Here is a 144,179-nt window from a genome sequence, read left to right as displayed (position 1 = left end):
TCTAATAAGCATGTTAAAACTTAATGATCGGGATGACAGGGGAAACAGTGCTACTACATTAAATATTTCAATTGCGGTCATTAGATTGAAGTTTTAGAATAGTAACTCTAGCATTGAGAATGAAGGAGACAAAAATTCAAGAGAGAAAGTATTTTTTAACATAAATGTTAGAGCAGGAAGCTTCAACTTGACTCCTGACAGTGAGGATGAGGAGTGCAATGGACGTCATGGAATTCACTTCAAATCTACTATCAACATGTGACCTCTCTACTCTTGTGAAAACACAATTATACTTCAGATCACAAATGCTTTAAGTTGGGAACAATTTGATTCATAAGAAAACATTTGGAATAATTTTATTTTAAACTCTGTGTTACATGACAAATATGACCATGCCCATCTTTTGAAACATCCTGGAAAAAAATAATTTAGTGCACCAAGGCACCACTGTATAATGGTACCATCAGAGGCATCTTCCAGCAATTCACAGCCCTACAAGACAACGCTGGAAAGCTTTTGAATTCAGTCCCAACATTTCCCCTTCTTTCTTTATATGTAACTATGTTTGGGATCAGAATGTAATCTATGAATAACTGTGCTGTACTCCAAAGAACCACATGACTTTTTAAAATTTACTCAGCCAGGAATGCAGGTGCATGTGTGGTGACACTTATTACAACTGTGAGATAATGTGAGAAAAATATAATGTTAGCACAAATTGAATGTTTTAATGTTTATTAAGGAAAGTTTCTTGAGTGTGGCAGTGCAAGGAGTTAAGACAGACTTTTCAGAATATTTAACTACTCTAGAAAAATTACAGAGAGCCTACAATGAATGCACTGAAAATGATGAGCCTTCCTTGATCTTAAAGTAAGTAAATTGTCAAAAGCTTTAAGAATATCTATTGATGTGATTTATGGTGTAAGATTTACTCAACCAACGTGGAAGTATCCAGCATGAGAGTTATAATACTTAGAAGCAGAGTTCTTTGAAATAAGTATGGAAATTAATTTTAGAGATTTGGGATGGCAATCGAAGATGCCTATCTCAGAATCAAGATGAATTTCCTGATATGGTATTATGAGATTGCTATTCAGATTTAATTTCATAGTTAACAGAGTTAAGGATTGAAGGGAGCGTGGGGGAATGGATAGAATCAAAATAGATTATGTATAAGTAGAAATTCCTTGTGATGAGTTAGATAAATATGTATATCCAAAGTATACCAATAAAATTAATTTTAAGAAAGGATCACAATTGTTTATTTGGCAAATTATTGAAATATGATTTAAAAATGATTCACTGGGTATGAGCTGGAGATTCTTACATTTTTGGTTTATTATTCAAGTAAGAATTAATAGGCTCAGAGACATGAAAATGGTGGGATGAATTTGCGATGAAAACCTACTCACTCATACTTTAGAGTTCGAGATGGTGATATAGCTCAGCAGCATAAGCGTCTTCCTGGCAAGTTAAAGGTCTTCAGTGTGAATCCCAGTACATAAAAAAGAAACATATTTTACAATACAGAGGAGGCTTCCTTCACTAATAGCTTACATAAAAGAATTTCTAGGAGAGCACAAGCATTATTAGATCATTTTATCACAGTGGAGGCCATGGTGAATCAATTGATAAAAATAAATGTGATGGATATTATTGGATTCTATAAAAGCAGTGTCAAAGTGGTAGCACTCAAACATAGTGTTAGCTAATTTCCTTTCATTACTGAGACAGAATGCTCAACATCCAAAACTAAGGGAGAAAGGTTTATTTAGCTCACAGTTTGTGAAAGTTTAAGTCTATAATCAACTGAGTTCAAGGTTGGATGACAAGGCAGTGAGGCACCCATTTATGGTGTCAGAAGATCTCAGAAGCAACAAGAGTCAAAGAGGAAATTTAAGCCTTTTTTCTTCTTCTGTGTTGAATACAGGCTGCCAGTCCATGGGCAGGTGTGGCATTCACACTCCCCAATCCCAGAACTAGACAATGATCCCATCACAAACTATAGATACAGCTACTTTTAAAAGCACACCTTTCATGAGCACAAGAGGTTTTGGGGGTACATCCAGACACAAACCATAATATTCCACTCCATGACCTCAGATTCATACCCATCAATTTAGGCAGTAGATATTTATTCTTAATCAAAGCATTGCCAAAATCCTAAGAGATTCAGCCTTGCTGATAATTCCAAGTCTCAAATCTCCTCTGAGATTTAGAACAAACTTTTAGCTGTGAGCAACTGTACAAATTAAAAGTAAGTTAAACACTTCCAACATATAGTGAAGTTAAAAGCAGAGGGATAAAAAGAAATGAGAAGTCCAAAGCCAGGTCCAAAATCCAGCAAAGCAATCACTAAGTAGTTACATATGCAGCATCAAGGCAATCTACGGCAAGTTGTGAGCTCCAAATGTCTTCTGTGGCTCCAGCTGCATGGTGCTTCTGGCAGATGGAGCTCTGGAGGCCTCTCTCTTACTCCCTCTTTTATCCATCCTTGCAGCCATTCTTAGGTTCTCCACATACCTTCCTTTTCCAGACTTCGGGGTCTTAATTGCACCTTTGGATTCACACTCACAGCTTTTCACACTGAATCTTCAGGAGCACTCTCCCTGGCCTCACAGAACTTCTGAATTCTTGTTTGAAGCCTTGTTAACTCCACAACACTTGCATTGTGCATGAGCCTAAAACCAGCGTAACATGGATAATGAAGGATTTCTGCAAGCTATAGAAGTAGCCAATCTTTCCACTCTCCTGGTTGTAGGGGTCAAATGCTTGGATCTCTGAGTCCTCTGTTTCCATTTCTAAGGAATAAATTTTCTATGTTGGCAGTATACAACAGCATGGTGTGGGCGCCACCATTCTAGAACATGATGCTCTGCAGCTTTCTTCTCAAAGCAAAGCTTTTCATTTTTGCAATTTTGAGGCTGCCTAAATGGAGCAATGTGTTCGTAACATACATACCAATCAACAGAATAATTTCTATGAATATAAACCGGTTTCACAAAGTATTTTTAAACACAAGAGAATTGAGAAACAGGTAGAATTTTAAAAAATGTTCTCAGTTAAAGGCTAAATGTGAAAAAGCTCAGTATCATTAACAGTTAAATATATTCAATTAAAATTCCCATTGGTTGTCTTTTGCACCCATCAGAGTAAGAAAACAATCTTTTGATAAGTGTGTTTCAGCAAAGGGTCCTCACAAATGTGTAGCAATCAGTCCTACATCTATTTGATGGCTTTTTAAGTGTCTTCAGTTTCTTAGACAGTGATTCCAAAACATGAACTATAGCAACCACAAATAGAAATGGATACAGAGCTGTGGCTTCCCATTGATAAAGTCATTCCCAGTGATAGAGACAATGCACCTCTCACACGTAGTGAAAACGGGCCACAATTTCAGCCTTGATTAGGTTAATGAAGAATTTAGGAATGACATTTTATGCTAATATTAATGAATGTGAAACAGATATATTTGCTTCCATCCAAGTGATGGTGAATCTTTTAGAGAGCAATCCCCAAGCTGCTGCCCAGAATCTATTTATGTATCACAAGGTGCCAACACTGCAAATAAACCTGAATATTTGGTGTTAGGCTTCTGTGGCTAATGGGCTTGTGATGAACAGAGAGGGCTCTCCAAATCTGCTGTAGCATGCCGGCCGTACGTTACTCACCACTGCTCTATGCCGCCTCTAGAACAATCAATTCTGAATAAAATGGAATTTATAGTGATTATGTCATTTTATGTGTTGGCTCTGAAATAAGTTGTCTCTAATGTAGTAAACTGAGATTGTCTCTAACATATGCTGTAAATGATACTTCAAGATTCCCTTTATATTTTCTAATTTATATTTTCTTATTTATTAACAGAATATAAATAAAATATATTGAGAAGACTTTTAAAAAACTATAGTTTATTTATTGCCCAAGTGAGGAAACCATTGTCATTTGAGACAAGAGGAAGACTTATTTTAAACCACTCACTTTGTATTTGAAAATGTGTCATAATGAAGATGTGTTATGTACATGCACACATTCCACAGGATAAATGTGATCATTATGTATTCAAATACATATCAATAATTAAATAAAAAAAACTTTAAAGTGTACACTTTAACTTGGGAGACTCCTGTTTACTTTGGCATAATACTGAGCCACACAACTTCCTTCTGCCTGAAGGCACAATGAACAGAGGCATTTTCAAGGTATTTTATGAAACTGAGTGTTCTTTAAATCAATCCTGCAGTGGCACACTGCCATTACCTACAGGTTTATTTGTTTGGTTGTTTGCTTTCCAAATGTATGATTTATGGAAGTCTTTTAATAAAGGAAATGAAAAAAAATATTTAGGAACCAATGGATTGAGTAATAAAATATATCTGCATCTCTATCTAGATACGTAGATCTATGTTTAAATCTATAAGTGAACCAGATAGACATGCTGACGCACTTGCATAGCATGTATAGGTTATGGACAGGAATATATGTATACTAGCCTCAAACAAAAGCACAGAGTTAAGAGATTTTACAAAGATACAAATCAATTATTTCCCACACCACTCTGTACTTAGTTGACATTGAGGAAAAGAATCGCTGCACCCCTCCATATCTATACTGTATCACATTTCATAAATAAATTTCTGAATTTCTCTAACAGATATCATTGCTGTTTAATTATGTCCTCCAACTATGTGTATCAGTTAATAGCCATGCTTAATAGTACCCACTTTCTTTAGGAAATACTCTGAGTGACATTCATTTCATGCTGCTAACAATTGTAAATCACTCCTAAACATCTTATGTATAACCATCTGTCCTCCCACATGTGCATTATGACTGTGACACCAATCTTACTCATTTTTTAAGAAAGACTACATGTATTTTAAAACAAATCTTATGATTTTTGGTAACATATTAATGTATATGATTTTCAGCTCTCCATTTATCTTCCAAAAACTGGCATTGTGGTAACTTGTTGATATCAAAAGTATGTAAGTCCTGTATCACTTATCCTGGTTTATTTTGATTGATTTTATTCTGTATGATTTTCCTTGTTTTTTTTTTTTTGCTTTTTACAAAATAAAAATAAAATAAAATAGCAGCCTGGGGATGTCATTCCCTAAAGTGTTCCTTCCCTGCGCATTAAGAACTTGAGGCAAATGCATTGAGGAATTAATTTTCAATTTGGCTTAGATTATGAAAATAATAGGTGGCCTATTCTGGCAATTAAATGCATTAATTTGGGTGAGATATATCACCTTTGAGCTAGAATAAAACACAGTCCTCTCTTGTTGATGGTAGTTTTTCCAATTCTAATCTAAAAAAGCAAGTTCAGAGCCTTTTGAAGAAGTGCCTGGTAGCATGTCTGCCCTGAGGTGTCTAAGCACTGGAGTATTGTTTAATGGTGGAAAGTAAGGTTGTTCTGCAACAGACAACTAGTGTACTAATATGGGAAACACATTGTCAAAAATATGACCAATTTTGGAGAATGTTTTATGAACTGTTGAGAATAATGTGTGTTTTGTTCTAGTTAAATGGAATATACTACAGACATCTATAGTATATTCATTTATGCTGTACATACATTTCATTTATGCTGTAGTTCAACTCTGATGTTCCTTTGTTGAATTTTTTGTCTGAATGACCTATCAGTTGGTGAGAATTAAGTATTGTAGTCACCCATTTTTATTGTTTTGGTACTTTCTATCCATTTCCTTTTGAGTGGTGCATTTATTTTTATGAAATTGGGCACACTGGTACTCTGTGTATGTATATTTACTTCACCAAAAAAGTGTTCAGCAAAGAGCTGACTCATGCAGCCATTGAAGGATATGGTGCTGTTTTCAGAGATCAAGACCATTTTGGGAGCTATCCAGGAAGAGTAGAAGCCTTCTATAATTGATAGGCACGAGAGGAAAAAGTACCTCAGAGAAGCCAGTGCTGTGCTGATGAAGATGGCGGTGGAAATCAATGTATGCCCTGCCTGTGTGATCAAATAGGGTCTAAAACACACAATGCATAAGGGTTTCTTCATTTGTGGATTTTGAGTGATGCCTAGGAGGATGAATTCTGTTAATTCCCCATCCTTTCCTCCTTTCCATCAGGTGGCATGGGGCTTCGGTGTATGGTCTACCCGAAAGAAAGTCATGGTACCCTGGGGTGATTTCATATTATAAATTCACTAATAAAATACTTTATTATTGTAGTGATCCTATTCAATGAAATAAATAAGGTTGCATTTCTACTCACCTGTGAAAATTTCTAGGAAATTGTACAGAACACAATGAGGGTAGATTTCTCCTAATTCTTTGGAATGTAAAAGACGATAGTAACTTACAAAAACCTCTGAAGTTAAGCTACTGTTCATAAGAATCAGTGATGATGAGTTGCTTACCAAACTTTATTGTTCTAAAATTTTTGAAGATTTTTTTTTATTTTTCAGATAGTGTGTGTAGAAAGATTACAATTATCATTATTTTCAGTTTACATTTCTCTGTTGTCACTAGTGTATATGGGAATGTGAACACAATAGTCTGTTAAGGTCATCTGTGTATGTCATATCAAAGTGACAACTCTTTCAATATAACCTCACTTTCTTCTGTGATACAAGACTCCAGTTATAGGAATGAAAATAAAAACAGGGACAGATCCAAACGTGGAGCTTTTTTTTTTCTCTGTGATTGCTAAAGGAAGTATCTCTATTGCAGATCTTAAAGCATAATTATTTCAATAGCCCCAGATGTGTTTGACAGAACTAGACCCTTTTTTAATGCTCTTTTTCTTACATCTTCAGAAGTGCCCATTTAAATGGTACAAACACCACTAAAATTCATTTTTCTCTATAAAAGAAGTTTTCCTTGCAGTCATAATTGTATTATTACATATAGAATTATGTTCTGCATGAAATAAGATTCAGTGTTTAAACATTTCAAATAAAATTAAAGGAGAAAAAAAGTTAACTTATGCCCTAATGATAGTTAATCTTAGGATAAACTAAGATAATAAAATTTCATCTTTTGAAATAATTCAATTAGAGTTTTGAATTAATGAGGTCATCATATTACTTACAATGCTTTAAAATGACTAATCATTCTTACCTAGTTTTCATCTCTAACTGGTGGAAATAGTCAACGTGTATAAGTTAGATTCTGTTTCTGGAATGATCTAAGCATGGATTTTTGAACAGGAAATATATGTTGGTTTTTATTCTTTCTTCTCTTTTCTATTTCAAACCCAAATCACTGTCAAAAAAGTTAACCACATAAATGTTCAAAATTTTTCTCTAACACCAAAATCAGTATCATGATTTCTCAGGTTTAATGGAAGTGAGGAAAATTAACTGAAGTTTTGATTTTTGATTATCATCTTATATAGGATTGTGACTATGAGATTAATCATTACTGGTGAATTTAATTCACAAATTCTTCAACGTGATAACATAAAAATAAAAAAAAGTAAACTTCACGCTTTTAGAAAGAGTAGTTTATAGATTTTTTTGATATTTAGTGAGGTCTTCATATTAATTACAATGCTAAAAATTACTAGTCATTCTTACCTAGTTTGTCAAAAATACAAAAAAAGTTTTCTAATAATATTTTCATATTCTCCTGTCCAAATTCACTTCTATAGCAAAGTGCTAAATTTTGGCTCCATTGTATAATTACAAATACTTTATTGCAACGTTATTGGCTAATGTTTATAAAATTAGAGGGAAAAGATTTAGCTTCCACTAACCTGGGTCTGGTTGGTAGTGTATTTCTTGGTGCTTATATTCAGTATGTTCATCAATTTCTTGTCTTCTGGGCACAGTTAGCTTTTATTTGAGTGGGCATTGTAAACTGAGAAGTGGAGTGCTGGAATAACCTTTCTAGATATTTCTGAAGTTTTGCCATTTTTATTTCTCTTATTTCTCATTGTCTTTTAATTCATTCAGAATATAATCAGTGTTAGTCAGGAACACTTGATACCTTTGGGACCCTTTCCTACTCTCTTATTTTCCTATGAAATTATCCTCTTGAACTATATTCAATGCAAATGAAAGTGATGAGAGTAAAGCTAAATTAGCAAATTATGAAAACTTAGTGAATTCAATTATAAAGTATAAAATGTATTTTATTTTTATTCAACATTTTTTTCTATACCAACTTTTTTGATTCCTACGAACCCACAAAAAATGTGAGGACCAAACCATTTACACTCCTGACTCAGTTTCCTTTTCAACTATGTTTCCCTCTAAAACCACTGAAGGTCAAGGGCAGCATCTCTGCAAACTACAGATGTTTCAAGACTCTGATGCTGAAATTTCTCACAGATTTTTCTTTGCAAGTCTTCCCTCACTGATTCTAGAGACTTTTAAAGAGACTTCCATGGACTGAAAGGCATTGCCTTGACCTCTCAATTTCCCAGAGACTTAGGAATTGGCTCTGCTGAAACCTTTGCCAAGGCAATAGTGAACGTCTTCCTCTTACTTCCATTTAGTGACCACAGACATCATTAGTTGTTACTTTCAGAAATGCAGGTGAAGTGAAAATAAAAATATTTATAGACAATTGCTCAGATGATTCAACTAATGTAATGTGGAAATCCTATTTATTTGGCTTCTTTGTTATATTTAACCAGGCCAAGGATGTGGGGTAGTTTTAGGCATAGATCAGAGTTAAAATAAACTTTTCTTAAAACATGGTTTAAAACATGATATGGTTTCTCTGAAGAAATGAAAGGTTTTGCGTCATTATTAAAGGTTGTATGCCTGATTCCTTTGGGAGATTGTGAGATTTTTGTCAGTATCTGACTGAGGCATTTTGACAGCAATATTCTTAGATACCAAAAATGGGAAAGCTAAATCAACTAAAACAATCAAGTTCTTTCATAATGATTACTCATTTAGATGCCACAGTCTCAGTGTTAATTCAAACACATGTATCTTTTCTTTCTACTCCTCAAGATATAATGGAGATGTTCATTTAAAATGATTTTCAACAGAATCTACTGAAATTGGAACTCTCAACTAAATACCCATGGATGAAGACATCCATAGCTAAATAAGAGTAGCACTTTTTGAAGGAAGTTCAAATATTTTCTTCTTTTCTTTAGCTTCTGAGATGATGTAGAACTGGCTGAAGCATCACCAATTATCACTTTGCATATTTATTGAGCTGTACTTTGAATCAAACAGACATACTTGAGATTCCACGAACAAAAAGACGATTCAGATCTATTCTCAATTCCCATCAGTTTTTCACCAACCTCACTCATAGTCTTATTATTTGAAAAAAATTGTGGTTCTGTATTTACCAAAAAAATGCTATAATACAACTGAACTACTTTCTGCCTATATGACTTTTACAACGCTAGCTCTCTTCAAAATACTTTTTCTTTGCTTGCAATTTAATTTTTTTATATTTCACCAGTAGTAAAATTTTCCTCTGAAGAAAATACCCCAAACCAAATGTCTTTGTTGCAGAATCCTTTATTTATTTATATATTTTATTTCAAAGAGATTAATTCAAAAAAGGACATAATAAGACAGATCATAACAGAAAAATGTAAGCAAAACAGTATTTTATCAGAAGGCAACCCACAGTTAACAGTAACTACCACGATGTCTCTTTCTTTGAAATAGTTCAGTATAACTTCATATACAATGGTATCAAACATAACAAAGTAGTATAAAACCATTCAAGACAATGAGAGTATTACAGGGCTTTCAGAACCTGAAATAACAGAAAACAAACAATGGCTACTATATTTTCTCATTTTCCATAGGAAATTTGTTTATAGTTTCCATGTAATTCAATCCAATAGAGGAGAACATGATAGAGCCAATAGAAACAGAAGAGCAAGAGCACGGTAGGACTTCAGAGTAAGATGATATTATGTCAGTACTGGGATTACAACGGCTTGTTTCCCTCCAGTTAGCTCTTCACACTATCACAGATAATAAAACCAAAAGACCAGGACAAATACATTACAACTACAATCATTATAAGTCTTCAAAAAATGTAAGGGGGAATCATGATTAATCTAAAGTCTTATGTAATATTACTATTTCTTATATTAGGGAGACTATACGATATTTATACACGTGAGTTTGATTTATTTTGTGTATGAGTATGGTCTCATGTTGTGCCCATTTATTAGTAAATATCTCGATGTGATCATTTTTTACAGTTGAGTAGTACTCCATTGTATAAAAATATCATATCTTTTTTATCCTTTCTTCAGTTAATGGAAACTTAGATTGTTTCCAATATCTGACTATTACAAATTGTGCTGCTATAAACATGGGTGCAAATATAATACCGTGGTGTGATGTTTTCAGTTCTTTTGGGAATATGCCCAAAGTGGAATAGCTGTGTTGATTGGGACCTCAAATACCAGATTTTTGAGGAATTTTCAGACTGACCACCATGGTGGTTGAACCAGTCTGCATTCCAACCAACAGTGTAGGAGATTTCCTTTTTCCCACATCCTCTCCAGCATTTGCTGTTGGTAGTTTTCTTGATCTGGGCCATTCTTTTTGAAGTGTGATGTAATCTCAGTGTTGTTTTAATTTGCTTTTCTCTAATGACTAAGGATGATGGACATTTTTTCATGCATTTATTTTCCATTTGTATTTCTTCATCTGAGAAGTGTGTATTCATCTCAGATGCACATTTTTGGATTTGGTCCTTGAGTTTCGGGGATCTGATTTTTTTTAATTTTTTATATGTTTTAGACAGAAGTCTTTTCCTGACACAGAGTTCACTAAGATTTTTTTTCCCATTTGTGGGTTTTCTTTTCACTGTGCTTGAGATTTCTTTTGACATGCAGAATCTTTTTTAATAAGATGTGATCCCAGTTATTGATTCTGGGAAGTAGTGTCTGTGCGGTTTGATTCCTATTCAAGAATTCTCTACCTACAACTATGGCTTCAAGATGTTTACCTACTTTGTCTTCTAACAGATTTAGTGTTTCTGTTTTAATATTCAGATCTTTGATCCATTTAGATTTTAGTTTAGTATATGGTGATAGACTGGGGTCTAGTTTTAATGCTTGGCATATGGAGAGCCAGTTTTTCCAGCACTATTTATTAAAGAGACAGTTGTTTTTCCAGTGAACATGTTTGTGCACTTTATCAAAGATAAGGTGTTTCAGTGTGTTTGTTATTGTGGTTGTATTTTCTAGTGTATTCCATTGATCTTCAGATCTATTTTTATTCCAGTAGCATGTTGATTTTATTACAGTAGCTTTGTAGTATAATTTCAAGTAAGGGATTGTGAGGCCTACTGCCTTGCTTTTGTTGTTTAGAATTGCCTTTGTTATTCTAGGTTTCTTCTGGTTACAGATGAATTTTAGCAGCGATTTCTCTAGGTCTATGAGGAATGTTGAAAGTATTTTCATCGGGATTGCATTGAATCTGTATAGCAATTTTGGGAAAATGGCCATTTTCACAATGTTTATTCTCCCTATACATGAGCAAGGGATGTCTTTCCATTTTTCCACTTTCTGAGATTTTCTATGATTTTTTTTTATTTAAAAGGAAAAAGAGAAAAAACAAAACAAAAAAACAGTGTAAGGGTACAAGTAATACAGAACTACAAAAAAAAAAAAAAAACAGTAAGAAATCACCAGTTAATAGATTACACATTATCATCTTAGAGATAGTTGCTCAAGTCACAGGATCAAAGCATACCAAGTGGACATTCAAACAGTGACACTGCAAACAGTTGTGATCAATGATCCAACCAAAAACATTAATATGGCCATCTATTTAACATCCCTAAACACACTTACAGTTGTAACTTTAGAGCACTTTTTTCCCTCTCTTTTTTACAACAAAATTTACACATTTTGGGTTTATTACTCCATAGTTCTTATTACTTTTTTGTAAGAGAATAAAGTCAAATATGGCAAAACAAATCTGTCAGTCAAAACCAAGGATCGACATAATACATAATGTAAAAACAGAGTACAAGGTTATCAACAATGGTTGCCATAATGCCTCTTGCTTCCTTAAAAAGAATGGTCTATCTCATTAGGTATGATGAAGTTAAACAAAACAGTAGAGAACAAGACCAATAAAACCTAAACCTTGTAAACATTACAGGACTTCCAAAGGAGATAATAGTCAAACCAGGATGAGCATCTTAGTGAATCTTGTTGCCTTCAAAGTAGTTGCCTATATCCTCAAACTTGATACTATCATACAGAACAGAACAGAGTCTATTCATTCAAAACAAGATAGTGGGAGTATTACAGGACTTCAAATCAAGTTAATAGGAAATCAAAAAGTTACTATAATAAATCCTGCTAAGTTTTGTGATTTTTCTCCTTAATTAAAATGATTAAAAAACTAAATAATTTTTTAATGAATAAGGGAGAGATTGAGATAAAAGAGGACATAACAATGCAGGTCAAAGCATGACAGTTTCAGCAACCTAGTGCTTCACCACCGAATAACCCAACTTACTAGGAGTTATCATAGTGTCTTTTTCCTTGAAATATTTGAGTATAGCTTCATATACTATAGCATAAAGCATATCAAGTCAGTGTAAAACCATTCAAGTGGATGAAAGCATTATAGGGTATTTAGAACCAGCTAACCGAAAACGAACAATGGTTTCTATATTATCTCTTTGCCTATAACAATTTTTGTTTATACTATCACGTATAATAAAATCCAGCAAGATACATGATGATAAAATCAATGGAGACAGAAAAGCTATAGTTTGGTGGGGATTCAAAACCAGATGCTAGTAAATCAGTGCAATCTATTATGATGACCTGTTCAAAATAGCTGTTTATTTTATCACAGGCCATACTATCAAGCAGCTCAGAATAAATCCATTCAAATTAATAAGTGGAAACTTTATAAGTCTTCAAGGTCACATAATGGGGAATCATGATTACCACATACTTTTATATATTTGAATCATGTCTTACATTAGGGAAACTATTTGGTATTCACACATGCGAGATTGATTTATTTCACTTATGGGTATGGTCTCAAGCTGCGCCCATTTATTGATAAATATCTCAACGTGATCCTCCTTTATAGCTGAGTAGTACTCCATTTTATAGCAATACCACAACTATTTTATCCATTCCTCAGTTGGTGGACCCTTGGGTTGTTTCCAAGATCTGGTGATTACAAATTGTGCTGCTATAAACATAGGTGCACATATATCACTGTGGTATGATGCTTTCAGTTCTTCTGGGAATATGACTAGAAGTGGAATAGCTGGAATAAATGGGATTTCCAATCCCAACTTTTTGAGAAATCTCCAGACAGACCTCAACAAAGGCTGTACCAGTCTACACTCCCACCAACAGTGCAGGAGAGTTCCTTTTTCCCCACAGCCTCTCCAGCATTTGTTGTTGTTGGTTTTCTTGATCCTGGTCATTCTTTCAAAAGTGAGATGGAATGTCAGAGTAGTTTTAATTTGCACTTCTCTAATGACCAATGATGATGAACATTTTTTCATGTATTTATTTGCCATTTGTATTTCTTCATCTGAGAAGTACATATTCATCTCAGATGCCCATTTTTGGATTGGATCTTTGAAGTTTGGGGGTCTGAGTTTTAAAATTCTTTATATGTTTTAGACAAAAGTCCCTTGTTGAGGGGGAGTTCACTAAGATCTTTTCCCAGTTTGTGGGTTTTCTTTCCCTAAGCTGGAGATTACTTTTGACATGGAAAAACTTTTTAATAAGAGGTGGTCCCAGTTATTGATTCTGGGAAGTATTTCCCGTGCAGTTTGAGTCCTGTTCATGATTTCTCTACCTACCCCTATGTCTTCAAGGTTTCTACCCAATTTGTCTTCTAGTAGATTTAGTGTTTCTGTTTTAATATTCAGATCTTTGATCCATTTAGATTTTAATTTAGTACATGGTGATAGGCATGGGTCTAGCTTTAGTTCTTGGCAAATGGAGAGCCAGTTTTTCCAACACCATTTATTAAATAGACTGTCATTCACCAGCCTCTTCCAGGTAGTGCCATTCATGAGCTGTGGGGAGAAGAAAAAGAACACACACAGCTACTTGCTGTGAGTCAGCTTCATGTGAAGGCATCAAGGAGAAGAACTAGACACCAAATCCTTTCAGCACACAGAATGAAAGGCAAGAAGAGTCAAGCTTCCCCCCAAACACGCCCCTGTCAGTCACCATCTGACCCAGAGAAATACAGACTAAGATGTCAGCTATTATTATGCCTGATGGTATGGGTAGCTATTTTGAAGACAACAAGAGGCATTATGATAACCATTCTTTATTTCCTATTATCTTGTTTTGAAAACCTGTATTACTTACACTATTTTCTTTTCATTGGCTTTATTCTTTTTAAGATAAAAATATATTAACAGAAAATACAGTAAAAAATAAAAAAATAAAAGCTACAAACAAGAGAAACTAGTGAAATATTCCTGGGATACAGTGAGATGCATCTAATGTATTAACAGTGGCAGAGGGGGGAAAGGAATTATAAAAATTAATTTTTCAAAATACATAAATTAATCAAAATGTACAAAATATATTTTATACATATATTTTGTACATATATTTGATTTAGTATTGAATCATGACAGGTATTTCCATTTTACCACATGACAAGTATAGCATGTTACAAGTATGACAAATGCAACATTGGATTTATTACACTAGATTATAGGGTATTTTTAATGATAGACTAACACAGATGTATATCTGGTTTTGGATGTATCCATAGCATGTAGTACACTTTGATTGATTTATTTTTTTCTGTTATGTAAACAACTCTTCTGGCCAGTTGAGGATTTGTTTCATGTTATCAAAAATATGAGAAAAGGAAAATGTCACCTGAATAAAAGACATCAGTTTTATACTTAATAGTGTCATAGACAGTTTCACTGGACAGATTCTGAGATTGTCTAGTTCAGTCTTTTTCGTTTTTGCAATATTGATAATTGCTTTTTAAAAAATGACTCGTGTCTATGCCAGCTCATACTGAGGGTGGATTTATCTCTTGAAGGAGCTATGTTTTTGGAGTCAATTTAGTGATAATCTAATGTAGTAATGAAGTGCTATTGTAGTAGTCAGCGACAGTCAATGGTCAGTTCAGAGTATTAAAAAATTACTAAAATCAATGTAGGATATATAAACTTGTCAGGAAATCAGTACAAGCGAAGATGAAATGGAAAGAATCAGAGCTCTCATAAAAGCAAATACTCAACTCAGAGTATTACTAAACTCTTTCTACAAGGAAGTGGGACAAACAATTTTCTACTTTTTCATAAATCATAATTCTATCTCTTATTACTGAATGAAGAATTATTAAGACTCAAAGTTCTTTCAAATTCACATGACCAAAACCTCATACTGCAATAACAATGTATTGATCCGAGGCCTTCAATGGCAGGTTTTCGTTTGGTGCAGAAATTGTGGCACAACATTATTCTCTATAAATGCCATCAGTTTTAAACAGTGATTTGTGTTAATTAATGTACTTAATGATCGTTTCTATGATTGGAGAACAGATTTCTTGAAAGTAGATGGATTTCTCCATTTTTTATTTTATTATTTATCTTTTTTATTACTTATCTTTTCTTATGTCTGTGTCATGAAGTAACATTTTAAAGAAAGAGTGAGATATGTGAATGAGCATTATGGCTTCCTATTTCTTCTCTATAGACATCCACTGAAAAATAACCTGTTAAATGTAGCCCCCACAACATCATCCAGGGAGAATTAGAATGATCAACAGGGCTATCAGATTATTTGGAAGAGAATCTCAATTGCTGTTTACTTAATGTTTTCTGTGTGTTCAGCACTGTGAAAGACAATACAATAAAGATGTGCTCTGTGATAGATAGGATCACAGACCGGTTCAGTTTCCTGTTAGGCTGTTTTCCTTACCACTCCTCTCTGACACAAGCCTTCTACCAGACTGAATGGAACATAGTAACAATGTCACCGAATTTATTCTTTTGGGCCTCATGCAGTGTCCCAAAGAATTAAGGGTATTATTTATCATGCTTTTATTCCTCTACACAGTGACAGTGGTGGCCAACTTGCTCATCATGGTCACTGTCCTCATGACCCCTCCTGATCTCTCCAATGTACTTCTTTCTTAGCTGTCAGTCACTCACCCATGGGTGATGTTTACTGCACTTCCTGTTCCACCAAAGCTGTTTATAGACCAGCTTAGTGACAGAAAGACCATTTCCTCCCCAACCTACATAGGTCAGCTCTTTGTAGAGCACCTGTTTGGGGGTGTTGAGGTTTTCCTTCTCGTGGTGATGGCCCTTGACTGCTATGTGGTCACTTGTAAGCCTCTGCACTATTTGACTATCATGAATTGGCAGGTGTGCATCCTCCTCCTGGTGGTGGCCTAGGCTGGAGCTCTTGAATGCTCCATGGTTCAATTTGTCTTTGTTGGTAGTCTCCCCTTCTGTGGATCCAGTGTCACTGATCATTTCTTCTATGACATTTCCCCATTTTTAGAGCTTTCATACACTTGACACCTTCTTTATTGGTCTTACTGTGTTCAAAAATAATGGGGTGCATGGTGGTCTTTATCTTCCTGTTCATCTCCTGTAGTTTGATCTTAAACAATCTTAAAACTCACAAACATTGAGGTCGGAAAAAAGCTCTTTCTACCTGCAGCTCCCACATCAGTGTTGTGTTCTCTTTTATTCCTTTTATTTTCATGAATATTAGATCTGTTTGCAACTTTCCAAATGATAAATTAATGACTGTAATTTATATAGTTATTACTCCTATGCTAAATCCTTTGATATATAGTTTGAGAAATTCAAAGATGAAAAATTCTATGCAAAAACTCTGGCATCAGAAGTTAACTATGTAGTGAACATCTTCACGCTGAATCAGTTATTAATTCTAATTTAAGAAACACACAGTAAGTCTTAAGGATGATGCTGTCACCTCAATGGATTCTTTAGGGAAGTATATCTTTCCTTACACAAAACCATTAGAAGGAGAATAAATTATCCGTTATGTTGGAAGAAATGTCATAGTTTGTGGAAGATTCGGCAAAAGTATGATTTTCTATTCTCTTAGAAGAAAAAAAAGATAAAAAATAAGCACAACAAATCTCCTAACTTTTTAAAATTTACATTAAACTAAAATTTTAGTATAGTTGTTGTGTTTTTTTTTCAAGGGAGAAAATATAGGCTCCTTTTGGAAATTTTCTGTGACCCTCTTTCATGAGGTAAGAATATGTCTAATGCTCAGATAATTTCTGGGAATAAAAGAAAAGTTTTGAACTTGTGATGTTTATTGCTTTATCAATATAAAAGATTTATCATCTGAATTATTAAATTTGCTTTGGAATTGTTAGTATTGCTCATCAAAATCTATACATTTACAGTTGAAGTTTGTTGCATAGTAGATGATATTGTGTTTAGTTAAAGAGAACATCGGTGAATACTTCTCTTAAAAAACTTCATTCAGTTGATGTGGAAAATAGATTGAACTTATTTATTCAATTTGGATGTTTTGTTTCAGAAAAGCATAAGAAGCCAAGCTGGGAATCATGGCAGTTAAAGTATTCAATGCTTATGACCCTACAATTTTTCCTATACATTTTTTAGTCAACTTGTCTCTTTCTCTTAGGTTCGGACAAAAATGGATATGTGTCAAGTCTAATTATGTCTTACTTGAGTATTATATTAATAAATAAAAGGCCAAAGGGCATACAGTCCTTAGAAACTGGCTTATTTCCTATGCTACATTTGAGTAAATTATTCCTGTAAATATCAGCAGAACATTCATTTTTACTTTTAATTAGTGTTGTTTTAGAGACCTATCATAGTTTCTTTTATATATTTAATCATTTTTTTCAATTATGTTCAGCTTCCTTGCAGATATTTAAAATTATGAATGAAACTGTTCTAATATGATAATATAAAATGCATATAAGCGGATACATTTTCAGTTAGTTGTAAGTTTTCATTACATCGGTAAATATCTATGAATAGATGATAAGGGCTAATGTAAAGTGCATATTTAACTTAGCAGAAATGGTCAAACTGTTTTCCAATGCACTCACTTTTATTTAACAGCTAGCAAAATTGATATCTTCGGTTTTTCTCCCTCCTTGTCATAAGTTGGTGCTAAAAAGATTTTTAAGTTTTAGTCATCTGAATTTGAATGCAGTAATATCATTTCATTTTTTACTTATTAATATTATTGAGCAGATTTCAAGATGATTAACTTTTTGTATGTATCTTCTGTATTAAGTGGATTTTACTCAGTCAATATTGATTGTTACTACTGAAATGGTATTTATTACACATTCTAGAAACAACATGTCCATCCATTTTATGGTTTGAAAATAATTTGCCTCCAACAATGGCTTGGGTTTTTATTCTCTTAAAAGGAACTGGAGAATAAAATGGGTTAGTGTTTATGCAATAAAATTAACAACCAATTTATTTTATCAATCATTTTGCCAAGTTTAGGAAACCTTTGTGGACCCAAACTCAGAAAAATTTTCTCTGATGTTCCCCTTTAGACTGTTTATATATTTCAGTTTAACATAATGCTTAAAAGTCATTTTAGGTTAATTTTATTTATGCTGCCATAAATATCAATCAATATATACTTTTTGCAAGAGGATGTTCAATTACCTCAGCACTGTTACTGAAAAGACTACTATTTCTCTCTCTCTCTCTCTCTCTCTCTCTCTCTCTCTCTGCTTTTCTGTAAAGGAATCTCAGATGCAATGTGTGGAATATTTTGAATTATCTAGCCTTTTATTTATATTTAAATATTCTCCAATACTGCACTTCATGCTACCTATAGAACACAGCAGTATGAATTATTCAAAATTATTTGTCTTTTTCAAAATTATTTTGACTGTTATAGTTTTTCCATATTTTCATAAAAATTCTTGAAACAGCTTATCAATTTCTACAAAAAATCAATGAGTGGTTGTTTACAGATGTTTGAAACTGTGGATGAATTAGAAGTGAAAATACATGTTAATGTTGAGTCTTCTTATTCTTGGTTAACCGCCTCATGTTTTGAGTTTCTTTGACTTCTTTCATCAGTGTTTTGGAGTTTCTAGGAATTATGATATTTTTCCTACAGGTTTTTAACTTTAATAGCAAGCCATGGGAATATTTGATTAAAATGAAAAAACAAACGGGCTTAATCCTAAAATAAATCCTAATTATCACACAGTATTCAAGAGGTCATTTCTGGAATGGGTATTGGAACAGAAATAGGAAATGGAAAACGGATGTGAAACTTCTTTACACATCCCCATGCTTTCATGGAACAATCACCATGATAACTAACAAACGGTGCATATAACACATTGCCATATAGTATCTCAAAGGACTTAAAACATACAGAAGGTGTATCCAATAACACCTATCAATGATCCTATAAATCAATAACAAAAATTAACTTTTCCTGAACCATTTACTAATTTAAAAAACCCCAAAGAATTTGAAGGACAATAATCTGTCAATCTCAATTGGAATGTATTCCAAAAAACGAATGCAAAGGAATATTTCAAGAAGTTGTCTTGTAATTAGCACCATTATTATTATTTTCTATTTTTTCTAGCTCTATTAATGTATAATTAATTTCTCAATAGGAATCACATATACTTAAGGCAAAATCTTGATGTTCAGACGTGTACCATCACAATCTAATGAACACATTGATTGCCTCAGAAAATCAGTATTTTTTCATTTATTATTGTGATTATAACACTGAAAGTATGCCATTTTAGCAAATTAGACTATATTGAATACAATATAGTCTTTTAAGCAAATTTCAGGAATACAATATAGTCAATATAACTGTGACTAGTATGATGCATGCAAAATGTATAAATCATTTTATCTTGCTTATCCCATCTTGCGGGCTTTTATAGGCACTACTTTACTCCCCTACACTGTGAGACTATTTTATATCCCTCACATAAATGGCATAAGGCATCATTTTATAAGTCACAGTAATACATCCTTTAGGTTCACTTACATTATCATAAATGCATATCATTCTTATGTAAGGTTAAGTAATATTGAATTTTATGTATTTTATAAATAAAACCAATAAAATATTTTGTCATGTAAATATTAAATGATTATTATAAGTGTGCTAGCATCTGTCGGTGGTATCTTGGTTCACACACTTAATTGATTTCACAAATCTAGGGAAGATGGTGTTGCACAATTGATATGGAATTTGTGAAAGGAAGAAAATTTTGCAAAATGCTTTTCTTTGTGTACACAAATATTGATGAACTGAGGCACTGTATTACTGTATTATATATTACTTACCAACTTATTCTATAATATATAATATAATTGAATGATAATTATATGTACAGTACATATATGTCACTTTTTGGTTGTCCCTTAACTGAGTGATGGACACTGGTGTTTCGTATGTTGGATTATGTGAATAATGCTGTTATAAAGTACAGATCTATATAAAATATTATTTTTGTATTTTAATAACTACTCAGAAATATAATTGCTGGATAATATGGTAGGTATAATTTTATTTTTTTGAGGAAACTCCAAGCCATTTTCTATAACCACGGTACTAATTTAGAACCCCAAAAAGAGTGTGCAAGTTTGTGTTTTCTCTATAATATCACTGACATTTGTTACCTTGTGTCTGTTCAGTAATAGCCATTCTAACAACTGTGAGGCAATTTAGTTCAGTAATTTTGATTAGTATTTTTGGTGATTACTCCAATTGAGCACAGACACATGTGCCACTTGGCCATATATATGTTTTCATTTGAAAATATCTACTGATACTTGCTTCATTCTTTACCTTTTCCATATTTTTCCTCCTTTTTGGTATTCAGTTTTATGATTGTCTGTTTTTTTATTGATCATTTTACTAGACACATAGATCCCAGGAAGAGTACAGAGAGGAAACTTTATTGTAATAAAATCTGAGATTTTAAAAAAGAGGATAGATCTCATATAAATTATCACATTTTACACAATTAGAAATAGAACATATCAGCCCAAAGTTAGTAAAGAGAAAAGAAATAGTATAGATTAGTACAGTGAATTTAATGCAAAACAGAAAAAAAATCAAGCAAGTAAAAGTTTGATCTTTAAGAGGACAAAACAGAATGCATCGGTATCTAGCTAATTTTAATAAAACAGAATATTCAAATAAATAAAATGAAAAGATTAAATACATGCAACAGAATATAAACTTGAGAGTCAATAAAGACCTTCAGGGATTGTTCTGAAAAATGTTAGGCCCCAAAATAGACGTATCTCCATTACATCCAGGAGATAAACTTAATACAAGGGACATAATACCTAAAAAGTCTGAATCCAGAAGAAATACAATGCCTAAGAAAATGAACAACACAAAAGACTGAGTCAGTAATAAAAATCCTTACTAGCAAGAAAAGCCAAGAACTAAATTTTTCTCTTCTAGCAATGAGTTCAGAAATCTGAACTGAAAAGGCATATTCTAGACTATGCACTCATCAAACTTACCCGAAACACAAATCATTTAAAACTGTGTTTTAACTGTGAAAATTAATTTTACAAAATTTTGGACTTCAATGACAACTTAATAGATTCATATATTTTGATTTTCTCCATCTCTTTTATATGAGGTCATGATTTAAATGAGCATGTTTACATATTTCATTTTTATTCAGATTTAATTTCCCCTTTTGGGTGATTTGGTCTCAAGTAGTTCATGTATATTATTATCCTGAGAGGACTGATTTCTGCAAATCTATTTCTACGTGGTTATTACCTTCACAGCATCTCTGGAGGGGCATAGTCTAGCATCAGAATGATGCTTAAGGTCTCAGTGAATTTAATTAAGGAAATAATCACGTTTTGAGAGGCAGTAAATGAATGACTGAGCAATATGTTTAATGCTTTAAATGTACACTAAGTGTCCACAGACTTTTGCTGTTATTTCATAGAACGTCTGTCTATATCAGTATTCGCTATTATCACAGAAATTGAAATGATAGACTTAAGCCAGGTTAATGTAGGGAATAAAAATTTCCCTATCATTTAGTTAGTTCTAAATTCCAGTACCAGGATGAAACCAGGCCAGTACCTCTGACTTGGGATCAAAATATTTTAAAGTGTATTTCATTCTTTCAATTTCATGGCTATAAAATACAAATTGCAAATATGTAACTTAGTAATGTGTGATGCTTTCTACCATAAATTTACTTTTTTAGCCTTAAAATGCTAATTTAATATTTGATTTTAGGAGAATATTTATCAATAATGAAAATTTGGGGTGTCTTTATTTATAATCAAGATATAGATTGTTGAGGTTTTGGGACATTCTCGATATTAGTTAGAAAAAAATGCAGCAATATAAAAGGCAACAGTTTTTTTCCTGAAGGCTTAATGAATCAAACTTCCTTCACCTGCAAGCATGGAAAGACTCTGTCACATGGAACTATTTCAAGGTGTGGTAGTGCTGTGTGTGTTTTTTACCTGCCTGTATTTCCAGAGATGGCATTGGTGCGGAATCTCTTATCATCTAAGATCAGCAAAGTGGACAAAAACCTACAACTTGGACCAAATGACTCTGTTCTCATGCAGGTGACTGACATGGAATATTTACTGACTTGATTATATAACTAGGCTTTATATTGCACAACTAAAGTGCGTAGGTAACATACTAACTCATGATATTTTAAAAATTCTACATGTTCAGGTAGTGGTGGTGCATGCCTATTATCCCAGTGTTCCATAGGCTGAGGGAGGAGGATCACTGTGAGTTTAAAGCCAATCTTAGTTGCAAAGTATGTTTAAGGGCAGCCTGAACTGCATAGACAAATCTTGTCTCAAAAAGACAAAAATAAAAAAAAAAAAACCTCAATGTGATTCTGATCATCAGTTACATTAGGGAGTCTTATGTGATTGCTAAAATGTGCATATATTGATCCCAAACTTCAATAATTTTTTCAATATTTTAATATTAAAAGATGCTGAATGACATGAGTATCTCAGACCTCAGTGTTCTTGCATACTAATTTCCATTGTAATAATTTGGAAACATTTTATTATGCAGGTTTTTTTATCTCTTAACAAAATTGACTACGTTTTTTTCTGAAAGTTCTTTAGAATATTAACAAGTAAAGGATTATACTGCATCTATAGAAGTTTAGGAGTGTCTTCAGACAGTATAATGTGATACGTAAATAAGTCTACTGTTAGTTTAATTCCTAGGAATATTCGGTAAAGTAAGAGGAGTATTCAAATTGATCTTGACTTTAACAAATTGAAGGGGTTCATATAATAAATGCAAAGTACTGAGTTGGAGTGCATGTGTGGAAAATCTATGAGGGAAAAAGTAGAATTTTATTTTATTTTATTTATTTTTGTTTAAGACAGGGTCTCACTAAGCAGTTTAGGCTGGTCTTGAGCTCAGTATGTGGCTCAGGCTGATCTTGAAGGACAGAATTTTTAAAACAGATATAGAGATGCTGTGTAACTACACAGACAAGAGTCCTAGATATCAGGAGACAAATTAAAGATGCGAGAATCAGAGGAGCAGTGTTCTTACTGGTGATTGAGGTGGAAACTGTAGGAGCAGACGGACCACAGCTGGGAAAATAGAAAACATGAGTGTGTGCAGAGCAAACTGCAGAATTTCTGAAATCATATTAAAGTACCTGTAAAAGACTAGGTATTTAGAGAGTAACGGTAATGAATAGGATTACTTAAACTATCTGAATTAGTGACTATTGGTCCAGCTTATATTACAGTTGTTTTTCCTTGCTGTGATTTTTCTTTCACTTTTTTTGCCTCAGTGTTTATTCTCTCTCTGCTCTCCCTTTCCTTCTTGCTGTTCTTCCTGTCTCTGTATTCATCTTCTTGTATCTCTCTCTCTCCCTCCCATTTATTTCTGTCTTTCTCTAAAGATAGCTTTTTCTGCTCAAGCCATTTTAATCTTTCACATATCATCAGTTGTTTTTTCCCTGTACTAACAGTACAAGTGTAAACTACACTTACAACAAAACCTAACTTTTCATATTCCTCACATTCACTGTAACTATGTGCAAGCATTCCCAAGTGGTATGATATTTTATTTTTTTCTTTCATAATACATCTTAAACATAGTGTTGTGGAAATTTCTTTTATTTTCTAGTCAGTAGTTTTGAAAAATTCTCAACTAGTACTGATATAATCGTCATTAATTATCTTGCACTGTTTTTTTCTATGTAACAGACTTGGTATCTCAACTACTTTTAATCTTTCACCTTAATTTGCTATGTTTCTGTTTAATGCATTTATATCCTATGTAGTAGGAATTTAATTTTTATGTGACAGATTCAAAATAGTGCACGTATTGTGGAAACTATGAATATTTTTTTCCAGCAGAGCTTCACAAATTATGTTCCAAAAAGATATAAAATTTACATTTCATTGGGTAAGTACAAAAATATATTTTCCATTTTACCAGCCACAATTAAATATTTGCCATTCTATATTTCATGTATATGAAGTAATATCTGATTTATTTTAATTTTGTTGTTTTCAGTTTGCAGGTGAGCTTCACAGTCCTGTCATATATTTATTAGTAATTTGAATATACTTTCCTTTGTGGGTTGCTTATTTCAGTTATCCATTACACAACAGTGCTCTCTTTCACTTATAAATTTCATGAAGGTCTTCATCTATTTTACATATTAACTTTTATATCTTCTAAAATATAAATCTCTTCTTTAAATTTCTTCATTGTATTTACTTATAGTATCCTTTCCTGTATGATTAAGATATATTGAAATAGTCAAGTGCATTTTTAAAGACTCATACTGTAAGTTGAGAAGATTCTTTTATCCCAAGTATATAGAAAATCATTTTTTATTAACTTAAAGTTAATATAAAATAATTCTTGCTGTTTTATATTAAATTTAATCCTTTTTTCTGTCTATGGTGTAATATAGGTGTGCCACTTAATTAGTTTCCATATAGCAAGCTACTTATGGCAGACTGTTTTTCTCATCAGTCGTTTCCACAATGTTCCTACTTAATTTCTGACACTATTAATCTATAAGAATGCTAAAGTTAGGCATAATGCTTTAGGAGACTTGTATTCTCTCAGAGAGTTATGAAACATAATGAATAAAAGCGGTTATAAATGCAATAAATTTCATCCTAAAATTTTATGGACTCACTGTTAATAATTCTGTTTCTAGATAATTTTGATCTCATCAGTGACACAGGGACACAAAGAAGGACATATGGAACACAGAAACAATGTGACGGAGTTTGTGCTCTTGGGGCTCACTCAGAGCCTCCAGTGTCAGAAAATACTATTTGCTGTGTTCTTATTGATCTTCCTGGTGACAATGGCAGGCAACCTACTCATTGTCCTCACTGTGATGCTCAGCCCAGCCTTGAATGCCCCTATGTTCTTCTTTCTTGGCTACTTATCATTTATGGATGCTGTTTATTCCACTACAGTTACCCCAAATATGATTATAGACTTACTCAGTGAGAAGAAAACCATTTCATTTCAAGCTTGCATGGCACAGCTGTTTTTAGAACACTTATTTGGTGGTGCTGAGATTTTGCTCCTGGTGGCCATGGCCTATGACCGCTATGTGGCCATCTATAAACCCCTTCATTATCTGACCATCATGAACCAACGGCTCTGTGTACAGTTGTTGATGCTGGCCTGGGTTGGGGGGTTTTTGCACGCTGTTCTTCAACTTCTCTTTGCTTACAATCTTCCTTTCTGTGGTCCCAATGTCATCGACCACTTCATCTGTGACATGTACCCCTTATTGAAACTCGCTTGCACAGACACCTATGTTATTGGTCTCACAGTGCTCGCCAATGATGGGGCAATCTGTGTGGTCATTTTTACAATTTTAACAATCTCCTATGGGGTCATTCTGCACTCCCTGAAGAACATGAGTCAGGAAGGGAGGCGCAAGGCCTTGTCCACCTGTGGCTCCCACATCACAGTGGTCATCCTCTTCTTTGTGCCTTGCATTTTTCTGTATGTGAGACCGCCTTCTACCTTGCCTATTGATAAATCACTGGCTGTGTTCTACACTGTAATGACACCTTTGTTGAACCCCCTCATCTATACTCTGAGAAATACAGAGATGAAAAATGCCATGAGGAAACTTTGGACTGGAAAAAGGAAATGAAATGACAGATAATTGTATCACTTGTGTTGCATGAAGAGAGTTGCTAACTCCAAAGTAGATACATCTTATTATTTCAGTAAACTAAATTTTATATCAAATTTAATAACTGTATAATGATAATTATTTGTTAATACACATTGTAATAATATAAGGATATTTTTGAAAAATATTTCTGTACAAAATTAAGATTATAGTTGAATGGGCCACAATTATTATTATGCATTTATATTCTTAAGGAAACATGTCTTCATGATTCATATATAAGCAAATCCATTCTTTTTCATAATTAAAAATGTTGAAGATAAATTGGAAATAATACAATAAGAAATAGTATATACATTCCTGATTTCTCCTTTCACAGTTTAAAATATTAGATGATTTTGATTTGTGATATATGTATGTTATGTGAAATATTTTCCATAACTTTATTCATATTGCTCAGTTTATTATGCTTAAAGAAGGAAAATGTTTATTATTTAATATGCTCATAGATCTTAAATACACAAGAAGGCAGTAAATGGAGGAGACACGTGGAAAATCCAACTACATTTTACTGTTCTTTTCAACTGGAAATAATTTGAGTCCCTCAGGTGGACAAACTTTGTTTGGTGTCATGTTTTCATGCAGATCAAGGTGATCCTTTTTACTTCCTGCATTGTTTTAAATATCTGATAATGAATCTTCTATTTTTCATTATGTCCTTTATTATGTTCTTAAGTATTTATGTTCTTCTAAAAGGGAACATACTATGTTTTTCATATAGCAAATTATCACAATAGTTAATCTATAAGTTACAAATATGCAATACAGAACTTGATAGTAGACTGTTGTTAATGAAGATATGGTCAATATATGCTGTTTTCATTATTAGCTACTTATTTTTGAATTATAAATCTTTCAATTTTAAAAATTATACATAATATACCATAATCATTCTATACTATTATACAATTTAGGCTGATAAAAGTAGTACGAGTAATACTTGTATGTTTTGAAATCTCATAAGATTTGATTAATGTATAAAAAATATACATACTTATGACATACAGATGATATTTTAATATGAATACAGAGAAAACACTAATTTAGTTGATGAAATTAGGAATTCCAACTCTTTGCCATAATTTTATGTTTTGGGGACCTTGAACCTCTCTAGTAATAGAATACAAATTTTCAAATAACAATGATGTGATAACATGTGGATTTATTAGACAGTAACCTCAATCTAGCACCTTTGCTGCAAATTCTCTGGTACTTATCCATAAAGTCAAATATTGTCTATGTCTAGCATGGTAGAAAATATAGTCAAAAACACTTCCTGCTCTTACTTCCTCTGAAGAGTCTGGTATTAACGGCAGTCTGAGGCCATAGGGAAAGGAATATTTTTCATTGGTAAATCATGGCTCTGTGAATAATTCTGCATAATCATTTTTATCCTTACAACTATTCCATAGAAACTGATTATAAAATATATTGTTTCTAAACATAAACATAGATTCACTGGATTACATCAAGTGTGTGTTTGTAGAACTCACATAATCCTGTCTTATATGGGCCCAGAGGCTGCATGTGGGAGTACAGAACTTAATACATTTTTTTCTGGATTTCTGTCTTGTCTGAATGAGACTCATTTGATCCTTCATATAGCTATATTTTGGAATGCGAATGTTGGCCCTGGGCCATTGTATGGTGGAAGGACTTAACTTGCCTTTTGATTTTTCTCAAAGGTTCATTCATAACAGTTTCTCTTAACTCTTAGAAGTAATTTTAGACATGGTCAGCACCACTTACATAACTAAAACAGGCTATTTAGAGATGGACCAAACACATTTAAGGAAATTAACTTTTTCTCTCTAAGGACTTATGCAGTGTATTATGGTTCAATTCTAGAGAGTTTCACAAAATATAAAACAAAAAACAAAAAAAAAATCTATACAAAACCCTCATGTGTTGAGATATAGGGCCGGCAGAGGAGATGATTGTTTGTAATCTGGATGAGTGTGTTTTTCTGTTATCTTATTGTCAATTTGTTACAATATTTGGAACAAATTCATGTAAAGCAGTCGCTCCTGAACAGCTTCTATCTCCTGAACAGTATTGAGAATATAAAGACATGTGTAGGAAAATTTTTAATGCTTCTATGATTATTTTTTATTAGAGAAAAATAGCAAAACAGAAAAAGGATAGAAATAATACAAATTTCAAAAAACAATAAGAAATCACTAATGGATAGTTACATTTTGTTACCTTAGTAATTGCTCAAGTCAGAAAATTTGAGCATAAAGTCTGGACAATCAAACAATGACAGTACAAACCATTCTGCCTGATGAACTAACAGAAACTTCAAGAGTATAGTTATCCATGTTGCACACTTAAACATACGCACAGTTATTTCCTTTAGAGCACTTTGTTTCCCTTTCAATATCTCAATATCTATTATGCATCAGTCTTAAAGGTATGTATTATTATTATACATGAAATATTACTCATCTATTAAAAAGAATGATTTTAAGTCTTTTATAGGTAAATGGAGGCAAATTGAGACTATCCTAATAAGTGAGATAAATCAGACTCATATTTGTAAATATCATATCGTCTCTCTAGTATAAAAAATAAGAATAACTGAATCTCTGATTTTGTCTGTGACACAATTACTAGTAAAGAGTGTACAATTTCATTTCCATATGTTTGTATAGCTTTGTTATTTTCTTTTGCTATTCATTTCTTATTTTATTTCTCATTGGTCCAATATACTTGTTTATGACCTAAGATAGTCTATTTAGAAAAAGTTCAATGAACTTATGTGAAATGTGTTTTAGATATATGTACAGATGATTCATCTAACAGTAGAAACCATCTGTTCATATCTGTTAAATGCATTTGTTTAACATTATGTTTCACTTATAATTTTTCTTTATTGATTTTTGTCTAGATGATCTATTTAGGAGACAGAATGTAGGAGTCACCTTTCATGATTTTTGGTGTTTATCTGTCCTTTTTAATGGCTTTTCTATTATTAAAGGAGTTGCACTTATATTTCATTCATATATATATTAATTCCTTGTCTTGTTGAATTGTGACAAGATACTGGTGTATAGTAACCTTATTTGTGTCTTCTGACCAGTTTTGGCATTATTTTATTTTTTCAGAAGATAACATAGCAGCATCTGCTTGTTTTTTAGTCTCAGTTGTGTGGTATGTTATGTTATGCACACTCATTTTACGTTTATTTATTTTTGATGAGTTGTCTCTCTTATAGATAATATATTGTTGGGGTTTGTTTTCCTATTTAAAACTTCAATGTGTTTTTTATTGTGGAAAGAAGAACACTAACAGAGTACTATTTTAAGTTTTTTGCTAAAGCGTCTCATAGAAATATTTTTCCAATGCTTACTTCTTTATACATTCCTTTATATTTGTAGCTCCTCTCCAATTTAGATTTAATGTTTTCCTTTGGGCTATTTGGTACTGGTAAATTACCTTGTTCTGTCTAGATGTTTCTAAAGTATTTTATGCAGTGTGGGCTTTGTGGTTATGAATTCTTTTAGGGTTATTTGAAATGGAACATTTTTGTTTCTCCAGCAATTAGAATATAAAAGTGTTTAACACTTTTTCCCTGAAAGACTTCACTTCAAGTTCTTCTAGCCATTGAAGCTGTGGTGAGAAATTTGCCATTATTCTCATAAGCATGTGATTTAAATTACTTGTTATTTTCCCTAACAGCTTTTTACATTTTTTCTGCTCAATTTCTAGAATTCTGAATGTGATATGTCATAGAGCACTTCTCGGCTCATGCCATTTGGAGCTCTATATGATTTTTTCCCTACATTTGGGAATTCCTGCTAAAAGTTTGGTGAATAATTTCCTTACATCTTTTGAGTTCCTTGAAATCTTTCTTTTACTACAAAAATTCTTTTTTGCCATCTAGCCGCTGTTGAATCCAGCTTTCATGCTATCTTGTGACTTTTAGGCTACTAATGAGTACAACAATTATTGAGGATGACTTATTACCTCAAAGTTCACTTCAACATCTGATACACTTTCCTCATATTAGTTGTATCTTCTTCTACTTTTCCCCCCCTTTTTTTTAACACCATCTTACTATGAAGCTCAAGTTGGCCACACTTACTGTTGCCCAGGCTGGCCTCAAACTCATCGCAGTGCTCAGGCGTCCAGCTTCCAAGTGCTGCCATTACAGGTATCTGCCACTATACTCAGTCACCCTGGTTGTTTGCTCTATCCATATTTTTATTTGAAATTTTTATATTGTATTTTTCTGCTTGTTTTTTTCTTATAATTTCTGATCTTTTAAAACTTTAGATACTCAGCTTATATTTTTTATCCTATTTAAGCTTACTGAATATTTTATTGTCTTTTATCTGTTTAATGACATCCTTCTTAAGCTCCCTAACCATCTTGGGGATAAGTTGCCTTTTTCTTTGATCTATTTAAACATCTTAACCACCTTGTTTTTGAATTCTTTTCTGTAACTTCTTTATTCCAGTGCCTGTGAGTGCAGCTTTTGGGATGATAGAAGTCTGTGGCTGTGTCTATTTACCATGTTTCCTCATGTACCATGTTTTTGTTAACATAACTAAGGCATTAGTTAATTCTTATAGCCCATTCAGCATATAAAATCAACCTGCATAACAAGTGAAGAGAGAAAAAAATAAAGCAAAAGAGATCCATTAAAACTCACAAAGCCACAAAATTAAAGGGTCTATTCCAGGAAGAACACTAAGCAGTTTTCTGTTTGTTGCTACAGGCAGAGGTTTGTTATGTTTCAGCATTGTCTGGTGCACATCACAAACTGGATGTTTTCCTTCTCTCTGACACCTTCAGGTGTTTCTTTCAGAAGCTGTGTGGGTAGAGTGAGATGGTGAAGCACCAGGGCTGTCACTCATTACTTGGTGGGGAAGGGAGATGACTTCTTTGATCCCTGTTGTCTTCCTCCAGGATAATTCTTGAAACTGTTGCATCTCTTCTCTCCACATTGCTTCAGGTGAGGCACCATGTGAATCTCACTGATCCCACTGTTTCTCTGAGACACTGGATGTTCTTAGCTCTCTGTGCACATTTGTCCTAGGCTCCCCAGCCCAGAGACTCTGTGTTGTTTAAAGCTCAGAAGGGAAGGGAGTGGACCTCAGGAGCATCCAGAAGTCTACAGCAAAATTCACTGGGCTTCTTGCTCAGCAGACTTTAATGGACAGAAGAAAGGACCTTCAAAGAGCTCTGGGCTGTGTCATATAGAAGGCAGAGGTGAGGGCAGAGTACTTCACAGCAGAAAACTTGGGGAAATAGTGTGGTGGGGAGGTTATGCCTACTCTGTGCCACTGCTGGTCACAATCGTCAAAGCCACTGCATGCCCATTCCTATTTCCCTCTCCAAGTGCTGCTGATAGTGATATCCTCCAGTGGGCTTCTCCTACATACTGACTACCAGCATTAGGATTTCTTATTCTGTCTGTTACTGAAGTCCCTGTATATTCAGATGAGCAACCTCCAGATGTCTCCAGTGCATTATTAGGTCTAATATGCTATAGTGGTTTTCTTTCTGAGCATCATTTTACGAAAAAATGAAACCAGTATTACTCTACCTGAGAAGCCCATAGACTTTCTACTGGGAAGATAAGGGATATTTAGTTGTGTTTCTGGGCATTGTCTCTGTTCATGTTCATTTGTCCTAACTACTTTCCTCTATGATTAAAGTTAAAATGAAGCATCCTTCCCATTCAATCATAATGCGTTAAGTAAAATGAGAAAAATAGTGTATTATTTTGTGCTGCTTGATATTATTGCCTGTGATGAAATGAACAGTTATTTTAAAGAAAACAAATCATCATAATAGCTAGTGCTGATTTACTATCATCTTGTTTTGAAGCCCCACCAAACTATGGCTCTTCTGTCTCTATTGGTTTTATCATGATGTATCTTGCTGGATTTTATTATATGTGATAATATAAGCAAAAATTGTTATAGGCAAAGAGATAATATAGAAACCATTGCTCGTTTTCTGTTAGCTGGTTCTAAATACCCTACAATGCTTTCATCCAATTGAATGGTTTTACACTGACTTGATATTTTTGATGCTATAGTATATGAAGTTATATTCAAATATTTCAAGGGAAAAGACACTATGGTAACTACTATTAAGTTGGGTTATTCGGTGGTGAAGCACTAGGTTGCTGAAACTGTCATGCTTTGACCTGCATTGTTATGTTGTTATGTCCTCTTTTATCTCAATCTCTCCCTTATTCATTAAAAAATTATTTAGTTATTTTTTATGATTTTTTTAATTAAGGGGAAAAATAAAAAATAGCAGTGTATATTATAGTAACTTTTTTTATTTCCTACTAACTTGATTTGAAGTCCTGTAATACTCCCACTATCTTGTTTGGACTGATTAGACTCTGTTCTGTTCTGTATGATAGTATCAAGTTTGAGGGCACAGGCAACTACTTTGAAGGTAATACGATTCACTATGATACCCATTCTGGTTTGACTATTGTCTTCTTTTGAAGTCCTGTAATGTTTACAAGGTTTAGGTTTTATTGGTCTTGTTCTCTACTGTTTTGTTCAATTTTATAATACCTAATGAGATAGACAATTCTTTTTAAGAAAGTAAGAGGCATTATGGTAAACATTGTTGATATCCTTGTACTCGGTTTTTACATCATGTGCTATGTATATCCTTGGTTTTGACTGACAGCTTTGTTTTGCCATATTTGACTTTTTTCTATTCCAAAAAAAGTAATAAGAACTAAGGAGTAATAAAACCCAAAATGTGTAAATTTTGTTGTAAAAAGGAGAGGGAAAAAAGTGCTCTAAATATACAACTGCAAGTGTCTTTGGGGGTGTTAAATAGATGACCATATTAATGGTCATTGAACACAACTGTTTGCAGTCTCACGGTTTGAATGTCCACTTTGTATGCTTTGATTCTGTGACTTGAGCAACTGTCTCTAAGATGATAATGTGTAATTTATTAACTGGTGATTTATTACTGTTTTTTTGTGTAGTTCTGTATTACTTGTACCCTTACACTGTTTTGTTTTGTTTTTTTCTCTTTTTCCTTTTAAATACAATTTTAAAAAAGAAAAATAATGTATTAAAACTATTTTTCAAATGCAAAAATATGTAGTTCAAATTTGAGTGATAGATATAGATAGATACAGATATAGATATGTAGTGAACTCTCTAAGGAAAGAAGGAACCATACATTTACATATCATTATTTATTTCCTATTTTATTATTTCAATATCTGTCATAAAATTTGGTAATTCTGAAAAAATAGCTCTATATAAGAAACAATGACATTTATCATTAAATAAAAAATTATAACATTTATTATGACACATAAATCTGCAAGCTGACCAGCAACATTTTACACTAAACATCATACATTTTCTTTAAAAAGTCTAGAGGCAAATATTTTCCATTTTACACAGATATTGAATGTTATAGAAAATTAAATATAAGGGAATAATTACTCATGCTTTACATAAAGAAGCAACAATATAGGGAGTATAAGTGATACATTTCTCTGCTACATGATTTGTGTTGTTTCATAGTCCAAAGTTTCTTCATGCATTTTTCATATATACATTTCTCAAACTATGGATGTAGGGGGTTCAGCACAGAGGTGATAACAGTGTTAAATCTGGTCAAGAGTTTATCAATGGCTAAAACAGTAGGTGGCCTCACATAACCAAACATGTAATGAACAAAGAATAGAATGTCCACTGTGATGTGAGAGCCACAGCTGAATGAGATCCTGTGCCTCCCATCCTGGCTCAGGTTCTTCAGGGAGTGAAGAATGATCACATAAGAGATTGATAAGAGAATAAAGATGATCTCACAGATTTACCTGTCACTGACCACCACTGTGAGGCCAATTACATTGATGTCCATGTGTATAACCTTTAACATGAAATACATGTCACAGATGAAGAGATCAATGACACTGAAGGTATGAAAAAAGAAGTTTGCAAGCAAAAAGAATATGATCTACATAATGCTCAAACCTCTAGCCCAGGAACACACCAAGAACTGAACAAAGAGCCATTGGTTCATGATGGTCACATAATGCAGGGGTCTGCAGATGGCAAAATAGTGATCATAGGCCTTGACAATCAGTAGTATAACCTCAGCATCACCAAGGAAATGTTTTGTTTTAAAGACTGCATCATATGAGCTAGAAATTAAATGGTTTCCTTACATGAATTAAATCTATCATCATATATTGGGTAACTGTGTTAAAATACATGACATCTACCAATGATAAATAAAGAAGGATGTAGGAGCACCCAAGCCTAGGCTAAGAAACACAGCCATGAGAAGAGTAGATTGCCTGCTATTGACCTCATATAGATCAGTTAGAATAAACTATATAATATCCACTGACCCTAGAGGCTGAGTGAGCACCAAGAGCACAAACTCCCTCGTGTTGCTCTTTTGTTACATACATACATCTGTGTCTCCCTGTGTCACTGCTCAGAGCAAAATCATCTGAATATAGAATTATTAAGCAGTGACTTAATTAAATTTTAGGAAAATTTGTTCACTCATTTCATAAACAGGTATTATGATTTATTCTGTTTTATTATCATCAGAGAGTATAACAGTGTATGGTTATCAAAACATGGTGTTCAGTTTTAGAGATTCTGTAGAGGTTTTGTGTCTGAAAAAAGAAACCAAAAATATGGAGAAAGGAACGGTTAAGAAAAAAATGACTCAACTGAGCTGATTTTTAATCTGCAAGCTACTAGTATTGCACCAAACTATAACACTACAAAATGAATCAGCATTGAAGACTTTATGTAAAAAAAGTTATTTACATATACTTCAAGTAATAAAAATAAATGACTCTACATTATTGAGGCAGAGGAATCTAATCAACTAATAATAATCTCAAACACATTTGCAATATCAAAATTTTTTAACAGTAGATATAATGATACTTTAAATAGACAAACATTGTTGGAAATGAACTCTAAATGACATAAACACAGTTAGTACCTAAAATGTATGAAAGCCTTTTCAGAAACTGAAAAAATAAAAGAAAAGCCAAGAACAAACTAAACAATTAATACAAAAATGAAATTAAAGGAAATGTACAAACAAAATGAACATAAAGATAGGATAGGAGGATCAATTTTACATTTAAACAAAAAAAAGCAAAATGAAAAACCTCCAGATATTTCAGATAATCTATATTTTAAAACTTTTTGCATTGACAAGAGTAGAAAAAATTACCAGAATGCTTTCTTGCTTTGAGATTTTATAATTTTTGAACATAAGTTTTCAATGTACTTTGGAATTAAAATTGCATATACAATTTATCATAACTGCTTCACACTTTGGAAGTTATTACACAGATATTACAGCTCTGTTATATAATGACATGTATAGCATATTTTGTGGTATTATTTCTAATGGCTTTTGATCAAAACACTAAAATAAATTTAAGCGGCATGCTCATACAAGAATTTTCTAATAGAATATGAAAACTATGAAATTGAAAATAAACACTTAAAGGAACTCATTACAATTTTCATTCTATAGTCAGAGGGATTTCACAAGTTACTGTGAAATAAGAAACAAGCACAAAACTACATAAAACACGGTTTTATCAGATAAAAATGAAACCACCACATATGTATTGACTTATGGAAGGATATGTTTTGCTGTGAACGTGGGTGACACTTATGATATTTATATAGATAGAAGCCAGGGGTTACATGTAAAAGGTTGAAAAGAGAGAAAGGAAGCATCCTAACTAAGAGAGAGGAGGAGAGAAGACAATAGAGAAAGTAAGAGGAGAGTTGGGGAGTCAGAGGGAGAGAAGCCAAGTGAAAAGAAAGGAAGCGAAAGGGAAGAGAGAGAGAGAAAGTTAGGAATCTGGATGAGACAGACAGGGGACAGAGAGAAAAAATTAACACAAAGAAAGAAAACATCACAATAAGTAGGATCAATATTCACTAGCCCAGTTTCCTCTTAAAGTTATCCTGTTAATGCTTGTTGTTCTCTAAGTCTTTGGTAATTCTTACTTCACTCTAACTTCATAATTTTTGTCCCACTTCCTTTCATAAACCTCATTTATTTGTTTTCCTAGATCTGTGCCATATCTGTGCTTATGCAAGAGATTTTGTCCTCTTTATAGCTCTTAAGAAGACACCTCTTCTAATTTTCTCTTTCATTTCCTATACTGACCATTTTCCTCCTTCACACATCATTTGTCAGCACATGTATGCACTATTTCCATATGTTAAAATAATCTGTCCTTTTACCCTACATTATTTTAAGCAATCATTCCCACCAATTATCTGATCTAAGAAGAGTATTAACATTTGGAACCAAAGTGCACATATTTTAGCTATCACAAAGGACCTGATGCTATAATTCATTATCAGAAACATAGAAAAATTTTATGAGCTTTTTGTACTCCAGAGTACCGCACTTTTAAAACCTAAAGCATAGTTCAGAATTGTCTAATAAATGCTCTTTCTGGCTTACCTGTATGATGGGGCAATTATTTTGGTGCTCCCTCTTTGCTCATGAATGTTAACAGCTTCATGTGCCCAAAGCATCTCTAGGAATACATAGAGCAGAAGCCCACATGCACCACCATTGGACATTTCCAATATTTCCCAGGCTTTTAGGAAGGTTCATTTATCAAAAATTCTAAAACATAGTACTTTGAATTTTCTCATTTTAAAAATCAGTATTAAGAGTGCCCCATATCTAGAAATCTGAATAGATTATAAATAATGAAATCCCAAATCTACACTTTTGTAAAAATTTACCCTAACAACAAGCAAATATTAACAAAGCAGTTTTAGGAGTAATAGCACTGAACTTTGTAAAAGAAAGAATCATGAATTGTTAAGATGCATTATGTATTTTATTCACCGACCCTGAAACAGTGAAAGAGCCTTCAACGTATCTTGATTCTAAGTGAGGTATGCAGATAAGTAAGCATGCTTAAAGTTAATATTGACTAAAGGATGGGGAAAAATGTAATCCGCTTGCTTCTATACTTTGCAATTATTGTTGCAGTGTCTAAGAAAACAGTCACATAAGTCCTGGCATAGACAGGCTCTCTGAGACAAGGGGAAAGATGTGTGAACATTTTCTTCATATTGGAACCATAACACATATTGCTAAATCATTGAGTTGCTTCAACTCAAAGGCTCAGTCTACTTGATTAAAATTTTCAGGACCTTACTCTTTATGTTGAGGGTTTTCTCTGCACTCTCACAGATGCCACAAGGATGAGCTTCTTAGTAACATACTCTCATAATTGAACAACTCATAATTGAACAAGTATCATAATTGAACAACTTGAGTGCCAATTACCATGTCTTGGCAGTAATGAAGTATATGCAAAATGTTCTTTCTGAAATCATAACCTATGAATGTAAGAGAAACTATAAGGAGAATGGAATGTTCAAAATATATACATGTAAGAAAATAACAGTGTTATTTAAAAATGAAAAGAATTTCTAAAAGTACTATCATTAAGGAAATTACTATAGAACCATTAAGTGCAGCCTCTGAATGCATTCCAGACACCACTGTAAGTGTAAGTAGCCAATCCAAGCCAGGAGAACCAGCTATCCATGCCTTGGAGAAGCTGTGAGTTTAGGGAGAGACCTTCCCCTCACGCTGCTACCTCCTAGAAAATTGGGTTACAAGAAACCCAGGTGTTGACCACCCACCTACACTGTTCATTGGTAGCCAATGTGGGAAGTGCCTGATTCCCCACAACCTACTTGTCTGAAGGAACCCAGGAAAATGTCCAGACAAAGGAGCAAAAGGGAATCGCTGGCCTCTAGCCCAAGCAGAACAAGTCCAAGAGGCATGAGCATGAAAGAAAGTGGAAGTCACTCACCTGAAATTTCTGGGAAGATGGGACGGAAAGAAACTACTTCATGAGGCCATAAAAGAAATCATATCAGACGTCATATCTCAGGTAAAAGAAAAAATGACAAACATAATAAAAGGATTGATGAACATAAAGCATACATAGATGATAAAAAGTGAATCAAAGGAGAATAAGTGAAATCTTGAATCAACAATATACAGAAGAAATGGAATATATGAAACAGACTTGAAGAGATATTCAGGAAATTAAAATTCCATTGAAATCTAGAAAAACTCCTTGAAAGAAATTGAAGATCCACTTTCAGACCTTGAAGACAGGGTACAATCTTGAAAAGAAAGGTCTCTTAAAAATAACAAGAAATTTAGAAATAATGAATCAACAGATGCAAGATAACACAAAGACAAATATGTGTCTGCAAAAAAGCAGGAGTCAACACGAATCACTTAAAGAGATTATTTACAGAAGTAATAGTAGAAAACTTCCCAAGCATGGAAAAAGTATCTGACATAAAGATGAGTAAAGCATCTAAAACTTCAACTAGTCATAACCAAATATGACTATGTGTACATCCAGACATATAATAATCAAGATCACAGATATTCACCACAAGAATAGAATACTAAAGGATGTTCAATAAAATGAACACATCACCAAAAATAGAAATCCATGTGACTCATGACAGACTTCTCAAAATAAACCTAGAAGAGGCTGGAGTGAAGTATTTCCATCCCTGTATGCAAACAACTTCCAACCCAAATTGATGTTCTGTGAAAAACTGTCAAAATTAATGGAGAAATAAGATACTTCCATGACAAAGAACAAATGATTCCATGACCTCCGAACCAACCCTACAAAAGTACTGAAGGGTATTCTAGAGAAAGATAAAAAATGACCATAGTCCCAGGAATAGATGAAAAGTGGGATCACCTAGAGGGGGCAGAAAATTGAGTGGAAGTGAAAAGTAGAGAGCCAATAGTAGTAAAAAAGCATGGCAGAGATGAACCAGTGCATGGTGACTGTAACAATTATTGCAGATGACCTCAATTCACCAGAAAAAAAAAACATAGGCATAATGGATAAAGAAACGTAATCCATCAACAATATATGGTATACAAGAAACACATTATTTTGAAAGAAGTTTTATAGGTTGAAAGTCAAAAGAGGTAAATCATGTTCCATGCAACAGTGAGCCAGAGGTAGCTTGTACATCAACTGCAGAATGGGTAGGAATGATATGGCATTTTAATACAATGCAAAGCTACTCAACTATGAAGAAGAATAATCATGAGTCTCTTGCAGGTAAATGGATGCAACTTGTGATTGTGCTCTTGGGTGAAATGCTTCGGACTCACGTAGGTGAACTTTCTATTCTCTCCTTGGAATAAAAAACTGAAGCGGTTAATGGGATCCAAAATGTTAAATAGATATTCTGAAAGTGAAAGGGGAGGAAAAGTCTAAAAAGAAATGTGATAACCACTGTTAATTTCCTATATTTTGTTTTAAAGTCTTGTATCAAATCATTGTTTTGGTTTGATTGGTTTTAATACATTATGTTTGGCTTGATTTTATTACATCTGATGGCATGAATATCTATTTTGAAGATAGTAAGATTTTTTATGGTAGTGCTTTCCTATTATCTTGTTTTGAAGTCCTTTATCGCTCTCACTGTTTTAATTTACTTTATTCTGTTGTATTTTGCTTTGTTCCCTTAAAAATAAAAGAGAAAGAAAAAGAAAAAATTACAATAGTGTGTAAAATTTATAATTTCTATAAGTACTATCTTAAATAAGATCCTAGTAGAATTAAAATTAAGAATATCCGAAAATAGTACATATATAGTAATGTCTTACATGCAAGTGAATTTCATGAATAAAAAATTTAACTTGTACCTTTTCAGATCCCATCTTAACTGTCAGAGATGAAAAAGTTGATTCTCATGTGGGAAGCCAGTTTTCTTAGCACCACTTATTAAAGATGATATCTTTCTTCCAGTGAATATGTGTGGCACCTTTGACAAAGATAAGATAACTGAGAGTGTTTAAAGTTGTTTCTGCATCATCAGTATGTATTGCTTGTCCTCTGGGCTTTTCTTTGCCAGGACCATGATACTTTATCACACTACCTTTGAAGTATAACAGTAGCATAAGAGATCCCATATGACCAAGACATTTCCCTTCTTGGAAACTTTTAAAAATAGTTGAAAGTATCATCCCACCGTGATATATGTGCACTCATGTCTATAATGGCACAGTTTATAAAACCTAACTCTTAGAAACACCCCAAATGATGCCTGTCAACTATCAATGGATAAAGAAGATGTGGGTATAAATATTTAATAGAGTATTACTTGGCCATAAAGAAAGATAAAAAAGAATTTTTTTTCTAAATGGATGAATCTTCTGTTTGGTACTGCGAATTGAACTCAGGTCCTCATGTTTGCCAGCCAGACATTGTACTGATGAGCTATATACCTACGCACAAATGGATGAGTCTTGAGAATACAATCTTAGGTGAAATTAGTTTAACACACATATATAATTATCACATTGTCTCACTGGTGTGAGAAAATAAAATTATAAATAATAATTAAATTGAACATTTGGTATGGTCAAATGGGAGGTGATTGTTCAAAGGAAGGAGAACTTGGGAGGGCCAGGAGAAAGGAAAGGAAGAGAAAAAAATGAGCAAAGAATGAAAAAGAAACAAAGCTTTGTAAATAAAGAGAACTTAGGTCAATCATATGAAGCCTGGCTAGACCCTAAAAAACAGAGTCTTGTGTATCACATAGTTCCAAAGAAATCAATCATTACAATGTAAATTAAAACAGGAAAAGGAAAACAAATGTGAGATTTTGCTCCATATCTTTAAGTGTTCCTGAAAAAGTCACTAAAATAGGCAATTCGTGGGACAATAACATACATCGCTACACATCTCAAATGATTTCAATCATAAGAAACACATATTCAGTAGTATCAAGTGCAACTAAATGTTGGCAACAAAAATATATCTTAGTTTTTCAAATTATTCACAATATAATTCATTTACCTCAATTTGATACACAGTAATGAAATGGTCAATCTCTACTGGAACATATTCTGCAGGTAAAAACAAGCACAGAAAAATGATAAGTGCTTTGAAAAGTAATCATAGTTGAGTAACACCATTAAATTTTTTTTGTTTTTAATTTTCTTTGGCTTTCTGATGTATAAATTGAAAAACAGGTATCACACCTATTTTAGACATGCCACTTGATGTTTTGATACTTGGGTCCAGTTCTGTCCTTTTAGTGCTTCACAAATCACCCTCACTTCTAACTGTACCAACACCACAGAGGCAGACTGTGCTTTGTTCAAACATGTATGCTTTTATAGTCCTAATGCCAATTTACCCACACACAAATATTTACAATTGGATTATATAAGTATTTTATATTTATTTATAATATTATCATGATATATATATATATATTAATAGGATTATTTTTGTATTACAAAATAACTTGTGGAAATTTTCTTTTGAGAACTTATAGAACTTTAATCTTTTAAATGACTATTATCTATTTAATAGATTTTATTTTTGAATTCATCTTCATATTTTTTGCTGTTTTGTTTAATACCATTAAAATAGTGCTGCAAAACCATAGTATGCACATGCTCTTATATGCTAGAGCTTTAATTTTCCTGTCAATCTTCTGAAGTCTGCAGTTGCTGTGATGAAAGGTATGTGCAATTTTACCTTCCATAGGACTGAGAAATTGTATTCCAAAAATTATAAAATTAAAACTGCAAGAAAATACAGTTTTTTCATCTTAACTACCTTTAAAACTTTATCACTTTTAGAATGTGACATTTATACAGTAACATCTTTTCATTTATTTTTATTAATGAATTTTACCATATGCTTTTTGATCACTAACCGTACTTTTTTTTTTTTTTTTTTTTTTGTCTTTTTCTTTTTTATTGGTACCAGGGATCGAACTCACGACTCCCTGCTTACAAGGCAGGCACTTATGCCGCAGAACTAAATCCCCAGGCCCCACTAACATACTTTTAAAACTGCTTGTTTATATCTTTTGTCCACTTTGTTGTTGCCTTATGGTTTTTCAAATAACTTCTTAAAGTTTGTTGTCTATTTCAGGTGGTATCTCTACTTATGTTCTCTAAAATACCCATCTTTTATCTACATTAACTTGATGCAGTTATTTATGGCACTATTTCCTATATTGATGAATTATTTCAAAATTATCAAATAATGTTAATTTGAAATGCTTTTTACTAGTTAAAAAATTCTTCAGGGGCTGGGGTTTAGCTCAGCGGCATAAGCGCCTGCCTTGTAAGCAAGCAGTCGTGAGTTCGATCCCCAGTACCGATAAAAAGGAAAGGAAAAAAGACAAAAAAAAATTCTTCTATACTCATGAGAACAAAATCAATTCCACGGGTTACCATGTGGTATATATAAAGTAAAATTTCTGTCAGCTTACATTAAATATTCAAGATACTTTTATTTTTGATTTTGGAATTATATTTCTACATAGTATTACTAAAAACCAAGTAAAACACAAGTATTGGGGGATTCATTTTTCTTTGATGAAAAGTTATTTTTCTGCATGTCTCTCATTATTTACATCTATTGCCATTAGCCTCTAAGTTCACTAAACTTACAGACATGGTTCAAATTCATATCACAATCTCTTTCAGTTCTGGAACATAATAAATCTTAATGGCTATTTATGGGATGAACAACAGTGTATCTTTAAATTTCATGGGCTTACTAATAAAAATTACACTTATACACAATTTTGCTCAGAGCAGTGATACCAAGATACACAGAAGGACATACGGAAAAAAACAATGGTGTGACTGAATTTGTCCCCTTGGAGCTCACTCAGATCACCCAGGGTAAGAAAATGCTATTTTCTGTGTTCTTGCTGATATACAGCAAGAAACCTATGCATTGTTGTGACTGTTGCGCTCAGCCCAGCCTTGATTCCTCACTTTCTTCCGGGACTGCAGAATCACCCCCTAAGAGTTGATCAAGAGGGAAAAGATGACCACACAGATGATACCATCATTGGCCATCATTGGGAAATCTGCGTGAGATGGGCTTATGACTATTAATAGCCATCTGCACACCCCTGCATTATCTGACCATTATGAACCAAGGGGTGTGTGTTCTACTTTTGGTGTTGGCCTAGGTTGGGGTTTTGTGCATGATATACTGCACATACTTTGTTTTAAACCTCCCTTTCTGTGGGCCAAATGTGATCAAACACTTCGGTTTTGACATGAACCCTTTATTAAAACTTGTCTGCACTGACACATTATTTGGCTCACAGTGGTGGCCAATGATGGTGTCATCTGTGTGGTCATCTTTTCCCACTTAATCATCTCCTGTGGGTGATTCTGCACTCCCTGAAGAAGCTGAGTCAGGAAGGGAGGCGCAAGGCCTTGCCCACCTGTGGCTCCCACATCACAGTGGTTGTCGTCTTCTTTGTTCATTGCATTTTATTTTATATGTGAGACTTCCCTCTACCTTGTCCATTGATAAATCCTTGGTTGTGTTTTACACTATCATTATACCTTTGTTGAATCCCCTCATCTATATTTTGATAAATGTAGAGATTAAAAATGCCATGAAGAAACTTTGGACTGGAAAAGGGAAATGAAGAGACAGAGGATCGGATCACTTTTGCGGCATGAAGAGAATGACTAATTCCAAAGTAGACACACCTGATTGTTTCCTTAAACTAAATTTTCTCTGAAGTTTAATTAGTACAAAATTTTAACTATTTGGTAATATACATTGTAAGTTTAGAAGAATATTTTTGAAAGACTTTTTAAGTACAAAATAATTCTGTCAAGATTGCAGTTGTTTGCCACTAGTAATATCATACATTTATTTTCTTCAGCAAACTTTTATTCTCAATTCATATTTATAATCTAATCCATTCTTTTTTAAAAATTAACAATATTCAAGATAAATTGGTAATAATACAGTAAAATAATGTCTAAATATATGGTTTCTTCTATCACTGATTTAAAATATTACTCATGTTGACTATTCATGTTGATTTGTGAAATATGTAAATCTTCTATGTGAGATATTTTCCATATTTTTATTCATGTGGTTTAACTTATTATGCTTAAAAGTGAATAGTGCATGATTTTAAATATAAACATAAGGAAGTAAATACATGAGAAGGCAGGAGATGAGTAATAGTCATATGTAAAATACAACAATGTTATTCTTCTTTCGAGATGGAAATCATTTGAACCCCTCAGGAGGAGAAGCTTTGTTTGGTGTCATGTTTTCATACAGATTAAGATGATCCTTTAGAATTTCTGTACAGTTTTGAATATCTGACAATGACTCTCCTATTTTTCATTATGTCCTTCTTTCTGTTCTTAAGTATTTATGTTCCTCTAAGAGGGAGTAGGCTCTGCTTTTCACATACCAAGTTAGCACAATCCTTGATCCATAGACTACAAATAAGCAAAGCAGAACATGATAGTACATAGTTGCCAAAGAAGATTTTGACAGTTCATGCTGTTTTCAATCTTAGCTATTTATTTTTGAATTACAAATATTTAATTATTATTTTAATTATACATACTATAGCATAATCATTCTATACTATTAAACAATGAGTACTGATCAAATTATTGTGGTTAACGATTTTATTTTTTGAGACCTTTAAATTTTGATTAATGGGTAAAAAGCATACATAGGTATAGCATGATAGTTTCATGTAAATACACAGTATGCATGGATCTAATCAGTGAAACAAATGATTCCAAACCCCTGCCTTCATTTTATTTTTGGTGGCTGTGAGTTTCTTATAGTAGAATGAAGATTATATGATAACAAATAATCTTCATTTATAGTTTGATTAAATTGTAACTTCATCCATCACATCTTTGTGACAAATTCTATGCAACTTATCCTTAAAATCAAATATCATATATGTCTGATGTGGTAGAAAAAATACTCAACTAACCTTCTTCTTGATGCTCCTAAAATTCTGGCATTATGGCAGTCTGAGGTCATGGAAACATGAATATTTTTCATTGATCTATCTTGCTATCTGAATAAATCTATATCATTTTCCTTATAATTATTTCAAGCAACTAATGATATTATTTAAACTCCAAATATCAGCATAGGCTCACTGGGTTGTATTAAGTGTTTGTAACAGACTTCATATACCCATGTCCTACATTTTTTGATGTGCAATTGATTTTCCAATTTTCAGTTATATGAGTGGTAAGGTAAAAGGCAGAAGTAGCACAGTTGCACGGCCTGAACAGAGAAAACCTCATATAGAACTGCATGTAGGAAATAGCAAACAGAGGAGTCCATGTAACATATGCACCCTTTCAGGTCAGTCCCCAGGGTCCCAACACCTCCAATGAGGCCACAACGCCTAAAGACAGTTAGCTCTGAACTCCATTGATGAATTTAGTTCACCCATGATCTCATCCCATTCCACAAGCTCCACTTCTGAACGTGAGGCTTTCGGCATCATCTAGACCTGAAACCTAACACTATGTGTGTTTAACCATGGGGAAAAAATAGCCTAATTAGTAGAAATTAAGCTGGCCAAACCCATTATTTTCAGGTACCAATAAACAAAAGCTTAACGTCAAATTATTTACATTTATTTTTTTCCAGTAAATGGAAAGATGAAGCAATAAAAAGACTTTATTTTGAAGATTTACTATATATTATACACAACTGGCAAATAAAGTACGCATCTAATAAGGAAAAAACCAGGATTTAATTTCTTGAAAAAGCTAATGATAGAAACTTCTCACAAGTAGGAGCCTTACCTTTGGGTCATGCAATCATTCAACTGGTTTCCTTTGAAGACTCCTTCCTTCTAATTAAAATAACTTCTTATCAGATGAATTTGATACCTTCAATCAAATTTTATGAGCATTGATAATATCACCAGAAAATTTACATTATGCTTAAATCTAAAATATTTTCATATTTCTCATGTGCTTGTATGTTGACTTTGGTTCAGAATGGACAGGTCCCTGGCCATAGGGTCCTAAATGGCATATTCTTGTATTCCTAGCTGGTCCTCTCTGCTTCTCACATGCATGGGGTGAACAATTTCCCTGCTGCAGCCTTCTGTCATAGAGTCTCTTCCTGGGATCCAACAGAACATAAATTAAATCTAAAACCATGAACCAGATTAATGCCTGCCTCCTTTAACCTGTGGGTCTGAGTATTTGGTTTTAGTTATGTGAAAACTAAGTTATAGAGAGAAATATACTGGAAGTGGGCTCATTATCGTCACTGTACCTTACTGTGATCACAATTCTGGCAATTATTTTTCCAGGGAATATGAAGGGTAGAGAACCGAAGATTATTGTGAGCAGTGCTTTTTGGACACCACTGCTCAAGAGTTCACAAGAGCAGAATACAGAGAATAAAGACCAACTTTGTGAGCTTTCAGTTCGGAACAGGATTCTATTGGAAATGGTACTTGATGGTATCCATCTATCTTTCTGGCAATGAGATTCTCTAGTTTTTATCCATGTGCTAAATGTAGTATGAGGTTCATTGTATATTTGGTAGACCAATTTTTATCTTACAGAAGTTATTTTCAAAGAAACCTGACATTCACACTATGATGTAAACAATGCTGGCTACTTCTAATAAAATATATCATGAATGACCTGAGTAAATATCAGAACTGAAAGATGTAAGAAAAAAATTTGCCACTTGTCCTAAATCCAAGCTCTTATAAAATTGAGATCACTGAAGTGACTGTTCGGATTTCAAGTGTCATCCTGTGTGAATCAAACCATGTGCAACACAGTGAGTGAAATGTAAAGCTTTGACAAACAGCCCAGAAATCTGTTGCACATCAGGCTGTGTGAGGGTAAATTTGCTGACCACAGTGGTCTCTAGCTTTGTTGGAAGACCTCGTATCCACAGTTTCTGAAAACAGTGCAAAACTGCAGTTACAGGAGTGACGCTTTCTATTTGAGAGCAAGAAACTGCCAACCTTAGAAACATACAAGTTCTCTTAATTTGAAAGACCTACTACTTTGACTGTCTTTGTTCTAACTTCTCAGGGCAATGCTCACTTTCATCGGATTTTACCTCAGATGTGTCCTCCAATATCTGCATCCCTGGAATTGTTAAGGACACTGTACATATGTGCAATTCAGAGATGTCTTTTTCTTAGCTACAAGAGAGTTTTCACTTTCCTAGACTCCCCACAAGGCGTATTACTTGTATTTTCTTTTTATTTTAGGCCCTTGGCATATACCTCATCTTAATAGATTGTGAGCCTGGCCAAGCCTCTGATTAAAGTTTGCAGGAGACTCTAGATAACTGCACATACCAGGAAAAGGGAATGTCCTACAAGGAAGTTGCTACTATGTATAGATTCAGGCCAATACAGAAGCCATGTGGGCAGCAAACAAGGCCATAGAAGCAGTGATGCCTATACAGTTCAGAGGTCCTATCTCACCAACATGTGTCCAGATGCTATATATAGGAGTACAGAATTTAGTGCTTTTTTTGCTTGATTTCAGTCTTGTTTTGGTGAGATTCATTTCATTCTCCCTATTCCTATCTTTTGGAATGGAACTTTGTCTCTGGGCCATAGTATGCTGGAAGGAATCTACTGTTCTTTTGATATTTTTTCAGGGGTTCATAGATAACAGTGCCTTGGGTCTCAGAAGAAATTTTGTCCCTGGTTAGCAATGTTAAAAAGCTAAGATGGGCAATTTGGAGAGGTACTATATATACTTAGTGAAATTAACCCTTGTCTTTTGGGATTCACAGTGTGTTATGGTTCAAATCTATGGAATTCCACAAAAAGCAAAAAGGAAAAACAAAAACAAAAAAACCCAGAAGAAACAAAAACCAAAAATCCTTACATGTTGAGATATAGGGCCTGGTCAGAGAAGGTGATTCAGGTGAGTGTAACCTGCAAGCATATGTAATTGTGTTATTAACTTGTTACAATATTTGGAATAAACCAAGTGAAATAATTTCTCTAGAATAGCTTTTGCCCTATGAAAAATATTGAGAATATAGAGACTTGTGTCAGTCAAAACAAAGGATGGACATAGTACATGATGTAAAAACAGAATACAAGGTAATCAACAATGCTTACCATAATGCCTCTTCTTGTAAAAAAGAGAGGAAAAGTCAGTGCTCTAAAGGATATAACTGCAAGTGTGTTTAGGTGTGTAAGATAGATGACCATATTACTAAGTTTTGTTGGATCATCGAACAGAACTGTTTGCAGTCTCACTGTTTGAATGTCCACTTTGTATGCTTTAATTTTGAAACTTGAAAAACTATCTCTAAGATGACAATATGTAATCTATTAACTAGTGATTTCTTACTGTTTATTTTTTTAAATTTTGTATTACTTGTACCTTTTTTCTGTTTTTTTCCCTTATTCTCCTTAAAAAAAAAGAAGAAAAAAATAAAAAAAGACATGTGTCTGCCAAGGAAACTTTTCACTGGTTCTCTGATTTTGTCTAACACTCAATGACGTCATATTATTTAATCTACATGCATTTGTATATTTTTTATCTTTTGATATTTATTTCTAATTTAATTTATATTTGATCCAATAATGTGTAAAGGATAATATTTCAATCTTTTGTATTTATTTAAACATGTTTCTGGCCTATGATATAGTCTATTTGGGAAAAATTCCATGTACTTCTGAGATACATGTGTTCTATTCTTGGATGGATCATCAGTGGATATCTGCTAAGTACATTTGTTTGACACTACGTATAATTTTTCTTGATTGATTTTTATCTGGATGATCTATGCAGAACAGAATATAGGAGTCCCCTGCTATGATTATTTGGTATTTACCTGTGTTTATTAATAGTTGTTTTGGAAAAAAGTTGCACTGATATTTGGTTTATGTATATACACTTTTGCTTTATTATCTTGTTGAGCTGTTCCCTTACACTGATGTGTAATGACTTTCTTTGTCTCCTATAATCAGCTTTGGCTTGAATTCTACTGTTTCTGAAAATAGCGTAGCAGGATCTGTTTTTATTTATTTATTTATTTATTTATTTATTTATTTTTTACTTTAGTCTCGGTTTCATGGTAGTGCTGTATCCTTAGGATCCACAGGCTTCTGAAATCTTAGCCTAAATTCTCTTCCTTCCAAAGCTGCGATGAAAAATACAATTAAACAACATGGTGTATGCTTGTGCCATTAATATGTTTTTCTGCTGTATGGCAAAGTAGTTCTGATTTAAATTTGAGGAGAACCTCCATACTATCTCATGCAATAACTATACCCATTTAAATTTCCTAGAACTCTGTAGAAGGTATATTTTATTGAGTCATTAACATTATTTTGATCTTTTTGATAATACGTATTTCAATAGATGTGAGGTGGTATTTCCCTGTGCTATTGATTTGGATTTTCTTGACAGTTAGTGATATTGAGTACCTTTTCACACACCTACTGGTCATTGCGTGTTTCCTTTGAAAAAATTTTATTAATATACTTTATTCACTTCCTCTTTTTTCTTATCTATTTTTCTTTTGCTATCTAGTTGATGAATTTTTATTTCACACTGTATTAAACATGAACACAGACCAATACAGAGGAGGAAAAGACGAAAGTTTACTGAAAAAAAATGTACTAAAAAAACTAATATAATTAACCAGAACTTATACCAAAATTTAGAAAAAAATCAACTCATAGAAAAAAGAAGAAAATGATAAAGATTATTACAGTGACAAATGAAGCACTAACTAGAAAAAAATCTGCAGAAAAAATCAATAAAACAAAATGTTTTTAAAGGACTAGCAAAAGCAACAAAAACTAGATGAATTAACAGTAAAGCATGAATAAATTCAGAAGACCAAGAGCACACATTACAATAAATGCTTTCGAAATGATAAATATGATCGTGTTATCTTGCATTTCATAGCAAGAAATTGACATATTCAGTAAATAACCCAGTACTAGAAACACTGTACTTACCAAGTCTGAATCCAGAAAAAATAGAGTGCTTATATAAATCAATAAAACATAGTCAACTTCAGAGAAAACAGTCAAGGAGCAGATGTGTTATAGGACTCTGTAATGTAGTGTTCAGAAAGTACACAAATACTGTTGAAAGAAATCAAAACATAAGATATACATAGGCGTGCACATGATGACTCCCCCTGACTTAGATGTCAAATCATGACAAACTGATCTATAGATTCAAGGGAATCTTAAAAAATGACACATTGATGTTTTCTGTATAAATTGACAAGCTAACCCAAGGATTTTATGAAAAGGTAAAATGACTTGAGTATTCACAACAGTTTGAAAGTAAATTTTAAAAATTTGACTGTTTCACATTAGCGGATTTTTACACCCAAAGTCCAGTGTGGTACTTGAGAAAAGAAACTCATATATATGGATGAAACAATCCAAAAATAGAATGAAGACCAGAAATATTAAAATATTGGATAAGTTTTTCAAAGTGAAGTGGAAATTCAATAAATAATAATGCTTTCAAGAAACGGTGCTGAGTTTATTAGATATCCATCTGCAAAAAAGAAATTTGATCAATAGTTTACACCTTCAAGGAAGTTAAACCAAAATGACTTGTGGACCTAAAGGTGAAATCTAAAATTATAAAAAGTATGAAATAGAACATCAGAGAAAATTGTTGGATTTGTTATCTTACACAAAAATTTATGGTCATGAATCATCATGAAAAAATTATGATTGATATACGAATTTTTTTAATTTTTATGCATTAAAACAGAAAAATCCTTCTATTCAGGGTCTTTGAAGAGAAAGTGAAGAAAAATCACTCATGGATTAAAATATGTGCAAATCATAAAGCTGATAAAGCACTTGTTTCCAGCATATACAATACATTTAACTTTTTATAGTAATAATTCAATATAAAATGAACAAAATATTATTTTAAAAATATTTCTTGCATGTGTTTATAAAACATAATGATTACTGATGCATTTAAGTCATGCCCTGACCGTGTTACCTCCCATGCCAGCTGTGCCCACGCCTCTCCCTCCTTCTCATCCCCCTTCCCACCTCTACAGCTGACCTCCCAAGTTCTTAACAGGGGCCTTTTATTTTTCCCTGTAAATTAATTTTATTTGGGGTTTCTTTGGTTAAATGTGACACTCATTTTGTACCTGACTTGTATCACTTAGTAGTATGGTCTCAAAAATCAACCCATTTATTTTTCTATAAATGACTCAAATTTATCTTTCTTCAGTGTGGGGTACTGGCCAGAGGTATGTGTGACATGCACTTGCAGAAGTAAGCTACATGGGTTAAACTTCTCCAAATACAGCATTACAAAGTAAAAGCATACAGGACCACAAGTCCAAGTAGGATCAAAAAACACTGCCTTGAGGAATGAATGCCCTGGTTCTCCTCCTCCCCATGCACCAATTTATTACTTTGATTACTAAGATCAGTCATGTAGCAGGTATCCAGTCATTACCCTGTCTTTTCCTGTTCTCTCCATTAACTCCTACACAGGTGTTCTTTGTCTCTTACCCTTGCTTCCTGGACCTATCACTACAAATTCAGAGAAGCTGCAGTTTGGGGCTCTTTCTTCCTGAGACTCCCTCATGTTGTCGTCTTAGTTAACGCAGCTTCTCTGGGCCCTCTTAGAAGTAAATTGCACAGAATCTCCAAGTCATCTTTCATTTAAAGCTTTGAAATGAGACACATTGTAAGCTTAAAGGTACATTTTCTTTATCCACAGAACAGCTAAAATTTAATAATTTTGTTTTGATCAAGTTTTGACAATGTGTATCCCTAACTTAAAAATTCAACATGTTTCAGGTGGCTGGTTGTAATTCAATTAATTGATCAGAGTTTCAGGCTCTTCTACACAACTTCCTAATCTCTCTCCTATGTGAACGCAGATCTTGGTGTCATTAGAGAAACACTGGCCCAGGATTTCTCAATTAACCTCATTCAGGAAAGAATGTTGTAATATTCCTTTCATGCCTCTTTAAGGGTTAAACATGTATCTGAGACCATCTGGAACCACATGCAGCTGCCATTTAGGTCATAATTCAAGATTTTGTCAGCAGTGCATATTACGGAAGTTTTCTTTGTAAGACTGGTTGTAACTCAAGGCTCTACTGTAGTCAGCACCTAAAGATATCATTTTTTCTAGACAGAAAACAAAAGTATACCCTTTGAGACTAGTTTTACACTTTTTATGAAGTCAAACACACACATAAAGCCCAGTTATTTTATTTTTAGATATTTACCCAACTATAATGAAAATCTATACTAGTTGAAAACTTACATATTAATATACATGCAGATACTATATTGGGGAAGCGTCATTGATAATTTTAAGTACCAGAATATAATGAAAACCTCCAATTGGAAAAGGAATTAAAGGAGTTCAATATAATATGGAATATTAGACAGCAAGAAAAATGTACCATCTGCTTACACCTACAGAAATACACAGAGACTTAAAGGCATTGTCATGTAAGAAGGAAGCCAGCATCATTGTTCCTATTTATTTATATAAAATGTAGGGAAAGTTAAAGTAGGAGACCATAAATAGATCAGCATTTCCCAGGACATGGAGGAAGGCGAGAAGCTGACCAAAAACGAGAATGATGACATCCTTAGTGGATGAAACATTTCATATATTGATGGCATTAGTTCCATTACTGTAGGTATTATATAAGTATGGGCTGAAAAGCATGAACTCTGTACTGTGATAATTATATCTTACTGAAAAAATGAAAACAATATAAACTTGCTATAACCAATTTCATTACTGGTTACAACATAACTCAGGCTGCTATGAAGAAGCAGATCTGAAGGAGTCTTGAATACTGGTGTCAGTATATTTAATATTCTAACTGAAAATGTATTTTAGAACTTGTATCATTTTAAAGTATTACATTATAAGGTGATACACATATAAAAGTAAATGCAATTTATTTACAAAATTTGTCATCACTTTTCTAAAATATTACTGATGTCATTGAAGATATTTGTGTGCATCTTCTTGATTCCAATACTCTATGTACCTCAGTGCGTATCCTACTGCTAAGTTTGTTCATAACAAATTAAAAATAGCTTAAATACAAATGTATGTTTTCTAGAAATATTTCACTTGACTATAATTATACTACTATTTATATAACCTAATAAAATAATTATTATATAACCTAATATAATATTATTATATAACCTTATATATTATATAACAAATATTATAAAATATAATATAACCTAATATAATTATTTTTGTAGGAAATGTTTTCTAATTTTTTGTCCATCATGTTAGTATTTTAAAATTTATCTGTTGCTTCATGTGGTTCCAGTTGTATCTTTTTTCATGTTGTGCGTTATCCTGTGAGTGAATTTACCCCACACTATGTACCTATTCAATCCATGGTTATCTGTGTTGTTTCCTACCTTTTTATTTCAAATAGCCTTCCTGTGAACATCCTGAAAAAATTACTTGGTATTAAGTAGAGTATTTATTTTTACAGATAATTGCATTTATCTGATACTATGGTGTCTATAATTTGTGTCATAATTAGCAGTGTGCAATGATTCCATTGCTCTGTGTACTTTACAGTATTTACATTGATAAACGTTTTCTATTTCTGGGTCATAGACTACATTTTGGGGGGATTTTAATTGTCCTCTTTGCTACCAAATTTGATAATATTCTCCTTTATTTATTAGACATTCTTTTTATGATTTTTTAAGAAATGTATACTTTGTTAAACATTGTATATGTTATTTTCCTACTATTATTAATTTTCTGGGGATTTATGGAGATCCTATATATAAATTATTTGCCTGTATCACAATTTTATCTGTGATTTGCAATTTTATACCATTATTAATTTTTTTGATGAATAGATGTTACTTTATTTTAAATATTTTCTTCATGTAATTTATAATTTGATTTTATAAATTATTTTAATATATTCATCAATTCATCAAAATACATTAGAAATATTAATACCTTATACAATGGTTAAATTGAGCTATTTTACATATGGATAACTTCCACGGTTGAAATCTATTGTGTGTAGTGAGAACACAATCTACTCTTTCCATTTTTGAGAGTATGGTATATTGTTACTGTCTGCAGTTATCATAGTATACAATAGAGATGTTAAATATTACTCCTATACAACTGAAAATTTGAATTCTTTGCTGAATCATTCCTCAACATCTCATTCTAGCCTTTTGTGACCATCATGCCACTTTCTATTACTAAGATTTCAAAACACTTTTGGATTATACATAAAATTAGATCATGTGATATTGTGTTAGCTTTTTCTCTCTCATTGCTGGGAAAAATAGTCAATACCTAAAATAAAGGAGAGAAAATTTATTGAGATTACAGTTTGTGGAAGTTTCAGTGCATAGTCAGCTGTCTCCAGGGAGGTGATACAGCAGAGGAGCAACAGTTCAATTTGGAAGAAGAGAAAAGGTAGGTGTCAAGCCTCTTTTCCTCTCCTATATTGTAAGCAGGCTCTCTGACCTGGGGTGAGTGTAGCACTCACCCCATCATTTCCCTGCCCTCCTCTTGCACAGGTTCAATATGTTTACAAAGTGAAGATCCTGGACCCCTACTGAGTCATTTAGTTAAAATTCTCAAGTTGACACAGTGAATCAACCGTTATATCATCCAAGAACATACATAGACATCCCAGGGAATACCCTCTACACCCTAGAACTGCTGAGTCACTTAGATAAGGTTCTAAACTTCTCACATTGACACCATATATCAACCATTATAGGTATCTATCTTTTTTGTGCCCAAAATATTTTACTCATGATAAATGACAGTATTTCATTATTTTAAAACTAAATCCTGGGTTGGAGATTTTGTGCAGCAACACAAGCCCTTGCCAGCCACTGCTGTCTGCTGCCTCTGCTGTTCTCTACTACTGAAGCATTTCTCCATGGAAGGCTCTGGGGTGGCCGGGAGTCACCGGTCTCTACAGGTTTGAGCTGCTGTCCCACACAGTGATTATAGGCTCAGAGGGAAAGCAGTGAATACCACATCCTCACGCACTGAAATCTCTCTCCCATCTCCCCATGGGCTTTGTTTCTTTCTTCAGGTCTTTCTTGGTTCCTATTGACCCAATTCACTCTGTCTTTTGTACCTCACATTGCTAATTTCCAATGTTGCCTTATTATTGTTTGTTTTTCACAAACTCTTCTGTACTACTGTTTATTCTTCATAGCACTATATTGTTTTATTTGAAGAATAAGAATTTTTATAACTTGCCATACATACATTATATATAGTTAACTAAGATGAGATAATAACATTTATTACACAAACAACATGTTGTTTTATGATGGTAACATTCAAAATCTGCACTTAACCAGTTAAAAATGATAATAATTTCAACAAAACTAGCCACCACATTGCATACTACAAGTCTTGATCTTACTTTTCCTAACTGAAAGTTTATATTAGTTGACTATTTCCCACATCTTCACTGATTAATGAAGGGAAACCAATATTCTGCTGTCTACTTTTGAGTCCAACTATTTTTATAATTAACATGTAAATGGGAAATTGCAGTTTTTGTCTATCTGTGTCTGAATTGCTTCATTTAACTTATTGTTCTGATGGCTCATCAGTATTTATGTAAATGACAAAATTTCAGTCTCTCCAATGGCTAAGTGTATCCCTCTGTATTGTGCAGGGATCAAGAATGCTGGGAAATGGGCTTCTGAGAGAACAAAGAAGATATCCAGAGGCAGATTTTATAAAAGAAAATATGTATTAGTATTAACTGTAGTTAACAAATGGTGAGTGATGTAGGAAGAGAATATGGTTCCAATACCACTTTCCTACAAAATCTCACAGAAAGAGGATACAGGTCAATTGCTCCATATAGCCAAAAACCCAAGATAGGGGGCATACAAGTTAATCCCCTTAGTTCTTCAAATTCTATAGAAGAGTATTACTGCACCTGGCCAAATGCCACAGGATGTCAACTATTCCTGGGCAAATCCTATAGCAAATACATACTACACTAACAGTAGCTCTAAGCAAAACCTCACAAAGACAGGCATACAAATCAACCATGTCACTAGGCCAAAAATCCATGCAACATGGAAACCAGTCAATATGGCACACAGGTTACTCCAAGAGGAGCTTTATAGCTTAGTCTACCTCACAGTGATGCTTTTAGATTTGTTCCTATAATAGAACAACATTCCAAGGAGACTGTGATTTAGTATATGGGCAGGATAGCAGCTCCTACGAATACTGCTAGTTTCCCCAGGCTTTTAGATATTTTTCAGACATTCTGATGCTAGTTATTTCTTGATTTCACAAGTCTTTGTATAAGATTAATGTAATTTAGAGATTCTCAAAATTATTTTTATGTATTGTCATGGTGCATATGCTATGTTAAAGTGTTCTTATTTTGTATACACACACACACACACACACACACACACACACATATATATATATATATATACACTTTTGTTTTATAATTGTGGTAAGATATATGTAACACATCACATCACACACATATACTGTACCCTTTAAATAATAACTCCTACTTCTTCCATTTTGCAGAATATGGTAACACCTGTTGTACTTTCTTTGTGGATAAGATTGCTCTAGATATCCCAGAAAAGTGAGATATCAATGTGTCTGTCCCTTTGTATCTGACTTATTTAATATCTTGAGATGTCTCTGAAGGTTATTCATGTTGTAGTGTATATCAGAATTCATTTTTGTAGGGCTAAACAACATTCCATTTTATGAATATACCTTAACCTATTTATCCAGTCAGTAGATGGTGAATATTAGGTTGTTTCTATCTCAGCACACTTTTAAACAATACAGACATGATAGTAGTTGACATTTTTCATGTTACAAGAAAAATAACACTGTCAAAAACTGTATAAAATGGTCAAACCAACCTTCCAAATTTTTGCTTTTCTATATTATTATAAAAAATCAATGCTTCTTTCGCTGTAGAGCATGTTTCTTGTATAGTGTTCTGCACTTCATTCTTCAACAACCAATGTGTTTCATTGTTTTAATGTAGTTCTCTGGAGAGGTCACAAATAAGATAACAGTTAAAGCTTCAGTTTAAACAACCTCTGCTTTCTTTGTGTTTTATAGTTGTTCCCATAATATGTCCAGTAGATTGCAAAGGAGCTGTGTTATTTCAGAATAATGAAACTTACTAGCAAAAAAGATGTGTTATGTTTAAAGTGTATCTCGTTTTATATAAACCTGATGAGATTTGATTACAGTAAAACCTCAGAATTTCACTGCATCATTTCTGTCTACTAAACAGCTTTTAATATAAAACAGCTTATGTAGACATGGGCTGCTGTCATGTTTCAAAACTTTTGGGATTAAAAGTTAAACTTTCAAAGTCTATAATTGCACATATTTTGAAGACTGAAATTTTTTTCAGTATTTTGTATCTCACATGCCACATCCTCAGATGCAATGCTTTAGTGTAGCTTTGCTTCCATAGAAGTTCAAAAACTTACTCTAGTCTCTTGAGTTTCAAGACATGCAGACATCAACATATGTGAACATGAAATGGAATATATCCTGACAAGTGAAATTAAACACATAATGTTTAATCGTGACTTTCAGTCACATCTAAGAGGCTCAATACCTGATTTATTTGACTCAATAAGAATGAATGTGTCATATTTAGCATGACTTGTGATAGCTAAGTGCTAGGAATTTGAGCAAACTTGTTTCTAGTTGCTTTATTAAAAGCAAGATCATCCTGATTAACATAAAATGATATACTAGCAAAAATGTTACTGTGTCATTTTGAAAAAAAAAGTTCAGTCGTAGCAAAATAGAATCATACTCCTGAATTGGCTGTAACATGTTTGAATAAGAAAATAACGGTAGAACGTGACTTTCTTATCATGACTAAACTAAATATTAATTAATATTTATAAAATGTCCCTATAGAGTTATTTGTACTGTTCCACAATTCTTCCTAAAAATCTTTCTTTTTTTGTCAAATTTGAATTGATTTCTGATTAGCCATAGTCAATTCTAAATATATTTGGAAAATGTAAAATGTCTCTTTGTGTCTATCCTTGTGTTTCGTTTTTAATTTTCCTTCAAAACCAAGTTTGCAAGTAGTTTCAACTCAATTTATACGCGTTCATTGGTCTTTTATGACTGACTGAGGATAATTTAGAATATTTATCATTTCTCTAATGAGCTATGAAATTTGGCTTAAATAACGTTTAATAAGCATCTAATAACACTCCTGATGTATATATTGTTATAAATGAGTTACTCCCAGGTCTTAAAAGTTCATAATAAAGTAATATATATGTAAACATGTAAATGCTGGCCAATTCTTTATAGATATGATCATAAAATATGGTGCATGCTTAATATAGAAGTAAAAATTATTACATTAGGCAACACTGTCATTAACTTCCTTCAAAATTCTTGTACTCTCTTGGAACACATTCCATTGTTCTTGTCACTGTTGAAGTAGTTCCAGATGTCCTCATTTGTTAATCTTTTCATGCTACACTGATATCCAAATTAAAATATTTAGGAAAATTTCTACCAAGTAGAAGCATATTGGTATATCTTTATTATTCTTATTCATCAGACCTGACATCGTCCATTTCTGGTTTATTCTCAAATTCAATTGAGAATTGAGGCAACCTTCACGGCACTACATACTAATAGAAAGACAATCTCATTAAGTGTTTCATTAAGTGTCAAGATCTAAGAGGTAAGTGCATTGAGGTGAGGGGGAGTATTTTGAGAAGGATTAATCACAATAAGTATTAGGGTATTAGTAGCTTTAAACTTATATATTCACTACATTTTGATTAGAATGCATACCTGTATGTAATATTTATTAAATTGCAGCAATATGTGAATATTATTACCTATGAATGTTTTTCATAACGAATCTCAGAGAGTCAAGGCCATTAAAGAAAAACAAATAAAAAAGCAATATAATGCAAAAATGTAGCCTTCATGAAAAATAATCTGGAAAAGTGATATTCTTGATACTTGTTATTTCCTGGGTCTCCCTATTTCTTTGCACCTATTTTTTATTAATATATACTACCTCTTCTATCGCTGATCCTCCAAAAATGATTATAATCCGTAATAAAAGAATCATTTCCTTCCAGGACTCTAGGACTAAAATTTACATGGATAAATCCTCTTGCATATGCCTGCTGCTTAGAATCCAGAAGTTTCATAATTACATTTGAAGAAAGAAATTTGTGAAAATGGGTAGGACAATAGTGTAAGGGAATTTCAAACACTTGTTTTCTAGTGAGCTTGTTTGTGTGAGGACATGTAGAGGAATCATCATTGGGGACAGCATCATATTTTTGTCACAAAGCTTGTCATCACCTGGAACTGACTTCTTGTCTCTTCTGTTTTCAGGCTCTGATTTGAGCTCAACGTCTTTAAAAGAACCCATGGTAAACAGGAGCAATTTGTGCTCAAATAGTAATTGAATTTATCCTCCTGGGTCTCACCCAGAACCCTGAGGGGCAAAAAAAGTTTCTTTTTCACTTTTTTACTCATCTACATTGTGATAATAATGGGCAACCGGCTCATCATGGCAACTATTGTGGCCAGCCAGTCTCTGGGATCCCCCACGTACTTTACCCTGGCTCATCTCTCATTTATTGATACTATCCATTCTATTACCATGGTTCCTAAAAAAATTGTTGACTTACTCTTTGAGAAAAAGATCATTACTTTCGGGGCTTGAATGACTCGACTTTTTAAATCACTTATTTGCTGGTGCTGAAATCATTCTTCTGGTGATGCTGGCCTATGACTGCAACATGGCCATCTGCAAACCTCTCCATGATATAACCATCATGAGTCAGTGGGTGAGTGTTCTCATGCTCTTACTGGTCTGAGTTGGAGGCATTTTTCACTCATTTGCTCAATTTCTCTTTATTTTTCTGCTCCCTTTCTGTGGGTCAAGTGTCACTGACAACTTGTATGTGACAAATATCCCTTACTGAAACTTGCCTGCACCGACACTTACATGCTCAGGCTGTGTATCATAGCCAGTGGGCTGCCATTTGTTCTGTGACCTTCGTGATCCTACTTTTTTCCTTTTAAAATTGGTGAAGAGCTGTGGTTTGGAAAGGAAATGCAAAGACTTGTATACATGTACCTCCCACATCACTGTGGTCATTTTATACTTTGCCTCCTGTATCTCCCTGTACCGTAGGCCCAATTCCACCACTTCTATTAATACATCCATGACTATGGTTTTAAATTTCATCATGCCCATATAGAATACCTTCATCTATACCATGAGAAATGTGGAGGTGAAAAATGCCATATGGAAACTGTGGAGTAAAAAGTGATTTGGGGGGGTAGAGAACTGACTCTATCATTCAGAATGTGACATTCATTATTTCACCATAGCAAGTGGTCCTGCAAATGATGACATTTTTACCAATGATTATATTTTACATCTCTTTTATTGGTTTAGCCTAGTTGCTCTTAAACAGCTATAGAAACCAATTCTTTAGTAAGTGGAGAATGCTCTGCCCTTAAGTAACCAAGAAAACGGCATATTTAATACTATATATGTATATTCATATATATGAAAAAGTGCAAATATATATATGTGTGTGTGTGTGTGTGTGTGCGTGTGTCTGTGTGTGTGTGTGTGTGTGTGTGTGTGTGTGTAAATCCATCTTTTTTTGAAACATGGTCTCACTATGTATTTCAGACTGACCTAAAACTTACAATGTAGCCCATGTAGGCTTCAAACTTGTAATTCTCCTGACTCAATCTCCTGAGTACTGGAATTATAGACATGAACCATTGTATAATTACAATATTTAAGGTTCTTTGAGTGGCAGATATTTTGATTTGTGTTTGGATGTCCCTCCAAAGCCTCACGCAGCCATGGAAGCAGGGTGCTACGGGTTAGAATTGATTCATGGTACAATGCTGAGAATATGGGTGTGAATGCTACACTTACCCTAGGCTCTGTGTGGGCAACATACAGAAGGCTGATAGAAATTATATCAGCAAATAATCAGGTTTGGAAATTTTCTGCTCAGGACTGCAATTCAGGGGATGTATGTAATGGTGTGGCAGAAAGTTTGTCTGCATCTTTCTCATATCCAGAGACTTTGCCCAACACTGAGATTAACCTGTAAAAGACTAACCTATAAAATAAATTTGAAGGCAATAGAATATTGAGGCAGTACTATGGCTATTGTTGGGGGCTTTTAGGCAAATTTATGTTACTAATTGAAAGCACAGAGCCCAACAGCATGATTTATTTATATATTTATTAGTTTGGCCAGAAAGGAAGCTCCAGTAAAGCTGTGCACTGCAAAGATAGACTTGAGGAAATCTTGATTGAGAAGGAGCAACATAATGTAAATAATGGCCTGGAGACATCAGAAGAAGCAGCAACTCCCCACACTTTTTAGCCTCAACTTTAAAAACTGAATGATATTGCTTTGAATGGAAAGCTGCAGAGTACAATGTTCCAGAACAACAGCAGCGATACTATTTCCCAGAATATTTTGAAAGCTGTACCAAGAAGCAAAATGGTGGTTTCTGCTCCAGGTTTCAGAGTAACAGTGGTATAGAGAATTTGTTCCTCAGAATCAGGTTTAGAGTGCTCAGAAATCCAGGCACTTGACCCCTACAGCCAAGAGGGAAGAAAGCCTGGCTATTGCTTCAATGAGCATCAGACCTTGGCAACAGCCACATGGTGCTGATTTCAGTTGCATGAAGAATATAAGAGTTTTGTGGGTAAATGAATTTCACCCCAATTTTAGAAGGCCTGGGAAGCCAGAGTTTACCCCTGGGAGAGCAATGAATACCACTGTGAGTATGAAGCCAAAGGTGCAGTAGAGATTCCAAAATTTTTGAAAAGCCAGGAACATGCATGAGGTGAGGAAATATGCAAGGATTGAGAAGATTTGTGCCTAAGAAAGAAGTCATGGGCGATACAACTACTGGAAGTTCCATAGAGGTGAAGGCACATAAGCCTTTTGGAGTTCAACATTTATCACAGATTGCTTCAGATGTTCCATACAGACTTAATGTTTGACCACTACATTTTTGACTTCCTTTAGTCCCATTATTTTATACCCACTGTTTGTACCTGATGGAATGGTAATGTTAACCTTGTGGCAATGGATGTTGGAAGTGTGTAACTGTTCACTTGTATAAGGATCCACAGGTAACAGTTTGCTTTGGATCAGAGAAGAGACAGGAATTGGAATTTTCAGGGATGCTGAACTTGCTAGGATTTTGGCAACTGTTGGAGAGGGACTAAACAACTTTTGCAAAAGGAATGGATATGACTTTTTGTGGAACCAGGGATGCAATGTTATGGTTTGTGTGTAAATGTTCACCCAAAGCCTCATGCAATCATGCGGGGCAGACTTATAGAGTCTAAGCCTGATTCATGGTCCAGTGCTGGAATTGGTCTACACTATAGGTGACAGAAGCTGTTTCCCCTAGTGATCCTCCCTTTTTGGTTTTGTTGCTTTTGCTGTCTCACAGGTACCATGAAATCTTGCCCCTCTGCCAAGCCATTCTGCTTTAGAGTCAGTTGGTTGTGAACTGAAATCTCCACAAAATGTGAGCAATATAAACCTTTCATTCTGTAATTTTGAGGATCAGGAATTTTGTCTCAGCAATGAAAGACAATCTTAGAAACTAAGACAGCAGAAATTTTTATTTTCATTTAAAGTTATTTTCTCTTTTAAAATGTTTGAATTTATTTTAATGTAAAAATATTAACTGCATCATATTTACAGGGTACAGAATGATGTTTTTCTATATATACATTAAAATGTGTTATTTAAGAAAGCTAACTTACATTGAGTGTTTTTGATAATGTTGAAAATTACTTTCATTTGTGGGTCATGGTGTCTTCCTCCTCTTACAAATGTGTCCCAGTAGCACTTATTATTTTTCATCTAAAATATTGATACCGTAAACTTATTAATGCAGATCATTAAAACTCTTAATCTAGTAGAAATAGAGTATTTCTTGGCTAGTATCAATAGCACATGTTTCTAGTTGATGGTAAGCTTACAAGAAATAAAGTTTGTTAGCATAGTGTGATGGAGTTAATGTATAAGCAAGCAGTAAGTGCTGGATTTTATATTATAGCCAACTTTTGTAAAGAAATATTATTACCCAATTCTTTTCTGTACATCTAAATCAACTGACCTCCATCTATATTTGAAACACGTATTTTAGTCTTTTTTTTTTTTTTACCTTTGAGGAACTGTCAAACTTCCCTATGCTAAATTAAACGCCCTGAAGGAACAGATTGCTTCATTTTACACATGTCATACTTTTCCAGTTCTCTGCAAACCAAATGATCTCATTGACTTAAGTAATAAGGGAAAGTTGTCTTCTCTGTGTACTTTGATGTAAATTACATTCACAGATAAATTAGTATTTATGAAGTTCTTTCCTGTGCTTATGGTTTCAAGTGTTTCTGGTGTCTTCCATCCAAAATGATGATGTCTAAGTGATTTCATTTTAGTCAAAGATGAAAGTTATAGATCTAGTTTAAATATTGTGAATTTGGATAACCAGTTTTCCCTGCATTATCTGTTGCTGAAGCTCTCTTTTCTTCAGTGCATACTTTCTTCTCCATTGTGAAAAATTAAATTATCTCATTGAATGTGTTATGTTAGATGTAATAATATATGCTGAGATGAATAATAGAGGATTTAGAAGAGCGGGGCCTTGGAGAAGGAAAGGAAAGGGGATTGAAAAAAGAAACAATCCATAGTTCATGTACACACTTGTCAAGATAACTATAAACTGCATGCTTTGGAAACATGTGCTAATAAAATCTGATGACTAAATTTGCATGGTTTTTAAAAAACATTTTATGTCCCATTTCAAATTTCGACAAGTCTATTTTGTGCCAATACAATGTGGATCTTGTTACTTTAGCTTCATGCTATAGCTTGATACCAAGAGTTACACTGCCTTTCCACTTATTTTGTTCAGTATTGCATTGGCTTTTATAGTTCTTTTCTGGTTCCACATAAGTTTAGCGAGTTATTTCAGGTTCAAAGAATTTTTTTAATTAAAAATGACTAATAATACTGCAGCAAAATGAAAAAATACTAAACAGTGATGGCAGTAGGAAACATGATAGTTATCGCATTACATATTGTTATCCTCTAAAGAGTCAGATGACCAGTTTTAGAATTGCAAATTCAATCAAATAATACAAACATCATTTTTCTTTACTTTAGTTGTTATCATCTCAGCCTGTGTCCCTGAAAATCAACTTACAGGAGTGAGGTGGAAGGGTAGGGACTAGGGGAGATGCCTATGCTCTTCTTTCAAGCTCAAGTGCTGATTGTCTCCTATGGGGAGGCATGGCCCACTTCTTGGTTCTCTCTGTCTGGCAGGAACACTACTGGAACACCAAGTGCTGCATAGTTTTTTGGTTGGTTTTTTATCTTTCCCTAGTTAGCAGGGCCACTGTTGGTGTATGAGATCTGATAAGCTTCCTCCTTGTTTCTCCCTATCCAGCAGAGCTGCTGGTGGTGCACAGCAGGCTGCCTATAATTATTGTTGTTGTTTTTAATAGGAGTTGCATTAAATCAATAGATATCCTTTGACAAAATTGCCATTTTAATATATCAATTCTGCCTATCTAGGTAAGAAGTAGAGCTCTATAACTTTCTAGCTACATTAATCTGGGTACATGAAATAAACCATTTTCCACCTTAGCTTTTCTATCTGTAAATTTGAAATATTGCACTTGTTTTACGCAGTTATTTCTGTTTGATGTTAAGGTTGTTTAAAATAATGCATAATTAATGTGCAGTTTTACTTAATAGTGAATTTGGAGCAGATTATAAATACTAGTTGAGCAGGGACAGGACTATGTTTTTAAGTGACTCAGCAAAGTAAATAAATTGATACTTCCAATACTTCCAAGGGGAAGATGAAAAATTCTCAAAGATCCTGAGCAGATGATGTATTTTAAATTCCCAAGTGCTTTCTGAATCTTTTATGCTTCTGTAAGTTAGGATGAGAGACAGTGTTTTTAAGGCTTATGTTCAAGAGTCACATTAAAAAAGAATAATGCTACTTAAGTAAGCTGTTTTATGTAAGGTTCTGTGGATAAGACATAAAAGAGATAAAAACCTGCAGCCAGGAAGACTTGCATTTTGCTTTTGATGCCTGGTTTTCACTAGTTCCATGTTTCAGAGCACAAGATTAACTTCTCAGTGTCTCAGTTTCCCCATCTGTAACAGTCATTTGCATTTTGAGGTGATGAGAAGGAAACTTAAATGGACTTTCTCTGATTAGACAGTTGTAATACTGTATTCTCCTTATATCCAACATAAAAAAGCTGGAGGCATTACAAGGTGATCGAGAGGAGTGGACACACAAGGTTCATTTTGTGTGTGTATGATGAAGAGAATTTGCTAAACAATAAGGTAGAAGACGTCGTACTTAAACAGAACCATTTCAGTGAATAACAATGACAATAAGTTAATATGGTTAAGCCAGAAAATTTTATTTCTATATATTTCAGAAATGTGACAATTCATGGCAAACACTGTTTCTTTTTGCCTTACAACAAAATTAACCAGTAGGTGTAATGTGTAGAGAATGTATAGTATAAATTGCTTCCATAAAGAAGAAAATAATGATGTTGGCTGCATAACTAACATGCAGATAAATGATAGAGAAAACTGACTTACTTTTAAATAACTCATTACTTTTGCCTTTTAGAAAGAACATGATGACTTTAGTAATTATGGTCTCATAGTCACAAGATTTACCCCTTCAGAGTCCATAGTGATTGCTTAAACTTCAAAAAAAATATATTCACATTTAGACAAACACAATTCCTAGCCTTATCTCACAGATGAAGCTAAGAACACAAGATAAGCAAGTAGTGCAGTGTTACTTAGCAGACTGAACTTCTAGATTTTCATTGAAATAAATAATAAAGGTAATAATTCTATAAAATGTTGGCAATATCTAGAATTCTTGAATATTTTCTCTAAACATGATCATGGCTTGGGAAGTTATTATGAGAATGAAAGGGAGACCAGCTCACTAACTGATACAAAATAGGTATAAAGTAGGCAACTGACATAAGAGCTATTTTGATTTGCTTGGTGGAGTATAAACAGGGAAAAGTATAAAAAATATTCCCAAATTTTTAACCATATCACTTAAAAAAAGCATGGTCATACATTGAGTTAATTTCATGTGTAAAAGCAATAAATAACTGAGCCAGCATTTTCTTGATGATTATACTTCACATCAAGTAAGTTGAATGGATTTTCCTTCACAGTCTTTTGTCTCCCGATGACCAACACTGTGCAGATCACCTTCCCTGTCAGCTGTCACAGTGACATCCTAACTAGTGACCCTGCTTCTGCTTCAATCTTCTGCACCCTGTTCTTCATACAGTGGCCCAAATGATCCTCCTGACAGACCATGTTGCTCTGCTTTGAGGCGCTGCCTCTTAGGAGAGGTCACAGACCTCACGGTGGTCTGCAGAGCACTGAGAGCTGTGGCAGGAGGTGGTCCTCACTCACTCCATCCCTGCTACCACCCCTTATTCACCGAACCTGGCTCCTCAGGGACTTCCCCTTGATAAAATTTGTGTCTGTAATCCTCCTGGAATAATCTTCTTGCTTCTCTTTCCTTAATTTGTTCCTTTTGTGTCATTACTATGTCTCAATGAAGCCTTCTCTGAACGCCTCACACAAAATGATCCCTCTTCTCAGACTCTTCTGTTACCTGCTATGTTTAGTCATACATCTATTACAATGTGCCACATTGTACATTTTCTGTTTTAAAAATGTCTATCCTCTCTTGTTCCACAAGTGCATGAATGTAGGATTTAACCATACTCTTTACCATTATTTTTCTAACCTGCAATGTGTCAGGTATAAGTTTATAGTAAGAATTTGGAAAAGACATTATATATGATTTACTAAACTTTGGAACTGCGTATCACATTCAAGTAGCTCTTATGTATTTGGACATACATTCACCTACCCCATCACCAAATTGTCTCGTTTTGTTCGAGACCTTGGTTTGGAATTTTGTTTTTGTTTTCTGTCTTTTGTTGGTACCCAGAGTAAAACTCAGGATACCTTGTCAGACATGAACTGTGCCACCTTGGCTTCATTTTGGCTTATCAACATGTTCACATTGGCTAACTCTGGGAGAGATTAGAGGTGGCAATTTAATAAAAGTATTTGTTAATTTCATATTTGTTTCCATTTGATTTCAAATAGAAATAAATTCCAAACACAGTAAAAATGAACAGTTTATGAAGAAATAATATACATTGTAAGAATGAGTATTTTTGTGGTTCTTTAAATTTTTATCAGTAATTTTAGCACAAAGAACAAAATAATATTCAAAATATGCAGAGAAGTCATGAGTCTCATACAACTATAAAATAACACATGACACAAGTTTTACTTAGGTAAGTAATTTATGACAAGATAGTAAAATACTGTGATGTATCCAAAGCAGAGCACATTGTACCACATTTATATTGTTCAGATGGGGATTTGTAATGAATTCACAAATAAATTCAAATGCTTTATATGCAATGCTCAGGGAAACCAATGGAGCTTCCACCAGACAATACTTCTAGTTTAGTGATCAGTGATTATTTACAATATTATCTCTTTTCTACAATTTAAGAGAATTGTGAAATAGATTCAGGACAGTGCAAGGCACAGGTTATGTACACTTGAAGATTTCCATCACTCTACATATGGTGTGCTAGAATAGATATAGTCTGAACAAATATATATATATATATATATATATATATATATATATACTGGTGATGTAAAAGTATGGTGCATGTTTCATTTACAAAAAATACATATTTAAAGACACATTGTCATGGATCCCTTTAAAATCCACCCCACACCTAACTTTAGAACATGCTTTTACATTGTTCTAGGCACTTTTAATTTGATTCTGGAAGTCTTTTGTGCATGTATATGTGTACAGTTAGGGTTGCCTCAATATTCTGAATGGATGCAAATTGTTTTCTTCTCATTCTCATTATGATTTTGGAGCCAAAATTCTCACAGTGCCAGAATGTGTGAATTAGATGGATGAGGACACATTGTAATTATTTTATATTTCTGCTTTTCCATTGGATGGCATTCAGGCAGTAGGTGTCACTATATTTTCTATCAAATCTTATAAAGATATCCATGAAAGAAAAACCCAACCTACTTTAGAAAGTGACAAGATCAGTGGGATGTGTAGTTAAAGTAGAGTTAGTATTTTGAAGGGGATTAATGGCAAAGTGTAAGCTATTGTAATATGGTTTTAAAATTTAACTGTTCACTGTATATTTTGATCACTTCTTATAATCATCTTTATGTTATAACACAGTCCTTTACAAGAAAGCTTTTGCAAAATATTTTCACAGTACTGTGAGCCATCTCATTGAGATGTGTCCGTATGGCTCATATTATTTTATCTATATCTGTATCTATATCTATGTCTATCTATATCTATTTCTATATCTATATCTGTATCTATATATTTTATTGAGATATGATCTGGCTAAATCACTAAATTGTCCAGGATGATCTTGAAATTGCTATATTTATGCCTCACTCTCCCAGATCACTGAACTTAAGAGACATGTACAACCATAGCTGATTTAAGAAAAGACTTTTAATATGATATTGTATAGTCTTTCCTGATAAGTAGTAAATTAATTTACCAGATATTCTTCAAAAGAAATGTAAACTACTATTGAACAAAATACATATATGAGAAGGAAAACTACTTTATCATTTACTTCATTTGTTTACCAAGGAAAAATAGAATTTTTCTGCATAATTGGAGATTTGACAAGAAATACTTGGAGAAAGTAATTGTGGGAACAGGAGAGACCTGCAATTCTTGTAAAATGTCCTCCAAAGAGCAGTAGTCTTATCTGAAGCCATTTCTTTGTCCAAAATGAAAGAGAGAGCCAGCAAAATAAATACATGACAGCCTAGATCGTCCTAACTCCACCCTACATTCTGCTAGCAATGCACGTGAATGGGATGTTTAAACTAACCATGGAGATTTCTGTAAGCACGACAAACATAAAGGAACATCTGAAGACTGTATGGAGTTCATCACTGGCATTCTGTTTTGCAATTAACCACAAAAGGAAAAGGCCACAGAGAAATTAAAGAGTCTCCAAATGTAAGCATTCATTTACTTAATATTTACACAATATTTTGTGAAGCAGATGGTTTTGAATTACATTCCTTTCTTTCTTTGTTTTTTTTTTTTTTCAAATTATAAGTTTGTAGTTCAAAATGTTTCTATTTCTTGTGGGGAGTTGGTATGGATATACTGTGCCTCATGATTTTTTTTCCCCTTAGACATTTCCTCCCACCAGGAATTTTGTTGCAGCTTATTTAGTAATTTCTAAATAGAGTAGAGGGTGGATTAGAATTTATGCATCAACAGTGTATGAAAGTGAAACTATTCAACAGTTGTGTAAAGGAAATTTCAGCAGCACTGTAAGAAGAAATGGACAGCTTGTAAGCGGCTGATCCAATCTGATTTTATAAGTTTGAAAGTACACTGTGTTTCTTCTTTCCTGGAATAGCATGAAAGAAAATAATTTATTTTATTAAAATTTTGGGGTTTCCTGATAATCCAAAATATATTGACTCACCACATTTGCTATGAAGGATTTTATTTTTACAGGTTAATCAACCACCTCAAATTCAGCGTTAGCACTGAAACAGAAGGAAACAAAATAAATGTGATCAAATTCATTCTAATGGGGCTGACACAGAATTGAGAAATGAAGAAAATGCTGTTTTTTGTATTATTTATCATCTACATTGTCACCATCACAGGAAACCTGCTCATTGTCACTATGAATCTGCAGTCAGGCTTTAGACTCTCTATGCATTTTTTCCTGCTATTGTCGTCTCTGGTAGACGCATGCTACTTTTTTTCCATAATTCCCCAAATGTTAGTTGATTTGCTTTCTGTTTTAAAAATTGTGTCATTTAATGTTTACATAATGCAACTTTTTGTGGAACATTTATTAGGAGGTTCCGAGGCTGTCCTCCTTGTGGTCATGGCATATGATCATTATGTGGCCGTATGTAGACCTCTGCACTACACAGACTGTGATGGACTACAATGTGTACTATATGCTGGTGGAGGTATGTTGGACAGTGGACTTTCTTTACTCCTCTGGACAAATTCTAGTCAGCTTCTAGTCCCGTTTTGCAGCACCAACAGGATAGATCATTTCATATGCGACATCTTCCCACTGATAAAACGTGTGTTCACTGACAGTTTCCTCCTTGGGCTCTTGGTTGCTGCCAATGGTGGAGGAATGGCTATCATCATCTTTCTTATGTTCCTGATATCATACATGATCACCCTGCACTTTTTGATGACTCACACCTTTGCTGGGAGGAAAGAGGCCCTCTCCACCTGTGGCTCCCACACCCCAGTGGTTATATTGTTCTTTGGTCCCTGTACACTTTTGTATCTCTGAGCAGTAGCCAGTTCTCCCATGGATAAAGTAGTGGCAGTATTCTATACCCTGGTCACTCTCATGTTAAACCCTATAATCTACACAGCAAGGAATGCAGAGATAAAAGATGCCATGAGAATGTTATTAAACAGGGACACAGTTTCAGATAGCAAATAACCTCATGAAAATTTTGTTTTATGATCTTTACAATTTCATGTGTTTTCAGAGTTTTGCTCTTTTTCATGGTCCCTACATTCCCAGATCTTTCAGTGGATAGATGTTTCTGAGACTGTGGATAACGCTAAACCATGTATACATAATATGTTTTTGCTCTGTGTACATATCCACCATAAAGTGCAATTTATATTTCAAGTGATTGCAATAATAAATAAAAAGTTATACCAATGGAATAAAATAAGTGATTATGTCTTAAAACTATTGTGTCATTACTCTTTACTTGATTTTAAGTATTGATTATCTTGACAGTTAACATTATAATTTGGATCATATGTTTATGCTGGAAAATAGGATAATTCATTTACAAGCCAGAAAGAGAAACATGTGATGAAATATTTTACACTACTTAAAATGACACAAAATTTATAATTTATGAATTGTTTCTGCAACTTTCCATTTAGGATTTCAGGACCATAACTGACCATGGAACCATGAAGAAGTGAAAATTTTTGTATGTTAAATCTTCTTTTATTTGAACTTACAACACTTTTCCAAGGTATATATGACTATGAACATTCTTGTTGTATAAATGAAAAAAGCAAAGTTCTAACATGTTAAATAACCAGCCTAGTATCAGAGACAAGTTAGTATAATATTTCTAGTTTAGAATCAATTTGATAGTCTTGTAAATTATAGCATCAAGCACTACATTTTTATTTTGTAGAAAGACATCATTTAGGTCAGAATGTTTATTATTTAGTTGCAAATTGAATTTTTTTTTACTTAAAGATTGCAGACTTACACAGCATGCATGCATTTACAAGAATCAGATACTCAGAAGCCTGTGCCGCCACCTGTCATCTAAGACTGGGGTGTAATTCAGAAGACAGACACTACCACCTATATCACACACACTCAAAATCTCAGATTTCTTTGTTAAATTTTATTTAAAAGGAAAAAAGAAACAACAAGCAAAACAAAACAAAAAGTGTAAGGGTACAAGTAATACAGAATTACAAAAAATGGTAATAAATCACTAGTTAATAGGTTACATATTGTCGTCTTAGAAATAGTTGTTCAAGTAACAGGATTAAAGCACACAAAGTGGACATTCAAACAGTGAGACTATAAACAGTTGTGTTCAATGATCCAACAAAAACTCAGTAATATGGTCATCTATCTTAACACACCTAAACACACTTGCAGTTGTATCCTTTAGAGCACTTTTTCTTATTTAAAGAAAAGGAAACAAAAAAATACATGGAGATAAAAAAGGGTAGAAATAATACAAAATTACAGAAAAACAAACGGTAAGAAATCACTGGCTGATAAGTTACATATTGTCATCTTAGAAATAGCTGTTCAGGTTACAAAATTAAAGTATTTAAGATGACATTCAAAAAGTGACACTACAAACAGTTCTGCTCAATGATCAAACAAAAATTCAGTAATATGGTTATCAGTCCTACACACTTGTTTTACATCCTTTAGAGCACTTTTTTCCCTGTCTTTTTTACAAAAAAATTTACGCATTTTGGGTTTTATTACTCCCAAACTTCTTATTACTTTTTTTGGAAGAGAGTAAAACCAAATATGACAAAACAAAGCTGTCATCCAAAACCAAGGATAGACATAGCACATGATGTAAAAACAGAGTACAAGGTTATCAACAATGGTTATCATAATGCCTCTTGCTTCCTTAAAATGAATTGTCTATCTCATTAGGTATCTGAACAAAACAGTATAGAACAAGACCAATAAAACCTAAACATTGTAAACATTACAGGACTTCAAAAGAAGATAATAGTCAAACCAGAATGGGCATCATAGTGAATCTTATTGCTTTCAAAGTAGTTGCCTATATCCTCAAACTTGATACTATCAAACAGAACGGAACAGAGTCTAATCAGTCAAAACCAGATATTGGGAGTAATACAGGACTTCAAATCAAGTTAATAGGAAATCAAAAAAGTTACTATAATACATCCTGCTAATTGTTTTGATTTTTTCCCTTAATTAAAAATAGTTAAAATACATAAATAAATAAATAGATAAATAATATTTTTAATGAATAAGGGGGAGATTGAGATAAAAGAGGACATAACAACATAATAATATGGGTCAAAGCATGACAATTTCAGCAACCTAGTTCTTCAAAAGCAAATAACCCGACTTAATAGTAGTTACCATAGTGTCTTTTTCCTTGAAATATTTGAATATAACTTCATATACTATAGAATCAAACACATCAAGACAGTGAGAAACTATTCAAGTGGATGAAAGTATTACAGGGTATTTAGAACCAGCTAACAGAAAACAAACATTGATTTCTATATTATGTCTTTGCCTTTAAAATTTTTTGTTTATACTATCACACATATTAACATCCAGTACGATACAACATGATAAAACCAATGGAGACAGAAGAGCAACAGTTTGGTGTAGCTTCAAGACAAGATGATATTAAAACAGCACTAGCTATGATGATGTCTTGTTTTCTTCAAAATAACTGTTAATTTCCTCACAGGCAATAATAGCAAGCATCCCAGAATAAAGCCATTCAAATTAATGAGTGAAAACTTTATAAGGTTTCAAGGCCACATAATGGGGAATCATGTTTACTACATACTTTTATATATTTGAATCATTTCTTACACTAGAGAAACTATTCGGTATTCATACATGTGAGTTTGACTTATTTCATTTATGAGTATGGTCTCAAGCTGCGCCCATTTATTTATGAATATCTCAATGCAATCCTTCTTTATAGCTGGGTAGTACTTCATTGTATAAAAATAGCACAACTTTTTAAATCCATTCCTCAGTTGGTGGACACTTGGGTTATTTCCAAATTTGGCGATTATAAATTGTCCTATTATTAAACATAGGTGCACATACATCACTGTGGTATGATGCTTTCAGTTCTTCTGGGAATATGCCTAGAAGTGGAATAGCTGGAACAAATGGGACTTACAATACCAGCTTTTTGAGAAATCTCCATACTGACCTCCACAATGGTTGTACCAGTCTACATTCCCACCAACAGTGCAGGAAAGTTCCTTTTTCCACACAGCCTCTCCAGCATTTGTTGTTGTTGGTTTTCTTGATCCTGGCCATCCTTTCAGGAGTGAGATGGAATTTCAGTGTGGTTTTAATTTGCATTTTTCTAATGACTAATGATGATGAACATTTTTTCATATATTTATTTGCCATTTGTATGTATTTCTTTATCTGAGAAGTGTGAATTCATCTCAGATGGCCATTTTTGGATTGCATCTTTGAATTTTGTTGGCCTGAGATATTTTAAGTTTTTATATGTTTTAGACAAAAGTTTCTTGTCTGAGGGGGAGTCCATTAAGATCTTTTCCCAGTTTGTGGGTTTTCTTTTCCCTATTCTGTAGAAACTTTTTAATAAAAGGTGGTCCCCGTTATTCATTCTAGGAAGTATTTGCCGTGCAGTTTGAGGCCTGTTCAGTAATTCTCTACCTACCCATACGTATTCAAGGTTTCTCCCAATTTGTCTTCCACTAGATTTAGTGTTTCTATTTTAATATTCAGATCTTTGCTCCATTTAGATTTTAATTTAATACATGGTGATAGGCATGGGTCTAATTTTAGTTTTTGGTAAATGGAGAGTCAGTTTTTCCAACACCATTTATTAAAGAGTCTGTCTTTCTTCCAGTGAACCTGCTTGGCTCCTTTATAAAAGATAAAGTGGCTGAGTGTGTTTGTAGTTGTGGTTGTATCTTCCAATCTATTCCATTGATCTTCGGCATTGTTTTGACAATACTTCAAGCAATAAGAATACAAAAAAGCAGTAGTAGGCATTCTGTTTGCAGACAATGTGAACTTTAAACCAACAATCATCAGAAAAGACAAAGAAGGTCCCTACATACTCATTAGGGGAAAACTCCAAGAGGAAGAGATAACTATCTTAAATATATATGCACCAAATTCCAGAGCACCCAGTTATATAAAACAAGTATTAACTGAAATTAAAAATCAAATCATCAGTAACACAATTGTAACAGGATACCTTAACACACCATTGCCACCAAGGGACAGATCAATGAGATAGAAAATCAGCAAAGAAATAACAGAATGGAATCACACATGTCAACAATAGAATGCATTTCTAAACTTTTTCACTTTTTGAACAATTTAGGACATGTGTTCCTGGCATGAAAATATTTTTAGATTGGATTAAGACAATTATAGCCTTTTGTTTGGGCATTTTATTGTCTTGAAAAGTATTCCTTTCATGACTAAGGGTAAATGAATCACAAGATGAAGTAATCTTCAATTTTGGACAAATCATTATGATTACATTTATATAAATATAACTACTACATATATATATATATATATATATATATATATATATATATATATATATTGGACACAGTTCTTATATGTTCACGTAAAAAGCCTAGAAGTATTTCCACTAATTCCCTGCATTTGAACTTGGGAATTTCAACTCTATATTGCCTCCTGTCAAAAAAAAAAACCCTCTATGTTTATAACTCTTCACAAATAGCTCCTCTGTAAGATATGCCCTGTCACAGACACTTTCTTATCTTCCTCCTCACCCTTCAGACTTGCTCTGCTACCTCCACCTAACCCTTCCCTCCTCAGCAACACTTACTGATTTCTAAGAACAGCACTTCAATTGTCAGAGAACAATGCTCATCTCTCTGGCTATTGGCTATGTCTACCTTTTCAACAAGATATATAGATGGCCTACTCAGTCCAAATGGACCAATACACCTTTCAAACATATCCACCAGCCAAAACTGTTAGACCCCTCACACTAGATTCTGGAAAAGTCTGGCTTTCAAATCTGACTTGTATACACCATGCCAATGACTTCATGGCCACTTTATATGTAGGTACTTTATCTTCTTGCACTAAATTTAAAAATTTATCTCATATGTCCTCACCTATATGTCCACTCCATGGGCAGTTGTTTTTCTGTGGGTACAGAGCACACACCTTCCTGCCATCTGTCAGGCAGTGCTTTGTATAGTAGCAGTAGCGATCCCACAAGTAATGCTCCATAGAGAAACACAAATCACACAGGGACAACAAAGTTCTCTCTCACACCTCTTACACTTACACACAGAGTTGCAGTACCCCTTGTCTAGACAGGAATTGGCATCTAGTAATGGGGGGATTGGGAACTGTGATGAGTGTCCATGTTTATAACCAGTTATCATATGATCTAAGAACCTCAAGTGAAACGGTCTCTAAAACTGTTTACCCAATTCAGGGCCAAATTAATTCATTGGCTGCAGTCATTCTACAGCAGGGACGTGCACTTGATATATTTGAAAAAGGGTGGGGGACACTGAACAATATTGGAGGAAAAATGTTGCTATTTTGTAAATCAATCAGCTATTGTAAGAGGGCAGATAAAAATGCTCAGAGAACTTGTAGCAGAACTTGGTTAGAGGTACACAGCCTCCAATTTTACCACAACTTCATCTTCTTGGTGGCCTAAATTAGATTCATGGGCTCCTATGCTACTTCTGATCTTAGACCCCTTCATCGCAATTATTCCTTTTTTTTTTTTTTTTTGCTCATAGCTCCTTGTGTCTTTACATTCCTTTTGAGGTTCATTCAATCTCTTCAACCCTTTCAATCCCCAATATGATGCCTCTGATCAGCAGGAAATAGCAGAGAGACACATCTCTTAACAACCAAAAGATGGGAATGATAGGTTTTCCCTCATGTACAGGCTTTCTTTGGCACTGGACAATGCCCCCTTGTGTTCTTTGTGCAAACCCCCAAGTCAAACCTCCCATTTTTTACCCATGTGCAAAGGTTGCTCATATCAGCTTTCAATACTTGATTCCACCTGTCCTTTTAACTCTGCCCCTGTTAAATTCAAAATAAAAGTCTATGGTTTTCCTGAAGCTCCTGAAGTGTACCTGCATCTTTTCAGCAGCCCTCTGTGTCCTCAGTAAAGGCCTGTTTTCCCTCCTACTGTTATCACTCTCCCCTTTTTCTCTCTCCCAACAGGATACCAGACAGAAACTCCTTCTGTGTGACTTGGAATTTAGTCTCTTGTTTTGCTTATGCAAAGATGTTGGCCTAAAACATTCCTTTGTGCTTCTGCTTTCATCTATAACTTTTTCTACTGGATAATATACATCAGCAAAAAATCAAACTTGTATCTCACCTACCTTTAAATGAATATTTCTGTAACTCTATGTCCTCTCTCATTTGCTACCCTATTTCCTATTCTTTACTGTGAAATTCATGTTTTATATAATGCTTATTACTCATTGCTTGTTTTAAATTTTGTATAAATTCTTGTGATTCATGAATAAATGTTAGAATGTCTGAAGGTGACCTTCTAAACATCAAATATCCCTATGTAAGTAAATATATAAACATTTATCTTTTTATAAAATCCACTAATAATTAAATGTTGATATTATGTGCAACTTTCTTGATTTTAAGCCACATTGATGAAGTTTAGGACTCACATGAATGAGACCACTTTTCTAAGTCTGAAGTCAAGTTTTCTGTTTTCCTCTTTTTGGCAATGTGTGGAATCCAAGGATATAGGGAATTTCAAATGGAAGCACGTTCACGGAACATAATGATTATGATCTGACAAGTATGGATGCAAGAAATGAAGCTTTGTACTTATGCTGTATAGTCAAATGCTATTTTTTCATGGCGAAGAAAAAACTCGTCAAATTTTCTTGAATATCTGGACATCAAGGGAAACATATTGAGAGTCTCACTGGAAGCCTATCAATATGTATATCATCATGTACATAAATGATGCTGTATCAGGAGTAATGAAGAGTGTGGTACTGTGTAACAACAGAGACATCTTATCAACACAAACAGAATTTGCAGAGAAAAATAAGAAATAATTCCTGGACCAGGGAGAGAGATTCCTGTGTAGGAGGAAGCATTTTCATGAGTACTGAGTGACTAAGAATAAGTACACTAGTGTCTCTTCACTGTTCACCAATATAGATCCTCATCAGTACAACTGACATCAGTGTAGGAATTTTGTAGGACAGCCTGTCGTTTATTTTTATGTGACGCTTACTATATAAACAATGGTTCTGCAGGGGAAAAAATGGGTAGCACTACATAGCCTAGTGTTGGCCTTGATTTTATCAACAATAATATATTGATGAATTAATAACTTCCTCCCATTAAAATAAATAAATTTAAGAATATTTTCAACTATTCTAAAATTTTATGTGAATGTAAAATTAGAAAAATTTATAGTAGGTTTGTTATTTTAATGAGAATAAAGATGGAGACAACAATAAATATCAAAAGAAGTTAAATATCTAATTTACAAGATGAATAGTAAAGGAGATGAATGCTATAAACAGAATGCTATGAATAGAATGAAAAGAATGCTAAAGAACAGAAGAAATTACTAGTAATTGGACCATCTCTCTCTTAGGAATTTTGCTACAAAATTTTTGATTTAATACCAATGACAATAGAATTTTAAATCAGGGAGAAAATGTGGAATATTGGACAAATTCTAGAAAACAAAATGGCAATCCCCTCCCTCCTACTTTCTAATATCTCCTTTGATATGGCTCTCTTAATATCTATACTTTTCTGATTTGACCTTCTTAAAATTATTTTTCAAAATAAATAATGTTGTTCTTTTATTATCTTCCATATTCCATTTCATAATTTATGTCAGTGTTCTCAAACTGTGTTCCTTTCATGGAAACAGAAAATATAACACTAAACAAGGCAGCATATAGAATACAGTGGGAAATGAAATTTGTGTGGAAGAGAGAATTAGGCTTCCTAGCCCAGTTGTGATTAATATTTTATTAATGTCACTTTGAACAGACTGTGCAAGATGATTGTTGTGTGTAGCACATACAAATAAAATTTCAAAAAAATTCAAATAAATAACATAATACTCTCTTTTAATTCTCTGCACTACAGAAATGATTGTCATTTTAGGCTTTAAGTTTCCTTATTACTCACTTTAATTTTACACTTCACTCTGAGGCGTGGAATAGATGTAAAAGCAGGTAGGAGACAATGCTGAAGGCCACACAGTAGCCGTCATTTGGTCTGGTCCCCCAGAAGGGGACTAATGTTTAAAGTCCAAGCTTTTCTCAGGCTTCAATCATATTAAGTTCCCTAACATTAAATGGACCTCCATGTCTCCGTTTGTGGCAAAATGAAAAGAGAATAGTTAATGCTAAAAAGTTTGCTTTTATTTTAAAGTAACAATATCAGAATCAGTTTCTGAGAGAAAAGCATAACATTGTATTAATGTCTTTCCTCATGTGGACGTAGAAACTATTCTTCAATAAGCATTCTTGTTTGTCCAATTTTGTACATATTGCCCTCAGTCCAGAATTCATTTCTTACTTGTGAATACACAAGATTTTTGTCCAGATTCTGGAGATATGAGATCTCATCCCTCGATAACTTGGACTCTTTTTAAACATACCAAGAAATGAAATCTTCTTCAAATATGAAGTTAGTAAAAGTTAAACCGAGGAATATGAAAAGATTTTTCTTATTTGTATGTCTTTTTGGTTCATGTCTTAGTAAATTTTGAAAATAGTGGTCCACAGTGTAGTAATCATTGTTAGTCTCTTATTATTTGGCTATGAAATTTTGTTTAATTATGAAATTTCAACACAAGTAAAAATTTAAAAAAACACACAGCTTCTTCCCATGTGTAAGGCAGTGCAGGAGTCCCAGGAGGACACTCCTTCACCTTGATTACCAGGAAGGTCTTTCTCTGCCTTTCAAGGGAAGGAAGGATTGGACACAGCAAGACATGCAGACCACAGTGGAGAAAAGGAGATGGCTGGCACTTGGATTTGCTAGAAAATGGCCTGTAGTGAGATTTCTCTTCCATTTTAAGAGTGGATTTAAAATCATGGTACAGGCTTTAACTGTGGGTGTTGTGATCAGGCCACTATGTTTAATGCTATCTGTGGCCAGTCCATAACTGCACATCTGAGCTAGTAATAGACTCCCTCTTCTAGTGGGAAATTACCCATACTTGATGGCTATGTAATTAAATAAAATTCTGTAAGTGGCCATTAAATGACAATAGTTATTTTAAAAAGAATATAACTATACCATTCCTTCAAGTACAATAATGTAGGCCAATTACCAGATTTTGTTTTCAAATTAAATCCCAAAATTTATAAATGCAACAAGTGCATATTTTGTCTAGTTTTAAACAAAATATTTTATTTCTAAATGTATATGTCATTTACCCTTTAATGTTTCCCCATTTTTTTTTTTGCCTTTTTCCTTTTTTATCGGTACCAGGGATCCAACTCACGACTGCCTGCTAGCAAGGCAGGCACTTACGCCGCTGAGCTAAATCCCCAGTCCCTTTTCCCCCCATTTTTAAGAATACAAAGTGGCATTTTATGAGGATGTGTAAAGGATATTGATACATGAATATGATAAATTTTACTGTAGCTTTTTTATGCACAGTTACTTGGTGTAGAATACAGAATTTACTCTTTCACATCGCCACACTAACATATGGTAGAGGGATAACATTTAAGGTATAAAACAATGATTCAAATCATAGATAAGAGCTTCTGACATAATCATGTTCACTTTATTTCCCATTAGCATATATGACATTATAAATAGAATTAGAAAATTAGCAGCGGCTGAAGTTCTTAGGTGTTTCAATGCTAGCTGTCACTGCTTGGTCTCATCCTTAATATGAATTTCATCATAAAAACAGCAGAAATGAATGTTTACATATGTATAATGAAGATAAAGGTTGAAAAATAGCAAAATGGTAACTTTTACACTTCACAAAAAATATAGAGATATTGAATTGCTTGCAAAATATGACTGTTAAAAATTGTGCTGCTGTAAAAATGGTACACATATTCCTGTGTTATGATACTTTCAATTTTGGAAAATACTCTAAAGGGGAATAACTGGGTTGAATGGAACCTCTAATTCTAGTTTTCTGAGGAATCTTCAAATTTATTTCCACAAAAGTTGCACCAGTTTACACTGCCAGTAACACTGGAGAAGGATCTTTTTTTCCCCACAGCTTCAACAGCCTTGTTATTGGTTAATTTCTTGATGTTGTCCATTATCTCTGAAAAGAGATGATATCTCAGTGTTTTAGATTGCATTTCCCAGATGACCAATGATATTGAATATTTTCCATATATTTATTTTCATTTGTATCTCTTGGTCTGAATATTATCTATTTATCATGGATGCTTATTTTTGGATTGAGTCTTTAAATTTGAGGGTGTCTGAGTTTTTAAAATATTCTTTATATGATCTAGATAAAAGTTCTTTGTCTGAGGGACAGATGGGAAGAAACTTTTCTCAATCTGTCCTCTGTGAGAATTGATAATTTAAATTTTTCCTTTCCTATCTCTATTCTTATTTGTCTCTCTTGTGTAACCACTATGCATAATGTTTCTAGAACTATATGATTTTACTTATTAAAAATAGTTATCTATATGTATATTTCCATATTACTATTTTTGAATGTTAAGTGTATTAGTGTACTGTATTTTGAATTTCAGGAATTTGATGTTTCATTTATCATTAAGTAAAGAATTTTTGTATTGACTGTTGGGTATAGTTGCATAATCCCCTTCACTGTTATAAATTTATGCACTGTGTAAGCGTTTCAGAAATTATTTACCTATCATTTTTGAAGAATATTTACTACTAGAAGAAATTTATAAAAAATTAAAATATCTTCTAGCAACGAAATTGATAGTTCAAACATGCAACAGTATTTGACTTTATAAGATAATATCAGACATTTCCACAAGTGGTGTAAGGCATAAAACTCAGGATGCGGGGCTGGGGATTTAGCTCAGCGGCATAAGCGCCTGCCTTGCAAGCAGGCAGTCGTGAGTTCGATCCTCGGTACCCATCAAAAAGAAAATAGACAAAAAAACAAAACAAAACAAAACAAACAAACAAACAAACAAAAAAACAAAAACAAAAAAACTCAGGATGCTGTGTATTTCTCAAGCAATTTAATAACTGCCATGCTATGAGACAGATACTGATTTGAAAAATGTTGTGCTTTGTTTTTAACTAGGTTCATGCACAAATCCTGCAATCTCTAAAACCCTGTTTTTTTTTTTAATGTCAATTGATCGGTATCATATTTAAAATAAAATTTCTTGAATGCTGTAAGAGAAATTCAGGGAAATAGCTTCTTGGAGACATATTCTTCAGTATTATATGAAATTATATGATCTAAAATGTTAGGCTTGGGGAATGATGATACATCTGTTCATGAGAAATGTATTCACAAAATATTCCTTCTATTCCTACATATTAAATCAGAGGAAAAATGGTGAAAAAGGTCCTAGAATACTTGATTAATACAGGGTTGTTTTCTAATCAATAAAAACCTGATCTCATACTAGGAAAATAATGTATTTTCTTTGCTCTCTTACACAGCTCAAAATATAAGTGAATGTGTAGAACCATAAGTCTTAAATGAATCTGTGCTTGCAGATATTTTTGCCTGTAAACGTTTCTGACGATGCCATGCTCAAGAGCTGGCTAATCATAGATTTACCTTCATCACATCTGGTAGTTTCAAGCCCCATATGATTAATTCAGTGATAGATAGACATATACAAATTTGCTCTCCAGGGTGCAATTTCTTGGAGCTATAATCTACCTTCAGATCACAGCAAAGATGCATTCTTTAGAAGAGCTCCAGGTCTTGTACCTTTCTCAAGAAAAGAGGGAAACACACATTCCCAGGGGTGTATGGCAAGCTGTGGTCAACATCTCCTTCCAACATAATCTCTTGGTCCCAAGGCTGATGCAAGACTTCAATTATCCTGAACATTTATTGCCAACACCATTTGCATACTAACAAGCACTGTTGCTTTTGAAATCTCCAGTGACAAATTTAAGCAGCCAAAGTTTTCTTAGCAAGCGGCTTCAGAACTGAATCATAATACTGAGCTATAGCAAAGGTGCCTTGTAGCAGGACCAATTCCCTTAACATATTAAAAGATTCTCTGAAGTCATAAGATCACAATTGTGCGTGGGAGATTTCCCTCTAGCATGCTGCCCAGCCAAGAGCTGTCACTAAGCTCGCTCTTTTTTCTGTCTGTCAGTGAGTCGATGCAAACTCGTCCTTTTAAAGAGCATCTTCCTCAGATGATCACTTTCCCTTGTCTCTCAGTCATGTCAAACATCAAGCAAAACTTGTGTGTTCTTTGGAATTTTCTGATTTTGATAAACATGGCCCTCGAGTGTTCCTTTGTAAGGTATAAACAACTGTTCAAATGTTTATGTTTAAGGCTTAAAAAAATTCTGAATTTCATCTTCAGCTTTCTTATCTAGCCAGTTTATCTGCTTGAACTGCTGCATGTGACATCTGAAGAGCTCAATATCTTCCTGTCAATTATGATGCCTTTGCCCAGTGGCAGCACGAATGCATAGGTTACCATCATATGTAACCTGAACAATGATCCTATTACAGTCTGCCATATAAAGCAGTGTCATTGTTGCTGCATGGGTAGTCACTTTCCTATGTGAGTGAATACCCCAAGCCACTGTGGAGGCACCTATCATCCTTGCACTTAGGAGCATGAGGTAAAAAGTATTCCACGTTGAAGTCCAAGTCCTATGCGGACAACTTGATGAGACTCTTACAGGCTGAGAATGTAGCTGAGCAGCAGAATAGAACCAAAAGGAAAAAGAAAAATTAAATCAAATCACACACATCTGACCACTGCAGATATAACTTACAGAAATCCTCCTGCATTGCTTTACTTTGTTTTATTCTTGATAACAAACATTATACAGGCTGATATCCTTATAATAAAATTAGAATACTAACCTGTGTTCCAACATGTGAACATAGGCAGGAGAGCCACAGTTGTGACAATAGATCCATTCAGGACCAAGCAGTGTCAGACCCAAAAAGCAAAGTGAAACTGAGTCTCCCCCTCAATACCCTCAGCGGCCCTTTTCTTCTGGCTGAGAAGCCCAAGTGCTGACTGCGGTTATTCACAGAGACCACGAGCCACAGCCCTGGAGTGAGCCCAGGGTCAGTGCTCAGCGTCCCTATTATCTTTAGTGTAGACGTGTAAATTTTATGTCTTTTTTCACTTAAAATTATGTTAAACGAAAAAATTTAAATCTTTGCATGAAACTAAACTATTTTCAAAATTTAAAAACTTGTTTATTGGCAGCAGAGGGTTGCAGAAAGAGACAAGGAGGTGGGGGGGGGTGCTCAGGGTCCTCACCGCTGACCCTGACCTGGTCTAGGCGCTACAGAGGGCGCAGAATAGGGAGCATGTACGGCTGGCAAAGGGATTGCGCAGGCTGCACTTGTCCCACTTCAAAAGGGCCTGGTGGCCTTTACTGGGAGTCACTGGCACACTGCTGGGGGTAGCGAGGGTACCTCCATGGGGTTCCTTGTACCACATGGGAGAACCTGACCAAGGGGTGGGGGATGAGGGATGCTGCACCTGGGCTGGCTGGGTTTGATCTGGGCTCTCAAATGTGACCCCCCCCATGCCTTGATTCTTATCCTCTAAACCCAACAGCTTTGCATCTTTGGTGGACACTTCAGAACACACAAATCAACAGTATCAAAGCGCTCTTCCTGACCGCCGGTGAGCACTCTTCTCTCCAGGAGGGACAATCCCAAAGAACACTTGAAAGTACTGAAGTTTATACCAGTAGAATTTGAAGCTTATGCTAGTAGTTTATGCCAGCAGTATCCTTGGCTCCGGGGCCAAGTAGGCAGGGCCTGTAGTGTGCTTCCTGCACAAAAATACACCTGACAGACTGAACACTAGGAAAGGTTTTCCCTGCATTTGGACTGTACCTGACACCTGATTACAGAGCTACTTCCTCATTAGGCTTTGTTCAGCATTTCTAAGTTGGCAATCTCTTGTCACACTTCAGACTGATTATCACGTGCTTTTCTGTATGTATCAGTTGTGGCAATTTTCATAATTCTATCTCATCCATATTCATTTTTATCATCCCACAAGGTTATAAAATCTTTCCAATTCATCAAGTAGAGGATTAAGGTATTGTATGTTGGTTTAAAAATAAAATTCAAGCTGGGCCTGGTAGTAGAGACCTGTAGACCCAGCCATTGGGAAACAGGCTGGAAGATTGCCATGAACTGGAGGTCAGCCTGGGCAACACAGTGAGTTCAAGGCCATCTTGAACTGCATGGGGACACTCTGTCTCACAACACCAAAGTAAATAAAATAAAATAAATGATTTTTAGGCCGCGAATTTAGCTCAGGAGCACAAGCAACTACAAGGCAAAGTCGTGAGTTTGATCTCCAATATGAAAAAAAATTGATACATAGAAACAACAGAGTACTCTAAATGTGCATGTTATAACCGCTATTGTATACCGTATTTATACGAACAAAATCTCTTCCTCTATCTGTCTCTCTATATCTCTCTGTCTCTGTCTCTCTCTTTCTCCATATTCATGAGAGGAGTATGAAACAATTTTGTAAGTGTGTTGCCAAAATAAGAAAAAAAGGTCTAATATGGCTTTAGTAGATGACATTCGTGCTTCTTCGGGAACACACATGTCTTGACTATTGATTTTTAAGCCATGAAATACATGATACTGATTCATTAGTGCTAGAACTTATATGCCAGAAAACGAGTGTCAGAAACAGATGTTGCAAAAGAAACATCTCAACCAGAATAGGGTACAAAAGGAGTACACTTATAGAAACAATAGGAATGGGAAAAAAACAGTGGTAGAGATTCAGAAAAAAGAGTAAAGTGTGTGTTTCTGGTCCTCAAATACAGTATACTTGATCTTTCATCACTCTGTGTAACTATATTTTAAATTAAAATGAATACTTTTGTCTTCATTCTTTCAATTTTTCCAAAATCTTACTGGGAAAACTAGCTGTGTTGTTATATCAGAATGAGAATATTTTTCTTTATCAATTCAAGTTTAACTATTACAAAATCAGCAATTAGATTTATAGAGAAGAAAATTCTTGTACCGAATGGCATATAAAGGAGTACAGCTATGAAAATCCAGGGTCTTAGTCACTTTTGTTTTGCTGCAGTGATAAAATACATGACCTTGGAGTTTCAAGAGGTCCGCATTCAGCTGGATCCAAGGCAGGGTAGTGTGGCACCGGGGCAGTAGTTTAGAACAGCAGAAGACAGCAAAAGCAACAAAAGTGAAAGGGGGCGAGATGTTCTTTTCCTCCTTTATATTGTAAGCAGACCAGCCTCTCTACCCTCTCATCTTGAATAGGATGAGAGTGCTTACAATGTGAGGCCCCTGGCTTCTTGTTGAGACACTTAGTCTTCTAAAGTTTTCAAGTCAACACAACGTATTAGTCCTTACAATCCACCCCTTATCCTAAAAACTAGACACATTTCTTTAAATTGCTCTCCAGTTACAAATATTTTTTCTTATCATGCCACAATTTGAAGATGAAGACACAGGTTTAACAATCATTAAGAACCAGTATTTAATCTATCAACATCATATAATAGAACTGCATCATGCAGTCCCTGCCTCCCAAAGACTCAGGTACATCCCTTTATGTGAAAGGCATAAGTCTATCTGCAAAAGCTGCCAAATTTTTAACAAATTCAGAATTTCTGAGAAGTTCAAGTTCCAAACCTCCTTTGAGAGTTAAGGCAGACTCCTAACTGTAAGCCCTTGTACAAATGAAAAGTTGAATACTTCCTACATTCATTGTCAAAAGACAAACAGTTTCATTCTCAAGTTACAAACAGGGCTATACAAGGATTGTAACAAAAGCAAATCCAAAACCCCACATGACAGATATTAAGTCTTAAGTTCCTTGTCTAGCATCTGACACAATCTGTGGCAAATCGTGAACTCCAAAGGGCTTGAGTGAGTTCACTTCTATGGTACTTCTGTTGGTTATAGCTCCCATGGCTTCTCATTTTCATGCAGCTTTGCTTAGATGATCCCTGTTACTGACTATTTAAAACTCTAGGGCTTTTCCAGTACACCAACAGCTTCACCCTCACAGCTTTATACACTGTTCTCTCAGGGACACAATTCCTGGCCTCCCAGGGCCTCTAAAGCCAGGATGGAAGCCTTCTTAACCATACAACTTGCATTCTGTATGAACCTACAACCAGCACCACATGGATGATGCAAAGATCTTTGGCTACTTGGAGCAGTGTCTAGACTATCCCCTCTCTCAATGTTAGGGCTCAAGTGCCTATCTCACAGCCTCAACACTCAAATGCCTTGAAATTACTTTTACCAGATTAATTTGTCTGCCAACCTGAATTTCAGTTTCAGTAAAGACCTAGGACACAAAAAAAATTACAGACAGTCTTATTGTCAAACCATGACATACATCATCTGGAGTCCAACAACAAAAATAGTCCTTTCTCGTATAACCCTCCCAAGCTTTATCTTCACTAACAGGATTTCTATCCTCTTTCTGACCTTCTGAACTCTGACCAGAATCTCCCATGTAGGAAGTATAATTTGTCACAACTCTGCTCTTAGAGGCACCATATCTGAACATTTCCATACTCTTTCTATAAGCCATTCCCAATGGCACTTGGAACACATGGTCAGATAAAATCACAGCAATAACCCCTCTCCTGGTGCCAAGTTGTGTCTTGCTTACTGTTCTCTCATTGTAAGACAACGTATCTAACACTCAGAGTTAAAGAGGAGAATGTTTATTCAGCTCACAGATTTTGGAAATTTCAGTCTGTAATCAGCTGTCTCCAAAGTAGGATGGCACGGCACGGGAGAACAATTCAAGGCAGCAGTAGAAAGCAAAAGCAACAAGAGGAAAAGGAGAAGGAGGAAGCCTCATTTTCTCCCTTATATTTCAGGAAATTCAGCCCTTTGTGACAGATAGAGAATTCGCACCATCTTCACACCTTCTTCTTACACAAGATGTGGATGATCACCTCAGATGCCTATTTATGGAAAGGCTCTTTGAATTTGGGGGCTTGATGTTTTTCAGTTCTTTATATATTTTGGATATAAATACATTGTCTGAGGTATTTCAGTTATACTTATTTCCCATTTTGATAAAGTCCAACACCTGTTCATGATAAAAGTCCTACAGAAACTCGGAATAGATGGTATCTACCTCAATATCATAAAGGACATCTATGACAAACCAAAGCCAACATTATACTAAATGAACAACAGTTGAAAGCCTTCGCTTTAAAATCATGAACAGGACAAGGATATCCACTATCACCATTCTTATCGAATATAGTTCTGGAAATATTAACCTGAGCAATCAGACAAGAGAGAGAAATAAAAGGAATGAAGATAGGAAAGGAAGAAGTTAAATTATCATCATTTGCTGATGACATGATACTTTATATAGAAGACTCAAAAAACTCCATTAAAAGACTACTAGAGGAAATAAACAATTTCAGCAGCTTAGCAGGATACAAAGTCAGTGCTCCATAAAAATCAATAGCATTCCTATACATAAACAAAAAACTCCATGAGAGAGAGATTATGGCAATATCACAAATCGTTCACAATAGCATCTAAAACCAGCAGGACTCCACCTAACCAATATGTAAAAGATGTATATGCTAAAAATTATACTACTCTAAAAAAGGAGATTGTAGAGGATATTAGAAAATAGGAGGATATTCCTTGCTCTTGGTTAGGATGAGTCAACATGTGAAAATGACCATACTACCAAAACTATGATATAGATTTAATGGAATCCCAATCAAAATACCAGTAACATACCTTACAGATCTACAGAAAATACTTCTAAAATTCATTTTGAAACTGAAGGAATCTAGAATAGCAAAGGTGCTTCTGGGCAACAAAGTAAAGCAGAATGCATCCAAATTCCTGACTTGAAATTATACTACAAATCCACAGTGATAAAATCAGCATGGTGTTGGCAAAGAGATAGAACAAAGGACCAATGGAACAGATAGGAGGATACAAACGCATTAGAAGCATACTCAGCTACCTTTTTTAGCAATAGAGCTAAACATGTTCAGTGGAAAAAGGGTAGCCTCTTTAACAAATGCTGCTGGAAAAATTGGCTTTCCACATGCTAAAAACTGAAACTAGACCCATGCCTATCGCCATGCACTAAACTAAAGTCAAAATGGATCAAAGATCGAAATATTAAAACAGAAGCACTAAATCTGTTGTAAGACAAGGTAGATAGGAAACTTGGAGACATAGGGGTAGGCAAAAAATTCATGAACAAATTGCAAACTGCATGGGTAATAATTCAAACAATATTTTTGCTCTCATAAATTATCAATTCTAAATTAGGCACTTCTGTTGAGAGGTAATTTTTGGTATCTTTACATTTTCAGATATTTCATTTTTTAAACTTATATGATATTGGAGTTGGGAATTTAGCTCAGTGGCATAAGCACCTGCATGGCAAGCACAAAGTCATGAGTTCGGTCCCCAGTGCCAAAAAAAAGGATATAATAAATTTTATCAATTTTCCCTTTCTTGTATACAGTATACTCTATTACAATAAATTGGAAGTTATATTTATTGTATCTCATAGCATTTCTAGAATTTATTTATGACTTTAAAAGCACTAAATCACAGTGTTCAATGTTTTTTTCTTCAGCACTCATACACAAGTCACCTTATGCTAGACTTTTCTAAGTATGTTTAGTATCTCAAATAAGTGATTTTATTTGCTTACTTGTAACAAGATTGTATACTCTAATAAAGTTTTGTTTCTTTACAATCCAACTAATGTAATATTAGTCCAATGTAATGCACTAGAGACCTTATGATAACTTCAGACTCCAGCAGGTGCTTCAAATTATTTCTCACAAGCCTACAAGACGAAATAAATGTTCCATCATTTCAATGCAATGGGTTTCTCATGAGATCTGGAAAGAGAAACAGTTTACTAAGAGGAAGGTCATAGAAAGGAATGGAAAAAAGCTCCATGGGAGAGCACCTATCCCAGGTGCACAAAGTCCTGCTTCAATCCCTACTACTAAAAATAATAAAGTAACACTAATAATAATTAATAGCTATAACAAAAATTGAGAACATGCATTGCCCCAGGTAAACACAGAGACAAACTACATTCTCAGGCTGAGGATTTGGCTCATTGGTTCAATTGTTTTGCTAGTAAGCACAATATCATGAGTTTAATCTCCAGTACTAATGTGTCCTAATGTGTGTTTTCTTCAGTACAACTGAAGATTTCCCGTCTCTATACATTCTTCCAATTTTTTTATCAGTACCAGGGATTGAACTCATGACTGCCTGCCTGCAAGGCAGGTGCTTATGCCACTGAGCTAAATCCCCAGTCCCAATTTTTAAAAAAAAATTGTCCTTAATTTTTGTGATATTAGTCCGTCATACTGAGATGTGGTGATATCTAATTGTGGCTTTGATTTCATTTCTCTTTTCACACACTTGCTTGCAATTGTTAAATTTTAGGACAAATGTCTGTGGGACTTTGTTATACCTTTATTTTGTTTAAGTTGTTATTTGTTTCTCCTTTGATTTTTTAGAATTCTTCACATATTTTCTTATCAGATAAACTTAGAAGGGCAGATATGATAAAGATTCATTTTTGTGGGCTTCAGGATCTAAAAAGAAAACTGGTGTAACTCAACTCTGGGTGCATCAGGATCCATAATGGAGGTCTGAACGTGGGGCTATGCCCGATCCCCTATCCTTTTCTCTGGAACTCTTCCTTGATCTGCTATCCACTTAAACAAAAACCAAACTTTCTCAAAGTGCAATTCCACCAAGACATTCCTGCTTTAAAGCCATCATATTTGACCGAATCCCTTAAAAACATGAGCCAAATGAATCTTATGCTTCCTTACCACGTTGATGTCAGGAATTACTTACGGTCTTGGAAAAACTGAGTAAGACATAAAGTTGGTAATTGCTACCAGAATATTGGGGTCATTGCAGTGCCTCTATTTAGTCATGTGGTTTAGAACACTTTAGATTGAGTTTGGAAAGTTTGGAGGTGGTAGCTAGAGAAGCCCAAAGCATGCAAGAAGACAATGATGAGTGATTCAGATTTGGTCTCAAGAAACCAGTATGACAATTTAAATGCAGACAATAGAGGCCAGAATCATGTTTCTGGTGGGAACAAAGATCACTAGAAGTTTGATTAGAGAGGATATGTATTACACACTAGCAGAATGTCTATATTTTTGCATGCCTTGAGACCTCATAGAAGACTAAAATAAGGGCAATACACCAATTAATCTGATGGAAGAACCTTTAAGAGAACCGAATATTAAGGTTGTGACATAGTTACTGCTAGCTGTTTTCAGCCAAATGTGTTATAAGACTCAGAGGCATAAAGTACAGAAGAAAAATTTGAAAAACTTAAACTGATCTTTAAACTTGGTACCAAAAGAGATGTTCTTTCTTGTTAGGTTAAATGAAATCCATAGACTTTGATAAAAGGCAAGAAGATATACACCTTGGGAGCTGCTGTACTCAGTGTTTTCGAGGGAATATAATTAATGTAGGACACATAATTTATAGGATTGTTTTATAACACTAACCCCAAAAGTCAAATATGAAAAACAGTGTGGGAAGCCTCTCCACCTGCTAAAGAACCAAGGAATCCAGCTGATAACCTGGATTCTAAGGCAGTGTACTGCACAAATCTACCTGAACATCAAGAGCCATACTGTAAGTCCAACTGGAGGCTTCAAGCCCCCAACAGTGTTTAATGCAAATCCGTACCAAGGATCTGAACTTTAAAGAACCAAAAGTCATTCGTGGAGTCTATAAAGTCTGCATTGGTGGGGTGAATGAACTTCGTTAGCAGGCTAAGGAACCTGAACTGGAGCCAGACACTGATCCTCAAGGTAAAGAGGATCTTTACCTAACAACAGCTATCCATTAGGAGAGAAAAAGCCCAAGCTCCTCAAACAATGATAATAGCTGAGTTCATTTCAGCATGACAAGTTGCTCCATAATATATTCCATCTTTCCCTCCAGTTCTCCTTTTTATGTTGTTGCAAACAGTCCTCAGACGGGCCTTCCACACCCATTTCTATGCCGATTCAGTTTTTCTGGGTGTTCCAACTTTGTCTGTAGTTTATCCACCACAAGAGCATTTCAGAAATCAGCAAGATCTTATCCTTCACAAGCTTAGAAGTGCAAACCTGTGAAGTTTACTTTTGAGAAGAGACACTGTGGTAGCCCATGCTTACTAAGTCTTCCAAGAACGAGTTCCTTAGAAATAGTTTCACTGTTCTCACCCTTCCAGTCACTCACAGGTGCTATTGTCATGGCCCAGTATAGAAGATCGGGAGCTCAATCTGGCAGCAGGCCTAGGTATCCATCATACAATGTTGGTTTCACAAGCATGTAGAATGATAGAATTGTGGAGTAACAGGGCCTCCATACAAAATTTAAAAGAAGTCCTTGAAGGTCAAGCAAGGGACCCTGAGGAGGTAGTGCTCAAAATTGTGAGTATAAAGCTAAAATTTCACCAGATATTCCTGAACTTTGAAGATTTTATAATATGGAATATCTTCTGAGGAAAGCCACAGCTCTTTATCTGAACCAGCCCAAGAAAGAGGCTACATGCGCTTAAAAATAAGAACACATGGATTATATTGGACTCTAGAACTCACATCTCATTTATTTGTGTCCTGGAATCCACACATAAAACTACAGAATTTAACTCATTTTTAATTCATATATTTTGGTTTTAAAGTAATATTAGTAAACTTTCCCCTTTCATAAGATCACAATGGATTTCTGCAATGTTTCTTCTATAATATTTATATTATAGATACTTATATTTAACACTAAGACTGTTTGGATAATCTCTTTTATATATTTGTATATAGTATAAATCAAAGACCTTTTTGACACCTAAAAGTTAAATAATAATGTAAAATTTGTTAAAAATATTTTTATGTCCATTAACATGTTTTTCACCTTTATCAAAAAAGATTTCATGCTAGGTGCAGTCAAAGCTGGGTATTTCTGGTCTTCCTTTGTTAGGCCAAAACTCATCTCAAAACTGAATATCTAAAACTCCTATTGGCAATGGTACATATCTAATCATTTATCAGATACTTAAGAATTAATGTGAATTAATCCACTGCTCTGTTGGTCATGTTACTGTCATTGAAATAAGATACCTCACACACACAATTTAAAAACAGAAACATTTATTTTGGCTCATCATTTCATAGGTTTTAGTCTGTAATTCATTGACATCAAGTCAAAGATAACACAACTGAAAATCACTGTTCGTCCAGGAAGCAGGAAAGGTAGAAAAAGATTCTGAGGGAAAGGCAAAATGAAAACATATAATCTTCAAAATTGCCTTCTAATGACTTGATTCATATAATTAGTTGCCAACACTCAATAAGCCCATAATGTCTGTGAAGCCTTCAGGGGCTTGATACACTTGATGAGTATAGAACCACAGTTGATTCATTTCCAGAATCTCCACCGTAAGACACAATCACAACTGCTATGGTTTTTGTTTGGATTGCCCTCGAAGCTTCATGCAGTCATGGAAGTGGTTGAATGTATCATTTGTGATTGTTTCATGGTCTAGTGCAGGGATTGGTGGTATGAGTGCTGTACCTGTCCAGGGGTGGAGCCAACATACAGTATAAGAGAGAGAAGCCAGCTTGGTTATCTCTTTTGCCCTTTTCTCTTTTGGCTTCCCCTTCGCCACCCTGTCTTGGAGCCAGCTGAGTATGGACTGAAAATTCCAAAAACTGTAAACTAAATAAAACTTTTTCTTCTTAATTTTGGGTCTCAGGCATTTTTTCTCAACAATGAGAAAAAAATAACCAAGACAATAACTGACACAATGAGAAGTGCTCATGAGATTCACACAGGTTGCACATCAAGAAATAAAGATCTTCAGAAACAAGGAGAATTTAAGGAATGTAGAGTAAATGCAACTTGAAGGAGAAGCCCACAGATAAATTCTAGAATTACTGTTTTTAGTAAAAGCAAATTGGACCAGTGTTTGACCCCAGTGAAGCTGACATCTCAGATACAGGGACCATGGTTTCTGGTGAAATATTTGACCTCTGAAGGAAGAAACTGCCTGTAGCATTGTCAGCCAAATTACTGGAATTGTGTTAGTCTAGCAACCATCATCTGGTACCCATCTGTCCTTTCTGCCTTGTCATAGAATAAGGATATCCAGCAAGTAAGGTAGTCACATGTAAAACAGTTAAGAAACTAAAATCCAGGGATCTTTGAGGAAGGGTGCAGACTGATGCTGGAAAAGACAGAGGAAGTGCATAGTCTTTCTTAGAGTCCCAACAACACATATTGAGAGGTCCATGGCTCAGTGTGTCACAGGGTGGGTAGAGGTTGCAACTCATGTGATTCAGGTGAAGAGAAAAGACCTTGAAGCAATTCCAGACTAGACAAGCTCCTAAAGCACTAGGAAACTGTGTCTAGAGCTATCTTGGTCACTGCTCTTACCCAAAAAATATCACAGAGTTGTTGTTATTCTGGAACCATCCCAATTCCAGCCTAAATTCATTGAGCACATAAATCTATAAGCATAGCTGAAATTGCAGTCTGAATAGTTTCCATAATGTGCAGACATAGGATGAGCAAGAGAAAAAGCTGGAGAAGAGTTGGATCACCAGAGGGAGGTTCTTGATGCAATCACCTGGAACAGATACACAGAGAATAGATATATGAAGCCCTACAAATTATCATAGGGGCCATGAGGTAGATTTTTGAAGATTTCTTTGAAAATCAGTGGAAGACTAAACTGTGTAATTCACCAGTGCTAGTCCACCACTCCAGTACATCAAAAGCTTTTGAATTTGATAGATAAGAGCATCTTTGTCTAACCATACCTACAGATGTATACTGGAAACCAGGCAAAGCCTTGGCTATGGAGAGAATGAGAAGTGGGCTTAGCAGTCTTTTGAAATCTCAAGCCCTTATAGGGAAGGGAAAAATCTCAAACAACAATGGAAACATCTAATCTCTGAATTTATCACAGGGTGCCACCCAATTTGCTAGAAATCAGCATCACTATTTGTGAGTGTAAGGGAAAGAGAATGCTGACAATATTCTGAATACAACATACATAAGATTCAGAGGACTTTGTAATTTTGCATTTGTGTGTGTTTCTCTATTTTTCTCTCTTTATTTGTTATATAAGGAAAACAATTTTATTAAATGCTATGATTCATAAGATTAGTTTCTTAATTGCATTAGACTTTCCTAAATTTCTTTCAATTTCTAACTATACTTATTCCTATTATTTTTCTTTTTCCACTTCTGCAAATAACCTCTCACTGTTCCTCTTTCATTACTAGATTACTTTCCCCAATAATATTTCTATAAAATATTAATATTTTGTCCATTTTTATAACATGAAATGTTCACATTCATTGTAGGTATTTGATACCTGTATATGACACATTTTAGTTTTTTTCACCTTGATTTTCCATTCTTCTCATCTCTTGTTCTAGGTGTGTTAAACCTTTTGCTGCTTCCAAATATCCACCTTCTGGTTTATTTGTATCAAGTATTTTATTTTGCTTTTAAATTTAGACTTTGCCTTATTCACATGAGAGATACCATGTATTTACTAAGCTTGTGTGCTTGGTTTAGTTCATTTCAATTTTGGTTTTCATGTGTGCCTATTTCTCTACAAAGATCCCAAATTTTCCTTCTTTGCCTCTATCTTAATTACTATTCTCATTACTAAGACAAAATACACATACCTGAAGTTAAAGGAAGAAAGATTTCTTTGAGATTATAAACAGCAAAGGCGAGAGAGAGAGAGAGAGAGAGAGAGAGAGAGAGAGAGAGAGAGAGAGAGAAACTTCTTTCAGTTCCTCATATCATTTCCACTGTACCAGCCCCATATGCCACAGGTAGCACTCACACATTTAATTCCATTCTTGCACCGGGAGTCAAACACAAACTCTAGATTCATCAACTCTGAATTCACGTGCTCAGTAGGTGCATGTGGCTTTATGGCAACATTTAGACCCAAAACATAACATTCTGCACGTGACCCTCTAAAGAATCACATATATCCATTTATGCAAAAGGCATCTAGTCAGTCTCCAACAGATACCAAAGTTCTAACATTTTCATTATTGCTGAAAGTTCCAAGTCTAAGGCTCCTCTGACATTTAAAATAAACTCTTAGCTGTGAGGTGCTGTAGACATATATAGTTAAACATTTTCAATATATAAACATTTCCAATATGCACTGGCACAAAATAAACTTTTCCTTTCCAAAAGTTTTATATAGGAGAATACAAAGGAATGCAAACAAAGAAGAACAAAATCCTGCAGAGCAAATATGAATGCCTATATTTCCTGTGCAGCATCAAAGGCAATCTATGGCAAGATGTGAACATCAAAATATTTGTGTGGCTCCACTTCCTCAGCTTTGATGATTAATATATTTCTCTCAGTTTCTTTCTTATGCTGATTCAGCTCCACTTTGCTCCACTTTGTCTCAGACATTCACTCTCCTATCTTCTCCAAACTTTGAGATTCTCCATTGAATCTTTGGCTTTGTACTTACAGCTTCATACATTGCTCTCTCAGGGGCACAAAGTCTGTCCTCCCAGGTTTTTTCTGTAATCTGGTGGAATACCCTCTGAGACTCATAACTGTTCCTTTTGCATGCACCTAAAAATCATTATCATATGAATAAAACCAAGATCTACTACATGCTGGGGCAGTAGTCAGGCTTTCTTCTCTCGTGGTTGTAAGAACTGAATGCCTGAATCTCTGAACATTCTGGAAGCAATTCAGAGAAACAAATAATTTGGATTGCCACCATTCTGAAATATGATACTCTGGAGATATTTTTCTCAAAGAAAAGTCCTTTATTTTCAGTTTTGAGGACCGAGAAGGTGGAAACTTGTTGCTCTTATGATGCCCTCAGACCATTGTTTCTATTTGCCTTCTGCTTCTCAGCAATCAAGATCTTATCTGCTGTACATTCATAGTCTACAGTTTTGCTGGAGTTCATTTCTGACCAAACTTACATTTTAGATCAATATTCTGGGCTGTTTGCTATTGATTTTCAACATAGAACTGGTTAAAAGCCCGCAGTAGTAGCTATATCATGGCCTTCATATTTACCTGCCATGAAATTTATTCTACAAGACTAATTAGTCCATCATGCTTAATATCACTCTTAAGCAAACTCTCTGGACATGAGCAAAATGGAGACAAACTTTTTTCTAAGCCTTAGCACACATTATCTGGAATTTAGAACCAGAGTAGTCCTTTTTTCCAGGAGAAATTTCCTGAGTATGGTCTTTACCAACAATCTGTTTTCCTGAGCTCATCTCTGTTTTTTCCACATGGAACAACTTAACCAATTTCAGCACTACTGTCTATGCCAGTATCTCTGAATCTCTCCAAACTCTTTCAACTTGTCATTCCCAAAGCCTCCTGAGTAACATGTTAGGTGTAGTCAAATCTGTAAATTTATTTCTATGCTAAATAATTCTATCATAGTTAATTTTCTTGTTGTTCAGAGACAATATTCAACGCTCACTTAGTAAGGGAGAGAAATTTTATTTTGTTCGTATGTTATAGAGGTTTTAATTCATAACCAGATGGATTTAAGGCAGAGTGGCACATACCAGATGAAGAACAGTTCATGGTGGTAGAAAACATCAAAAACAATAAGAGAAAGAGACATAAGACTTTTCTGGCCCTTACATTGTATGCAGACTACATGACTTAGAGCAGATATATTACTCACTCCCTTAATTCTAACCAAAGTGTGCCAAACCAGTCAATGGGCTTATTTACTAAGTACACAACCTTACACTCAGCATCACACATTGTAAATTCAGACACCTCTGAAAAAGCCCTGTGATTACCTAAGTATCTGAGCATATAACTAGACACAAACTATAATGAGTATACAGGTTAAAGAAAAGTCCAATCACCAAATAAATTAAAATAGGCCTCTTCTGAATCTATTTTAAACTTTCTCGTTCCACTGGGTTCTCTTCTGGAGGTAGATGGAATAGGGTCATTGCATTTGCAGCTTTGGGATGGGGAAGCCAGTAGCAACATATCCAAGAGTTCCTTTCTATAATGTATAAGTAAGATATCTTGAAGAAGGAAAGAACATGTGATAAAATAGGAGAAATAATCACTTAGACCTCTATGTGAGGAATTTTCAACAACCGTATAGGTAAGGATGGAAAACAATTTATTGATACCAGCCAGAGTTTTGAAGCTTCTATTATTCACTTGCCAGTTTCTCAAATTATGTGACCTAATGCAATGTATCTCATAAAAGTATGGGTCTGCCATTTACATGACTTTCTTGTGTTCATATATGTTTGCTTATTGTCATCACAACAAGTAAATTGTTACAAATGAACATAAACAGTGACTTTAATCCTTACAGATGTATGTAGACTTGGACAAGATTGTCAATTTAGGAAGGTCTTTGCTGGTAATGAAAATCTTACTTTCTGTTTATAAAGAATAATTAATTTGAATATAAGGGCAGAAATTCTGTGTCACAAACCAGATCAGACATCTATTTAACATCTTACTTGAACTTAATAAGTTTTAGCATTTTTTGCCCATCAGTTGATACATTGTGTCAATTTGAGAAGTTTAGATGCTTACATAAGTAACTCAGCAGGGGACCAGGGTCCTCAATAAACATCGTGGCTTTGTGAATGGTGAGGGCAAGAGCAGGTGTGAGTTGACAGCTTGCATACAATAAAAGGAAAATGAGGTAGGACTGATTGATAGTTTTTTGGAAGAGCTCGATCTTTACCTTCAGCCTATATATCCTCTCTTGGCATTGGGTGCAGACTGTTCAGCTTCCACCTGGGACTCTTCAGCCTTCATGGATAGACCCTTCTGCATACTCACTGCCTATCTATTGCATACTTAATGTATGGCTGATCATCATAAGCCAATCTTACTTTTTTTTTTTTTTTTTTTTTTTTTTGATACCAGTGATCGAACTCACGAACTGCGTACTTGCAAGGCAGGCGCGTATGCCGCTGAGCTAAATTCCCGGCCCAATATTGCATTATTTCATACATTTGCATATCTTGTGTTATATTTGTTTCTCTAGTAAAACCTGACTGATTGCACGTTTGGTACTATAGAGGTGGGGTCTTTGATGTGACTATACATGATCATGTAGTTCAAAAGCCTTTGGAAATGGCTTATGAGAAGAGTTAAGAAAAATTTGGAAATATTACCTGCAACAGTAGAGCAGGAATTTCTTAGGCTGTGCTATTTGAAGGATTGTAGTCCAAGCTCAGAAGACAAGAAAACCAATAAAATCCAGTCTTGGGAGGTTTCTATTGGGAAGGAGTGCATTAGCTGCTGGACTGCAGATGATGTGTGTTATGCCTTGTTAGAAAGTTTGTCTACATTATGCTTATGTCTAAAAACTTTAGCTGAGATTGAGATTAAGGTTCACAGACTCAATAATCTTATAGAATTTGTAGAAGAAATCTAAAGACAGTAATATAGTGAGGCTGTGGTGTGGCTACTGTTGGGGATTTTAGCAAAATATATGTTGACAATCAAGAGTAAAGCTCTCATAAGAATGTTTTAAAAGATTTTGAGTTTGGCCTGAAAAGAAGTGTCAATAAAGCTGTATGTGTGTGTGTGTGTGGTCCAATAGTGAATATAATAATAAATATATAACTACAATACCCATAAGAAATTAACTAGATTCAAACTATGGGAACAGAGGGCAGAGTTTAGCCTGTAGTCAGCCCTACCCGTTTGGAAGACGTAGAGTGGAAACTCCACAGTTCATAGCAGTAACTTACTGTCTTCCACTGTGGTGAATACCAGTGTCAGAGCACTCAGAACACAGCTTCTCTGATCCAAGCATATTGTGTGAGAACAATTTTTTACTTACTTTTATTTTCAACTTTATGTTCTTCTTTAATATAGTCTAATTTTATTTTCTTATGTTTTAATTCCTTAACTGGAGTTTAAACTATTATTCCTTTCTCCTTATTTCTCATTTTCATTTTAGTTTTATCTTGTGTTAAATATGTATAAACGTATTAGGAGTATGGCAATTTTGAAAATGTTTTAGTTAAAACTCAAGAGCAATAAATATCTTTCCATTGTTTATATCTACCTTAGTATCTTCTTTGTTATTTTTAAGTGCTTTTCATTTTGTGATCACTAGCCATGATCTTTTCTTCAAGCTCTCAACTTTTGTCTTCATTTTCCTTCAAGTGATTTTGCCAATATTTAGTGAAATTTTTAATTTCCTGGATATATATTTAAGTCTGTTTCACATCTGTTTTTGTTTCCTATACTCTTCTTTCAAGGTTTCTAGCACTTTCTCACGTTCCTGAATATTTCATCTATGCCTTCTCTAGTGATGCTGCACAATTCCTTCATTAATTTTCTCACTTTAGTTATTACGTGAGAGACAATTTTTTTTTTTTGTGCCAGGGATCGAACTCATGACCTTGCACTTGCCAGGCAGGCACTTAAGCCACTGAGCTGAATCCCCAGCCCATGAGAGACAATTTCTGATCTCATTTCCTCTATACCCTCATTGATTTGTTTATTTACTTCACTTGCTATCTTTTCAGAAGTTTCAGGTGTGTTACTTCCAATGTCCTCTGTTTTGATCTTTCCTGTGCTTATTCCAGATGAGCTAGGGATCTGAGTTTCATTTTACTATTTTGTTTCGTCATTTTTAGCTCTTGGTTCACATTTAGGTCTTTTCAATCTCACTATTATCAGCTGTCCACTGTGTGGGTCCTAGAATCCAACTGTGTGGCTGACATTCGCACAGTTGCTAGGTCTTGCAGTACAGGGGAGGAGTCAGCCTTCTGTATTTTTCTTGCATGGACAGTTGGTTGAGTCCTATATTGTTCCTAGGCTGACTTGCCTGAGTGTACTGATGTGAACCAGTACTTAGTTCATATAATTACTGTGGCTTCACACTATTTCAAGGCACCAGACTCACCTGTCCATGCTGTGCACCTCATCTATGAATACACTTACTTCACTTTCATGCCTGTGTACTCTATTGCCTTTAAATCCTTTTTATCAAATTGTTCATTTGGTTATGTAAGAATTTTTTCTGACTCTTCGGAATAGTATGTGTCTCTTAACATGCTTTCACATTGCCATGGGTTTCCAATATCTCATCACCATGTATTTTTTTATTCCCTATTGGTATCTGAGAGCTTCTCAGGTGACTGTAAGCTCTGTGAAGGTTGGTGATGGGTTTTTCTTCATTCATCACTGAAGCTCCAGCAGGTATCAATGTTCCTGTTTTATTTTATTGGGCTCATTATATTTGTTGGTTAATGAATGACAGGCAAACAGCATCTGTAGGCAAAGAATAGACTTTTGCCTTAGTCTGTTTCTTGTTACTGAGAAAAATATATAAAATCCAAAGTTAAATGAGGAAACATTTGACTCATAGATTTTAATGGACTTATTTAATAGTAATCTGCGTCTAAAACAGATTGCCATGGCAAATGAAAAACATTTCATGTTGGACAGAAGGCAGAAGGGAACAAGGCATCAAGCAGCAAACTAATGAAGTAGCAAGTGATGACAGCATCCCTCTATTTTTCCCTTATATTCCATCCAGGTTACATGCCCTTTGAGCTGGAAGAACTTACATCCAAGGTGGGTTTTTCTATTATCTCCACCTACAAATATACAAAAGCAGTTAGGGTTAGGGTTAGGGTTAGGGTTAGGGTTAGGGTTAGGGTTAGGGTTAGGGTTAGCACTTCTCTGTGCCCTAAAACTGACATGAGAGAGGAGTCAGTGTGCAGCCAAGATCTGTCTCGAACCCAGCATTAATAACTGCAGACACGGTGAGGTTATGTAAGAATTTGTGCTCAGACTAGTAAACTAACAAAGGAACTAGGACATCATAAGAATTTTATTTTTATTTTCCTTTTTATTTGAGAAGATGATGGTTATATTTCAACTTTCATTGTTTGGTTTATTTTCTCTGCCATCTCTCTCTTTTCTCAACAGTCTTTGGTGAATTTTTCATATTTTCATGTGAATGAGACAAATAGCTTAGTATACTTAGAAGACATACTGAGTGAATAGACATTTACTACGTAAGTCTCAATATCAGTGAAAGCTACTTAACATTAAAAATACAAGCAACAAGACATAAAACAAATTAAAGTCAAATAAAAAATAGAAAATATTGATTTATTGTTCTCCTCTCTCACAGTCCGTGAGAAGTCAACAAGAAGCTAAGACCACCTGTGAGCTGGCATCATGTACAGGCTGACTGGGAGAGATCTCTCTTGTGAGTCTGTGCTATATACACATAGATTATGTGAAGAAGAACAAGAAGTCATGAAGAAGCTAAACCCTCCTGTATGTGTCATGTGTGGGCTAACTTGGAGAGAACCAGATGCCAGCCCTGCCCAATACATGGGAAGAGAAACAAGAACACCCAATACCCTCTCCCTGACACATGTTAGTGATTAGATGATCCATAGAAACACGCTGTGATGATGGCTGATGAGGTAACATACAACCTAGTGCTTGTACTGTGTAATGTTTTACTGACTTTGCACGTCTAAAACCAGTAGCCAGTAGAGGATAATAATACTCAGTGTAGCATATATTGGGGGGGGTGTCTCTCTGATGGTGATAGCCATTGCTAATGCCCTATTATCTTGTTTAGAAATCTTGTAATTATTCTCTGTTTCATTTGGTTGGATTTGATTCTATCTCATTTGATTTTACCTTATCTGATGACATAGATAGGTGTTTCTAGATAACAAGATTTATTATGATAGTCATTTTGGTTTTGCTATTATCTTGCATTGAAGTCCTGTATTGTATTCATTGTTTTATATTTATCATTCCTATTTTGTTCTGTTATGTTTGATTTTTACTATATCTGAAGATATTGGCAGCTATTTGGAAGACAACAAGAGGTATCACGGTAACCATTTTTGGTTTCCTATATCTAGTTTTGAAATCCTGTATCACTGACACTGTCTTATTTGATTGGATTTATATTGGTTTATTTTGATTAGTTTTACTCTCTTTAAAATTAAATTCAAAAAACCCAGAAAAATGAAAAGAAAATAAGACCCAGAAGCAAAATTCAACCCCAGACTTTCAGCTCACCCAGGACAAATCCAGGAGACAATAAAATGGAGGAAATCAGAAGCCACCTAGTTGAAGTTTCTAGAATGACAGGAGCAGAAATCTTTTTAAAAAACACGTATTTATCAATCTGTAGAGGAAAACAAATTAGGCATAATTTCTCAGGTGAACAAAGAAATAACAACCATAAGGAAAGATTTTCTCAACAAATATAGAATAGACACATATTAAAAAATAGAGGAGCATAGGAAAATATTGGAGACCAACAAAGGTAAGAAGTGGAATCCAAGGAACAGTTTCAAACAGCAAATTAAATGTTGCATTGTAAGTTTGCATAACTGAATGAAATGATGTAAATATAAATTATTAGACCTAGAAAACAGGATTGTGGTTAGCAATCTTTGCAAGAAACATGTTCTAAAAATAGTAAGAAACCACAGAAAGCAATCCAACATTTGCAGAATGACATCATGAAGAAAAATATAAAATTGATCAGATTCAGTGAAAAAGCAAAAGTCAGCACAAATCATGCTGACTCTTTCTGGTTTAAAAAAATTTGTTCACAGAAGTAATTACAGAAAACTTATGCAGCAGGAAAAAAAATTCACATACTGAAAAGTCAACAACATTCCAATTAGTTATGACAAAATAAATCTACACCAATTGTAATCAAAATTCCAGAAAGTCAACACAAAGCAAGAATGTTACAAAGTATTTTGAGGAATGGAATAAGTCACCTATAAATCAAAGAATATCAGAATCACAGTAAACTTCTCAACACAAACAAAATGATCTTTCAGAATTAATAAAGAAATAAAATACTAAAAGACAAAGAAAATTGGAGTAATTTCTGATGACCAAGTCAGTTCTACAAAGTGTTTTGGGAAATATTCCAGAGAGAGATAACAAAGCTCACAATTTCAAGAGTATCAACAGAAATAAGGCACTAGGAAGGGCAAGCAATTAAACAGAGGAAAAGGACAGGGAACTACCATCAAGAAAATAATATGACAAGGACACTATGTATCAGTTATAAATATCAATGTAAATGTTCTCAATTCATCAATCAATAGAAAGAGACTGGAAAAATAAGTCGACAATCAAGATTAAACAATATACTGTACTCTAGAAGCAAATTTAATTCAAAAAGAATATAATAGACTAAGAGTGAAAAGGAGAGAAACAGTATCCCATGGTATCAGAACCCAGGAAAAAGAAGACATAGTTATTCTATTTACAAACATAGTGAATCTCAAGCTAAGATTCATCATAAGAAATAAAAGTCTCAATACATACTTATTAAGAAGAAATTTCAATGTGAAGTAATAATGGCATAAATATATTTTGAGCAAATATAGGTGCACTCAAATTACAAAACAAGTATTTTTAAAAAAAATTATTTAAAGAGAAGAAAAAATAAAACAGTAAAAGGGTACAAGTAATACAGAATTTCAAAAAAATAAATAGTAAGAAATCACTAGCTAATAGATCACATATAATTATCTTACAAATAGTTGTTCAAGTTACAAAATTAAAGCATACAAAGTGGACAAACAGTGAGATTGCAAACAATTCTGTCCAATGATCCAATAAAAGCTTAATAATATAGTTATCAATCTTACACACTTAAACATACATGCAGTTATACAGTTAGAACACTTTCTTTTCCTCTCTTTTTTACAATAACAATTACACATTTTGGGATTTATTACTCCCACAGTTCTTATTACATTTTTTTGAGGAGAATAAAACCAAAAGTGACAAAACAAAATGGAGTCGTTAAAAAAAAGGATGGACATAGTACATGAATTAAAAGCAGAATACAAGGTTATCAACAATGGTTACCATAATGACTCTTGCTGTCTTAAAAAGAATTGCCTATATCATCAGTTATAATAAAATTGAACAAAACAATAAAGAACAAAATCAATAAAACCAAAGCATTGGAGACATTCCAGGACTTTAAAAGAAAGTAATAGTAAAACCAGAATGGGTACCATAGTGAATCTTACTGCCTTTAAAGAGGTTGCCTATACCCCCAAACTTGATACTATCATACAAAACAAAATAAACTCAGACAAAACAGGATGGTGAGAGCAATACAAGGGTTCAAATTAAGGTAACAAGAAATTTAAAAACGTTAGTACAATATATCATGCTATTTTTTATTTATTTTCCCTTAATTAAAAAATAATAAATTAAAAAAAGAAAAAAAGGGGAGATTGGAATAAAAGAGGACAGGGGCTGGGGATTTTGCTCAGTGGCATAAGAGTCTGACTTGTAAGCAGATAGTCATGAGTTAAATCCCTGGTACCGATAATAATAAGGAAAAAGACAAAAAAAAAAATAGAAAAAGAGGACATAATAACATAACAACACAGGTCAGAACAAAACAATTTAAGCAACACAGTGTTTCACCACAAGATAACCTGACATAATAGTAGTTACCATAGTGTCTCTTTCCTTGAAATATTTTAGTTTAACCTCGTATACTATGGCATTAAACATATCAAGATGGTGTGAAACCATTCAAGAGAATGAAAGTATTACAGGGTATTTAGAACCAGCTAAAATAAAGCGAATAAAGATTTCTATATATCTTTACCTATAAAAATTTGCTTATACTATCACATATAATAAAATCCAACATGATACAACATGATAAAAATGGAGACAGAAGAACAGCTTAATGGGACTTCAAAACAAGATGATATTAAATCAGCACTAACTATTATGATGTCTTTTTTCTTCAAAATATCTGTTCATACCATCACAGACAATAAAATTAAACAACCCAGAATAAAACCATTCCAATTAATGAGTGAAAACATTATAAGGCTTCCAAACAATATAATGGGGGATCATGATTACTACATACACTTATGTTTTCATATCACTTCTTACACTAGGGAAACTATTCGGTATTCATACATGTGAGTTTTATTTATTTCACTTATGAGTATGGTCTCAGGCTGTGCCCATTTATTTAAAAATATCTCAATGAAATCATTCTTTATAGCTGAGTAGTACTCCATTGTATAAAAATACCACACTTTTTTATCCATTCTTCAATTGATGGACACTTAAGTTGTTTCCAGGATCTGGCAATTACAAATTGTGCTGCTATAAACATGGGTGCATGTATATCACTGTGGTATGATGATTTCAGTTCTTCTGGGAATATGCCTAGAAGTGAATAGCTGAATCAAATGGGACTTCTAATCCCAGCTTTTTGAGAAATCTCCAGATTGACCTCCACAATGGTGGCACCAGTATACACTCCCACCAACAGTGTAGGAGAGTTCCTTTTTCCCCACAGCCTCTCCAGCATATGTTGTTTTGGTTTTCTTGATCCTGGCCATTCTTCTAGGTGTGAGATGAAATCTCAGTGTAGTTTTAATTTGCTTTTCTCTAATGACTAATGATGATGAACATTTTAAAATGTATTTATTTGCCATTTGTATTTCATCATCTCAGAGTTGTGTATTCATCTCAGATTGGATCTTTAAATTTTGGGAGTCTGATTTTTTTTTTAATTCTTTATATGCTTTAGCCAGAAGTCCTTTGTCTCAGGGATAGTTCACTAAGATTTTTTTCCCAGTTTGTGGGTTTTCTTTTTACTATGATGGACATTTCTTTTGACATGTGGAAACTTTTTAATAAGAGGCGATCCAAATTACTGATTCTGGGAAGTATTTTCCATATTATTTTATTTCTGTTCATCTATTCTCAACCTACTCCTATGTCTTCAGTGTTTTTACTCAATTTGTCTTCCAATAGATTTAGTGTTTCTGTTTTAGTATTCAGATCTTTGAGCCATTTAGATTTTATTTTACTACATGGGGATAGGCATGGGTCTAGCTTTCATTTTCGGCATATGGAGAGCCAGTATTTCCAACACCATTTATTGAAGAGAGTGTCATTCTTTTAGTGAATCTGTTTGGCCCCTTTATCAAAGATAAGGGGTTTGAATGTGTTTGTAGTTGTGCTAGTATCTTCTAATCTATTCCATTGATCTTCGGCTCTGTTTTGGTTCCAGTACCATGTTGAGTTTACTATAGTTGCTCTGTAGTATAACTTCAAGTCAAGGATTGTGATGCCTCCTGCCTAGCCTTTGTTGCTTAGAACTTTCTTCACTATTCTAGGTCTCTTTTCACTCCAGATGAATTTTAGGAGTGATTTTTTGAGATCTATGAGGTATGTTGATGGTATTTTTATTGGGATTGCTTTAAATCTGTATAACTAATTTGGGAGAATATTTTCACAATATTTATTCTTTCTATCTATGAGCAAGGGATACCCTTACATTTTTTTGAGATCACTTTCAATTTCTTTTTCAGTGTATTATAATTTTCCCAGTATAGGTCTTTCACTTCTTTTGTGAGGTAATTCTTAAATATTTCAATTTTTTTGGTTGCTAGTGTGAAGGCTGTGGCTTCTCTTATTTCTCTGTCAGTGATTTTGTTTTCAGTGTATAGGAATGCTACTTTTTTGATAATTGATTTTGCATTCAGCTACATTGTTGAATTTATTTATTATATCTAAGAGTCTTTCAATGGAGTTTTGGGGGTTTTCTATGTAAAGTATCATGTCATCTGCAAATAATGATAATGTAACTTCTTCTTTTCCTATCTTTAATCTTTTATTTCTCTCTTTTATCTAATTGCTCTGGCTAGTATTTCCAGTAGTATATTAAATAGGATCCATGGCAATAAGGGACATCCTTGTCTTGTGCCTGCTTTGAAAGTAAAGGCCTTCAATTTTTGGCCATTTAGGATGATATTGGCTGGTAGTTTGTCATAGACAGCCTTTATACTATTGAAGTAAAGACCATTTATTTCAATTTTTTATAAGTTTCTTGTCATAAATGAATGTTGGACCTTATCCAAAGGTTTTTCTGCATCTATAGAAATGATCATGAGATTCTTATTTTTGGCTTTATTGATATGGTGGATTACATTTATTGATTTATGTATGTTGAGCCATCTCTGCATGCCTGGCATGAATCTCACTTAGTCATGGTGTATAATTTTCTTGATGGTTTGCTGCATCCTATTTTCCAATATTTTATTGAAGATTTTTGCATCTGTGTTCATTAGGGAGATTGGTCTGTAGTTCTCTTTTTTAGTCGGGGAATTTCTCAGGTTTTGTTACTAGAGTAATATTTGCTTCCAGGAATGAGTTAGGAAGGATTGCTTCCCTTTCAATTTCACTGAAGAATTTGAGGAGTGTCGGCATTAAGTCTTCTTTGTATTTCTTGTAGAATTCTGCAGTGAATCCATCTGGGCCTGGGCTCTTCTTTGTAGATAAGGACTTAATTACATTTTCAATTTCCTTAATAGAAATGGGGTTACTCATCAGTTTTACATCTTCTTGACATAGCTTTGGTTCTTCATATGCTTCTGGAAATCTATTTCTTCTGTGTTATCAAACCTTTGAGAGTAGAAGTTTTCAAAATAGGTGTTGATGATCTTCTGTATTTCTACGGAGTCTGTAGTGATTTCACCTTTTTCATTTCTTATTGCATGAATTTGAGCTTTTTCTTCCCTTTTTAAATAAGGTTGGCTATGGTCATCAATTTTATTTGTTCATTCAAATAAACAACTCTTTTTTTTGGTCTTTTTTTTATCGGTACTGGGGATCGAATCCACAACTGCCTGCTTGCAAGGCAGGCGCTCATGCCGCTGAGCTAAATCCCCAGCCCCATAAACAGCTCTTTAATCCATTGATTCTTTGGATTGTTTTCTTAGTCTCTATTGCATTGAGTTCTGCTCTGAGTTTTATAATGTCCTCTCTCCTCTTGGCTTTGGGCTTGTCTTGCTCTTCTTTTTCTAAATGTTTGAGTTTTAACAACAGGTTATTTATTTGTATTTGTTCTGTTTTCCTGATGTGGGAACTTAGTGCAACAAATTTTCCTCTAAGGACTGATTTGATTGCATCCTACATATTACAGTAAATTGTATTTGTGTTTTCATTTGCTTGCAGGAATTGTTTAATTTCTTCTTTAATTTCCCCTGTGACACACTGATTACTCAAGAATGTGTTATCTAGTTTCCATGTGTTTCTGGGATTTTTACAGTATCTTTTATCATGATGATCTGATAACATGCAAGAAATAATTTTAACTTTTTCATTTATTGAAATATATTCTGTGCATTAACATAGTAGGTATATTTTAGAGAATGACCCATGTACTGCTGAGAAGATTGTGCATTCTGATGTTGTTGGATGGAACAGTTTGTATATTCTATTAAGTACATTTGTTCACAGGTGTGATACAGTTCTGTTATTTCTTTGCTGATTTTCTGTCTTGTTGATCTCTCCCTTCGTGTCAATGGTGTGTTAAGATCTCCTGTTATAGGTTCGAAAGTTTAAGCAACAGCTGTGAAGATAGTGAGATTCATTATAACGCCCATTCTCATTGACTATTATCTACTTTTGAAGGCCTATAATGTCTCCAATGTTTTGGTTTTGTCGGTTTTGTTCTTTACTGTTTTGTTCAATTTTATTATAACTAATGATGTAGGCAATTCTATTAGAGATAACGGGAGGCATTATGGTAACCATTCTTGATCACCTTGTATTATACTTTTACATTATCTATTGTGTCCACCCTTTTGATTTGATTGACTCTGTTCTGTTATGTCACATTTGGTTCTACTCTCTTCCAAAAAAGTAATAAGAACTGTGGGAGCAACAAAACCCAAAATGGGTAATTGTCATTGTACAAAAGAGAGGAAAAGAAAGTGCTCTAAACGATATAACTGCATGTATATATAAGTGTATAAGATAGATAATCATATCACTGAGTTTTGTTGGATCATTGAACAGAACTGTTTGCAGTCTCACTGTTGGAATGTCCACTTTACAAGCTTTAATTTTGTGACTTGAACAATTATTTCTAAGATGACAATATGTAATCCATTAACTAGTGATTTCCTACTGTTTATTTTTTTCGGTAAATCTGTATAACTTGTACCCTTTCTCTGCTTTTTTTCCTCCTTAAATAAAATTTAAAAAAAAAGATCTCCTGTTATAATTGTGTTATTGCTAATTTGGTTTTTCATTTCTGTTAATATTTGTTTTATATAACTGGGTGCTCTGGAGTTTTGGGCATATATATTTAAGATATTTATCTCTTTGTCTTGAAGTTTTCCCATAACCAGTATGTAGTGACATTCTTTATCTCTTCTGATCATTGTTGGTTTGAAGTTCACCCTGTCTGAAAACAAAATAGCCACTCCTGTGTTTTTTTTTTTTTTTTGGTTCCTGTTGCATGAAATATTGTTTTCCATCCTTTGACTTTCAGTCTTTGAGTATCCTTTTGGGTTAGATGGGTTTCTTGTAGACAGCATATATTTGGTTTTGTTTCTTGATCCATTTTGCCAGTCTGTTTCTTTTAATTGGTGCATTGAAACCATTTACAGTAATGGTTATAACTGTTGTATTTTGGCTTATTGCTGATATGTTACCTTTCTGCTGTTGCATCTTTATATTTCCAAACTGTTTAATTGTCTACTTTGTTTAGTGTTTTTTTCCTAAGTGTATCTAAACTGTCTTTCAATATTCTTTGCATGGTTGGCTTGGTGATGATTAAGTTCTTCAGTTTTTCATTGTCATGGAAGTAACTTATTTCTCCATTGAATTTGAAGGACAGCTTTGCAGGCTACATCAGTCTAGATTGGAAATCATTTTCCTTTAGGATTTGGAATAATTCACTTCATCTTCTTGACTTTATTGTTAGTGCTGAGAAGTCTGCAGTGATTATGATTGGTTTTCTTTTATAGGTGATCTGTCTTTTCTCTCTGACAGCTGTTAATATTCATTTTTTTTCTGTTGAATTTCTGGGATGGTGATTATTATATATCTGGTTGTAGTTTTATTTTGGTTTTGGCTATTTGGAGCTCTATATGTTTCACTGATCCTTATGTCATTTTCCAATCTCATGTTTGGGAAATTTTCAGCTATTACTTCTCTAAATGTCCTTTTTAAATGCTTTATGTTGTCCCCTTCTTTTTCATTTATGGCTATCAAGCATGCAGTTGTTGAATTGTTATGTCCTGATTTCTTGTTATTTTTAAAAGATCTTTCCTTTCTTGTTCACTGGCTGCAATCTTGTCTTCAAGGTCTGAAATTCTATCTTCACTTTCATTGAGGTGGTTTTTATAGTTTTCAATGGAATGTTTGATTTTCTGTATATCACTTTGCATCTGCTTTATGTATTTTGTTTGTTTCCTATATTATTCATCCACAGATTCTATCTTTTGGTTTAGTCCCTCCAATTTTTTTAACTATGTCTTCTTTAGATATGTTCAGCATCTCCTTGATTTCTTTTATCATTTCTTCTTTTATCTGGTATATTATTTCTAGTTTGAATTCCTTTAAAGCTTCCCGGAGTTGCTTCTTTATTTTGGTTACTATTATTTCAGGTATTTCAGGCATATGGCATGTATTTTCTTCTATGTACATGGCTCCTAGTGTTTCTTGGGATAGGCTGAATGTTTGAGATTGCATTTTGTTCTTTCTTTTGTCATTTTCCTACATTTCTGTGTCTCAAGTGTTGTCCAAAGCTTCTTCTGGGCATTTTGGAACTTTTTCCCTTTTTGTCTTCATCTCCTGGTAGTGTAGCTTCCTCCTTGAGCAGCTAAGCCCCTGGATTAAAAGAAGGTTGCCAGGCTCCTCTCAGGTAGGCCTAAAGTCTCCTCAAGCTTCATTGCTGCCCCCTGTGGCAGCCAAGCTCCCTGGACCAAAAGAAGGCCACCCAGGCTGGCCCACCCAGGCAAGCCCAAATCCTACTAAACCCAGGCTAGTGTGGCCACAAGCCCAGCGGGCCCCCAACCACATACAGCAAGGATCTCATACTCTCCTGGGAATCGGATTTTGTGTAACCATCCTCCTCCTTGGGTTGCAAAAGTCCCCCAGCTGATAGAAGATCACCCCTATGGCCTAGGTGGGCCTCAAACCTCCTCAGCAGGGCTGCTCCCTCCTCCAGGTGCTGGCAGTAGTGCTGGTTCTCTCCAAGCTGAAAGAAGGTTGCAGGCAAGGCTGAAGTAGGTTCCTGCGGCTTGGCTCAGCTCCATCTTCCACGTGGGGCAGCTGCAGTGTGCCCTCTGGGTGCAGAGTAGGTGGTCAGCAAGACCCCATAAAACAATTATTAATGGACAGGAAAAATCAAGTAAAACTAACACAGTTGTAATGGGAGAATTTTATAGTCCACTCTCACAAATAGATAATTCAAAAAGTAAAAAATGAAGTATATTAAAACTGATCCCACTTTGTGATCAAATGGGCTTAGTAGATGCATAAGAGGTATTTTACCTCATGACAACAAAATACACATTCTTCTCAGTGACACAGGGGATATTCTCCAAAATAGAGCAACACTAGCATGTTGTACATGTTTAAGTAAATGCAAACAAATTGAAATAATACTATGCATATTATCTGGCCAGAGTGCAGCAAAATTGGAAATATATGACAAAAGAAACAACAAAAATCCATAAACCTTAGGAATTAAATTATTCTCCACTTAACTGTCAATCTGTCACAGATTAAACAGTATTGATATTATCCTTTATTACAGCATAATGCCAATCAAATATACTGCTTTTTGGAATGCAGTGAAAACAGTCCTAAGAAGAAATCTATAGCAGCAAGTTATTACATGAGGAAAACAAAGTGAGCACAAATAAGCAAATATTGTTGAACCTCAGACTTGTAGAAAAAGGAATATTTCAAGCCAAAAATCATACAAGGGAGTATTGTATAAAGATTGGAGCAGAAAGTAATGCAATGGAAACTAAGAAAGCAATGCAATAATCAATAATTCAAAGGTTTTTGAAATATTAAATAAAACTGATAAACTCTTAGTCAACTTTATAAAAATAGGAAAGAATAATCTCAAATTCATACAATTAGAAAAAGCACAAAACTACAGTTGTTAATACAGGTATCCAGAAGCTCATTTAGAATGTTTTGCTCCAAAAAGATGAAAAACACTGAGGAAATTGATGAATTTCCAGAAGCATTCATTTCATGAATCCCTAAAATGAAACCAGGAAGATAAAGAAATTCTAAAAATGCAATATTAGTGAGTGAAGTGGAAAATATGTTCAGCCATTTATTTTCAAAGAAAAACCCTGTACTGATGGATTCTCTATGAGTTTTAAAGAAAAACATTAGAGATTATCTATTGTTATTCCTCATGGAACTCTTTGATGAAATTAAAAAGGTCACAATATTCCCAAAGTAACTCTTTGAAGTAAGTATTATCCTGGACACCAAAAGCAGAGAAGGGCTTCCTCAAAGAATGACAAACAAAAAATAGAAAAATCAAAGACCAATCTCCCTAACAGTGTGGACTGACAAAAAAATTCTCAGTAAGATACTGGAAAAGAGAATGTAGGAAGTCATAAAGAAGCTTGTGTCATGACCAAGGGGGATTAATCTAAGGAATGCAAAGATGATGGTTGAACATATGTAAATGTATTTCAAGAGAGCCCAAAACAAAAATCACATGATCTCTTAATAGACACAGAAAAAGCATTCAGCAAATCCCAAAATGGTCAAAAACCAAAACTTTCAATTTAAAATCAGGACGAAGACAAAGATGTTGAACATCATCAATTTATTTAACTTAAGTTTGCAAACAGCCAGAATAATTAGACAAGTGATGAAAATAAAATTAATAATGATATGGAAGGAAGTAGTTACACTTTCATTTGTAGAATACATAGCCACCTCATTGGGAAATTAGGAAAATGATGCCTTTCATAATAGCACCAAAATAGGTACTTATTAAACAATTTGATAAAGAAAGTAAAAGATTTGTACATTGAAAACTGTAGTAATCTAGAAAAAGAGATTTAAAGTGTTATCAGAAAATGGAAAGATATCTCTTCATGTTGGATAGTGAGAACCATTATAGTAAAATCCTTATGCATATTTAATGGAATCTCCACTAAATATCATTACTAGAACTGAATAAAACATTTCTAAAATTTATTTGGATATAGAAAAATCCTCAAATACCACAGGAATTTCTGGGCAATAAAGAATGGGGAGGACACGTCACAATTTCTGACTTGAAGTTGCACTACAAAGCTACCATGCTGAAAACAGCATGGAACTTGTCAAAAACCGGGCTTCTGGATCAGTGGGGCAGATTAAAGATGTAAAAATAACTTCAATCACACTCAGTCACTTTATATTTGACAAAGGCGCCAAACATGTTCACTGGAATAAAGATTGCCTCTTTAATAAGTTTGCCATGAAAATCTTGCTTTCCATATGAATAAGACTAAATTGAGAGCCATGTCTCTCATGATGCAATAAACTAAAATCAAATAGATAACCGATCTAAGTGTTAAAATACAAATGCTAATTCTTCTGAATGCGACAATAGTTAGAACTCTTGAAGACAAAGATGTAAGCAAAGATCTCATGCATAAAACCCTGATTATACAGGGAATACTTCAAAGAATCAACATCGTGGAATATCATATTATTAATTCTCTTTTGATAGCAAAATTAATCACCAACAGAGTGAATAAGACAATCCAGAGTGTAGGTGAAATAATGTTAGTAAATTGTTTCTCAGAAAAGTGATTAGTATCTAGAACATATAAAGAATCACCAAAATCAGACCTCGCAAATTTAAAGACGCAATAGAACAATGGATATCTAAGATAAATCCACAATTTTCAGATGAAGAAGTAGAAGCAGCAAATAAATATATGGAAAAGTATTCAATATCACTGATCATTTGAAAAATGAAAGTTGGAGCAATGCTAAGATTCCATCTTTCTTAGATAAAATGGATATTACCAAGAACCAATAAGAAATGTGGGATTGGCAGTGGGGAAAAAGGACTTTTTCTCCACTCTTAGTAGAAGTGTGGCGTGCATATATCTGTGTAGAAAGTCTGCAAAACGCTGAGACTAGAAGTCCCATTTGACCCAGGTAATCCTCTTCTTGGTATCTCCCTGCAAGGTATAAAAGTATCGTCCCATGCTGAATCATGCACACTCATGTTTATAGAAGCACAGTTTCTAATAGCTAAACCTGGAAACAATCCAAATGCCTATTGATTGATTAATGGATATAAAAAGACATTTGTATAATGGTGTATTATTTAGCCATTAAGAAAGATAAAGTTGATTCATTGCTAGGTAAATGAATGAGATCATACTTATATGAGAAATACCACACACACATTTGTAAATAACAATTTGTCTCTCTAATGTTATAAGCTGAAAGTGTAAACAAGGACCAGAATGTATAGCAGATATTGTAAAGAAGGATGAAATTGTTCTAAAGTAAAGGGAAGTAGGTTGTACTTTTGAAGGAGCAAGGGAAAATAAAAGGATATGAGAAAAAAAGGATAAAATTGAAACAAATGTTTGTTAATAGTGGAGAAAGAAGGGTTGAAGGGAAGGTGGGGAATGGGAAAAAAGAGCAATTAACATGTATCATGTATATCTATAAGTTTTCTATGATGAATGTGATCATTGTATATATCTAAAATATACCAGTAAACATAAAAATATTTAAAAATGTAAGTAACTACATTTAAAACTGTTGAAGATAAAAGAGATCCAAGTAGAGGGCAAAAATAAGAATGGCTGGAGCATCACTGTGTCTTGTATTCATTCATATGCCACAAAAATACCCAGTGTAGGAACATGCATTAATGAGAAAGATATTCAGAATTATAAGAGAAAATGAAAAACTTATTTACAGAATCCATTGATTAAGAAAAAGGAGGCTTAGATAAAAACTGCTGATTATAGAGGACTTTGATGGCTTTAAAACTGAATGTATTGTCATTGTGAGACTCAAAGGATTTTTGTTATCTGGTGTCCCCAAAACAGTCTCTCTCTCTCGTCCCCTCGCTCTCTTGCCCTCTCTTTCTCTCTCTGTCTCTCTGTCTCTCTGTCTTTCTGTCTCTTTGTGCCTCACTCTTACTTTCTCTCTGCTACTTCTTCTTTCTCTGTTTTCTCTTTTCTCTCATTGATATATATATATATATATATATATATATATATATATATATATATATATGTTTTCAGGGGCTGTGAGCAGTAAGACCCTCCAAGGGGCCTTTGGGGTACTATTGTTGTTTCAAAGAGGATGCATATGCTGCAGATTGATGGCAGTACATAGTAAGTGCTACCCAGCAGGACACAGAGAGTTTGGTCTCATTAATAAAGGTCCTGACTGAAGTTCCATAACGTTTTAATTTTGCTTTCTTAGTGAGGACAAAAATAACACTTCAGTTTACTGCATGGAGGGTGAAGCTAGAACCTTGATACTTTTATAAATACCGTTTGTATGTTGAGATCCTGAATGAGGTCCAGGAGGACAAATTCTGTGTTCCATTCAGTCTGAAAGGCTTGTTTCAGGGACGAGAACTCAAGAGAACAGGGCCTGCAAGAAAATTGTGACTAGCATCATGATCCAATCTATCACAGAGCAGGTCTTCATCAATATTTCCTCCACATTGCTTATCACAGTGATAAACTGCTAAGAATCTATTGAGTTCATTCTCAAAATGTCCCAAATGCTCTCCTTTTAGTGATGTCATTTCCCTATGATGATTTTGTTGGGCCTGTTTATAAAAGTTTCTACCTCATAACATCAGTACATCTCTGAGGATGACAAAGAAGCCTCCACAATCACTAATCCATTTACTACTTTTTTCTATTTTATCTTATTTCTTGGCACAACATTCAGCAATGACAGATATGAAGTTTTACTTTCAAGCCACCTACTCTTCTGGAAATGTAAATAAGCCTTAAGTATATAAGGTAACAGAACATGCATCCAAACTGGTAGTATTTTCGGTGAAAATTTATCACATGATGTATTCAACTCTAAAACTAATGTCTCTCCTGGAGCATTCAGCTCAGTACTCTATGCTCTCACAGTGTAATAGAGCTCCCAGCACATCTCAAAGGATTTCCAGTCTGCATATATCTCTCATTCAATTTTAAAAATTGTTCTTTGAATTTATCTGATAACCATGAATTATTAACACATTGATGCCTGTAGCAATTTCTTTATCTGGTAATAATAATGAGATATCTGGCAATATTATCTGGGAATATGTGCCAGTGTTTTAGGAAGTATAGTTCTGTCCCTTTTATTCTTACCTATAGCAATTCCTAATGTATTTACATAGACTTGCCAAATTTTCAACGTATCTTTTCTAGAAGTTTGATCTAACTCACAAGTTTCACCAACTAGCATCATTAACTAGTATGTATTTTTTCAGAACAATTGCCATGAGTTGGGTGATGAAAGAGGATGAAAGCAGAAACTAAAAAAAAGTAAAACTATTATGGTTTTATATAGACTGTTTCTTAGAAATAATAGTTTTCATAAATACAAGTTCATTGTGCAGATTTCTGAAAACAGTATTCCCAAAGGCAAAATCCATCCTCAGTTTGAGAAGGCATGAGTTCTTGTTATTTTACTAACCAAAATTACATACATATCTCAATTTTCACATTAAAAATGAGAATAATTTATATAATCTCAGAATCTTTTACATTTCAACTATATATAACATTAGTGACACTATTTCTTTGTGTTCTGTTAGCAGTCTACACTATTTTCATATTCATGTAACATGATATCAGTTCAAAGCCTCATCTTTACAATTTGAAAAATGCAATCCAGTAGGAAATGGCTTTAGGTAACTATGGTGACAAGATAATATCTCTAAGTTCCACATCAAGTGTGCACCTGGACAGGACCCAAGACCTCCTTGGAGACACAGCACAGCATAATGATGAGCAAGGTTGGCAGTGAGCTGCATCACTTGTGTTGCAATCTCAGGATAATTCTTTTGCTCTGTAGATGATGTTGGACAAGGAGTAAAAGCTCAATTTACCTCCACTTTATCATTTTAACTGCAGGGAAAATCAGATCATCATTTATTTGAAAATCTACTGTTATTTCATATAAAGTGTTTAGACAACTAAAATCTTAATAAATGACAGCTCTTATTAAGATTCAATGCTTTGCTGTGAGCATTGGACTAAAAAAAATGTGATCTTTGTTAACCTAGTAAGCACTGTTGACATATTCTATGACTGAAAGAATAAGTAAACCTATAACATACAGATGCTTTAGGGAATAAAATCAATGTCTTTGGAAACATCTATTTCACTGTATGTAATTTCTGTTGTACTCTAAGAAAATAGCTTCATTATATGTGTATTATAGCAAACCTGTAAAGTGGCTTACTAAATATTTTTTTATCCTTTTTCCCTAACTGATATGTTAAGTGACCTAATTGATATGTTGAGCAATACTCTCCTCTGTAAAGAATTGCAAGAATCTCACCTAATTGATATGTTAACCATTGTTGCCCTCTCCAAACTACAAAAGTTGTGCTAACGAGCTGTCCTGGGATAATTAACTTCCCCACTTTCTTCTCCAAATATTGCTGCAGATGTGCCACTCTGAGATAATGTTAGTCTGCAGGATGGGAGTAATTTGAGAAATACCAGAAACTCCCCAGATTGTCAGAGCTAAGTGCACAGCAATACAGTTTTCAGACTCGGGTCAACAAGTTTGATGGCTCTACAGGTTTCTTTATAAATCACATAACTCAGTTTATTAACTTCCAAGTCTCTCAGATGAAAATAATGGTCCTTAGACAACAATATACTCCCTTAGCTACAATTAACCTCTAAGATTAGAGGTATTATACATCAAGAGGGGAGAATGAAGAACCAGAAACTTAAAGGTTAAAAACAAGATGCTGTTTCTCAGCTAGAAACAGCACTGGGCCTCGTGACTCAGTCCTAACTCAGCCCTGCAGGAAGATAAAAAAAAAAAATCTGTGGCTGTGATGTTCTCGGGATGTGCTGTGCCAGGGAACTCAGAGATAGAGCCTGCCATTGCACTAATCAGGGTTGTAAAATATGTCAGACTCGAGTCTACAGAAACCAGGTGTCTTAAAGATAAGTTGTGCAGAACAAAGACAGTTAAATAACTCTGACCCGCTGGTCACCCCTTATGAGCTGACCAATAGCAGATAGATAAGATGCCCACCGCTCCGCACTAACTGTAATGATTGGCTTCTGTAATAAACGCTTACATTGTGGTTTTTCCCCCTTAAAAACACCAGCCTTGCCCCAACTCGGGGTTCTCCGTTTCCACCTGTTTGGAGGACCCCATGTACACGGAATAATAAAAACCCCTTTGTTCTTACATGAGAGTGGAGCCCTTGGAGTCTCCTTTGCGATACCAGTCTTAGTAAGCCACTTTACAGGTTTGCTATAATACACATATAACGAAGCTATTTTCTTAGAATACAACATTTCCCACTGATTTTAGGCAGTGAGTCAAATCATTGACTCATTGGCATCTGTTTATAACCTTGCATGTGTCTTTAAAATCATAAGCTTTTAAGAACTTTGACATAGTTTATCAACTTGTTTACAATACAAGGCCCAGTAGGAGGAAGAACAAAGGTCTTGCAGCTGTCATTAAAGCTGTTAACCAAAAGGAGAAAGAAAACCAACATTTAAATTTACTCTGTTTTATCATATAAGTAACAATTTTTAAGTCAGACAGAGGCCTCCTTGGGGTCTCTACAAAGGAGGAGAACACAAAATTATCAGTTATATTAGACAATCTTAAGCTTTAAAGTGTCCTTGGAAGAAATGACAGTTCACTTATCCGCAGGCTGATGGTCTTTTGAAGCTCGGACCTGTCTGCAGTGGGAACGTTGAATCCAGGCAGTCTTTCAGCTACTTTGACAGTCCATTGCAGCTCAAGAGATTCACGGTGAGGTCACTTGTCCAGGTGCCTAGGCTCTTTAGCTCACAGTGGGCAGCAGCGAAGTAACCAGTGAATGGAAGTCAGAGCTGGCTGAAAAGTCTGGGGGAGACTTAATAAGATCTTGAGTAGTTAAATCAGCTAATTTCTAGAAACCTTCTCACATAAAACCTCAAAAGAGGAAATATCTGCAACATAGGGGGTGCATCACGCATGCAAAAGGGGCAGAAGGAAAAGAGACTCACCCAGTTTTCGCCAGTTTTAAGGTCATTATTAATTATGGTCTTTAAAATCTGACTTATCTTTTTACCTCTCCTGAAATCTGAGGCTGGTAAGCCCAATCAAGTTTTTTAATTGATCTGTAAAGCTTAGGTTAATTTGAGTTACTAGGCTATAAAAGCCAGGCCATTGTCGGACCCCACGGATAAAAAGGGAGACCAAATCAGGGAAACTGCTATCAGAGCTGACTCAGACTAAGTAGAAAGCACTTTTACCCATCTAGTGAAAGTATCAACCATTATAACACTTATATCCTTGAAGTTCAGGCTTTTTATTTTTGTAAAATCTATTTTCCAGTGTTTTTAGGCATAGTCCCACGATAACCAGTGGTTTCTATTTGTTGCAGTACTTTTAGATTTACCAATTGGCACTGAGGGCATCTGAAACTCACAGACTGGGCTAGCTTGATATTAGCCCCTAGGAATTTCTCGGAAGTTGAGCTGCCAGATGCTGGTCTTTTTAAGTGCAAATGGGCTCTGACAAAGAAAATAGGTGGGATCAGCAGTAATGTCAAGCTTATCTCAATCCCCACTGATTTTGGGGCTTTCTGGCTGTCTTTTGGAAGGTGGCATTTGCCAAATTATTTTCCCATATAACAAATCATCTTCTATCTAATGGCTTATACAGCAGATAGTAGCCACTCTCCTTGGCATCTAGATGGCAGCCAACAAGTCCAAATTTGGGGAGCATTTTAATCTTTTGACCCCAGAAGACAATAAACACCATTTTTGAGAAAGACAACTTGAGGCCTCAGTGTGGGCAATGAGTTTAGCCCACTACGTGGACGTCTCTGGCTCTAAGATTTGTTCCCATAGAGCCTAAGATTTTGTGTAATGGCAGCTCCCATGACCCGCTTACCTTGATAGACGTAACTGCTTCCATCAGAGAAGTAGGATGGAACTCTAGATAATAGCTTATCTACTAGATAAGGTCGACGTCTTGTGAGGTGATCAATGACCTCAGTACAATTGTGGTGAGGCAATGAGGGGTGGTCCTCAGGCAGCAAAGTAGCTGAGTTTGAAGCTGCTGTTTCCAGAAATAGTGCCTGAGAATGTATGGCTCGGGAATTAGACATCCGTCAGTCTGGTGGGGCCTTGATGAGAGTCTCCAGCGAATAGGAGGAAACAATTAAGAGTTTGTGTCCAAAAGTCAATTTTTAAGCCTCTTTTATGAGGGAGCCACCGAGGAAATCATCGCAGACAGGGTGGCCATCTGGCTGCCACAGAACCAAGTCTCTTGGAAAGGTAGGCAACAGGCCTCTGCCAGGGTCCCAAACTCTGGATCAGTCCTGTGGCTCCTAGAAATTTTGCACTTGTCTTTTAGTCACAGGGACTGGAATCTGTTAGATGGCTCACAACAACCAGTGCAGTCTTTCTTTGTGTAGACTGGTACTGACAAGGTTGGGGGGACTCGCATCAGAGCAGTTACTTTCTCAGCTGGCCCCTCTGATGTGATTGCTACTCTTTGAGCAGCCTGATCTGCCAAATTGTTTCCTCAGGTGAATAGCAGCAATCTGTTGACAGCCAGACTGCTGCCAGCAAATCTAGGATCTGTGGAGCCCCCCCCCCTTTTTTTTAAATCTTAGCTCTGGCCGAGGTTAAGAGACCTCGCTCTTAATAGATGGCTCTATGTATATGTATAGTAGCAAAAGCATAGCTACTATCAGTATAGATGTTTACCCTCTTTCCCGTGGCTAGTTTTAGTACCTCAGTCAAAGCAATGAGCTCTGCCTTTTGGGCAGAGATTCCAGGCTCTAACCGTTTAACCCAGAGTACCTCCTTTTTGGTGGTCACTGCTGCCCCAGCCACTCATCTGCCTCTGCCATTCTGGATGAAGCTGCTTCCATCTGTGAAATTTCTCAGGTCGTTGTCAGGCATAAGGGTGGCTGGGTTTAAAGCTGAAGAAGTCTTGAAAACTACCAATTCTGGGTCTAGGAGCAGGGCCTAATAGTGTGAGATTTTAGCACTCACATTTTTGGGAGGGGTTTTGATAAGAGTTTCTAAACTGTGGGAGGTCACTACAGAAATCTGTCCAAAAGTGAGTTAGTTTCTTAGCCTCTTTTAAGTAGCATTGTCACAGAGGCCAGAATTTTTAGGCATGGAGGCCACCCTCTTGTTACTGGATTGAGCCCTTTGGAAAGATAGGCTATAGGCCTCTTTCAAGGGCCAATGTCCTGGGTTAGGACTCCTTTGGCAATGCCCCTGAGTTTATCTATGAACAAAATGAATGGCTTGGTAACATCAGGGAGTCCCAGGGCTGGGGCCTCTGTCAAGGCCCACTTGAGCTGCTGCAAGATCTGTTCACATTTATCAGTCCAGTTTAGTGAGTTTTTCCCTTAATGGAGCGATATGGGGGTGAGCTGTTTCAGTAAAATTTATAATCCACAGCCTGGAGTATCTGACAGCTTCCAGAAATTCACGCACCTGTTTCTTAGTTTCTGGGAATGAGATCTGCAATATAGCCTGGGCTCCTTTTTAGACAAAGTCCTCCTTTTTTTTTTTTTTTTTTTTTTCAATTTGTAGCCCAGATAAGTCACAGCCTGACAGCACGATCGGGCCTTTTTAGCTGAGACTTTATAGCCTAATTGCCCCAAAGTCCTTAACAGTTTCTCAGTTGCCTCTTGATAAGCTTACAAGCTTCTGGGGGGGGGTCGAGGCTATTAACAAGTCATTCACGAACTGGAGGAGCACTATCTCAGGGTGTTTTTTTTTTCAGAGTAAGAGGCAAAGTGAAGAAAGCATCTTTCAGGTTCAGAACAGAGTACCAGGTGTTCTCAGGATTTGGCACTGTTGGGTATAGATTCAGAACTCGTCTATTAACCTCTCTGAGATCCTGTACAGGGTGATAGTTATTTGTTCCTGGCTTCAGTGACTGGAAGCAAGGGCATGTTCCAGGGAGAGACACAAGGAATAAGAATATCATTGTCTCTTAGCCTCTGCATGTGGACTTTAATTTCTTTCCAGGCCTGTAGGCTTATCGGGCATTGCCACAAGCAGATGGGGCATGCTTGAGGTAAGAATTTCATCACAAGGGGAACCTGGTTAATTGCTAGCCTTGGAGGATTGTCTTTTGTCCAGACTTCTGGAATCTTCTGTTTCCATTTGCTCAACAGTTTTAATTCTAAGTCAGTTTGTGATGACTCAGGTGCACCAGACAAATTTCCCAGTAGACGGTAATTTTTCCTGTTTTAAAAGACCTTTTGTGCTATCTCTATCAATTGGCTGAGGGGCATTTTCTCAAAAACCCTCAAACCTTTGTAATCTTTTTTTTCTAACATGTGGGGCCAACTGAGTTGCAAAGAGAACAACTGGTGATGCTGGGGAAACCTCCTTACCTCTGGATGTCCAATCAGGGTGGGACAAAGGGAAAACATGGTTTTGGCATTCCGGATCAGAGAGCAGGGTTTTTCTGGATGGCACACCACCTTTTGTCCCAGGGTGCCACGTGGCAGGTCATCATTTTACTGAAATTACATACTTAACAAAAAGAAGCTTTTTCATAGGTAACAAAATTGTGCCATATAATCTCCCAGATGTCCACAGCACATGTAAGAACTTATATCTTAACTCTATTATCATCTATAATCTCATATTAATGGAAACACTTTGCAGCAAAGGTTTAGAATCTTATAAATAAATCTACCAAAACTGATCTAATACTGTCAAATTTTGAACACATTTACTTCTTGTCAAACTTGTTGTTTTCAGTACTATAACCAAGACAAATAAAATTTACATCATCTCGAGCTTTCTATAACTTACAATATACCTCCAAGTTTTATCTTCTTTCATATTCTGGCACAGCCAGACATTTTTACTGGAAGACAAACCACTTTCTTTGTCCCTCCTTTTTACTGTCACCAGTCAATTACCTTTTCTCTCGCTTCTCAGACAACATTAAAACTCACAACAAAACCCTTGAAGTCACCTTCTAGTAGTCTAAAACATATTTAATTATTTTATGTCTTTTTACCACATTAAAATGCTGTTTTTTTAAAAAACTATAACCTTTTAACTGGCTCAATTATAGTGTGACCTGGTTTTCACTTGGTAAAGTTGATATGATTCTTAAAAACCATAAATATACACATATATGTGCACATATGCTTACATTTTAACCAGAAAGAAAAATACTCCTTTTAAAAGGCATGCCGAGGTTGCAAGCAATCAATTGAAGACTTACATATTAAACAAGGTGCCACAACATTAAAGACACAAACAAAGGGTGCTTCTTGCATAGTTTGGTGAGCTCAAGGAAATAATTTTTCTTATCATGAACCTTGAATCTAATAAGCCATATGGATCCTGTAACAGAAATGAGCAACAAGCCCCTAAGTTAGTAACAAGTTTAAACAGGCAACCAAGGAGGAGAATGGCCAATACTGTAGGGACGGCATTTTTCCCTCAGCTGTACCATCATTAATCATGTCCTTCTTAACCTGGAGAGAAAGATTGTGAGCTCACTCTCAAACCTCGGGCCAATGGTCCAAGATAAGGGAGAGAGGAGATGAAGTTGTCTGTCCCATCTTATCCTGGAGAAAAAGAGAATAATAACAACGAACAAGGAGGACGCAGACAAACACAAAAAGCTTACATTTCAGAACACAACTCACAAGCCGGCGTAATGCACACACATACCAAAACCACCAGGTGGAAACGAACCGGTGGAGTATTCCACCGCGAACGTAGCTGTGTGATGGCTACAACTAACATCAGGAGCGACCTGCCCAACTCAGCAGGAGCGACCTGCCTACGCAAACCGGTGAGCCACCAATGAATGTTCCTCAGGGGAACCTTGGGGCGTCCCCCAAGAGAAACAAACTGCCTTTGAAATCAGAACCAAAGAAAACAAACGGTTCAGGGCAGTAAAAGAAAGGGGAGAAAATAAGCGATCGATCAAAATGAAAGTAAACAAAAACCAGCCGTACTACTTACCCCAGAGAGGTGCCATTGGGGTCTCCCTCTGCGAGGAGGTCTGATCTTGGTTTGATCTCGCTGGGGCCTCCAAATGTAAGACTGGTGTCACAAAGGAGACTCCAAGGGCCCTGCTCTCATGTAAGAACAAAGGGGTTTTTATTATTCTGTGTACATGGGGTCCTCCAAACAGGTGGAAACGGAGAACCCCGAGTTGGGGCAAGGCTGGTGTTTTTAAGGGGGAAAAACTGCAATGTAAGCATTTATTACAGAAGCCAATCATTACAGTTAGTGCGGAGTGGTGGGCATCTTATCTATCTGTTATTGGTCAGTTCATAAGGGGTGACCAGCGGATCAGAGTTAATTAACTGTCTTTGTTCTGCACAACTTATCTTTAAGACACCTGGTTTCTGTAGACTCGAGTCTGACATATTTTACAACCCTGATTAGTGTAATGGCAGGCTCTATCTCTGAGTTCCCTGGCACAGCACATCCCGAGAACATCACAGTCACAGATGTTTTTTTTTTTTTTTTTTTTTTTTTTTTTTATCTTCCTGCAGGGCTGAGTTAGGACTGAGTCACTAGGCCCAGTGCTGTTTCTAGCTGAGAAACAGCATCTTGTTTTTAACCTTTAAATTTCTGGTTCTTCAATTTCCAGCAACAATTACCTGTTAATAAATGAATTTTGACTAGAAGAAAGCAAGAAGATAATAAGGACATCACACTCATTCATGCATTTAGTATTTATTTCTTTTAAAAGTTATTTATAAATGGACTTGATTGTGGTAGAAGATGCTAAGAAAGAGTCTAAACTTTATTTAGAAACCATGTTTGGAGAAACTTCAATGTGTCCACATTAGAGTTCCTTTCCAGTCTGCTTTAGAAGACCTATACATGTTGAAGCTGTAGACAAAAAGGCACCCTTGTTGAAGAATACAAGGGAATAAAATTATCAATATGTAGTTATCATTTTTCACCTTACTTCCTATAATTTTTAGTGACTTTATATTATTAATTATCAATGCTAGATTTTACAAGAGCAAATGTATTGGGCAGCTTCATTATCTGCATGATAGGTTAAAATAGAGTACTTAAACTATACTGTATGTCACAGAGCTTAACTTGTTAAATATTTAATTTACTATGAAAGACACTACAGCAATGCTAATTTAAATCATTAAGCTCACACTTTCTACAAAAGAATTAATACAGTTTTTAAAAGTGGATGTTCTAAAAGATAATAATTTGTTTTATGTATTTAAGTCACGTAGACATGGTACTTCTCAGATGATAGGTTTCTCTGTGCGCATTGATTATCCTGTTCATTGGGATACTATTAGATTACAAGCAGAAGCCTTCTAAAACTTGCAGCACAAAATAAACATTTATTTATTATGCTATTAATACTGCTGGTATGATATAGACATTCACATTTTTTAATTCAACTAGATATAGAAATAATCATGTTATGTGTTAACTTCTGGAAAATGTCTGATAAGCTAACGTAATACACTTACTGTTGTGTAATATGTCCAACTTTTTATTTGGGAAAACTGGAAGATACACACTTATCAGGCTTTCATGTTAAAGAAAAAAATATTTGCATATGTTGACTAATTTTCTGTGCTTTGAAAACTTAATTTTCCAAAGCAGATACTTCCTATGAGAGTATAAGACCCTGAAGACTTGGGGTAGATTTCTTTGTATCATAATATTTATCTGAAATAGTCAACAAGCTTATTTTCTTTGTTCTTTCATTAACTCAAATTTTGGGTCTTGTCTTTAGTCCAGAAAATCCATGTGGTTTTTTGGATGGTTACTCTAGGTATCTTGTATGCCTTCATATCCCCATAGAACATATGGTAGTATTTTTTTTTAAATTTTATTTAAGGAAAAAAAAAAAAAAAAAAAAAAAAAAAAAGAGGGCATAACAGCGAAACAGGGCAGATCAAAACATAACTATTTAAGCAGAATAGTGTTTCACCACCAGCTAATCCTGACCCAAAAATAGTTACCATATTGACTCCCTCCCTGAAGTCCTTGAGTATAACTTCATATACTGTAGCATTAAGTATATCAAAACCATGTAAATCCATTTAAGAGAATGACAGCATTATAGAGTATTTTATTCTGTAAATCTGTATAACTTGTACCCCTTCAATGTTTTTTTTCCTTTCTTTTCTTTTCTCCTTAAATAAAAATTAAAAAAAAAAAAAAAAAAAAAAAAAAAATTTTATTTAAGGAGAAGAAAAAAGGTACAAGTTATACAGAATTTCAGAAAAAATAAACAGTAGGAAATCACTAGTTGACAGATTACATATTATCATCTTAGAAACAGTTGTTCAAGTTACACAAGATAAACATATGAAGTGGACTTTCAAACAGTGAGACTGCAAACAGTTCCGCTCAATAATCCAACAAAACTCAATAATATGGTTATCTATCTTATACACTTAAATATACATGAAGTTATATCCTTTAGAGCACTTTCTTTTCCTCTCTTATGTACAATGACAATTACACATTTTGGGTTTTATTACTCCCACAGTTCTTATTACTTTTTTTTTGAAGAGAGTAAAACCAAACATGACATTAACAGAACAGAGTCAGTCAAATCAAAAGGATGGACATAATAGATAATGTAAAAACAAAATACAAGGTGATCAACAATGGTTACCATACTGCTTCTTGTTATCTTAAAAAGAATTGCCTATATCATCAGTTATAATAAAATTGAATAAAACAATAAAGAATAAAACCCAAACATCGGAGTAGTATTTGACCAAGCAGGGGATACATAAATTATAGTAAGTGGCTACAACAAGTGGTTTCCTGCAATCTCAGCCTTTTAGAGTGTAAAAGTATTCATGTTAATGCAATGAGTGTTGTACAAATGTTATTGAATATTATCATTTGCTCAAAAAATCTTTATAAACATTCTAACACTGTGAAACTACATAAAAATGGCCAAATTAGTATAAGTTAGTTGATTAAAATTAAATATTTAGAGGCAAAAATAACAATTTAACCAGACAGAAATCTGTTCAGTGAAATTTTCTCTTTTTACTTGAGTATTGTCAAACAACAAGACTTTATTTTCACCTTTTAGATTAATACTGCTGTACCTTGCATGCAAGAGTCCCACATATAGCTATCTGAAGGAGCAAATTTAAGAGATGGTTTCTATCATGAGTTCTTTATCTGTGTATATGAAGCATATACAAATTTTCGCCAACCTCTGTGTCATTTAATTTTTCCAAAGTATTTTCTTCTGTAAGAGATATAGAGGGTACTTTAGCATATATAAAGTCTCCATTATTGAATAATAGTTTAAGTAATGGATGTTTGATCTTATTTATTGGTTCTTTCTGATTAAACATATGTTTATATATCTTGTACTACTACCAATGAGAGAGGCACAATTAGTAGACAACTATTTTCCTTTAGAAATAATACATTACATTTGAGTTAATGGGTTTAATACACTTGTATCATAGCTCTAAGTCTCCCAGATTCTGTTGGAGTCCATCAAATGGTACAGATCATTCTCAGGTTCAGCCAGGAGTGTTTGTGAGTCTATACCTTAGGATTTTTGGACATACAATATTCAATATGTAATTAAACAGGATGATAGAAGCTGAATGGAGCCAATGGCAAAGCCAATTAAGGAAGTAACCTTAGAAAACCATAAACTTTGCTTAGTTTTAAACTTTCATTCTTTTAGCAGCAGTTATGAAATTAATATGAAATTGAATTAAAGGATTCAATTATAGAAGAAAGGCCATTATGGCCCATCAGACAAAAACTCAGGCCTTGATCAAATGCCTCCACTTCAAATAGAAGTTCATAACTGTAGCTATTTATTTATCAAGAAACAGAACAGCTAAAATAGAATTTCCACTTGCAAACTCCTTCCCTTACCTAATTCCTTGGGTAAAGATCCTCAAAAAGCCAGAGGAAGATAACAGTTGCTAGTATGTAGTTGGTTAAGGAAGCTGAACTGCCTCCTCTTTCAGGCTGGATGAAATATGAATTATTTTACTTCATAATTCTTAATTTTCCAACCCTAACTTATTGAACATTGCACATTGAAATGTTTATTTTTCATGATGTATTTTCATATCACTTAGCAGTCAGCTCCTTTTTTGAAAAGACTCAAGTGTTTTTCTTCCAGGGGTTGCTCATGGGAATAAACCCGCTCAGGAGAGATTACTTCACTTGAATTTATTCCAAATATTCTAATGAATTATTTTGCCAAAAATAATCATGATTACAAGAAAGTCATTGAGTGTATCTGCACATGTGAATGGGAGAATTATTTTTCTGTTGAAATAAGCCTAGAGGTTTTAACAACTTGAATTCAGTCCAAATGGCAGTACATTTTTAGCCTTTATGTGGACTTAGAAGTTGGTGAAAGTCTCTGTTTCCTGCAATGAACTTAGAAGGATAGGCATATATTTTTAAGAAATAAGAGGCCTTAAATATATGTCTTGAATAGCTGATTGAATGGAGTTCTGTTTTTACATGTAATAAAATGTATTATTCACTTTTTAAAGAAAGTGAACAGAAGAATTTGCCCACAAAGTTCATGGCTTATTTGACAGTCACAATAGTGTTTTTGAAAATCCTGAAAGCACAATATTTTAGTGATTACTTCACCATGATCAGTGTTGAAAAGAGAGAAAAATCACAGACCAAATTTTTATTTGTGCCATCATATATTAAATTTGACCAAGAAATTTTCCACTTAATAGGTGAACTTTTACACAATTGTGCAAATATAACATCATTATTTTTCTATGAAGATGCATTTCCACTAGGTAAAAATGCTCAACTATGTATCACACATACAATTATTATCTTAGCTATCTTTATATTTTAGGTGTAGCTTGGCTTATTTTACACTTCCAAGTGAGATGTTGAGATGGTATGTCATGAAGATATGCTTTCTGACCACTGGAAACTATTTCTGGACCCCTAAGTCCGCTGTAAAGTATCACATGTTTTGTGAAGACACACAGGCACCTGAGGTACTTGCAGTCACCCTCAATAATAGAATTACTGGTTTTCAAGACAATAGACAAGATCCAAGATGAAAGTTTATAAAAACAACAGACAAAGGAAAATAGAGTTATGCTTGGGACAGAGTGAAATTCAGCTAATGTATTAAAACTGGCTGAGGATGTAAGTGAACTAGGAAAATTAAGTTGCCAAAATACAGCAATTAATCAGAACACATAAAGTATTATATATATATATATATATATATATATATATATATATATATATATCTGTGTGTGTATTTAGTGTCGAATCCTGGTTGGTGTTTATTTTCCAATTTTCCATGCTTTATTGCTTTATGTTATATGTATATCATATTGAATATATTACTCTACTTTATGAAATATTATATTTTTATGATAACAAAATAGAAGTATCATTATTTTTGATATATTTGAATTATAAATGTTAAAATTTCATAACATAATGAATATTAAAACAGTACACTGTTTATTTTGCTATATAAATTGAGATCAGCTTCCATATATTAATCTCAGTACTATCCTAAAAAGCATGCTAGTGCATATATTGAGAGAAATCTGTGATCAAGGTATTGTTTCATCTATGGCCACTTACTATTGTACAGTACAAGATAGAGTATGTTTCAAATTTTAGGATTTTTACAAAATGTTCTTAAATTTGTGTCTTTTGAAAGATTTCATGCTTTATGTTGACAACATATTCATTTTATTTGTCTATTTTGTGTTATCAAATGTTTGATAAACTCCATGGCATGCAGTGGAGTTTCATTGTTCTATTTTTTATGGTATATAAACAGTTATTCTGAACAGCTAAAAATTTGTCTCAGTGAAACTCAGAATTGGTAATGAAAGTAAAGCCACTAATGCTGCAGAAATATGTGAAAAAGAAAAGTGGACATAAACTGCTTTGTGTCCTTACATTTTTCAACAGATGTGAGGTTTTCTCTATAAAGCTTCAACAAAGATTTCTAGAGTGGGATGCACAGTACTGAGAGTGAGATTGCAGAAGGGCCAGTGCAAGTGACCTCAGTGGCAACTCAGACTCTGCACGTCTTCTTCTACTCTCACATCTATGTGCGCAGAGTACTCCTGCTTTCTCTTACTGGGAAAGTGTTTGCTCATAGGTAAATATTGCTGGTACTTACATGCAATAAAATAAGCAATTCCTAAGAAATACAATTTCACTTTAGTCTCCCTTATAGGATTCATGATTTATACCTCTTCTGTTCCCCATAGCCTAGTCAATGTCAATAATTCTTATGAAATTGAAATATTCTGATGATCTATTCTGATACAGTGCTCACAGTGAATCATTTGGAAGCAATAAACTAGGTATCAGCTATTTAACATTGTACCTGGTGCCCCAAGCAGTCTAGAAATTGCACGTATAATAGCACTCCAGGAGACACTTTATCTCATGATAAAATTGATGAAATGGAAATACAGGTATATTTATTAACTTGCTGAAGTTATGTAGATAGAAAAGGAATTAACCTAGGACTGCAGCACAAGGTCTGCATCTCCAGGTACACATTATTCACAACCGTGCTATGCTGGAGCCCTGAGGATTTGTTGGGTACTGTCTACATTTGCACTAAACGGAACTCTAGTCATTATTTGGTCACTGCAGTTGTAATATCTAATTTACCGCTGGATAACATATTTCAGGATCCAGTGATTAAATTGGAAAATTTTACTTGATCATATAAATATATAAAAAAGAGCAAAGTATTACCAGATTAAAAAATATTGGGGATATATTATTATTATGGTGGTTTCTCTGGACAGATTCTGAGATTGTGTATTTCAATCTCTTTGTTTTTTCAATATTTCTCAATGTTTTTTTCAATATTTCAATATTTCATTTTAAAAGGATGACTCATATCTAAGCTATTTCACACTGAGTATGAGCTTATCCCTTCAGGAGACTGTTTTTGTAGTCTATGTAGTGATGCCCTAATACAGTAGACAGTAACATTACAGGATCAGTTTTTATTAATGATAAAAATTATTGAAAGTAGGTTAGTGTTTATAAACATATCAGGAATTTGACACATGCAAGAATAAAATGGAAAGAATCACAGATTTTGAAAAACCTGATAATCACATTCTTACAAATTTTTTCTACAAGGATTAGTGTGCCGAATGATTTAACATTTTTTTCATGAGTTACAATTCAATCTTTTAGTACTGAATGAGAGATTACTAAAACTCAAAATTCTTTTACATTTTCATGACCAAGGCCTTATAGTGCACTCTCATGGTATGACTTAACTTTTACAGACAGATGTTCCTTTAGGTGCACAGATTGTGTTGTGACATTATTCCCTACAAATGACATCTGTTTGAAAGACTGTATCTATGTTAGTTAATGTAACAAGTGTTCATTTCTATGACCGGAGAATAGATTTCTCCAAAGCAAATGCCTCTCTCCTATTTATTCTATCTGACTTCTGTTTCGTGAAATTACATATTTGAAAGAAACTGTGAAATGTGTGAGTGATTAGAATGGTTTCATCTTTCTTCTCTACAGATACCCACTGAAAAAGAACTTCTAAATTATAGCTCCAACAAAATCATCCAGGGAGAATTACAATGACCAGGGTTATGGGGCTATTTGGAAGAGAATTTCAACAGCATTTTATGAAATGTGTCTTCACTTCTCTGGCTGATATGACAGTAGAAATATGTTCTGTAATAGACTCGATCATTGTCCTCTTCATGATTTTCTGTCAGGTCCTGCTTACCTCACTGCTCTTTTGTTGAATAAGGCTTCTAGAATCCTATGCAGCAACAGTGTCACATAGTTTGTCCTCCTGAGCCTAACACAGAATCCAATGTACAAAGCATATAATTAGTTATATTTTTACTCATCTACACTGTAATAATGGTGGGCAATGTGCTATCATGGTCACTGTCATCACCAGCCCTTCCTTCGGCTCCCCAATGTACTTTTTCCTTGCCTATCATCACTCACGGATCCTGTTTATTCCACTGTCTTCTCATCAAAGTTTCTTATAGGCCTGCTCAGTGACAGAAAGACCATCTGCTTTCCAGCCTGCATGGGTCAGCTTTTTGTAGAGCACCTATTTGATTGTGCTGAGTTCTTCCTACTGGTGGTGATGGCCCTTGACAACTATGTGGCCATCTGTAAGCCTAGGAAGTATTTGACCATCAAGAATTGGCAGGTTTGCATCCTCCTGCTGGTGGTAACCTGGATTGGAGGTTTTGTGCACTCTATGTTTCAATTTGTCTTTGTTTCTAGTCTCCCCTTCTGTGGACCCAATGCCGTCAATCATTTTCCCTGTGACATGTACACTTTACTTGAACTTTCATGAACTGGCACCTACTTTACTGGCCTCACTGTGGTCCGCAGTGGTGGGGCCATCTGCCTTGTGGTATTTATCCTGCTACTCATCTCCTATGGCTTCATCCTAAGCTCTCTTAAAACTCATAGTCAACAACAACATCCTCCTGCTGGTGGCGGCATGGGCTGAGGGTTTTGTACACTCTGTGTTTCAACTTGTCTTTGTGTCTAGTCTCCCTTCTGTGGAAACAATTTCATTGATCATTTCATCTGTGACATGTACCCATTGTTGGAGCTTGCGTGCACTGACACCTATTTTATTGGCCTCACAGTGGTCGCTCATGGTGGAGCCATTTGCTTGTAGGTCTTTATCCTTCTGCTTATATCCTATGGCTTCACCCTAAAATCTCTTAAAACTCACAGTCAAGAAGGGAGAAAAAAATTCCTTTCTACCTGCAGCTCACACATCACTGTACTCATGCTTTTTTTTGCCCCTGTATTTTTGTATATGTTAGACATGTTTCCAACTTTCAATTGATAAATTAATAATTTTTACTAGCTGGGAAACAAAATAGCTTCTATACAGCTATTATCCCTATGCTGAATCCTTTAATATATACTTTGAGAAACTCAGAGATGAAAAAGTCTACGGAAAAATTTGGTGCTGAAAGTAAACTATGGAGTGAATATCTTCGTGCTGAAATTGTTATTAATTCTAGTGTAAGAAACATGCAGTAAATCCTAAGCATGTCCATCTCACCTCACTGGATTCTTTAAAATGCATCTCTATCCTTATACAAAACTATTACAGAAGGATAATTAATTGTCCTTTATGTTGTAGTATATGTAATAGAGAGTGGAAGATGTGGCCAAAATATCAGTTTCTGTTCTCTTAGAAGTAAAGGAAAGGATAAAACCAAGCACATCATATCTTCTAAATTGCTTTATCTCAGCCTAAGTTAAATTAGTGCTTATATTTTTAAAGAGAAAAAATAAACTCCTTGTGAAATTTTCTGTGCCCTATATTCATGAGAAAGATATATATCATCTTCAGATATTTTCTGTGACTAAAAGTGCTCGTTATTTGATCAGTATAATAGATTTACTAGCTGGATTATGAGCTTTGATTTAAAATACTTCTATTCTTCAGGTCAAAATCTATGGTTTTTTTAGTTTAGAGATGTTGAATATAAGATAACATTATCTATAGGTACAGAGATCTTTGGTGAACAGTTTTATTTAAAGGATGGGGTTCAGTTGAAGAGAAAACCATATTGAAGTTCTTTTTGCTGTTAGATGTTCTGTTTTGGAAAACCATAAGAAGCCAAGTTGGGATTGTGGTGGGTTTTTCCAGGTAGCAGATGTAGTAGACCTATTGCAGTCAATATATTCAGTGCTTATCACCCTACAATGCTTTCCTGTACTTTTGTAGTCAACTTGTCTTTTTCCATTATATCCTGGAAATCCCTGATATATTTCTATCCTAATTTTGCCTTTACCCAAATATTGCTTTAAGAAATAAAAGGCAACAGAATATATAGTCCTTTGAAACAGGCTTGTTTCCTATCATGTGTATGAAGTCTTTATTTCTGTATATATCAGCAGAGCATTCATTTGCAGACCTAACATAATTCGTTCAACATTGTTAAACCCTTTTCCAATGAGAGATATTCAAATTCTTTCCTGATATATCAAATTATGAGTGAAACTGTTCTAATATGATAACACAGAATGTGTATGAATGGATACGTTTTCATTTAGTTTTAAGTTTTCATTTCATGGGTAGATATATAGGAATAGAATATCTGAGTTTTATGGTAAGAATATGTATGGTAATAGGAAATGGCCAAACTGGTTTCAGAGGGTTGTCTTTTGTTTCCCAGCTAGTAAAAATTATGTTTTCAGGTTCTCTCCCTCATTGTCAGAAGTTGGTGTTGAAGATATTTTTAAATTTTAGACATCTTAACTGGAATGTAGTGATACCATTTCATTTGGGGATGGTTAGTACTATTGAACATATCTACTTCTTCCCAGCTGACAGGGCCTCTGTCAGTACACATGGAGGAAACTTGACATCCTTGCCTCTTTCCCCAGCCAGAAGGCCTCTGTAGGCACACAGGGAGGCAACGTGGCTTCCTTGCTGCTTCTCCCAGGCAAGTAGTGGAGCCTCTATAGGCACATGGGTTTGCTGGTTACACTGTTTCCTAGCTGCTTCTCCCAGGCATCTGGTAGGACATCTGCCAGCCCACAGGGTATGGGTCTGCACTGCTTCCTGGCTGATTTTTCCTGGTGGCTTATAGGGCCTTATGTATTGCACAGGTGTTGGGGAGTTTCTGATAAATGTTTTCATGTTTTACATTTATAGCTTTGTTGATAATTTGTACAATGCATATTTGAAGAGTATTGAAATTATGCTAGTTGGGCATAGTGCCAAACAGCCATAATCCCAGAACTCTGGAGGCTGAGGCAAGATGGTTGAACATTTTTGCCCAGCTTCAGCTCCATGATCTCAAGGGCAACCTGAAATACAAGGCAAGATTCTGTCTCAAAAAACAAAAACAAAATAAAACCCTAAATGCAGAACATTAAAATCGTGCTTGAAACTTACCCATCTTTTCCAAGTGAGGCCAGAATGAAGGATGAACATCTCAGCAATGTCCATTTAGTGCATGGACAACTGCAAAGTCCTCAACGTCTGACATACACACCCACTGTATTTGAGATTCTATTGTGCAAAATTTCCCTTATTTGATTAGTTTTGTGAAATGTATAATAATGATGTAGGGCTTGATTACACACACATACAAAAATAACACAAAACAAAAAAATAGCAAAGTATATTTATGAATTTCCCAAAGTTTTAAATGAATAAAATGTCTGAAGTTTTGTTTTCCACATTTAGCAAATTAATTTTGGTTGCTTCCTTATTTGAAGTGAAGCCAGCCTATGTTTCATGTATGCATTATAGCAAATTGTATATTTTACTATAATCTGTATTTCAACATTTTAATAGAACTCCCACTTCCCCAAAACATAATACAACAGAAATCATGTTGGTGAGTTAAAATAGTGGCTAATGTTTCCTTAAACACAAATTTAGACTAGTAGCAAAGTCCATTCACAAGCCAAGTCTATATTAATCTATATTAGTTATCTCACTTTTACTAAATTTCTTGGTGTACTTAGTCATAAACTGGAATTTCTTGAAAATGCTTGACTTTGCTTCAAGATTCACTGGCTCTGACATCCTATTTGAACTCTGCTCATGTTTTACCCAGATGTCACAGCTTATGATAAACTGAAACAGGTTGGTGAGACTCATTAACATTCATGTTGGTTATTTAGAACAAAATGCAAAACAATACAGACTCCACTAGACCATAAAAATCAACCCTTAAGGAAACATTCCCAAGACAGCCCCAGATGGGAAGCTTCCTAAACATATGTGAAAATGCAAGATAGAAATATGTAATGCCCCACTTCAAATGGAGGCAAGAAAGTGTTATGCATTTCAATTACTCATAAGCAACTCTTCTCTCTATTTACAGCAATTTGAGTCAGACATGAAAAAGAAAGCTTAGAGAGTGATACTGATTGAGAAACATTTCGAAGGGGCTGAGGATTTAGCAGTTGTGAGTTCGATCCTCCGTACCAATTAAAAAAAAAAAAGAAAAAGAGAAACATTTCAACTTATCCACAGTCTAGTCAAAATGCATCACTCTATATATTACAAATAACGGTTCAATGATATTTCCATTTATATTACTTTCAATAATAAATCTTTTCTTACATGAGTGAACACATATTTAGTTTAAAATTAACAGTCGCAAATGAAAAAACAGTGGCTTGTCTTTCTAATGAAGTGACCAAGCTGCTTAAACCTAAGGCCTCAGTAAGCATTGCATCTTACTATTTTCACTGAACAGTAAGACTGGTGAGCAACAATTTTGGTTTTCCAGGGATTTCCACTTGCCAAATCGTCATGACAGATGGTTTCATGTGGTGCCCACGTCTACCAGGGATTCCCTAGATGGGTTCTCTTTCCCAGCTACTGGAGATGGCACCCTCCAATCAGAGCCAATCGGCAGGTCTTCCCCATTGCAGCTGTCCAATAAGTCCTGCTTTAACTGCCAGGGCTTGGTTCTGCTGAATATATTTCTGAAACCTCATAAATATTCTTTGTGTCATTTTTAAATATTTCTGTAAGCAATGTTCAGAACAATTGACTTCTTCAGGTTTTACTTCTCTTGTTGTAAAGTCTTTAACACAGTCCAAAAAGTAGAGTTCTGGACACTTATTGGAGGTTCACAGGAATTCCCTGAATGGTTAAATCTGATGAGATTCTGGTATCTGTACAGAATATTCTTTGGGATATTTATAGCTATCTTTCCTAAAGCATGAGATTCCCGAGTTCTTGAGAAGCAGGTCTCTAGTCTGTGCCCAATGTTCATGGAGGCCTGATTTCTCACATAGTTAGCTCTCTCACTTCCACGTGGCTGGGGCTGCAATATTATGGGGGACCCTGGAGGACAGGTCAGGCTTATGGTGGGAACCTCAGCCTGGGGATGGCAGAGGACACATGGAAGAAGCAATGTCAACTGTGTTTTGTATTTTCATGTGATTCTTGATACAGTTTTGTTAATTTCTACAAAGATATTCACAGGTTGTTATTTAGAATTTCTTTGAACCTGAAGAAGAATTAGAGGAGGCTATATATGTTAATGATGAGTTTTCCTATTCACAGCTGTGAGTAAATGCCTTGTATTTTGATTTCCCTTGACTTATTCCATCAGCATTTTGTAGTTTCTAGAAATTATGATAATTGTCTTACAGGTTCTTAACTTTCAGAATAAGTCATGGAAACCTTGATTAAATGCTAACACAGCTTGGTTTGCTCCTAAAAGAAGTACTGTATGCCACATAGTTTTCAAGAAACCAGTGCTAGAATGTGAGTTGGAACAGAAACAGGAAGTTGAAGGCATATGTGAAATTTCTTTACATACCCCCACTTATTCATGGAACATTCACCATGATAGGAAACAAATGGGATCATAACACACATTGCCATATAGCACCTCAAAGGACTTAAATCATGTGCAAGATCTACCTGGCAATAAGGGACTGTACTCTAAATTGACAGCAAAAATAGACTTAAAATTTGCCCTAACCATTTACTAATTAGACAGCCCAAATGAATTGGAAGCACAGGAATCTCTCAATCTCTAATACAATACATTCTATAGGGAAAAATCCTACAAAAATGTTATGAAAAGCTGATTTATTTTGAGTACCATTAGTATTATTTTGTACTTTTCCTAGTTCTGTTAGTGTGAATTGCTCAGTAGGAAGTACATATATTTAGATAATACTTTGGATGTTTTGATACGTGTACATATCAAATGTGTACATATGTGAAATTTCCATCACAATCTAATGAACACATTGATCATCCCAGTGAAGCAATATTTTTTTCATTTATTATTCTGGCTAAAATATTTAAGGACTGCCATTTTAGCCAACTCATGAATACAGTACAGTCTTTTTAGCAAATTTCAGGTATATAATACAGCCTTCATAGCTGTAGTTAATATGCTGCACATAATATGTAGGAACAAGTTTTCTTACTTATCCAATCTTGAAAGCTTTGATAAGCACAGTTCTACTCCTCTTTACTGTGAGAGTATTTATATCTCACATATAATTGCGATAAGTTACTATCTTATGTCATACTGCTATATCCTTCAGGTTCACTCATATTGTCATAAATAACAGCATACAATTCTTATGTAAGGCTAAGTAATATTGCATTATATGTACTTCATAAATAAAAATAAAGTAAGATATTTTATCTTATAAAAATTATATGATAATTATAATTATGTCAGTATCTGTCAGTGGAAATGTGGTTCACACTCTAACCTGGTTTCACAATTCTGGGGAAGATGGTGTTTAACACTTAATGTGGAATGTATGATTGGAAGCAAAATTTTGCTGAATGCTTCTGTTTGTAAACTAAACTGCTCACAAAAAAGGCATTGCATGACTGTATTATGTATTATTTCCAACTTATTTTATATTATATTGAATGACAGATATATATATATATATATATATATTTCCTATACGGCACTTTCTGAATGTCCACTCATTGAGCAATGGGCACTGATGTTTTCATGTGTTGGCCTGTGATTAAAACTGCTATAAAATGAAGATCATATAAGGTATATTTTTTCTCTTAATTATCCAGAAAGTTTTATGATTGTCTGATTATTTAAAAAAGTTGCACCCTTTAATGTGTTAAGCATAGGAGGAATAAAAAGAGAAAAGTTTATTGCAAGAAAATAAAACATTTAACAAAAGAGTAAAAATCTCATGAAATAGTCAAATTTTACACAAACGGAATTATTAAAAGAACAAATCGGCCAACGTTATCAGAAAAAAAGGAAATAAAACACATTAGTGCCATGACATAGCAAGAACTTAATAGGAAGCAACAGAAAAAAAATCAAGAAAAAAAGTTAGTCTTTTAAGAGGGCAAAACAAAATTGGTAGGTTTTTAGGTAATTTTCATAAGAAGAGAAAATTCAAATAAATAAAATGAAACGATCAAGAACACACAACATACTGTAAACTTCAGAAATGATAAAGACAAACGGGAATTGTTTTGAACACTTTTATTCCTCCAAATAGACATATTTCCACTATATAAATAACATCCTAGTACTAGCGACATAACACCTAACAAACCTGAATCCAGAAGAAATACAGTGCCTGAGGGATCAATAACACATTAGTAGATAATAAAATACATCGCAAGTAGAAAAGCTAAAGAACTATGTTTTTTTTTTCTTTTCTAGTTTGAGTTCAGAGGGCAACTGAAAAGCTATATTCTAGACTACATATTCACCAAATTTACCTACAACCCAAGTCATTTAAAAATTGCATTTTTAGTTTTCCCTTAATTGTTTGCTCTATCTGGTGGTTTCTTTCTGTTGTTGGTCTGGGAATTATAGTCATTTCTACCTTTCTAGAATGTCTTTCAGTACTCTTTCTAGAGTTGGTTTGGTGAATATGAGTTTCTTCAGTTGTTCTTTGTCATGGAAGTATCTTATTTCTCCTCCAAATTTCAAAGAAAGTTTTTCAGGGTACATGAATCAGTATAGAGATTTCTCAAAAAATTAAGAGTGGAAGTCCCATTCAATCCAGCTACTCCTCTCCTAGATATTTTCCCAGAAAAACTGAAAATGTCATGTCACAATGGTATAATTGCACCCATGTTTAAAGCAGTAAAATTTGTATTAGTCAAATGTTGGAAACAACCACAATGCCCATCACTACAGAATGTATGAAAAAGATGTAGTATTTTTACACAATAGAAAATTATTCTGCTATTAAAAAAGATGATCTTGAGGCTTTCAGAGATAAATGGAGGTGACTTGAGGCTACACTCACAAGTGGAATATATCAGACTTTCCTTTGTAAATATCGTATTATCTCTCTAGTGTAAAAATAAATAATAATAATAATAAATAAAAATTGAATAATAATGAGATCCAAAATGTACAATAGATATTATAATAATGACAGGGAAATAAAGTGCTCAAAAAGAAAGAACAGCTTGTAGGTATAAACATGTAACTATTTGTATGTTTAAGGGTACAAGATAGATAACCATATGACTAAGTCAATTAATTCATCATAAAGAATAATTTATGTTGTCATTTTAGATTTTCTGTTCATTTTTAATGACTTTTTATACTTTGAGCAACTACTTCTAAGATAACGTGTAATACATTAACTAGTGTTAACTTTTTACTACTATTTTAAAATTTTGTATTATTTCTACCCTTTTTTTCTGTTTTACTTTTCAAAAATAAAAAATATAAATTGTAGTTTCATAGTATATATTAATTTTCCAAAACTTTGAGCTCAGTGGCATTTTCACAGATGCATAGAATATATTTTGATCATATTCATCTCTTTCAGATAAAGGTTATGATTTTAATGTGAATTTTACATATTTCTTGTGTGTCCAGATTTGATTTTTTTTTGGTGATTTGGTCTTAAGTTGCTGATTTATTTTCCCCAGAGGATAGGTTTCTGTAAATCTTTTTCTATATAGTTATTATCCTCACAGCATCCCCGGAGGTTCATAGTCTGCCATCAGGATGATGTTATGGTCCCAGTGAATTTAATTAAGAGAAAAGTCACACTCCAAGAGGCACTAACCAAATAATTGAGCAATATGTTCAATGGTGTAAGTACAGATTAAGTGACCACAGACTTGCTATTACCTCAGAGAATGTTTGTCTATATCAGTATTAACTATTATAGAAATTAAAATGGTAGACTCAAATCAGGGTAAAATAGGGATTAAATTTTTCCCTGTCATTTAGTTACTCCTAAATTCCAGTATTCAGGATGAAGCCAGGTCAGTATATCTGACTGAGAATCAAAGTATTTTAAAGTGTATCTCATTCTTTCACTTTTACAGCTATAAAACACAAATTGCAAATATGTGTCAATAATGAGTGATGCCTTCTACCACACATTTTATTTTTTAAAACTTGAAATTCTCATTTAGTATTTGGTTTTAGGAGAAAATTTGTGAATGACAAAAATTTGGAATATCTATGTTTAGAATTAAGATTTATATTCTTGAGGTTCCAGGCACTGTGGTATTCATTTTGAAAGGTTATTAAATTAAATCAGACTTTCATTTGTAAATATCATATTATCTCTCTAGTGTAAAAATAAATAATAATAATAAATAAAAATTTAAAGCAATTAAAAAGGTTATATTTTTCCCAAAAAGTTAGCTGAATCTTCCTTCCTGTATCTGCAAGCATGGAAAGAATCTGTCACATGGAAACATATCAAGGTGTGGTAGTTGTGCATGTTTTTTATTTGCTTGTATTTCCAGGGATGGCATTGGTGCATGAAGCCCTTATCATCTAAGATCAGCAGAGTGGACCAAAGCATACAACCGGGACCCAATGACTATGTTCTCGTGCAGGTGACTGAAAGAGGTATAGACTTGTACAATTCTGTACTATGCTTTATGTTGTGCATCTGCAGTATAGAGGTGTCCTAGCAACTAATAATCTTTTTAAAATTTTACATAAACAGGGAGTGATATCACATGGCTATACTCCCAGTACTCTAGAGGCGGGGGCAGGAAGATCACTATGAGTTTGAGGCCAGTGTGGGCTACAAATTGAGCTCATGTTCAGCCCGAACTGCATAACAAAACTTTGTCTCTAAAAAACAACAACAACAACAACAAAAAAAAAACAGAAACAAAAAATTCTACTTAATGCTGATGATCAGTTATATTAGGGGGTCTTATGTAATTGATAAAATATGCACTGATTCCAAAACTTAATCTTTTCAGATGTTTTATTATTATAAAAAGGTAGAATGTTATGAACATCTCAAAACCCAATGTTTTTACAGACTAATTTCTATATAATGACTTGGGAAATATTTTTGCATGCAGAAATTTTTAATCTATTAATGGGATTTACTGAGCTGTTTTTCAAATGCTCTTTAGAATGTAAAAAAAAAATATGGTATAGTATCTGTAGAAGTTAAAGAGTGACTTCCCAGAGCACACATACATAAGCCTATTTTTTGTTTAATTCCTCAGAATATTAGGCAAAGTAAGGAGGAGGACTAAAATTGATCTTCATCTTAATGAAGTGAAGGAATTCTCATGAAAATGCAGAGAAATGAGTTGGAGTGTGTGCTTGGAAGAACAATGAGGCAAAGGACAGAATTTATTTTATTCTTATCTTATTTTTGGAGACAGGGTCTTTCTATGTAGCTGAGGCTGGCCTTGAAGGATAGAATTTTTAAAACAGATACACATGCACTGTATAACTATTCACAGAAAGTTCTGGAGACAAGGGGAATGGAGGATGCAGGAATTAGAATAGTGGTATTGTTAAGGGTGATGAAGGTGACAGAAGCTGCAGGAGCCGATGGGGCCACAGCTGGGAAAAACAGAAAATCTGTGTCTGTGAGGAGCAAATAGCAGAATTTCTGAAGTCAGATTAAGTATCCATAAAAGTTAAAGTATTTAGATTAATGTATACTACTAATTGTCTTAGTTTTTGGAAAAGTACATTTACATACTCATATGCTTAGATCAATTTTACATGTTTATGTCTGGTAAACAGCCCTTCTAAAGCTAAATAATATGCACTACTACAACAATTGTTAGATTCCAAAAATCTTGTTTTGAAAACCTATTCTGTTTTTGTTTTGGGTTTGTTGTTGTTTTTTGTCTCTTTTTTCATTTTCTTTCCTGTGTCTTTTTTTTTTATTTTAAATAAAAACTAACATGTCTGCATTAGTGATTTTTGATCTAACTTACAGTACAGTTGTTTGGGGTGAAGATTTTTTGTTATCTCAGTCTTTATTTCAGTCTTTTTTTTTTTTTTGGTCTTTTTCGTTTTTTTCGTTTTTATCGGTATCAGGGATCGAACTCACGACTGGCTGCTTGCAAGGCAGGCGCTTATGCCGCTGAGCTAAATCCCCAGCCCCCTATTTCAGTCTTTATTCTCTGTCTCTTTTCTCTATCCCTCTCTGTCTCTCTTGCATTCTCCCTTGAGCTGTCTCTGTCTTTCTGTCTCTCCTTCCTTTCCTGATTCTTTATGCCTTTCTGTAAAGTAAGCTTTATCTGCGCAAGTCATGTCAATCTTTCACATGTCACCACTTGTTCTCCATACTGACAGGACAGATGTAAATATGTTTACAGCAAAATCTATCTTTCTATATGGATATATATTTTTTCCACAGACAGTTGTTAATTTTTGGAACACTATTGATACAAAAGTCATTAATTCTTTTACAGTGTTTTTTTCTACATAACATATTTTGTATTCTACTCAAAAATTTCTTTATCATTATTAACTTGAATATGTTATATATTTTTGGTTTAAGGCTGTTAGAAGTGCCACAAAACATACTTTGCATATATATACTATTTACTAAAACTTTAATTTCTGTGTAATAGATTCAAAAGAATTCAGCAATGAATAA

The 144,179-nt window shown here is 34.4% G+C and overlaps 2 protein-coding genes and 3 pseudogenes across 2 annotated transcripts; 4 read left to right on the top strand and 1 right to left on the bottom strand.

Moving 5' to 3' along the window:
- Window positions 1–15,902: 15,902 nt before the first annotated feature.
- On the top strand, window positions 15,903–16,819 carry LOC134471135 (olfactory receptor 4A16-like; annotated as a pseudogene).
- An 8,376-nt stretch (window positions 16,820–25,195) lies between these two features.
- On the top strand, window positions 25,196–26,113 carry LOC100720965 (olfactory receptor 4A15-like). Its single transcript, XM_013150560.2, has one exon. The coding sequence runs from the start codon at window positions 25,196–25,198 to the stop codon at window positions 26,111–26,113; it is 918 nt and encodes a 305-aa protein (XP_013006014.2).
- A 20,239-nt stretch (window positions 26,114–46,352) lies between these two features.
- Window positions 46,353–60,384, top strand: LOC134471134 (olfactory receptor 4A15-like; annotated as a pseudogene).
- A 9,698-nt stretch (window positions 60,385–70,082) lies between these two features.
- On the top strand, window positions 70,083–133,871 carry LOC100735362 (olfactory receptor 4A5-like; annotated as a pseudogene).
- Window positions 133,872–137,204: 3,333 nt separating this feature from the next.
- LOC111756225 (mitochondrial import inner membrane translocase subunit Tim9-like) lies at window positions 137,205–138,195 on the bottom strand. The gene is given in 2 exon segments (XM_063229104.1): window positions 137,205–137,523; window positions 138,137–138,195. Coding segments are annotated over 2 exon segments (378 nt in total).
- Between the last annotated feature and the right edge of the window lie 5,984 nt (window positions 138,196–144,179).

This window comes from Cavia porcellus, unplaced genomic scaffold (assembly GCF_034190915.1).
Source record: "Cavia porcellus strain 051 isolate PalLab524CR breed Dunkin Hartley unplaced genomic scaffold, mCavPor4.1 scaffold_17, whole genome shotgun sequence".
Classification (NCBI taxonomy): Eukaryota; Metazoa; Chordata; class Mammalia; order Rodentia; family Caviidae; genus Cavia; species Cavia porcellus.
Note: the sequence above shows the minus strand (reverse complement) of the source record. Positions and strands in the feature narration are given on the sequence as shown.

Excerpts from the sequence above, each read along its gene's own strand:
- LOC100720965 (XM_013150560.2), top strand. The coding sequence starts at position 25,196 with ATGGAACACAGAAACAATGTGACGGAGTTTGTGCTCTTGGGGCTCACT.